We start from the raw sequence: 144,179 nt of genomic DNA, 5'->3' as shown, positions 1-144,179 counted from the left end.
ACATACAGATGGCTAACAAACACATGAAAAGATGCTCAACATCACTCATAATCAGAGAAATGCAAATCAAAACCACTATGAGGTACCATTTCACACCAGTCAGAATGGCTGTGATCCAAAAGTCTACAAGCAATAAATGCTGGAGAGGGTGTGGAGAAAAGGGAACCCTCTTACACTGTTGGTGGGAATGCAAACTAGTACAGCCACTATGGAGAACAGTGTGGAGATTCCTTTAAAAACTGGAAATTGCCTTATGATCCAGCAATCCCACTGCTGGGCATACACACTGAGGAAACCAGAAGGGAAAGAGACACGTGTACCCCAGTGTTCATCGCAGCACTGTTTATAATAGCCAGGACATGGAAGCAACCTAGATGTCCATCAGCAGATGAATGGATAAGAAAGCAGTGGTACATATACACAATGGAGTATTACTCAGCCATTAAAAAGAATACATTTGAATCAGTTCTAATGAGGTGGATGAAACTGGAGCCTATTATACAGAGTGAAGTAAGCCAGAAAGAAAAACACCAATACAGTATACTAACGCATATATATGGAATTTAGAAAGATGGTAACAATAACCCTGTTTACGAGACAGCAAAAGAGACACTGATGTATAGAACAGTCTTATGGACTCTGTGGGAGAGGGAGAGGGTGGGAAGATTTAGGAGAATGGCATTGAAACATGTATAATATCATGTAGGAAACGAGTTGCCAGTCCAGGTTCGATGCACAATACTGGATGCTTGGGGCTGGTGCACTGGGACGACCCAGAGGGATGGTATGGGGAGGGAGGAGGGAGGAGGGTTCAGGATGGGGAACACATGTATACCTGTGGCGGATTCATTTTGATATTCGGCAAAACTAATACAATATTGTAAAGTTTAAAAATAAAATTAAAAAATTAAAAAAAAAAAAGAGAGGAAGAAAAAAAAAAAAGAAAGTAGATAATGTGTTGTTGCTTAAAACCTATAGGGAATTCTCTGTTGATCCAATGCTTAGGACTTCATGCTTTCACTGCCGAGGGTGCAAATTTGATCCCTGGTCATAGAACTAAGATCACACAAACTGCATGGTACAGCTAAAAAAAAAGTTTCAACTCTATATATTGTCTAATTCTTCAGTTTTCTCTCCTAAAAATATGAATAATAATAACACAAAGATAGCTTTTCTCAGATTTCTTTTCTAAAGTTAAGAAGTTTTATGTTTTAAAAAGTTTGTCAACTCAGCAGGTCTCTAGGTATCACTTGGAAAACTAGAACTCTCAGCTTTAACTGAAATACTCCTGAATCGAAATGCCACAGCATATCATTACCTTGGTCTTTCATTCTCAATCACCATGCTTTAGATCAGGGCCAACAAACTACTGCAGCCCATGGGCCAATGACCTGTTTTTTGTGAATAAAGTTTTATTGAACCACAGTGACTTTCATTCATTTGCATAGTGTTTATGGTTGCTTTCAGGCTACAAACCCTGGGAGTTATACCAGAATTGTGTGGTTACAAAAACATTTGCTCCCCATGTCTTTACAGCAAAAGATTGCTGACATCTGCTTTATATGGCTATCCTGCAGAAATATGAAATGTGGTGGCTATTTTGTTACAAAATAAATAAGTGGAGAATCAGATGTGAAGAGTAGCAGATATTTCTCTCTATTTCTGAATTAGGTAAAACTAATTATTAAACTTATGTTCCCTCTTAAGTATAAAAGATAGGTGAAAATAATGCTTCATGTGCAGATTATGTTTGAAACATACCAAAGCCAAAACCAAAACTCTGTTTACCATGAATCTAATTAACTGAAGGATCAAAGTATCTGGCAATGGGGTTAAATTTGTTCATTTTAATCATAGTGGATACAGCACTATATGAGGGATAAGGGATGCCTGAGCTTGATTCTTCTCTGTGCTTCCTATACACACTATGGCCTTGGGCAAGTCACAATGCCTCTAAACTTAAATTTCCTTATCTGTAAAGACAGGGAATTAAATTGCATGGTTTTGCCTCAACTGTGATTCCTTAAGGTAGTGAAAACAGTGCAGTTAACATCTTCCTTGCTTGCACATGATGTTATTGGGCTGTTCTACTGGTTTTAATATTTAAAACAAAAGCGTCAAGCATTAAAAGGAGGAATCCTGTGGCTATATTATGATTCCTCTACCCTATACTTTATTTGGATTCCCTTTAAAAAATCATTTATGCAATTCCATGCTCCAGTTTCCTTTTTACTAAAGCAGCAATAATAGTGTTTGTTTCTTAATATATCAAGATATACTTTTTTTTTGAAAAGTTATTATATTTGGAAAGTATTAAAAGAAAAGAAGTACATGCATATTAAATTTTGCTTTGAAACTAATTTAGGTTATTATTTCAAAAAATACTTACTCTTGCCCTTTAAAATATTGTGTATAGAATGTAAATTAAATGCTAAATTTTACATAGTCCTTACTAATGTGTGAAAAAATTAGATATTCTGCATCATAGACAACTCTTCTGAAATAATATCACCATGTAATACCACTGTTAGCTTTCCCAGCTGAGAAATGCTGTTTTCATGAATAGTGATAAGAGGTGAATTTGAATGGAATTTTACATTCTCATGCCTTGTTACATAAAATTGTCACTCAGGACTATAAATTTTATCCCTTTTATACCAAATATAAACTATCAATTTTGAACGTGTAGTATAGATTTTAGATGCATTTCTTCCTCTTTTTATATGTCAGGTAAACAATCTTAAGTAAAGAGAACTCTGTGTTAGAAACATTTAATCTAAACCACAATCCCTTTCATTAACATATAATATTAAAAACCTTACTATTTATGTGCTATTTAGCAATTGGGAATGTTTGAGTTAGTAATCTAACTTTCAGTAAACATTTTACAGAGTAAGAATTTTTAAATGTCTGGGCCTTTTCATACTATGGTAAAATTGTGTGCTGAGTCCCTTCAGTCATGTCTGACACTTTGCGACCCTATGGATTATAGCCTGCCTGGCTCCTCTGTCCATGGGATTCTCCAGGCAAGAATCCCCAGAGTGGGTTGCCAGGCCCTCCTCCAAATGCTAAAGTTACTTCTTTTAAAATATTCTTTGTTAGTGTTCGATACTTACATTGGTAATTAGGTTACACAAATTGTATCTGGTATTTAAATAGAAAATATGAGTTTATATCCAATGCATGATAAATGTTTTATAGGAGATAGTAACTTAATAAAAAGATATACCCTAATTAAAAATACGATTAAGTTTTCTTTAAAAATTGTTTTATCTGTGGATAATGTAGCAGTCAAGAGAATGTAGTGCTGTTATTGTAGATCCTGTCATTGTTTGCTGAGTTGAAATTAATTATTTAATATTTATTAATCATCAATAAAATTATATGGAAACCCACAAAGCCTAATCGTTATCTGAAAGAGTATCTGCTAAAATAATCAGCCTTTGTGAGAAGTTACTAATGAAAGAGCTGGTGGAAAAAAAGGCAAAATATTGTGTAAAAATGAAGTTCTTCTTATAATATTTTTGTCCTTTGGATTTTCTCACTTCCTCTTGCTGTTTCATCAAAACAGATAAATGATGTGTGCTATTTTACCTTCACAATATAGGTACACATCCCTGACCTTACTTCTATTATAATAATGGTATATATTACACCTATCCTATTATACTCACTTTTTAATTAATTTATTCATACCTTGTAAGTTGTCTCTAGTTTTCACTTCAAGTCTTGTGAAATTCAACCTGCTTAACTTCTGTAATAGTTTTATTTTTCTCTTTATTATTTTTGTTGTTGTTGTTTAGCACTATGATTTTTGTTTTCCATCTGAATTTGTTTTGTGACTTTTTACAGAGTATTTCTCTTCTGATCATTCTAAATATTGCAGCCACCATAGCATGTGTTTTTTTTTTATTGGAGTATAATTGCATTACAATATCATGTTAATCTCTGGATTTTGATGAAGTGGATTAGCTATAAATACATATATATTCCCTCCATCTTGGACCTTCCTCCCAATCCCCTCCATCCCACCCCTCTAGGTAATCAATGAGCACTGGGCTAAGCTCCCTATGCTTTATAGCAGGTTCCCACTAGCTATCTATCTTAACTAATAAACTAGCTCTGAATAACTGAGATTCATTTCCTACCTACTGATAAAATCAAAACTGCTCAGAAAAATCATACAGGTCACAAGACCAGCTTCATGTGATTTCTGAGATACTTTCCATCATACACAATGCTGTGAATTCATGGTAATAGCTTACATTGCCTACTCTTAGCAGCAAGATTTTAAACACACTCCTGATTTAAGGACAACAGTGATGAGATTGCTACCATCCTTGTTGTTCCCAAAAACTTCTTAGGATTTGGATGCAATGCTTTAAAAATCGAACATTTCTTCAATGTGTCTAGATCAAATGGCCTGAGAGGGTATAGCTCACACAGGATATCCAAGGAGCCAATGTGATTGAAGCAGAGTGACCCAGAGGAAAATGGCAAGAGAAAAAGTCAAGTGTGTAATGGAAGAGGAGCAGTCATTTGTGGTGAGCAGATTTCAGTTGGCTGCCAAGGGTGCTCACCTCCTGGTATTCATGCTCATATTTCACTCCCAATGATGTAGTGCACGTTGGACCTAGTGGCTTGTTTCTGGTGAAGAAAATAAAACAGAAATCCTGGGATATCACTTCCAAGATTAAGTTTAAAAACACTTGGATTCCGAATTTACTTGACTTCTCTTCCTTTCTTGCTGCTTTGGTCTGATGGAAGTCAGGTACCATGTTGTGAACCGACCTGAAGGAAAGGCCCGTGGCAAGAACCAGGGGAGACCTCCAGCCAGTAGTTAGCAAGGAATTGAAACCTGCCAAACAACCACATGAGTGAGACCAAAAGTGGGTCTTCCACAGTGGATCCTTTCAGGAGACAACAGCTCCAGATGTCACCTTGATTGTGGCATCTAAGAGACCCTGAGCCAGTGGAACAAACTAATTTGCACACAATTCCTAACCTACACAAACTGTGATTTACAAATGTTTCTTTTTTTAAGCCTCTAAATTTTGGGGTAAGTTGTTATATGCCATAGATGATTAATGTATTAACAGCAAAGATGCTTGTTCCTTAGAAGAAAAGCTATGACAAACCTAGATAGCATATTACAAAGCACATACATAACTTTGCCAACCAAGGTCCATCTAGTAAAAGCTATGGTTTTTCCAGTAGTCACATATGGATGTGACAGTTGGACCATAAAGAAGGCTGAGAGCCAAAGAATTGTTGCTTTGGAACTGTGGTACTGGAGAAGATTCTTGAGAGTCCCTTGGACAGCAAGGAGATCAAACCAGTCCATCCTAAAGGAAATCAGCACTGAATATTCATTGGAAGGACTGATGCTAAAACTGGAGCTCCAATCCTTTGGCCACCTGATGTGAAGAACCAACTCATTGGGAAAGACCCTGATGCTGGGAAAGATTGAGGGTAGTAGGAAAAGGGCATGAGGATGGACACAGAGGATGAGACGGTTCGATGGCATCACTGACTCGATGGACATGAGTTTGAGCAGACCTGGAGAGATGGTGAAGGACAGGGAAGCCTGGCATGCTGCAGTCCATGGGGTTGCGAAGTATTGGACATGATTTAGTGACTGAGTAACAACAGTAGAGATCCTATAGGCCATTGTGGTGACTTTTTATCACTCTGGCTGAGATGAAAAGCCCTTGAAAAGTTGTAAGCACAGCAGTGATGACTTACATTTTGAAAGGATTACTCTTGCCTCTCCATTGGGAATAATTGTAGGAGAATAAGGACATAAGCTAGAAGAGTATCTTAGTGCTTTCAGCTGCTATGACAAAATATCATAAATTTGATGGCCTATAAACAGCACCAATATATTGCTCACAATTCCAGAGGCTGTAAGTCTATGATAAGGGTTCCAGCATATTCAGATTCTGGTGAGAACCTCTTCTTCCAAGTTGTAGACTGTTGACTTCTTGCTGTACCTCCCCATGAGAGAAGGGTTTATGGAGTTCTTCAGGGCCTCTTTTAGAAGAGTGCTCATACCTTTCATAAGGGCTCCAGTCTCATATCCTAAGCAACTTTCAAAGACCCCATCTCCTAATCCCATTAATTTGGGCACTGGGTTTTTCCATATGATTTGAGGAGACAATAATATGCAGTCCATAGCAAAGTGTTAACAGGCTTTTGTTCTAGTTCAAGTGAGAAGATGGAGGCTTAATCTTGGGAGGCAGCAGTAGAGATGTTAAGAAGTTGTTAGAATCTGATACATTTGAAGAAAGAGCCAAAAGTCTTTGCTAATGGAATAGATGAAAAGTGTGAAAAAAGAAAGGAAAATGTCCAGAATGTCTTGAACATATCTGGCAAAATGGATCTGCCATCTACAAAGATGGGGGAAAATTCTACGAAAGGAGGAGATTTGGAGGTGTTGGATAAAGGAGCTGAGTTTGAAGCCTGTCCTGTGAATACATGTAATGTACATCCAAGTAAAGCTTCGAGTCATCAACTGAATGTCTGGGTCAGTTAATCGATAGAAAGGGCCCACTTGCAAACATGGAACTTGGGAATTTCAGAATATTTATAGGTGGTATTTAAATTCTTAAGTTTCGATCATACCACCCAGGACTTATTTGTCAACAGGGAAGAGAAACGATCTAAGGACTAAAATGGGAGTCACCCCAAAATTTTGAGATTGCAGTTGAGGAGGGTTCATAAGAAGGTGCCTGAGAGGAAAAAAAGGAAGCCCAGAATGGTGCGGTGTCCTGGGGGGCCAAGGAAAAAACATACTTCCACTCGCTATGGAAGTATGTTTGCTTGTCAAAGTAAGTATGCTTGTCAAAGGCTGCTGACAGATCAAATACAACAAGCTTTCTTATTGTACGAAAGGGAAATGGAAAATTAGTTTTAGCAATATGGATGCCATGTTGCTTGGTGACTTTGATAAAAGTGTTCTGGCAGAGAGTTAGGGTGAATTGAAGAAAGAATACATAGAGGAAACTTTTTAAAAAATATAGACAAAGCTTTGGAGTATTATTGCTGTAAAGAGAACAAGAAGAAATGAATGGTAGCTTGAAGAATAAGTGAGGTTGACAGAGATTTTTCTAAACTAAAAAAAATAATAGAAGCATTGCTGCTGCTGCTGCTGTTGCTGCTGCTGCTGCTGCTGCTGCTGCTAAGTCGCTTCAGTCATGTCCGACTCTGTGCAACTCCATAGATGGCCGCCCACCAGGTTCCCCTGTTCCTGGGATTCTCCAAGCAAGAACACTGGAGTGAGTTAATAGAAGCATTGCTTCCTGATAATTCATTTAAGGGCTTCCCTGGTGGCTCAGCAGTAAAGAATCACCTGCCGTTACAGGAAACTCAGGTTTGATCTCTGGGTTGGAAAGATTCCCTGGAGGAGGAAATGGCAACCCACTCCAGTATTTTAGCCTGGGAAATCACATGGACAGAGGAGCCTGGTGGGCTACAGTCCATGAGGTTACAAAGAGCTGGACAAGACTTAGTGACGAAACAACAATTCATTTAAAGAATATAAATTGTTGCCAGAAAATGAGGCAAACATTGGAAATAGAAAACCATTTCATGAACAAGGAAAGGCACTTGTTTATTTTTGTAGGAAAAATCTAATATTCAGATATTGAGTGGAATTGTGCTAAATCCTAAATTTCTAGGATTCACTTGAAATGGATCAACATCTTTGGAGGAGGTGGTGGTATAGTTGCTAAGTCATGTCCGACTCTTGCGACCTCATGGACTGTAGCCTTCCAGGCTACCCTGTCCATAGGATTTTTCAAGCAAGAATACCAGTGTGGGTTGCTATTTCCTTCTTAGGGGATCATTCCCACCCAGGAATCAAACCTAGTTCTCCTGCTTTGCAGGCAGATTCCTCACCAACTGAGCTACAAGGGAGGCTTGTATCAACATCTTTCAATAGTGAATATTCCCATCTACTGTCTTTTCATTTCTACAAATGCTATATAAAAAGGTATTAATTTTCTAGTGACTTTTCTGTCTGTTTTTTAGGCTTACTAATTGGTATTTTAGGATTTATGCTTGCTAACTGGTATTTTATCTTTTGGTAGAAGTGGGGTATACTTTTTATTCTCAATGTACTTTTTAAGTAAGAATATTTTTTATTTAGATGTATTTATTTTGTAACACTTTTTGTATTGATACATTTACATTGGCTTTAAAAGTTACAGTTGATTCTCTTTGGTTTTCTAATAAATAAACATATCCTAATTGCCAACATCCACTGGATCATGGAAAAAGCAAGAGAGTTCCAGAAAAACATCTATTTCTGTTTTATTGACTATGCCAAAGCTTTTGACTGTGTGATCACAATAAACTGAGGAAAATTCTGAAAGAGATGGGAATACCAGACCACCTGACCTGCCTCTTAAGAAACCTATATGTAGGTCAGGAAGCAACAGTTAGAACTGGACATGGAACAACAAAATGGTTCCAAATAGGAAAAGGAGTACATCAAGGCTGTATATTATCACCCTGCTTATTTAACATATATGCAGAGTACATCATGAGAAATTTTGGGCTGGAAGAAGCACAAGCTGGAATCAAGATTGCCAGAAGAAATATCAATAACCTCAGATATGCATATGACACTACCTTTATGGCAGAAAGTGAAGAGGAACTAAAAAGCCTCTTGATGAAAGTGAAAGAGGAGAGTGAAAAAGTTGGCTTAAAGCTCAACATTCAGAAAACGAAGATCATGGCATCCGGTCCCATCACTTCATGGGAAATAGATGGGGAAACAGTGGAAACAGTGTCAGACTTTATTTTTGGGGGCTCCAAACTCACTGCAGATGGTGATTGCAGCCATGAAATTAAAAGACGCTTACTTCTTGGAAGGAAATGACCAACCTAGATAGCATATTCAAAAGCAGAGACATTACTTTGCCAACAAAGTTTCATCTAGTCAAGCCTATGGTTTTTCCTGTGGTCACGTATGGATGTGAGAGTTGGACTGTGAAGAAAGCTGAGTGCCGAAGAATTGATGCTTTTGAACTGTGGTGCTGGAGAAGACTCTTGAGAGTCCCTTGGACTGCAAGGAGATCCAACCAGTCCATTCTGAAGGAGATCAGCCCTGGGATTTCTTTGGAAGAAATGATGCTAAAGCTGAAACTCCAGTACTTTGGCCACCTCATGCAAAGAGTTGACTCATTGGAAAAGAGTCTGATGCTGGGAGGGATTGTGGGCAGGAGGAGAAGGGGACAACAGAGGATGAGATGGATGGATGGGATCACTGACTCGATGGACGTGAGAGTCTGAGTGGGAGTTGGTGATGGACAGGGAGGCCTGGTATGCTGCAATTCATGGGGGCGCAAAGAGTTGGACATGACTGAGCAACTGAACTGAACTGAAGTAAATAATTTGGCATCCTGCTGTCAGTCTTCCATTTCTCAGGCTCTCTCTGCATCATCAAGCATCCCAAAAGTGTATACTGAAGTATATAGACTAGAGGACATATGCAAAATGGGATCTTGAAAGGCTATCTGATACATCTTCTGTCAGGACCAAATGTCTGGCACCTCTAATGAATGACTGCTTTAAAGATTAAAGAAATTTTGCCACTCTCAGTTCATGGATTTTTCAAATATACATACTTGTTCTTATGTCAAAATTTCTGTCCATAGTACTGAGTAGACTTTTAATTTTTCCCTTATGCTTTAAGGAGTAATGAGTTCATGGAGGATAAAAGAAGATACACAGCAAGCTGGATACAAAGAGAAAAGAAAGCCAAGAAATCAGGACCCCCACGGTGTCCTGTGAATAATTTAGCATAGTGTCTGGAATACAGTTGGTTCTGAATGAACTTTAAATAAAAGTTACCTCTGAAAGGCCTGGAGGAGAGTCTGAGGGAGACTCAATCATGTATACGTATGACTGAGCCCCTTTGCTGTGCCCCTGACTATACCAACATTGTTAATCAGCCATCAGTTCAGTTCAGTTGCTCAGTCGTGTCCGACCCTTTGCGACCCCATGGACTGCAGCACGCCAGGCCTCCCTGTCTATCACCAACTCCCAGAGCCTGCTCAAACTCATGTCCATGGAGTTGGTGATGCCATCCAACCATCTCATCCTCTGTTTTCCCCTTCTCCTCCTGCCTTCAACCTTTCCCAGAATCAGGGTCTTTTCAAATGAGTCCATTCTTTGCATCGGGTGGCCAAAGTATTGGAGTTTCAGCTTCACCATCAATCCTTCCAAAGAATATTCAGGACTGGTCTCCTTTAGGATTGACTGGTTGGATCTCCTTGAAGTCCAAGGGAATCTCAAGAGTCTTCTCCAACACCACAGTTCAAAAGCATCAATTCTTTGGCATTCAGCTTTCTTTATAGTCCAACTTTCACATCCATATATGACTACTAGAAAAACCATAGCTTTGACTAGATGGACCTTTGTTGGAAAAGTTAATGTTTCTGCTTTTGAATATGCTGTCTAGGTTGATCATAGCTTTTCTTCCAAGGAGCAAGCATCTTTTAATTCATGGCTGCAGTCACCTTCTGCAGTGATTCTGGGGCCCAAGAAAGTAAAGTCTGTCACTGCCTCCATTGTTTCCCCATCTACTTGACAAGAAGTGATAGGACCGAATGCCATGATCTTAGTTTTTTGAATCGACTATACTCCTATATTGGAGAAGGCAATGGCACCCCACTCCAGTACTGTTGCCTGGAAAATCCCATGGACAGAGGAGCCTGGTAGACTGCAGTCCATGGGGTCGCTAAGAGTCGGACACGACTGAGCGACTTCACTTTAACTTTTCACTTTAATGCACTGGAGAAGGAAATGGCAACCCACTCCAGTATTCTTGCCTAGAGAATCCCAGGGATGTGGGAGCCTGGTGGGCTGCCATCTATGGGGTCGCACAGAGTCGGACATGACTGAAGCGACTTAGCAGCGGCAGCAGCAGCAGCATACTCCTATATAAAATAATAAGTTTAAAGACAAGGCCCAGAAAAAAATGATGAAAACTTTATAAATGGGCCTTGATTATTTAATCTGAAATTAAAAGGAACTTTTTTTTTAACACTGTGCTCTACCCTTCCAGAGCAAAGGAATCACCAGAAAGAATATCACTGATAAGAACAGCAAATAAAAATTCTGTTATCAGTTTAAAGTGACAACATATTACCACTACCTTTTCTCAGTCACCATCTTCACAAACAAATAACAATGAGCAGTTTTTGGGTTTAAAACTGGAAAATTACAACTGATGACAGATATCAGTTGCTTCTCCAACTCTGGAAATTTTTTGCATTCGTTTCTCCTTAATCTTTCAGTTCAGTTCAGTTCAGTTCAGTCACTCAGTCGTGTCCGAATCTTTGCGACCCCATGAATTGCAGCACGCCAGGCCTCCCTGTCCATCAGCATCTCCCAGAGTTAACTCAGACTCATGTCCATTGAGTCAGTGATGCCATCCAGCCATCTCATCCTCTGTCGTCCCTTTCTCCTCCTGCCCCTAATACCTCCCAGCATCAGAGTCTTTTCCAATGAGTCAACTCTTCGCATGAGGTGGCCAAAGTACTGGACTTTCAGCTTTAGTATCATTCCTTCCAAAGAACACCCAGGACCAATCTCCTTTAGAATTGACTGGTTGGATCTCCTTGCAATCCAAGGGACTCTCAAGAGTCTTCTCCAACACCACAGTTCAAAGGCATCAATTCTTTGGCGCTCAGCTTTCTTCACAGTCCAACTCTCACATCCATACATGACCACTGGAAAAACCATACCCTTGGCTAAGTAATGTCTCTGCTTTTGAATATGCTATCTAGGTTGGTCATAACTTTCCTTCCAAGGAGTAAGCATCTTTTAAGTTCATGGCTGCAATCACCATCTGCAGTGATTTTGGAGCCCCCAAAAATAAAGTCTGACACTTTAGGCCTGTTTCTCAGAGTGGGTTTGCAATATCTGTTCTGGGTTGGTTAGAATTTGAATAGTGGCGCATAGCATATTTAACTTATTTCCTTTTCTTCATGCATTGTAAGTTACTACTGCTTTCATAATCATAAGACATGTGGATAAATGACTGGTGCTTTAGTCTTAATAGAGGTTTGAGCCTACAGTGAAGAAGAATAAAGCTAAATCTGACATTCAGCATGTTTTATAGAGTACCATTCCTTTCAACAGTCAATGCTTCAACTTCTAGATGATGAATTTATTTTGAGCTGTCAGTTTTCAGATAGTGAGAGAAAAATGTTCAAGGCAATGATAACGTCCCACTTTAAAGTTCTCGTGTGTCTGCTTAAATAGTTACAATAACACATGCTGTAGAAATTTCCTATATTTATTTTAGAATTACTGCTATGTGCATATGTATTATTCTTGGTAGGATGGGCATCTTCATATCTAGGGCATCCCACTATGATGACTGATTATGTTCCAGCTGGTCTTTCTCTACTTGGGAGCGAAAATTTTTACTGGAGTAAATTTAATCAGACAACCTTGTTAAATGTGGCACTCATCCCAATCAGCTGAACGTGTCGAAAAGAGAAGGTACGAGAAGAAAGACAAAAGCTATAGTCTTTAATAACAGGAACTTACCCAATGTGCGTTCTAAATTTGGACAGTCTTTGACTCACATTCTGAGTTCCCAGATAGCTCAGTTGGTAAAGAATCCACCTGCAATGCAGGAAACCCTGGTTCGATTCCTGGGCAGGGAAGATCTCCTGGAGAAGGGATAGGCTGCCCACTCCAGTCTCCTTGGGCTTCCCTTGTGGCTTAGCTGGTAAAGAATCGCCTGCAATGTGGGAGACGTGGGTTCAATCCCTGGGTTGGGAAGATTCACTGGAGAAGGGAAAGGCTACCCACTCCAGTATTCTGGTGTGGAGAATTCCATGGAGTGCGTAGTCCATGGGGTTGCAAAGAGTTGGACATGACTGAGCAACTTTCACTTTGCTTCACTTCTGAACTTACGAGTTAGCTATATGACTTTCAAAATGCTGTAAAATCCCTCTTATTCTCCATTTTCAGTAACTTGGAGAAATATTATTAATAGCTACATTTTAGGCTTACAGAACAGTAAAGTGAGATACTATATGCCTGTATTTAGCCAAGTTGGCAATAAGTGTTTCCTTTTATTGTTACTATTACATTATGAGGAGTCTCAAAAAATGATTTGCAATCACCTGCATTTTTATCAATTGAGAAACTTATTAAACTGCAAATGTTGGGTTTCTCTCAGTATCAACTGTTTCAAGATCTCTAGGGCTGATGCCCAGAAATCTGTATTTTCCATAAGAACCCCAGGTTATTTTTATGTATATTAAAACTTTTTTTCCCATTCTTAATCAGTTTTTTTTTTATTTTTTTAAATTGAAATATAGTTGATTTACAATGTCATGTTAGTTTCGGGTGTAGACCCTAGTGACTCAATTATACATGCACACATACATTTATGGGCTTCCCGAGTGGCTTAGTGGTAAAGAATCTGCCTGGAATTCAAGAGGTGTGAGTTCTATCCCTGAGCTGGGATGATCCCCTGGAGAAGGAAATGGCAACTCACTGCAGTATTCTTGCCTGGGAAATTCCATGGAGAGAGGAGCCTGGCAGGCTACAGTCGAAGGGGTGGCAAAAGAGTCAGACACGACTTAGTGACAAAACAACAACACACACAGACACAGATATACATATATATATATGTATATATATATATTTATGCATACCCCCTTTTCTCTTTAGGTAATTATAATTATTTTTTCTATGTTGGTTAGTCTATTTCTATTTTGTAAATAAGTTGATTTGTATCTTTTTTTTTTTTTCCAGTTTCCACATACAAGCGGTATCATATTTGTCTTTGTCTGACTTACTTCACTTAGTATGATAATCTCTAGGTACACTCATGTTGCTTCAAATGGCACTATTTCATTCTTTTTATGGATGATTAATATTCCATTCGGAGAAGGCAATGGCACCCCACTCCAGTACTTGTGCCCGGAAAATCCCATGGATGTAGGAGCCTGGTAGGCCGCAGTCCATGGGGTCGCTAGAGTCGGACACGACTGAGCGACTTCACTTTCACTTTTCACTTTCATGCATTGGAGAAGGAAATGGCAACCCACTCCAGTGTTCTTGCCTGGAGAATCCCAGGGACAGGGGAGCCTGGTGGGCTGCCATCTATGGGGTCCCACAGAGTCGGACACGACCGAAGTGACTTGGTAGTAGTAGTAGTACTATTCCATTGTGTCTATGTACCATATCTTTTTTATTCATTTCTCTGTCAGTGAAGATTTAGATGACTCCAGATCACTCCATATCTTTGTTGTTGTTGATCTTCTGTTGCTAAGTTGTATCCACCTCTTTGTGACCCCATGAACTGCAGCACATCAGGCTTCCCTGTCCTTTACTATCTACTGGAGTTTGCTCAAACTCATGTCCATTGAATCAGTGATGTCATCCAACCATCTCATCCTCTGTTTTCCCCTTCTCCTCTTGCCCTCAGACTTTCCCAGATGAAGGTCTTTTCCAATGAGTCAGCTGTTCATATCTGATGACCAAAGTATTGGAGCTTCAGTTTCAGCATCAGTCATTCCAATGAATATTCAGAGCTGATTTCCCTTAGGATCGACTGATTTGATCTCCTTGCTGTCCAAGGGACTCTCAAGAGTCTTCTCCAGTACCACAATTTGAAAATCAGTTCTTCGGCACTCAGCCTTCTTTATGATCCAACTCTCACATTTGTACATGACTACTGGAAAAACCATAGCTTTTACTGTCTAGAACTTTGTCAGCAAAGAGGTGTCTCTATTTTTTAATATGCTTTCTAGGTTTGTCATAGGTTTTCTTCCAAAGAGCAAGTGTCTTTTAGCTTCATGGCTTGAACTCATGTCTCTTACGTCTCCTGAATTGGTAGGCAGGTTCTTTACCACTATTGCCACCTGGGAAGCCCTCTCCATATCTTGGCTTTTGTAAATGGTGCTGTTTTTCTGCTATGAACATTGAAGCACATGTATCTTTTCTTATTTTTTTAGAGTTTTATTGGAGTGTAGTTGATTTACAAAGTTGTGTTAGATTTAGGTACACAGCAAAGTGATTCAGTTATACATATATTCATTCTTTTTCGGATTCTTTTCCTTTATAGGTTATTATAGAGTAGAGTAGAGTTCCCTGTGCTATACAGTAGGTCCTTTTTTTTACATGTTATATATAAGAAAAAGGACATATATATATATACATATATATATATAGAGAGAGAGAGAGAGAGTAGTGTGCATATATTAATCTCAAACCCTTTTGGGAATCATACGTTTGTTTTCAAAACCTATGAGTCTGTTTCTGTTTGTAAATAAGTTCAGTTCCGTTCAGTTCAGCTGCTCAGTTGTGTCCGACTCTTTGCAACCCCATGAACCGCAGCACGCCAGGCCTCCCTGTCCATCCCCAACTCCCAGAGTTTACTCAAACTCATGTTCATTGAGTTGGTGATGCCATCTAACCATCTCATCCTCTGTTGTCCCCTTCTCCTCCTGCCCTCAATCTTTCCCAGCATCAGGGTCTTTTCAAATGAGTCAGCAGCTCTTTGCATCAGGTGGCCAAAGTATTGGAGTTTCAGCTTCAACATCAGTCCTTCCAATGAACACCCAGGACTGATCTCCTTTAGAATGGACTGATTGGATCTCCCTGAAGTCCAAGGGACTCTCAAGAGTCTTCTCCAACACCACAGTTCAAAAGCATCAATTCTTCAGTACTCAGCTTTCTTCACTGTCCAACTCTCACATCCATACATGACTACTGGATAAACCATAGCCTTGACTAGATGGACCATTGTTGACAAAGTAATGTCTCTGCTTTTTAATACAGAGAACAAACAGGTGGTTGCCGGGGGTGAGGGAGGCTGGGGGAGGAGGCACACATGAGCAAAATTAACAGGTACAAACTTTCAGTTATAAAACAAATGAGTGACAGGATGAAATGTACAGTGTTGGAAATATAGTCATTAATTTTGTAATATCATTGTATAGCAACATATGATTACTACATTTATCATGGAGATCATTTTGCAAGTATAGAAATATCAAATCAATATAGTGTTTACCAGGAACTAACAGTGTTGTAGGTCAATTGCACTTCAAAAACAAGCACATAGAAAAAGTGATCAGATTTGTATTTACCAAAGGCTAGGGTTGTGGGGAAGGGGAAGTGGAGGAAGGATGGTACCAACTCCCAGTTATAAGATAAATAAGTACTGGGGATGTAATGTACAACATAACAAAGATAATTAACACTGCTGTATGTTGTATATGAAAGTTTTCAAGAAAGTAAATCTTTAGAGTTCTTATGACAAGGAAATTTTTTTGTACTTATTTAATATGTTATCCACATAAAATGATGGATGTTCACTAAATTTACTGTGGTAACCATTTTGTTATAGTTAAAATGGTTTATTTATATAGTATAAATATATATATACCCCTTATATATATAAGGGGTACACTATGCTGTATCCCTTAAACTTACACAGAGCTGTAGTCAATTATATCTCAATAAAACTGTAGGAATAAAATGAAAATGAAATGTCTGCTCTCTCCCCAACTCACCTTAGTTCAGGGGCATTGAAAACTGCTTCCAGCTCCCCCTGGAGCCTTCCTCAGCTCTTTTCTTCCTACATATAATCAGCTAGAACTTTCTAGCACTCACCATGCATCTTCAAAACTTTTGGTTGTTAGCCATCTTCTATATTATAAAGTCTAAGCTTCTGATCATAGAAATCAAAATCCTCAAAATATGGCCCCTACCTCTTTTCAGCCATGTATCTACCCTATCCCAGACCTAGTGTATTCTCCTGAAGGAAAAAAAACCAAAAACAACATTTCACATACTAGTTTTGCCCCATTTCAATGCCCTTCCATCAATCAACAATTGAATTTAAATTTCTTCCCATTGAAATCATCTCCTTCAAGATCCTGTTTGAATGCCACTTCCTCCCAAGAGCTTTGCCTAATCTCTTTAGCTGCAAGAGATTGCTGTCTTAAAGTCAGTAACACTCTTAAAACACTTAGATTTTTTTCTTATTTTCTATTATGTCCCCTTATTAGATTTTTCATGTCTTACAGACAAAAGAAACACATCATCTTTTCTTTCTATTCATCTCGTGTTGTACTTGGCATAAGTTTTTGGGCTCAGGGTGGTTGTTTCAAAGGAACCACTGAATGAATTAATGGTAGCAACCTGTAAATTTAAATAATAGTTTTCTAGAGACACTCAAATTACGAAATATTTATCTTTGGCATTTTTAATTGTTCTTTGAATACAAAGGTGTTCTCGCTTTATTGACCACATATGAACTTTAAAAACTAACCCATCCAACACTAGAACTACAGTGAGGAATGCAAATAACACAATGACTTGCCCAAGTCATACTATTAAGGATGATACTGTGTCCAAAGGTGTGTTGGACTAATCCTCTGTTCAAACGTATTATATATTTTCATTTGAATATATGTACACTTATATTTTTTGCCTTTTCATACTGTTCATGAGGTTCTTAAGGCAAGAATACTGAAGTGGTTTGCCATTCCTTTCTTCAGTGGACCACGTTTTGTCCACTGGAGAAAGAAAGCTTTCCTCAGTGATCAATGCAAAGAAATAGAGGAAAACAATAGAATGAGAAAGACTAGAGATCTCTTAAGATAATTAGAGATACCAAGGGAACATTTCATGCAAAGATGGGCACAATAAAGGACAGAAATGATATGGACCTAACAGAAGCAGAATATAGTAAGAAGAGATGGCAAGCATACACAGAAGAACTGTACAAAAAAGATTTTCACAACCCAGATAACCACGATGGTGTGATCACTGACCTACAGCCAGACATCCTGGAATGTGAAGTCAATTCGGCCTTAGGAAGCATCACTATGAACAAAGCTAGTGGAGGTGATGGAATTCTAGTTGAGCTATTTCAAATCCTAAAATATGATGCTGTGAAAGTATTGCACTCAATATGCCAGCAAATTTGGAAAATTCAGCAGTGGCCATAGAACTGGAAAAGGTCACTTTTCATTCCAATCCCAAAGAAGAGCAATGCCAAAGAATGTTCAAACTACTGCAAAATTACACTCATCTCACACACTAGCAAAGTAATGCTCAAAATTCTCCAAGCCAGGCTTCAACAGTACATGAACCATGAACTTCCAGATGTTCAATCTGGATTTAGAAAAAGCAGAGGAACCAGAGGTCAAATTGCCAACATCCACTGGATCATAGAAAAAGCAAGAGAATTCAAAAAAAAAAAAAAAAGCCCTTCTATTTCTGCTTCATTGATTACACCAAAGCCTTTGACTGTGCAGATCACAACAAATTGTGGAAAATTCTTCAAGAGATGGGACTATCAGGCCATCTTACCTGCCTCCTGAGAAATCTATATGCAGGTCAAGAAGCAACAGTTAGAACTGAACAAAGAACAACAGATTGGTTCCAAATTGGGAAAGGAGTACGTCAAGGCTGTATATTGTCACCTTGCCAATTTAACTTACATGCAGAGTACATCATGCGAAATGCCAGGCTGGATGAAGCACAAGCTGGAATCAAGGTTGCGAGAGAAATATCAAATAACCTCAGATACGCAGATGATTCCACGCTTATGGCAGAAAGTGAAGAGAAACTAAAGAGTCTCTTGATGAAAGTGAAAGAGGAGAGTGAAAAAGCTGGCTTAAAACTCAACATTCAAAAAACAAAGATCATGGCATCTGGCCCCATCATTTCATGGGAAAAAGATTGGACAACAATGGAAACAGTGACAGACTTTATTTTCCTTGGCTACAGAATGACTGCAGTTGATGAGTAGAGGCAGGAAATTAAAAGAAGCTTGTTCCTTGGAAGTAAAGCTATGACTAACCTAGACAACATATTAAAAAACAGAGACATTACTCTGCCAACAAAGTTCCGTCTAGTCAAAGCTATGGTTTTTCCAGTAGTCATGTATGGATGTGAGTTGGACTATAAAGAAGCTGAGAGCCGAAGAATTGATGCTTTTGAAATGTGGTGTTGGAGAAGACTCTTGAGTGTCCCTTGGACTGCAAGGAGATCAAAACAATTAATCCTAAAGGGAATGTATGTCAAAAAGGTTTATTTCTAAAGATACTATTATGGTCCTTGTAACAAGTTCAACTTGTAAGAAAATAAATGAAAATTAACCAATATGAAAGTTTAATTTCTCTGTCTCCATTATTAAACTGGAAATATGTATATATGTATTAGGTTTTGTCTCTATATTTGACAAAATATTTAATGACTAGTCCATACTTATTATTCTTTATTTGGTAATATTTCTACTATATGAAAAATTATAGTGATTTCATTTAAATGTTAGCAATTTAAATGAGTAAAGCTATGTTTTAAAATATCACACCATTATATCTAAAACGGATAACCACCAAGGACCTACTGTACAGCACAGGGAACTCTGCTCAATGTTATGTGGCAGCCTGGATGGGAGAGGAGTTTAGGGCAGAACGGATACATGTATACATATGGTTGTGTCCCTTTGCTGTCCACCTGAAATTATCAAAACATTATTAATCAGCCATACTCCAATACAAAATAAAGAGCTTAATAAGAAAACAAAATTACTCAAAAATATTGAGGGATTTGTGTTTTTTGTTTGCACCAAATAGAAAAATTAAAAGGTACAATTTTTGGTGGACAAAAATGAAATTCATGAGAAAATTGGTTAGATCTGAATTTCCAGGATTTACTCTGGTTGATTCTGATACATGTTACCCCAAATCAGTTTCAGTCAACACTTCCTTAAAAGGGAAACATCATGGATTATGTTGATATAGATACACTGCAGAATCTTCTACACATTGAAATGGACTTCCTTGTGAAAATGATATCATTAAACAAAATATTCAGCATTTACTACTTTTACTAAATCTTTGCTACCTTGAGTGATTACTAGTGATCCCCTATTGTCTAAATAATATATTATATATTATGCAATTTTATTTTAAAAATCCCACTACTTTGCCATGATACTTAGTATTATCTATCACTATGCATTTAATTAAATTTTGTATTAATAATACTGAGATGGTCAGTAATACTGAAATTCCTTTCAATTCCTTTATATGCTGAATGAGACAGTTTTAGACAGCTCAAAGTAATGATAATTTAGGGATTCAGTTCAGCTCAGTTCAGTCGCTCAATCGTGTCCGACTTTTTGCAACCCCATGAATCGCAGCACACCAGGCCTCCCTGTCCATCACCAACTCCCGGAGTTCACTCAAAGTCATGTCCATCGAGTCAGTGATGCCATCCAGCCATCTCATCCTCTGTTGTCCCCTTCTCTTCCTGCCCCTAATCCCTCCCAGCATCAGGGTCTTTTCCAATGAGTCAACTCTTCACATGAGGTGGCCAAAGTACTGGAGTTTCAGCTTTAGCATCAGTCCTTCCAATGAACACCCAGGACTGATCTCCTTTAGAATGGACTGGTTGGATCTCCTTGCAGTCCAAGGGACTCTCGAGAGTCTTCTCCAACACCACAGTTCAAAAGCATCAATTCTTTGGTGCTCAGCTTTCTTCATAGTCCAACTCTCACATCCATACATGACCACTGGAAAAACCATAGCCTTGACTAGATGGACCTTTGTTGGCAAAGTAATGTCTCTGCTTTTGAATATGCTATCTAGGTTGGTCATAACTTTCCTTCCAAGGAGTAAGCGTCTTTTAATTTCATGGCTGCAATCACCATCTGAAGTGATTTTGGAGCCCAAAAAAATAAAGTCTGACACTGTTTCCACTGTTTCCCCATCTATTTCCCATGAAGTGATGGGACCGGATGCCATGATTTTCGTTTTCTGAATGTTGAGCTTTAAGCCAACTTTTTCACTCTCCACTTTCACTTTCATCAAGAGACTTTTTAGTTCCTCTTCACTTTCTGCCATAAGGGTGGTGTCATATGCATATCTGAGGTTATTAATATTTCTCCTGGCAAGCTTGATTCCAGCTTGTGCTTCTTCCAGCCCAGCGTTTCTCATGATATACTCTGCATATAAGTCAAATAAGCAGGGTGACAATATCCAGCCTTGACGTACTCCTTTTCCTATTTGGAGCCAGTCTGTTGTTCCATGTCCGGTTCTAACTGTTGCTTCCTCACCTGCATATAGGTTTCTCAAGAGGCAGGTCAGGTGATCTGATATTCCCATCTCTTGAAGAATTTTCCACAGTTTATTGTGATCCACACAGTCAAAGGCTTTGGCATAGTCAATAAAGCAGAAATAGATGATTTTCTGGAACTCTTTTGCTTTTTCAATGATCCAATGGATGTTGGCAATTTGATCTCTGGTTCCTCTCCCTTTTCCTTAGTTAACTGTTTTTTCCCCTTGGAAATTAATATGCAACTAGGAACTATTGTACCACACTCATACTGAAGACCTTGGATATGAAAATTGAAGGTAAAAACTTCTGTAAATGATGTTACTGTAGCAAATTTAAAGATGAAATACTGAAATCTCTCTAACTCTGTTATTTTATATTTGTTTGGATTGACTATCTAAGCCAAAACCCACTGGCCCAGTTTTATTACAATTTCCATGTCAAAATAGGCCTAACAATTCTGAATTTTTCTCCCACAAACTGTTAAATAATTGCTATTCTCGTTCTCATTAGGAATTCTGAAGAGGGCAACCCCTCAGGTATATTATCTGCCTCTCGTTGCCAGTTAGAGATCAGGTAAGACAGATTTCATGAGCAAGTGGGTCCCCAAACTATCATTACATCATTACATCGTAAATAAAAAATCATTTATTCCTGCCTTAACATTTTGATTTTCTGCTGTTTTGTAAGGTGGAGTGGAGAGGCAGGAAGAATGCTTTAATCTGAAACAATTTGTAATGAAAATGAATTTTCCATTTCTATTGCATTTACTGTTTTATTGATTGATTTCAACTAGGGTTTATATCAGCCAAGACATATGTGCAAATTGCTCTGAAACTATAGTCATGTTTGGCAATGTTGGTGTTTTAAGAAATTCTTTGGTTTTCATTGGAATCATTTTTCCTTATTCATAACGTAAAGTGTTTGAATTTCTCTAACACAAAATTCCTGGATTGGGAGTTAATACTAACTTTACCAAAGTACATGATGGTAAGAATGAGGATGTCTCACTCTGGATCTTAGTTTCGTTTCCTATAAAATAAGGAATTGGTACTGTCATGAGCTTCCAGGTCCCTTCTGATGATAGGATACTGGAGTAATAGACAGCTGTACTTAGCCATTATTTTTATTTATCAGTATTTGTAATGATCAAAATACAAAGTACATTGATGACAGACCATGTGATAGGATAACTTATTGAAATATCAATTTGTGTGTTTTGTTTTCATTGCTATGGATAACAAATGTTGGTGAGGATGTGAGAAAAAGAGAACCATTGTGCCTTGTTGGTGGAAATGTAAATTGGCACAGCCACTATGGAAAAGCAGTGTGGAGGCTTCTAAAAAAATTAGAAATAGAACTGCTGTATGATTCAACAGTTCCACTGCTGGCATTAATTAAAGAAAGCAAAAACCCTACTTCAGAAAGATATATAGAGGCTCATGTTCATTGAAGTATTATTTACAATAGCTCAGATATGGAAGCAACTTACACGTCTATCAATGGATGAATGAATAAAGAAGACACACACACACAATGGAATATTACTAATCCATAAAATAAAATGACATCATGGTATTTGCAACAACATAGATGGAACTCAAGAGCCTCATGCTAACTGAAATAAGTCAGAGAAAGACAAATACTGTATAGGTAGGCGTGTGTGTGTGTGTGTATACATTAAAAATATATCTATAAAACTAAGTTTATAGGTACAAAGAAGAGAAGTGATTACCAGGGATAAATGGAAGAACCATTTTGTTTTAGTTTAAATAAATTGAGTAAAAAATTAAATTAAAATATGATTTTTTTTGGAAAAATGTGAGCCTGGATATTAAGCATATCATTAAAATCATGCTTGACTAAGAAACTGAGGCCTTCTCCCATTATCCAATTTTTCTGTAGAACTTGTGGGTTTCTGTGTGGTCCTGGAAAGGCAGATGGATGTTGCCAAAATAATTGAATTTGGATCACTTATCAACCAAACAAGAAGAGGCTTGGAGTCAGATTCAATTAGATTTAATGACAAGAAAGATAATGTGACATTTCTTGTTTGTGTGTTTCAGAAACTCAAAATTATGACAGCAAGTATTGAGAAATAAAAATTCCTTTGAAAATTAACTATAACGTAACTCCAAATAATTAAATTAGAATTACTTTCCTCTGTTACAAACATTGAAAGGCAAAGTTCAAACTATGTATATCAAAGATACATATATGTTCCAAGAGACTAAAAGTAGTGTTATGGTTGTTAGAAAGTATCATCATAGGTAAAACTTTCTAAGACCTTTTTTTATGAAATAAAAGTGTATAATTTCAGCAATTCTACAAATGACTTACGGAGAAGGCAGTGCTTTAATATTTGTACTTAAAGCATGTCTTACACAATATAGAGAGGAATGATAAAATTAATGATAATAATTTAAAATGTTAATTTTTGTTTACTTAGAACAGCATTCTATAGTATATATACATATAAATACCATGGCAAATTGAGACAATAGATGAAATTTTAAAACTTTATATTTTAGTACCTTTAGTACTTTTTCCTGCTTTTTTAATTAAGCTTTTTATTTTGTACTGGAATATAGCCTATTAACAATATTGTGATAGTTTCAGGTGGAGAACAAAGGGTCTCAGCCATACATAACACGTATCCATTCTTCCCCAAACTTACCTCCTAGCCAGGCTACCACACAACATTGAGCAGAGTTCCCTGTGCTATACAGTAGGTCCTTGTTGGCTATCCGTTTTAAATATAGCAGTGTGTACCTATCTACCCCAAACTCCCTAATTATCCCCTACTCACATCCTTCACCCCCGACAACCATAACTTTATTCTGTACTCTGTGAGACTATTTCTGTTTCTAGGACTTTTCAATGCACAGAAAAATTTAAAGCTTTCAAATTTGTTTTTACAAAGCCAAGGGGTGAAGCCTAACATAAAAAAAATACAGCATTCTTTACTCCTTATCTTTGTACATTACTATGCATTCAAGAGATTTGCCTCTACAAAGCTTAGTTATTTTGAGAGACAGCCCAGTGAACTTGTCACCATTCATGAAGCCGTTGTGGGAAAAAAACTCTCTTGTGTGTCAAGTATCCTAATTCTAGTCCTAGTTTCTAATTTGACATCTGCGTACTTGGTTAAATTGCCTAACTTTTTTCTCAGAAGTATTGTCTCTAGGTTAAAAAGATCATAATGAGATACTCCAAAGCTTCAGCCAGCTTGAATTTGCTATTACAATGATTATTTTTTCCAAATAGTTTATTTCCCTAGCCTTTAGCCAAATATGCTAAGAACTGCCATCTTGACTGCCATTCATGTATTAATGTTGGCAGTTAAAGGAGTCACTACAAAGATTCTCTCATCAGCTAATACTTCTAGAATTTTGTTTGCTTATGTGTTCAGAGTCCATCTGAGTTACACAACAAAGTGAATCTCATTACTGGTATGTTAAACTCATAGCAGTGTTAGAAGAAAAGCAACATTATCAACTTTGTTTCAATCACAAGATGCCCTCCAAAAGATATAAGTTGTTTCAAAGAAAATCCACACTCTAAGACTCCCCTATATTAAAATTATTCAGCAAGAATATGCTGCAGGCATTGATGCCAGCTACAAAGGATGAGATCTGAAAGTGTTTTAGGTGATGGTGGTTATCTTTGAAATAAACAACATCCTTTAGTCGATATATTTAATTCACTAAATATAAGGCCTGTATGTTTGCCTTATTTGCTATTTGCTTCTAGAAATGCCCTTTTCTAGAGGCATCTGTTATGTCATGTGCCCACCACTAATAGAGAGCCGAAATATCAGGGCTCCAGCATTCTTCTGAATGGAAAGATCTAGAATGTTTGCTGGAACTCAGTTCAATAATAATACGCTCAGAATGGGCATACTTTTTTTATTTTATTTTTTTGCACATTAGCCTTTATCAAAGGACTGTTTGCAATACTTCAATGAGACTAAAATCAAAGGCATTCATTTGAAACTCTGAATAATCAGATAAGTACACAGGATTTGAGGGCAGGAAAGAAAAACTATTGGCTCCATTTTATAGCTAGGTGAAGCAGAGACATAATTTTAAATCCAAAAGTTATGGAGGAGGCAATGTTAAACCTAGAGCATAACGAATTTTTTTAAAGACGTAGAGTCAGCTACAAATTGGCACTTGCCATCTACCTCTGCAAGGATTAAATCATGTGCTGCCGCAGCTGCTGACCTTGAACATTCCCTGAAGGAGTTCAGGGTGGAGAGCAGAAATGAGGCACTCTGTACTCAGGGATGCGGGGGAGGGGCAAGAAACTAGCAGGACAGGTCTTCAGATAGTTAGATATATTCAGGAGCCGAGTTAATGAGCCCAATTTTTAGATCTCCCCATATCTAGAATGGCACTAAAATCTTTCATAGTAATGACTGTTCCTTGTGACTAACAGAAAGCTTCATGAGACTGGTAGAAACCTAGAAAAATATGTGCTTGATTGCATGTGTTCCTCCTCCCGAAAATCGCACATATATACTGACCTTCCACTCTGGCTCTTCAGAACAGTTTCTCAGAGCTATCTGAGGTGTTGTCTCCCAGGCTGCAGTCCTCATTTTGCCCCAAATAAAGTTTAACTCGCAATTCTCATGATGTACATTTTTTAAAGTCAACATCAGTTTTATTCAGAAGAACACTGCATGCATTTATCAGTTATACTACCTTAATAGGTAGCCAGCAAGTCATTTCTTTTTGAAAAATTGATAACTATCAAAGACACTTAATAGAATATTGACAATGGCCTTCCTTTTCTTGTCTTTCTATTTGACTGGAAGACTGATGTCCCAAGACACCCTAAATAAAATCTATATAAGAACATTATGCTTGTGAGGCAAAAACACTACATGTTACACTGCCCTTCCTCTCAGTCAGAAGAGATTGTTGGCTGATTGTCATCTGAAGTCCTCCCATTAAGACATTCTGGAGTCCTCTTCATGTGTTAGAACCAAGATAGTAGTCTCGAAGAAAAAAAGAACAATCAATGCAGACTTCAGTTAACATGTGACATCAATAGGATTGGTGAAAATTTCAATGGCAACACCCCTGAAAATGTTGTTTAGCAACTATATTGTTGTATAATAACTATATACTTAAACACTTATCTTCCGTTGGATGAAAAGAAAGTCAGACGGGTTAATTCTGTCAGTAAAATGTTCTGGCTGTCCTTTATGCCTACCAAAGTACAAGAATATTTAGCAAATAAAGTTTTTGTCTACTTCTTAAAGAAAAAGAATAAGAATAACTGACATGAAGTAGGTAATAACAGGCGGTGGGAGGAATGCAGTCTGCCTTGTGAAGCATCTATGAAATTTTTACATCTAAACAGCAAAGAAATCTTATCTTTAGTTTCTTTAACCCACAGAAGATAAGCTAAGCACTCAGATTGTAAAAATTTGTGTGATTAGACAAACATGGCATAAATATTTTTCTTTCCCCATATTTATTTTATTTTTTAATGTTTACTTATTTATTTGCCTATGCCAGGTCTCAGTTGAGAGACATAGAATCTTAAGTTGGCATCATGTGAACTCTCAGTTGCATCATGTGGGATCTAGTTACCTGACCAGGGTTCAAACCAGGCCCCCTGCAGTAAGAGCTCAGAGTCTTAGCCACCAGGGAAGTCCCTCATCCCATATTTAAATATATATAGGAGATCAGCCCTGGGATTTCTTTGGAAGGAATGATGCTAAAGCTGAAACTCCAGTACTTTGGCCACCTCATGCGAAGAGCTGACTCATTGGAAAAGACTCTGATGCTGGGAGGGATTGGGGGCAGGAGGAGAAGGGGACGACAGAGGATGAGATGGCTGGATGGCATCACTGACTCGATGGACGTGAGTTTGGGTGAACTCTGGGAGTTGGTGATGGACAGGGAGGTCTGGCGTGCTGCGATTCATGGGGTCGCAAAGAGTCGGACACGACTGAGCGACTGATCTGATCTGATCTGGTATATGTGTGTGTGTGTGTGTGTGTGTGTGTGTGTGTGTGTGTATGTGTGTGTACACTCAGGTGTGTCTGACTCTTTGTGACTCCATGGACTGTATCCTGCAAGGCTCCTCTGTTCATGGGATTTTCCAGGCAGAACTAGAATGGGTTGCCATTCTCTTCTCCAGGGGATCTTCCTGACCCAGAAATCAAACCTGTGTCTCTTATGGTTCCTGCATTGGCAGGAGGATTCTTTACCACTGAGCCACCTGGGAAGCTCCTATACACACATACTTATTCAACATTCAGAAAACAAAGATCATGGCATCTGGTCCCATCACTTCATGGGAAATAGATGGGGAAACAGTGGAAACAGTGGCAGACTTTATTTTTGGGGGGCTTCAAAATCACAGCAGATGGTGACTGCAGCCATGAAATTAAAAGACGTTTACTCCTTGGAAGGAAAGTTATGACCAACCTAGACAGCATATTGAAAAGCAGAGGCATTACTTTGCCAACAAAGTTTCATCTAGTCAAGCCTATGGTTTTTCCTGTGGTCATGTATGGATGTGAGAGTTGGACTGTGAAGAAAGCTGAGCACCGAAGAACTGATGCCTTTGAACTGTGGTGTTGGAGAAGACTCTTGAGAGTCCTTTGGACTGCAAGGAGATCCAACCAGTCCGTTCTGAAAGAGATCAGCCCTGGGATTTCTTTGGAAGGACTGATGCTAAAGCTGAAACTCCAGTACTTTGGCCACCTCATGTGAAGAGTTGACTCATTGGAAAAGACTCTGATGCTGGGAGGGATTAGGGGCAGGATGAGAAGGGAACGACAGAGGATGAGATGGCTGGATGGCATCACTGACTCGATGGATGTGAGTCTGAGTGAACTCCAGGAGTTGGTGATGGACAGGGAGGCCTGGCATGCTGCGATTCATGGGGTCGCAAAGAGTTGGACACGAATGAGCGACTGAACTGAACTGAACTGAACTCTAAATTACCCATATTTTCAATCCCTGATTTAAAATTCTCAACTTTTTCCTTTCTAGACTTAAGAAATTATACACGTATATATGACATCTTTTTGCCTTTTTATACTGTTCATGGGGTTCTCAAGGCAAGAATACCAAAGTGGTTTGCCATTCCCTTCTCCAGTAGACCACGTTTTATCAGAACTCTCCACCATGACCCATCTGTCTTGGGTGGCCCTACATGGCATGGCTCATAGCTTCAATGAGTTAGACAAGGCTGTGATCCTTGTTATCAGTTTGGTTAGTTTTCTGTGATTCTAGATTTCATTCTGTCTGCCCTCTGATGGGTAAGGATAAGAGGCTTGTGGAAGCTTCCTGATGTGAGAGACTGGCTTGGGGGAATCTGGGTCTTGTTCTGATGGATGGGGGCATACTCAGTAAATATTCCAATTTTCTGTTGATGAGCAGGGCTGTGTTCCCTCCCTGTTGTTTGGCCTGAGGCCAAACTATGGTAGGGATAATGGTGACCTCCTTCACAAGGGCTTATGCCAGCACTGTTATTCAGTACCCCTGACTTTGCAGCAGGCCATTGTCAACTCACACCTCTGCCTGAGATTCCTGGACACTCATGGGCAAGTCTAGCTGAGTCTCTTGTGGGGTCAATGATCCTTTCTCCTGGGTCCTGGTGTACACAAGGTTTTGTTTGTGCCCTCAAAGAGTCTGTTTCCCTAGTCCTGTGGAAGTTCTATAATCAAATCCCACTGGCCTCCAAAGTCAAATTCCCTTGGGGTTCTCAATCCTTTTGCTGGATCCCAAGGTTGGGAAATCTGTTGTGAGTCCTAGAATTTTTGTAACAGTGTAAGAATTTCTTTGGTATAATTGCTCTCTAGTTTGTGGGACATCTGCTGGGTGGGCTCCATGGTGGGGCTCACACACTGTGACTCCCAGCTCTGCTGCAGCCAGAGGCCCTGTCCTTGAGTCAGGCCACTGCTGATCACTCAAACACTCTACAGCAGGCCTGGCTCAGTCTTTGTGGGGTCTCTGTGTCCTGGTGTGCACACAGTTTTGTTTGAGCCCTCCAAGCATCTCTGGTGCATAGGGGGTTTGATTCTAAATATGATTTCGCCCATCCTACCATCTTGTTGGGACTTCTCTTTTGTTCTTGGACATGGGGTATCTTTCCTTGGTGGGATCCAATATTCTTGTCGATAGTTGTTCAGGAGTGAGTTGTAATTTTGGAGTTTTTGCAGGAGAAGATGAGCGCACGTCCTTCTACTCTGCCATCTTATTCTCTCTCAAATTGGAAAAGGAGTATGTCAAGACTGTCTATTGTCACCCTGCTTATTTAACTTATATGCAGAGTACATCATGCGAAATGCCAAGCTGGATGAAGCACATGCTGGAATCAATAATCTTAGATAGGCAGATGACATCACCCTTATGGCAGAAAGTGAAGATGAACTAAAAAGCTTCTTTATGAAAGTGAAAGAGCTGCCTTAAAATTCCACATTCAAAAAAAGAAGATCATGGCATCCAGTCCCTTCACTTCATGACAAATAGTTGGGGAAACAATGGAAACAGTGACAGATTTTATTTTCTTGGGCTCCATAGTAACTGCCGATGGTGATTGTAGCCAAGAAATTAAAAGACACTTGCTCCTTGGAAGAAAAGCTGTGACAAACCTAGATAGCATATTAAAAGTGAAAGTGAAAGTTGCTCAGTCATGTACGACTCTTTGTGACCCTCTGAACTATACAGTCCAGGGAATTCTCCAGACCAAAATACTGGAGTGGGTAACCTTTCCCTTCTCCAGGGATCTTCCCAACCCAGGGATCAAACCCAGGCCTCCCACATTGCAGGCGGATTCTTTACCAGTTGAGCCATAAGGGAAGCCCAGCATATTAAAAAGTAGAGACATTACTTTGCCAACAAAGGTCCATCTAGTCAAAACTATGGTTTTCCCAGTAGTCATGTGTGGATGTGAGAGTTGGACCACAATCAAAGCTGAGCACTGAAGAATTGATGCTTTTGAACTGTGGTGTTGGAGAAGATTCTTGAGAGTCCCTTGGACTGCAAGGAGATCAAGCCAGTCAATCCTAAAGGAAATCATTCCTGAATATTCATTTTAAGGACTGATGCTGAAGTTGAATCTCCAATGCTTCATTATACTCCAATATTGATGTGAAGAACTGACTCATTAGAAAAGATCCTGATTCTGGGAAAGACTGAAGGCAGGAGGAGAAGGTGATAACAGGAAATGAGATGGTTGGATGGTATCACTGACTTGATGGACATGAGTTTGAGCAAGCTCTGGGAAAGGAAGCCTGGTGTGCTGCTGTCCATGGAGTCACAAGGAGTCAGACATGACTGAGCAGCTGAACTGAACTAAACTGAACTATGATATCAGTTGGAAAAAAAAATCTTTCATAATAGTTTATAACTAACTCCTGACAATTATAGCAGTCATTTCCTAAATTCTATATATGTTATTCACTTTAGCAAAAAGGAAATGTCATTCTTCTTCTTCATTATTATTGCATTAAAGATATGCCACTTCATTGAGTTATAGAATTACATTGAACATAAGTCAACCATTAGAATGAAATTATGAATACCAAATATACATATGTATGTTACCCTTTTCATTCTTAAAAGTTTGGGAGAATATAAGGGAAATGTATGCACGCTTAGTTGCTCAGTCATGTCTGACTCTTTGAGACCCCATAGACTGCAGCCAGCCAGGCACCTCCAGGAGAGAATACTGGAGTGGGTTGCCAAGCTCTCCTGCAGGGGATCTTCCTGATCCAGGGATCGAACCCATGACTCCTGCAATGCAGGTGGATTCTTTATCATCTGAACCACCAGGGAAGCACAAATATATATATCTCTCCTACCCTTTTCATTCTTGAAAGTGTGGGAGAATAGAAGGTAATAGGAGAGACTTACAATGCCTCCAAGTAGTCCTGTCCTCAGAGAAGGCAATGGCACCCCGCTCCAGTACTCTTGCCTGGAAAATCCCATGGACGGAGGAGCCTGATAGGCTGCAGTCCATGGGGTCGCTGAGGGTCGGACACGACTGAGCGACTTCACTTTCACTTTTCACTTTCATGTATTGGAGAAGGAAATGGCAACCCACTCCAGTGTTCTTGCCTGGAGAATCCCAGGGACAGGGGAGCCTGGTGGGCTGCCATCTCTGGGGTCGCACAGAGTCAGACACGACTGAAGCGACATAGCAGCAGCAGCAACAGCAGTCCTGTCCTAGACAAGAGGGGACTCAGCATTTAACAAGGATCCACATACTTAAATAGACATTCACTTGTATTTTTGTCCCTAAATTTTATTTTGCCCTGAAAAGATTGATTGATTTGCATTTAAACATCACTTCAGTTGTTCTTAGTAATGATCTTTTATCAGAGATTCTTCTTTATAACAAACAATATATACAGCAAATGTTGTTAGAAGTTACCCTTAATACTTACCTCTCATTGCCTACATCCCACCACTTTAGTATTTTAGTCATGGCTAAGTTGATAATACAAATTAAGAAGGGATTTGTGCTTGTGGAGATTAATGAGAAAATGGAGACAAAGAATCTTTTCAATGATGAAAATTATATTTATACTGTAGGATTTCCTTAGTTTCATAGTTTCTTATACAGTTTGGATCAGAGGATGAAGCAGAGGACACTATGGTTTCCCCATCTATAGCTACAGCTGTCACATCATTGGAGTTGAGGCCAACATTCTGGATTCCAAGGAAAGGTGGCAGTAATAAGAGAGAAATAAAGTGCAAAACAGCTGGTAGAAAATTAAATAAAAATAATCTTTGATAGTATATAGCTGCTATTATAAGTATTAAAAATTGGTCATTTAGACTATAACCTTAATAACAAAAACCTTATAAACTGGATGTTACATTTCAGCAATGTAATAACAGGTCTTAGAGAGATTAAGCAAACTGCCTGGGATCACACAGCTGTTAAATGGCAGAAGCAAGGTTGGAATCAACAGGTATAGCCCGAGGAATTTATCTTTCTCAGTGTCCACCTCTTCTCCCATCTTCTCTATGTTCAATGCAACCTATTTCCTTTTTTTGTTAATATTTATTTATTTATTTGTCTATATTGAAAAGCAGAGACATTACTTTGCCAACAAAGGTCCGTCTAGTCTAGGCTATGGTTTTTCCTGTGGTCATGTATGGACGTGAGAGTTGGACTGTGAAGAAAGTTGAGTGCCAAAGAATTGATGCCTTTAAACTGTGGTGTTGGAAAAGACTCTTGAGAGTCCCTTGGACTGCAAGGAGATTCAATCAGTCCATTCTGAAGGAGATCAGCCCTGGGTGTTCTTTGGAAGGAATGATGCTAAAGCTGAAACTCCAGTACTCTGGCCACCTCATGTGAAGAGTTGACTCATTGGAAAAGACTCTGATGCTGGGAGGGATTAGGGGCAAGAGGAAAAGGGGACGACAGAGGATGAGATGGCTGGATGGTATCACTGACTCGATGGACGTGAGTCTGAGTGAACTCCGGGAGTTGGTGATGGACAGGGAGGCCTGGCGTGCTGCGATTCATGGGGTTGCAAAGAGACACGACTGAGTGACTGAACTGAACTGAACCAGGTCTTAGTTGTGGCATGTGAACTCCTAGTTGAAGCATGTGGGATCTAGTTCTCTGACCAGGGATTGAACCCAGGTCCCCTCCATTGAGAGTGTGAAATCTTAGCCACTGGGCCACCAGGGAAGTCCCAATATATGATTATTTGGCTTCCTAGGTAAGTAGAAGCCTATTTCTATTCAGAAGAACTTCAACTGCAATATCAGTTATTTTTAAGATGATAAAATAAATTGGTATAATCTGCTAGAAAATGAATGTGCCATGCACTGATCTAGATAAGAGATAATTCCTTTTATCAACTCTGTGATGGAGGTTTCTAATTATTCCAATTTTTCAAAAGAACAGATAAAGGCACAGAAAAGTAAAATAACTTGCCCAAGGTCACACAGCTGCTAATTAGAGAAGCTAGGATTTGCAACAAGTCAATCTGGCTCAAGACCCTATGTTCCTGAGCAAGGCTGATTTCTCTATTAGGCACATAGACACAATGCCAAGGGCCTGCCATATTTTAGAAGACCATAAATGTGCTTTAATCTGAGTTTTTTTTTTAAGAAAATAAAAAAATGGAAATAAAAATGAAGTTAATAATATCAAGTATATAGTAAATATAATATCAAAATATAATACATATAATTAATGGTTTCCCAGGTGACTCAGTGTAAAGAATCTGCCTGTCAAGCAGGAGACCCAGGTTTGATCTCTTGGTCAGGAAGATCCCCTGGAAAAGGAAATGGCAACCCACTATAGTATTCTTGCCTGGGAAATCCCGTGGATACGAGCCTGGTGGGCTATAGTCTATTGGGTTGAAAAGAGTCGGACATGACTTAACAACTAAACAAAAACAACCCAACAATAATGCAGTAATTCTGAATATATAATAATTATTTCTTATGCCAACACAATCTTAAAATATAACAATATAATTATATATTTTATTAATAATATTTAAAGGAGGAAGGAGCCCATGAAAGCAAAGATGATCAGGATCCACAGAAGTCAAATTTAGCCATGTTCTTAATCACTGTGCTATGATGCTTCTCATTATAAATAAAGTTCACAGTCAAACACTCTTAAGTTTATTTGTGGAAATAACTTTCCCCAATAGTTTTCTGCCTATTATTTAGCATCCTTCATATTTATCAGCAATGATATGTCATTATCTCTTCCTAACTAAAACAAGAAATGAAAATCACCCTTTTCATGCAAATATCAATTTTTACTTCTAAACTGCATACTGAAATCATTTTTAAAAAGCAGACACAGTAAAAGGTAGCTGACGTCAATTTCACAAAGCCTAGGAGTAAAGTCAAACAAATTATTTTACTAGGTCTCATTAATTTAATGGAGATCCAGGTTTTTGTTTGAGGGTGGACAGGTGATATAGGTTTGAAAATGTTCTGAAAACTAAAAAGTAGTTTATTATCATTTTTAAAAAACTTTTCTTGAAATAGAGTTGATTTACAAAGTTGTGTTAATTTCTACTGTAAAGCAAAGTGATTCAGCTGTCCATATCTATATTGTGCTTGTATTCTGGCTCTACAGCTTAGAAAGCTAAGAAGAGGACTCAGTATCAGTTCAGTTCAGTCACTCAGTCATGTCCGACTCTTTGCGACCCCATGGACTGTAGCATGCCAGGCTTCCCTGTCCTTCACCAACTCCCGGAGTTTACTCAAACTCATAGAGGATAAAAATCAGTGATCAGAATGTTGAAAGGTCAGAACTTAAGTGAAAGCATAAATGAAGGAAGTAGAATTTTAAGCCTTGTTATGGATAATATGAGAGAATTTATAGAAAAGCGTAATAGATCTCATGTTGCCTTGAGCGTGCCTCTAGTTAACTATTTATTCAGTGTGTATTTGGTGAATGCTCAGTGTGGGCCAAGTCCATTTCCAGACAGGCTTGTACATAAAATAATGAACAAGAACACCAGAACCCGCCCTACTCCTCGAAACAACTAAGCCCACTGACCACAACTAAGACCTGATGTAGCTGAATAAATAAATATTAAAAAAAAATCCATACTACTTTCCTGGAGCTTACGTCTTGAAGTGGAGAAGGAAGAATCAGGAAACAAATAAAAACTCAGGCATATAAGTAAACAAGTGGGAACATTTTAGACAAGCTAAATGCTATGATGAGTAAAGCAGATGAATATGCGGGAGAGATGAGGTAGGGGAGACACAGGGTGAGTCATGGAGGGCCCTTCTAAAAGGCTGTTTTACTGTGCTGTCTCTGCTTCCAGCTTATGCTTTCTGTCTGGCGGGGGTGCTATGTTATTTGTGTCTTCCTCATATAACACAGCGCCTGGCACACTGTGATGATGAGTGCTGAGACCTGCTGGTAGCAGCTGCACTTCTCCATTTGCTAAACAGAGAATTTAACAAGAGGAAATAAGTTTCCACTTTAGCAGAAGGGATTTAGTTTAGTTATTACTAAGCATATCCCAATCCTGAAGTGTTAAATCCCTAAATGGTGTTGTAATTTGCAGTTCTCGATTTCCTCTGGGTCTTAGTTTGCTTAGGCTGCCACAGCAAAATACCACAGACTGGCTTAACAATGGAGACTCATTTTCTCACCATTGCAAAGACTGGAAATACAAGATGTGGGTGCCAACTTGGCTTCTCAATGTGCGCTTGAGTGAAGTACCATAAGTCCCCTACCCACAGACAAGCTTCATTCCAAAAGTGCATTTGTAAGTCCAATTTGTTCTAAAGTCCAACAAAGTTAGCCTACATACCCAGTTAACACAGTCAGCTATATAGAACTGTACTGTCATAGGTTTATAATACTTTTCACACACAAAATAAAACATTTTTAATCTTACAGTACCTTGAGAAGTACAGTAGTACAGTACAACAGTTGACATACGGGGGCTGCTGTTAACAGTCAAGACGAGTTACTGACGAGCAGGAGAGGAGGTGGGAAATGACAAAGCTGAAGGATTGTCAGCAGTAGGACACAGGGCAAACTAACTGTCACTTTCGCCTGACATTGACGGCACAGGTTCTGGTTCCCTGGCGGAACCAGATGCACATTTCCATCTTTGAAATTTTGCAACTTGAATGTTCGAATGTAGGGCACTTATTGTAAAGAAAGTGGGAAGGGGCAAGAGAGAGACAGAATGAGAGATAATCCCTCTTTCTTGCCCTTCTTACTCTTTATACAAGGCCACTAAACTCACTGTGAGGGCCCTACCCTCAGGAATCATCTAATCCTAATTACAGAAGGCAATGGCAACCCACTCTAGTACTCTTGCCTGGAAAATCCCATGGACTGAGGAGCCTTGTAGGCTGCAGTCCATGGGGTCGCTAAGAGTCGGACACAACTGAGTGACTTCACTTTCACTTTTCACTTTCATGCATTGGAGGAGAAAATGGCAACCCACTCCAGTGTTCTTGCCTGGAGAATCCCAGGGATGGTGGGGCCTGGTGGCCATCGTCTATGGGGTCGCACAGAGTTGGACACGACTGAATCGACTTAGCAGCAGCAGCAATCATCAGATGGGGCTTCCCAGGTGGCGCTAGTGGTAAAGAATCTGCCTGCCAATGCAGGAGACTCAAAAGACGAGGGTTTGATCGCTGGAGGGGAAGATCCCCTGGAGAAGGGCATGGCAACCCACTCCAGAATTCTTGCCTAGAGAATCACCATGGACAAAGGAGCCTGACGGGCTACCATCCATGAGGTCTCAAAGAGTTGGACACAACTAAGCAATTTAGCATGCACACATGCAGCATCAGATTAGGGGTTAGAGTTTCAACATACACAATTTTTTTTTTCTTTTGGAAGGGGTGAACACAGATATTCAGTCCATATGCTTTGTTTTAGCATCTTTAACAATAGGATGTGTTTAGTAATTCCCTTAAGAGTCATTCCTCAGCTAGGTGACAGGAATACAACCATGAGTAAGAGGAATTCCTGTCTCCTGGAGCCTTGCGTCTAATTGTGGCATAAATTTGAATGTCAAATAAATGGATTCAGTCTCTGATGGACTGGGCATTTGGAAAGAGAGAAGTTCTTATAGTCACCCTCTAAGGTGGCCCCCAATGATCCCACCCTCCTGTTATTCTTCCGCTTTCTGTACCATCCCTCTCTCATGAAGTATTAGTCTGTATGACCAGTAGCCCGTGGCAGAACTGTTGGTTAGTCATTTTCAAGATTTGATTGTAAAAGACAGATTTCCATCTTGAGCTACCTCTCTTGGATTATTTGCACTGGGAAGCCATGTCATCAGCAGCTCTGTGGAGAGGAACACATGGTGAAAATCGGAGCTATGCGGCCAATAGTTACAAGGAGCTGAGATGGCCAGCCACCACATGAGTGGACTTAGATGCAAATTTCCTAGCTCCAGATGTCTGCAGCTCCAGTTTACAGCTTGAATCTCAAGAGGGACCCTGAGCCAGAAACACTCAGCACGTTTCCTCCCAGATTCCTGACTCACAGAAACTGTGAGATAAATAAATGTGGATTAACTTAAGCCACTAAATTTGGGGTAGTTTGTAACTGTGTGATAGATAACTAATGCAGATCTTTCAGTGCAGATGATTTGAGAGACAATGATCTAGAGTGTTCTTGATCAATGGTCAAATATGGAAAGCTTAAGTGAGAATTGATAAGCTCTCAATAAGCTAGAAAAATAAGAAGAGTAGCAATGGCGTTGATACCAAAATTGATGCACTACTGGCGTCTGTTTGAGCTGTAAGATTGAGTTACCCAGGATCCAAGCATTGATATCTCACATTTATGTCACGAAAGAGTCAAGTAACAAGAGCTATTTATAATGAATGTCATGGCCTTTTCCTCTGTTTTAACTGATAACACTCATTATTTTAAGAATTCTGAGTTATCAGTAGGAGTGGGTGTCAGAATGTGTATATGTAGAAGAAAGAATATCGTTGTCTCAACTCTAAATGCAAAATTATTTTTAGTTCTCATTCATATACATACCTGCTTCCTGAATGCCTTTCTGATAATGCCTTCCTTTATGGACTCAAATGATGTCTAGAGCATCAGATACAAATCTTTCCTAACAAAGGTAAGGCTCTCATCATAAAAAACTTATTTTTCTGGGTAGACTATGTTTCTCCAAAATACATTTGATAAACCTATGAGCATTGATATTATTTGACACCAGAGAAACAGGTAGTAATTTCAATTTAGAACATAAAAATGAACCAAGAATAAAAATCCAAGTTGTATTTAGAGTGTGTCTTACAGATACAAAGAAGATTTGCAGCTTTCTTTGATGTGCTCACATGAAATGCCTGTAGTCAAAGGGCTATTTTTAAACTTGAGAAGAAATTCGGGACAAAAGGAACATTTTAAATATAAAAGAGAACTCTCGGGAAGATCACAGAGAAGTGAAATCACTATTACAAAGTTCAAAGACACATTGTTCTTCAAATACCAAGAAGCTGACTTAAGGATCATTGGTGACCCTCATTCTGGGACGACTTTTCTAGCTTTTAAGGAAGTGATGGACATGAAGCTGTTCTTTTGCCCCTTTTCAGAAACCACTCTGTTTTGGACCACTTTTCTGCTTTACTTTTTTGAGACTAATCCCTCTGTTGTCAGGCAACATTTTCTGTCTCCTTCAACTACTAGGCTAGAGTTTTTGAACTCAGTGAGGAGATCCGAATTGCAGGTAATTAGCATGTGGTGTCAGGCATCAAGTTGGCCGATCATAAGAGACTAGGGAAAGGAATCTGAGGTGTCAGTCCCTGGTTGGAGCAGGAAAAATATCAGAGACCAGGAATTGCTCCCACGTCGATGGGAAGCTGGAAAATTATTTTAAAACATGGGCAGGAAGCCAGGCAGACCAGTCCCATGTATTAAGGACTATTCTAAAAGTTAGCTGGAAGGTCATAGGGATAGATCTGTGACCTCAGGCCAAGGAGGACTGACCCAGAGAGGCGGAATCTATTGTTTGATGTCAGAGAGAAGCTCTAATAAACAGGACATGAAAGGCAACTTCTATGAGTACCAACTCTGAGAGGCAATTTGAATACATTAGCTCATTTCTTCCTCATAGCAATTTTGGAAGATAGGTTTTATATCCATTACATAGATGTGGCAACTGAGACTCGGAGAGATGAAGCAATTTGGCCTTTGTTGGAGCCACCATTCATGTCCATGACTGTCTGATGCCAAATCCTCTTTCACTACACAACTTTTTATTGTCCTATGAGTGATTTTATTTAACACAGTCATTGACTAAAAATAATAAACTTAGGGGACTTCTTTCATAAGGGATCTCAAGAGCATCAAACTCTTTATTTAATGTGCTTAAAAATGAAAGAAAGGTCACAGTGGTACAGGTTATGATTCTGAATTATATAATTCAGATACTTTGCTGTTGGTCACATATCAGATCCTTAGAAATCACAAAGAATGTTTATCTGTGTCAAAAATAAAAGAAACCAATACATAGGAGAAATATATTTAGCTCAGAGCATCTTTTAATTTTCTTTTTGATGATAATTTTAAGAATTTTTATCTAAAAGCCATTTGTACGCAGGTAGTCAGTCCTTTGGAGAAGGCAATGGCAACCCACTCCAGTACTCTTGCCTGGAAAATCCCATGGATGGAGGAGCCTGGCGGGCTACAGTCCATGGGGTCTCTAAGAGTCAGACACGACTGAGCGACTTCCCTTTCACTTTTCACTTTCATACATCGGAGAAAGAAATGGCAACCCACTCCAGTGTTCTTGCCTGGAGAGTCCCAGGGACAGAGGAGCCTAGTGGGCTGCCGTCTATGGGGTCGCACAGAGCCGGACACGACTGAAGCGATTTAGCAACAGCAGCAGCAGTCAGTCCTTTTCAACTATCCAGTAAATTTTGGTTTGTTTTCAGAACAGTCACTGCCTACAACATTGCTTAGGGAATATTTGAAATGCATTTATATTTGTAGAATAAGGCAATTCAGTAGCATGGTGTCCATTCACTGGTTCACTCATCCTACAACACCTTCTATATGCCAGTAGCTGAGAACGCAATTGTAATCACAGTACGAAGAAGTTTATTGAATGAAGGATGGTAATTAACACTTACACAGTATTTAGAGCTATCAAAAAATGCCAGCTCTGAGAGGCCACAGGAAGGAATGCTCCTAATTCTACCTTGGAGTAAAAAAGCAAACTATACTTCCAGAAAGAAAGCTATACTTCCAGGAAGTACTTTGGAAAGCCCATCTTGAAAGCCTCTTCCCAATGTGTAATAACATTGATAATAAAATGATTAACTTGTTAGTCATTAGATTGTTCTAAATCAAGTTGTGTCCCAGGAGAATAAAATTCCATTTCTAAAATGGACCTTGAGAATCCCTTTTTCATCCCTTGTCTTTTATATTTGAGGAAAGCACCTCCACCACACCTGCATCTCCCACCGTGGGCCAGAAAACAACTATGAGGATAGAGACTGGTGACCTCTGCTGACACTTTACTGTTTAAAGTTATCAGTGCCATGCCTTCAAATCTACAGGAAATGCCAGTGGTCCTCTTTCCAAAGAAAGGTAAAGGATTTATGTTTTGCTCTTTGTTCATTATTTATTTCAAAATTTACAAGTCACTCAAAGTTAAGATTCATGACTATCTAGATATATCGTTATTCTATGTGAAAAGTTCTGTGGTTCTTACAAAACTAACTATAAACTGCTAATGTGTTCATCCCTTATATGGACTAAAAATGACCATGATATGTGCATGTTGTAATAAACCATTCCACTTGCTAAAAGAAAAATGTAAAGATCTTTTATATCACAACTCTAATCAGACTTCCTGTAGGTACATGTAATTAATAGTAAGAGATAGGCTGTGTATTCTTCTTTTAGATGATAAAAATCAATATTTCTGGGTAAATTCAATACTTATAGAAAGAGAAAAATATAGGTATATACACTATACATTATAGATTGGCAGTGGGGCTGATATTGCCCCAAGTGTTGAAAATTGGTTCTTGGAAGGATGGATGATAGTGTTACACTAATTTGTGATCTTACAAAGGACTACAGGATATAAACAGATAAATAGTGTATCCATAATATCAAAATTTAATAGGAGGGAAGTTACGAATAAAAAATATCCACAAAGGCTCTTTGGGGGGTAATAATAAAAAAATGTTGAGTAACACTAGTGAATAAGTATATATACACATATGTCTCATATATGTATATATAGGCATCTTTATGCTCACTATTTTTCCTTTAGAACAAAACAATATATGATATTCTGTATCTGTCCCTTGCTTTTATTTTTTAATATGCTATGTAACATATGGCAAAGAATTGATGCTTTTGAACTGTGGTGTTGGAGAAGACTCTTGAGAGTCCTTTGGACTGCAAGGAGATCAAAGCAGTCAATCCTAAAGGAAATCAGTCCTGAATATTCATTGGAAGGACTGATGCTGAAGCTGAAGAAGCTCCAATACTTTGGCCACCTGATATGAAGAGCCAACTCCTTAGAAAAGACCCTTACTCTGGGAGAGGTTGAAGGCACGAGGAGAAGCGGACAGCACAGGATGAGATGTTTGGGTGGCATCACCAACTCAATGAACGTTGAGTTTGAGCAAGCTCCAGGAGATGGTGAGGACAGGAAAGCTGGCTTGCTGCAGTCCATGGGGTCACAAAGAGTCGGACACCGCTGGGCGACTAAACAACAGCATGTCACATGTAAAGCAGGATTTACACAGGCCAATACTTGCAGGGATCAGGTAGGTAACATAAATAAGAAAAACAGGAATTAGGGAAGAGGTGTGGACGACAGCGAAACTGATCCCCATGCTCCTGTACACAAGGGGGAAGTGGGATTCGGCTCCAGTTGAAGGCTGCTATGTGGGAATTTGGTCTCAGTGTTATCATATCCTCTGATTTGCCAAGCAATAGTGGAAATACAAACTTTACGTGTTGACATTGAATTTTCCAAGTGTGTCAACATCTTGTGGGTCAAGTGAAACATGTCCGAACGAGTAAACACCGCAGGTCTCCCTTTGGACTTCTGGTAGAGGTCCAACCTGGGGTTTCCCCAGATTGATTCAGAAGCCAACTACAACAAATTCCTTGCACAGAATTTTCATGGGATGTGCTTGCTGGGCTTCAGTTCAGGTCTACTGAATCAGAAACTCTATGGATCCATCGAGGAACATGAATTTTTAACAAGGAGTTTCTTATGTAATCTCAAGTTTGATAACCAAGAACACAGCATACTTTTTAACAGATATATTACCTCCATAATTGGATGCCAAAGTAAGAAATGACCATACTGTATTAAAAACCATGTCCTTATTGGTGGGTATTGAAGTTGCTTCTAAATTCCCCCCTCTATACATAATACTTCAGTAAATGTCCTTTTGCACATTGCTTTTATTTTTATAGATTTAAAAAATCAGGATTACTGGGTCTAATTAAGGTCTAATAGATATTGTACATTTTAGGGTCTATCTAGTAGATACTGCAAATTTACTTTAAAAAGGGTGCAGAAAGTTACATTCCAACCAGAAATATATATGAGTGTCCTTATCCCAACAGTAACATCACTGGACATTAGAATTGTTTTTCTTCTTGATAGAATAAAGATTTAAAAATTTTCTTTTTTTAAATGAAAAATGTTCTGACTTCCAATGCAGTTAAGCATATTTTTAGAAAACACATGTTTACATTTTCTTTATTTGAGGAGTTTGGAGATATATCCTTGTTGAGAATAGCAGGTTAGAGTGGAAGCTAACACCTTGTATACAGTGTTAATTTTATTGACACCTTTACCTGCTTCCTAGGGTCTACCCTCTTCTCAAATCGCTGCTTCTCTTCCCACAGGGAGCCCATTATAGCCACTAATTGTCTTTCACCATTCTGGTATATGTTTCTGAGTTTTATGTTCACTTGTTCATCCCTATCTCCACTTGGCTATTTTAATAGTCTATCTTTTCCTTATTTATTTGATGTAGCTCTGTGCAAACTAGGCCATTAGCAATTTACTATAAAAAGTATTTAAAGAATTATACAGGTTACTGTTTTACTTAATAATCAACCCAATTTGGACAAAATTTTACTTAATTTCAATCATATTCACCCATTGAATCAATCAGTACCCTTAGTTTCTCTTTTTGCTTTTAGAAATGTGCTCTATTTACCACCATGCATTTTCAGTATAATGCTATAAGAAGTTAACTCCAGAATAATAGTGATTTTTATTTTATTAAATAACAGCAAAGGAACTATAAAGATTTAAATAGCTTTATATGCAAGTTAAAAACTTTCCAACCTCAGAAATGGATTTTTATGGGGGGAGGGGGGAGAGAAATGGGCTTTCTCTCAAGAGTTTTAATTTCAAAACCCAAATGGAATTTCAAAATAGAAGTAAATAAATGTCAAAGCCTCTTGGCCTCTGCTCTGCCACTCTATGCCTGAAATCCTGCCAAAATGAAATTTTCCATTCAAGAAGAACTGGCATTTACTAAGCTGATTTTTAAAGACTCACTTTTAAAAGTAGTGGAAACTTTGTGCAACTTTGGACGTTCCTCTGTGAATAGAACAGCTGCCTCTGTAGACATTTTCCACAATGGTAATGTTTTCTGAAAAACGAATTTTTAGCCCTTTCAATGTCTTCAGCCACTGGGTCTACTGGTTTTTCCCAGCGCCAAGCATAGAAGATAAACAGTAACCAAACTACAAGCTAGTGTCTCACTAAGTATCACGGCACAAAAAGGACAGAGAGAAAAAGGACAGAAGAGAAAGAGAGAGGAGGGAGAATAGTCTGATAGTCCATTTGCTATACAGAAAGATTTATCTCAAAACTGTGTACTCTTTCAACAAAACTGAGCTGTAGCCTGGCTTGAATATGTATCATCATATTCAATTGCTGTTAAGATCACACAGTTAAAAGCTGAGTTCGTTTAAAGAATCCAAAGGGGGAAATATGGAGCCCCTGCAATACGTAATCAAATCCGAGGATTAAGTCTCCGCTTCTGTTGGTCAATCCAGCCTAGGTGGGGAGAAGCGGCAGTGCTTTGGGGTGCCTATGAAAGAGTGAAGTTTTGGGAAATGGAAACTAAAACTGTCAGCCAGCGAAAGCCTGCAGTGTTCGTAAAGGAAACTAAAAAATTAATAAACTATGGGATGCATCTAAGGTAGAAATGAACATTACAAAATGTTGTGAAGAAACTGAAATCCATTTTACTGCTTGTCAGTCTAAAAGCAGTGACTTGCAGCAACAAGCAAAAGTTCCTAGTTTGTCTTTAACGCTTTCTCACACCTCTCCTTAAATTCTCTTCCTTTCCTCTTTTGCAGCTCTTCTCATATGCAGTGTACCCTGGAATTAACCCCGAGTCTTCCTTTGATTTCTAGCTCCCGCCGCACTCCCCCCCCCCCACCCCCAACTCCCACCCTTTATGTTCCAAGACCCAAGCCTACTTTTCCTCATCTTCTAATATTTGTTGGTTGACGGGGCTTGGAGGAGGTAGCGAGGCAGAAAAAAGTTTTGTGGTTTCGAAAACTTGGGCCTTTGTTGTGTCATTTCCCCCACCGCTCCCCGCCCCCACCACGTGACCAAGACAGGCCGGAATTTTGTGAATGGAGCTGAAAGGTGGGTGCAAGGGAGGGAGAAGCTCCGCCTCCTTCCCTAAAGCGGCCAATCTCCTAGCGGAGCGCTGCGGGGTCAGCAATAAACAACAATGGGCTGGGAACAGACGGTACGTTATTGGCTGCGGAGAGAACCTCGCGGGGGCTGAGCCCGAAGCTCCGCCCCCTCCTGTTACCCTGGTTACCCGTCCGGCTCCAGGCGCAGAGAAGGTCTTTGGAAACTGTTGCCCAGATTAGAGGGGCTGGGCTATCCCGGGAGTGTTGGGCGGCGGGGCACGCTTGCTGCCTGATTGCACCCTGGGAAAGTACCCGAGAGCCTCACTGTGCCGGCCTTGAAGCCAGGCTGCGCCCAAACCTCTCCCTGGCCGGGGTAAATGTGCGGTTCCCGCTTAAAATACATGTAGGTGCGCGCCTTAGGACCGGCTAACTCTGATTCACTGCTTTTAAAGAACTCACGGTGTGTGCCCTTGCTGTCCACAGTTATTGGGTGTTTCCCCAGTATTAAGGTTTTTAATATTATTATTATTAATAAAAAAAATTGACCCTTGACTTCCATGGGTCCGGAATTGAGTCTTGTGCACTCATACTGCAGTTTAATATGGCTCCATAATGTTCCATTTAAGGAAAAACTTTGAATTAGAAATTGAGAATTGCAGCACGTTTCCCAACGGGCTGAACAGCTGCCGAAAATTTCCTTTGGTCTTTAGCTCTGGTCGCCACCAGGATCACAAATGAATTTTAACACCGCTGAGTCCCCGGTGCCATTCCGAGGCCTCTCAGCCCCGGTTGGGCCGAGGCTTTCTTAAGTGACTCTTTACAGCTCTAAGCCCAGTTGGAGGGTCAGGCAAGTGGTTTCAGAATTGCAGCCCTCCCTTTTTAACGTCCTAGTCATTGTCCTTGAAACCCGACCCCCCTTCTCCCCTCGCCACCAACTCCCGGCTCTAGCAGTTTAAAAACTGGAGAGGAAGTGAAAGCGTCAAGTACAGTAAGTGACACCCTCCGCCTCCGTGTATACATAACAAAAGCTCAGGAAACGTGCGAGTCCCTAGGATATCCGAGCTACCCCAACCCATCCCTGCCCCTCCCCACCTCCACCGGGGACTCGAAACACCTAGTTGCAGTGCACACGTGGGACACATTTTATACTTTTCCTCACTTAGATAGCTCCGTAGTTCTCTCAGTTACCCCTCCCAACGCAACCCCTTCTAAAAAGCAATTCCTCTGCTTCTCCTAAGAGCTTTCCCCACAGATCTTACTGTCCCATGAAAGACTGACTTGAGGATGACGTTTTAAAAAAAATGTTTTTGATACATCATAACGGTGATGGTGGGCGTTGAAAAACGGGAAGAGAACTTGGGCCAAAAGCTTAGTAGGAACGAGGCTGTATTGCGAGGTGGGTTCCTTATCAGGTTCAAAGTGGAGGGACTGGAGATCTCGAGGAAGGTGAGGTAGGAGACTACGGACCCACGGTCTTGGAAGATCGCACTTCAGAGTATGTATCTGACGCGAACGAAAGTGCTTTAGGAAAGTGCTTCAGTCCGATAGTGGACCAAACACACCAGTTAGGAGAACTGGCGACTCGATACACATGGCTTCGGTGTCCCCAGGCGCCGTAACAATAAGCAGCAGGTTAGGACGGCAGCCGATTTGCTCTGTGGAGTTTCCAGGCTGTGGTCACAGCGCCGGCAGGCACAGCACCAGCTTGGGCAGAGGGGCGCGGGAGATTCACGAGAAGGGGCAGCGAGCCTCCTGATTGACAGCCCGAAATCTGATCTTGTGAAAGAGACGCGGAGCCAATGGGAGGCAGCGATCCATCAGTTTGGATTGGAGGCCCCTGGAGGAGAAGTAGAGGAAAAACCACCGAATTGAGCTCTGTCAGAGGCGCTTTCGGCTTCCAAGGGGGAAGTGCTGGGCAATAATTAATGTTTTTATTAAAATTGGAGGGAATTTTTTGCAGCCGTTCGCCTAGCGTGGCTTTCAGGTGGGTCTTTCCGACAACTTTTTATGTCTCTCCAGATAATTGCATGGTTGTGGGTTGCAAAAACTATCCTTACGAAAGAGGTGTCTCCGTCTCTTTAGTCCCGTTAGGTGCAAAGCAAGTCTCGCTGATCGCCATTGCTAGTTTTGCACACGTTTGCGAATCAGAGCTGCCCGGGGTACACCGACCGCGCAGGGAAACATCGAGAGTGAAAATAAATACATCGCCTCTTGTTCGAATTTTTGCTACTGAGGAAAATATGTAAATTGTGAACTCTCTTGGCTCTCTTTGGATCCAGGTGAAGGAGGCTGTGTAGGGAGGGTTATTTTTGTGAATGGGACTGTCGGAGGATAATTAGCTATGCAAATTCAAGAGCTTCATTCATGATTTTTTTTTTTTTTTTAAAGCCTAAAAGCCATCTTGTTCCCCTCTAGGTTGATAGAAGTCCAGATTCCGAGGAAATCTCCAGCTAGATGCTTAAAATATAAAACACTGAGCTGAGATTTGCGAAGAGCAGCAGAATGGATGGATTTTATGACCAGCAAGTGCCTTACATGGTCACCAATGTGAGTGATCAGTTCGAAAGTTGCTGTTTATAAACTTGACTCCGACGGAGGGGAGAGGGGGGAGGAGGGCGAGTGAGAAGGTGGGGGGGGAGCAAGGGGGTTGGGACTGCAGATACTTTATCTGCTTTGTTGCCACTGTAGGGCGACTCTGCTTCTAGAAGCCCAGTCTTCAAAATGAGCTTACCTTTCAGTGATTTGGATAAGGCATAGTTTTGTTTTTAAGACCCCCCCCCCCTTTTTTTTCTGTTTAAAGTGCTCAAGATGAGTGGAAGAAGAGAAGGAGGGCAGCAGCAGCTGCTGCACTCAAAGTTTTTGGCTGGGTTTGTCTGCCACATTGAAAAGAATGAAGTTGAGACAAATGCTGACACTTTTTTGTTTACATGGGTTTTGTTTCTTTTTTTTTTTTTTTTCTTCTTCTTTCTCATTGTCTCTCTTATGTTTTTCATTTCATCACTCTCTTTTTGTTCTTTTTTTAGGGGATTATCTGAGAGAATAAACTTCAACTGTGTTTTAATCTAGCTTCGATCTAGCCTAAAAACGACTTTAAGTGTAATTGCTTAATGTTGTTTTGATGCTGAGATACCATGAATCTATGACTGATACACAGTGTATTCAGATCTGCACAGGGAAGCAACTCTCCCTGGCTGTTGAATTCTCAGCATATGCTTTCACTGTCAAATGAATGCAGAAAATGGATATTGGGATTGATACCATGGACTTTTATTTTTCTGTTTAAGGAGAGGATCCAGTAGACTTCTGTATGCCTGTGTGTGTGCGTGTGTGTGTCTGTGTGACATCTGAGGTTTACATTCTTTTAAAAGAATTTTATCTTTCCCTTTGTAGAATCAGCGTGGGAGAAATTGTAACGAGAAACCAACAAATGTCAGGAAAAGAAAATTCATTAACAGAGATCTGGCTCATGATTCAGAAGGTGAGGTTTGATTTAGAGCTGAATTCCCCCTCTTTACCTGTACTTCCCACCCTCATAAAGAAGAGAAGCATTCAGTCTTACCTTAAGAATAATAAACTTTCAAATGACTGCATTTAAGCAAGACTTGTATTTGGAGCAATTAATGTGATGTGACAGTTTGCTGTTTTATGGCCCTGTCACAAACTAATGAAAGAAGGAAATAATAAGAGTGACATCCTTCTTTTAACCATTTTGTGTTTAAATACCTTTGTCCATATGGCATATAAGCAATCCTATACACTAAGGTAACAATTTGAAAATATCCAACACAGAGGAACAAATTAGACAGCTATGCGCACAGCTTAATTACTCTTTTCTCCTCCATTAGAAGTTGAGCAATATAAGTTACTGTTTGGTTTCCCATCTCCTTACACTAAACCATATACTGTTACCAAACTTTTCAGAGATGGTTTTGATGACCACATGGTGTGGTCATAATACCTTGTTTATAGGCCTTTTAAGTGGTCAATGAATCATAATTAAGGCCTAATTAATAATTATAATACATATTTAGGAAATTAAGTTGCAGATTCTTTCTATGAACTATTGATAGGAGGTCAATATCTTATCAATTATTCCAGCCGTATGGGGGCATTCATAATAAACTTAATAAACTTAGATTTAATTATCAAAGTTCAGTTTGCCATTTAGATTAGGTATATTGAATTCTCAAACTTCTTCAAATCTTCATATAAGTAGGAATAAGTTACACATACCTCTCCCTCCCCAGTGACAGAATACAGAGTTTTGCACTTGATAATAAGCAGGTGCCTGGGAATTATCTATTTACTTTTGTAAACCTATTAGTGTACAAATTTTCTTCTAAAATCTTGTATTTAATAGTTGTCCCTTTGAGTTCTGAAGCACTGAACATCAAAACATATAGTACTTGGAGAATTATACCATGTCCTGTTAAATCTTTGATAGAAGATTTGGAAGACAGAAATAAAATGTTATTTAGTCTTTCTGATTTTTCCCCTAACACTATTTTATCAAGAATTGAATATGTTTAAAAAAAGTTTCTGAGGATAGACACACCTTCATCTCAACCTTTTTGAGTTCTACTGTAAGTGTGTTGTTTGAGGTCTCTAGGCTTATTTATTAAGCTATGTATTAAAAGGGGGTAAAAAAGATACTGAGAAGCATTGCTTAGTAGGCATCAAAATGGGCAGGATTATTGGTATAATTAAGTTATGAATCCTCATTTCTTTATTGATGCCTCTCCCCAAATTAAATTGATCTATAGGACTAATTTCATGACAAACATTTCTATTTAATGTCGCCTAAAAGGTTTTCAAATCTTTTGTTTATGTCTTTGACTTGTTTTTTAGAACTCTTTCAAGATCTAAGTCAATTACAGGAAACATGGCTTGCAGAAGGTAAGGCAAAAAATTGCTTTCAAAGGAGGGGAAAAGGAACTCTAGAAGGGAAAGATAAAAAAAAAAAAAGTCCTGAACTTGCTGTCTTAATGTTCAGCCCAATTAATTGAGCTCTAAAAGAGCCACCTCATGTGTCATGCATACATTAGAGCCTCTGATGAGTTTGTCTTTGGGGAATCTGGGACTGCACTACCCAGTGTCATCACAAATTACCAGGAGAAATTGCTTCCAGCTCACAATCACATCTGCTTTTGGCAAGAACTAATGCACCAAGACTTCAAGTTCTAAGCCTCTGTTCAGATTTTAATTGCAATTGATCAGGTTTATATTATTGTACCTCGAGAGACCTCCTAGAGCCAGAACCCGGCTTGCTGTTTCCTTTAGAGCAGCGCATATCATTATTTGGTGTTCTGGTGGAGGACTTTTCTGATGGCAGAAATTAGTTTCACTGGGTTCATCGGGACGGGATGCTTCAAGATTTAAGTGCAAGTGTCTTCTTTCCACCTTGCTCACAACACAGAACGTTAGGTGTGTATCCAATGCTAAGGATATGTATGGCTTTAAAATAAATCTTAGGGGGATTGGAAGATTTTTAAAATGTTTCTGTGTGTTACTATGATGTGATGTTTGTTGAAATTGACTTTTGCTATTTTGTTGCTTGTATTAGGATTTATGTAATGTAGCAAGGAGACATTTAAAGGCATTGCTTTTAATTTTGGTTGCTTTTGGATAACATTTTGTGTTGCCATCTATTGTATCTTTTATTGTGTGAAACTTTGTTTTATAGGAACAAGGAGATACTGCTTCAGTACAGCTTTATGCAACTTGAGATATGTCTAATGCTGAGGGACTTTTGTTGGTGTCTATAATTTGAAATTTTTCCTTTGGATTTGTTATGCTAAATGTGAAATAATTTTATTATATTATGTATCTTGTGGGAAACACAAAGAGAAAATTATAGATATTTAAGCATTGAGTACAGTTGTGTTATTTCTATCTTTACATTATATGGGAAACATGCAATTTTTGGAACAGATTTTTTTAAAGATGGTTCAAAGAAGAGAGAGGGTCTTTAAAATGGAATTGAGCATTGCTGTTGCTACTTTGAGGCAGACTGATGTGGTTTTTCGGTGGTCTTGCTTGTAGTTGATCAAATTGCTGTTAGCATATAAAATAAGTTTCTTTGTGTTGCTGATATCCTAGTTTTTCCAAAGAGCTCCTACAATCTTTATGAAGCTTTTAAGTTAAATAATAGCTTTTCCAGGAGCCCTTTGAAAGAGTCACTGTACTTGTATGTTAATGAAAGTTTTAGTTATATTTAAAGGTCATTTTGCTTGTCTCTGTAAATGAAACTTACTGCAATAGATTACTTATTATTGCAACATAAACCATATATTCAAACATAACTTTCTCAGCAAAAATCTGCACAGAGGCTCTTGCATGAACTTTTGTCTGTTAAGTTTTGCAGAGTTGAAGGTTGTAAGAACATTACATTTATGAGGGAATTTATTCGCTTTTCCAAAATACCTTCTAATATCTATTTTAATTGTTCTGGAAGGTTTGTTGGTTCTTAAGATGTTTAAGTCTCACTGATTCCAAGTCAGTGCACTTGCTGGCAGATTTTGAATGTGCATAGCAACTCTGTTCCTGTAATTTAAAAATGTGAAACTGTGACAGACTCTTACCATTTTATAATCAGTTTCAGTGCAGTGTTTCACTTTTGACTTGTTTTGTTTCTTTGTTACTCAGATAAGTGATTTGGTAATTTATCTGAGTTTATTTTAAAACTCTGAGCTGAATATTCTTACCTGTGATAATTAACTTAACCTATAAATTGGATCTGAAGATTTAGTTTTCTATAAAATAAACCTAGGAAGTGATTGATGTATTTGAAAGAACATGGACTTTTATTTGGAAAAGAATTTGTAAGCTTAAATAAGTTCAGGGATTAATCCTTGGAGTGTTTTATTGAATAACCAGGTGGGCTCCTTTTACAAACCATGAATAAGACTGTATTTTAGAATAATTTAATTCTATGATGATATAAGCATTAACAGTAACTTGATTTTTTAAAAATCTAATAGTAAGAAGAAAGGTGAATTTTTCTTTTTATTGTTAATGGGCTGCACATTTATTTTTATTTTTAGCAATTTTATATGATATTTGCATTAGCATTTTAACTTATTCTACATCTTGATCAACATTAGCTGAGATCTCAAAGTTACATTAGTTTATTCGTTGGTAGCTAGATCTGTTCATTTATGTCCTTCTGGACATCCAGAAATTAAAACATTGCCAAGCTGTCAGACTGTGAACCATTTACTTATTTCTTTTCATAATGTTTTATCTCTAAGAAGGATACCATAGAATTTAAGGCATCTTGACCCTTTAAAAAAAAGATCATTAGCAATTAACCAAGATTCTCCCCTGAGTAAGAATCCCATTGGAAAGTTAAACAGGTCTAAAAATGTATTAGACAGGAAAGTCAAGTTAGTTCTGATGTGTCATAGGAATTTTTAAAAAAATAATCAGAGTCCCTAAATACTTGGGAAACAATACATTCTCTCAGGTTTAATTTGTGTTTTTTTTTCTATAAGACTTTTTATAAAGTAGACCCAAAGTGCACCATGAATTAGTCATAAGTAGATTATTATAGATTATGAAATGTGTTGTATGTCCAAGGAAAAATTTGGGGTAGATAAAGCAGGATTTGTTTGAGGGTGAGATTGGAACCAGTCTTTTCGGTTCACTAAAGTGTTCTCCAAAAATATATACTTCCATTCCCCCCACCCTCCCACCCCCCACCGCAATTTCTGAACAGGGATCAAAAATATATTTTTGAAGAATATAACTTTATATTAGTATCACTTTTGAAGTACTAACATTGCAATTTCAAGGTTTTTTTTTTTTTTAACATATATGCCACACTTTAATCACATCTCATTCTGAAGAAAATTGAAAAGGTTATGTCTTCAGTGGCCACAGTAGCAGTTAAAAAATGGAGAATGTGCTTATTTAAAATTTTGCCAAAGCCACTTACTTATGTTGTCATTTTCCATGTACAATTCTTTATTGATTCTTTGACTTTTGAATTAGATTGCCATTGACAGAAAGGCAATTCCAATTATTTGATCCATGGAATAATGAGTTCAAATGTCCATTCTAATAACATCTTGGTAACATGCTTTTTTAGTGGTGCTTTAAGGAAATGTATCCTAGTAATTCATCGTTAAAATGGAACCTTTTATATGTGGAGGACAGAAATAGAAGGATGTAGAAGCGAGTTAAAAGAGGCTCACATTTTTAAAAGTTACTCATTAAAGCTTACCTGCTAACACAACTTAGAGAGAAATGATACATTTCATATGTAGCTAATATAAATATATAGCAACTTTTGAGTGTTATTTTTGATGTTGGTCTAGATGTCCGTGAGGTTTCCTTTCGTTAGTAGTTTTAAGGATAAATGTCAACAATGATTCGCCCCTATCAGGGCAGAATGTTTTTCAGTTGTGATGTAAGTTAAATTTCATGCTGCCATGACACTTGAGTCAAAGTTGTATCTCTAAAAATAACTTTTCTACTCTAAAGGTTATTATTACCTCATGCCCTTGTGCAGATAAGCTTTTTCCTTTTGTTTTCTGTGACCTTCCATTAATAATCAGGTTTGCTGAAAAGCAGAGATATCATCATATCTCCTCAACTTTAGTGGTTGATACTAAATTTATATTCAAAATCATTTATCATGAATTTCTTTAAATGATATGTTGTTACTCAATGTGCATAATGTCACCCACAATACAAAGCTATTACAATGCATTCATTTTTATTTTTCAAAAATTACACTTTCTTTTTGAAATCAAACATAAATTGGATATGTACTCATAGATTTTTTTTTTTTCCTCCATGTGATGCAGTTAGGAGAAAAGGCTTAAAAACTTCATTATTTGTGTGTTGTTTTTTTTTTTAAAAAAGAGGAATTGAGAATTAGACATCAAATTACAGAAGTCCATACTATTTCTTAGTGTTGAGCAAGAGTCATTGTGAGGGGGCAAAAGGGAGCTACTGCCCATCTTTTTCTTGTACCACGAAATACTCTAAACTATGAAACAAAGACTTCTTGTTTGGACCTGACTAAGGGATAGCAGTTGGAATAAACATATTATATTTTTCAGCATTTATTGACAATATATAAATGCATTTCATCTAGAATCTATTTGCAAAATAGAAATATTTGTTAAAAAAATAAAATTTGGATCTCGTATAGCCTAGATATAGTTTTTCCAGAAGGTCTTAATACATGTTAATAAAATTACTAAGCTAATTCAGTTACAGAAAATGTGTACTTTGTTAAATTTCATAGGAAAACTTTATTCCCTTTGTTGTGCAACATTGTAATTAAAATAATAATAATAACAATAATAATATAAGTCAGCTCTCAGTACCTTATAGAGAATGTTTTGCTGACAGCAACAGCTCTGAGCTATGCGTAAGTTTTCAAACCTCTATATAAGTTAAAGTTAGGAAATTGAAGTTGATTTAAGGCTAAAAACAACTGAAAGTTACTGGTTTCTTTCTCTTTGAGCATACACAAAGCATGACTTTATCACTATAAAAGATTTTTTTGCCATGGAAGAATAGCCCCCTTTTTGGGCTGTTTAAATATATTTATACCTCTGCATTAATTAATGCTTATACATTGGTACAATCATTTTAATGTTAAAAGAGGATGTGGTATAAAACCTGGCTTAGAGGTTTCATGATTATTTCGTTCCATGGCCTGACGCTTCATTGTAGGATTAAACAAAATACGACTGTGTGAAGGTTGATTTTCTTATTGTTTTATTTAAAAGAAACGTTAAATTTCTTCAGAGAAACTTGTTTCTTATCCTGTGAGAGGGGAATCTATGAAGTTAAGCAATAGGCTATTATAATCTTAAAATAAAAAGAGCATTTGAAGAATAAGCAAGAAAAATAAAAGGTATTTCTTTAATGCTTTGTCATTTTTTCCCCTTCCTCTTTCCTTCCATCCTTCCTTCATCCATCCATCCATCCATCCATCTGTCTTTCCCTCTTCTTAGTTTTATACATTCAAGTTTCTGTGACAAGTTACCCTATAGAGCAGGATGGATTAAATATATGTAAATGTATATATGGATTTCATTTTGCCATTTATTTAAACATATACCTTGATGGATCTGAGCTGTATTTGAGATAGAGCAGTAAAATTGGTGTGTTTATATTGCAAGTTCAAGTTGACTTGCCTTAACTCTCTGGAAGGGTGTGACATGAAAAGATTGCGGTTGAGCCACATGGCTCATGCTGGACTGTGTTTTTGTGAATGGAGGCAGAACTCCAGTTCTGCCTGCTTGTCTGGAGGAATTGCCGAGGAGATCAGCTGTCTCATTCACGGGCAGAAAGAATGACTCATACATCTTCCGCCTTGTTTGGCTCCAGGTCATTGTTACAGTGGATAGAACTGGTTTTAATTAAATATTAACCCCTTTTCAACTTAACATTTGTTTCATTTGTAAGTTTTCCACTTTTTCCCTAGCTTTAAAAGAAAACCCGACAGGCGCCTAGTTTGTAAGAATAAGACGGTTTTTCCTTGTCTGTAGCCAAACTTGGAAAATATTTCAACATTCACCTTTTCTTAAGTAATGATTACTGCTTTATTTGAGCAAGCACAAAAGAGAGACAAACTGTTTAAAAATTGTCTGCTCTCCACCTCACCCCCTTGCCTAGGCAATGTCAGTTAAGAAAGTATATATTAAAATTCAAAATAAGGATTAATGATTCTGTGACATCAAGGTTGTGGTTAATATTTTCATGATTTTCTCTCTCATAATATATATTGCAATGTAATAAAAAAGAGAAGGAGAGAGGGGGGAAGAAAAAAACAACTTTCAATGATAATCTAGGTAAAGCAAGTAGCTGAGAGTGCACATACTATGCTTTTAAAGCCGAAGTCCTGAGACTTGATGGCAGCTTGTCTATTAATGTGCAAGGAACTGACAGAGCGCTCCAGCTATTACCAATAAAATCCACATGCTTCATCTTCTTGAAAGCCTTTTATTGGTCTTTTGGTATATACTTTCTCTTCCCTTTTCTTACTCTTCCCCTTCCTCTTTAATTACAGAGTGTGGGAAAACATTTTCATTCCCCAAAGGTGATTATTCCAAGCATAGTTTATAATAGATAGTAGTAAAATAACTATATATATATATATATTTAGGTTGGCCTCTATTGTTAAATTTTCCTCTTTGGAGTGGGTATGGCTTGCCACAAATTTTCAGGCAGCTGTAGTTTGCTACTTCATAGAATTTTCGTGAATGGAGGCAAAAAAGGAAATGTATGATATGAGTGTGGCAATACTTTGTCATATTTTCCTTGCCCAGATCCAACTTGTGTTTTTCGTTAACTGCTTTCCTTTGACTCTAACTTGAAATTAGAGATAGACTGAAGCCTTTGTCTATTTAAGTGGCATGCTGCTTCATTTGGTCTATTCGGTTTCTCAAGATTAGCTTCTGTGAAACTGTGAGTCATATGTTTTTTGTTAAAATTCTGTAATATGTTCAGGCGTAAGTGTGAAGTATTTATTCAGTATGTTAAGGAGTTAGACTAGAAATAGCAATTCTTATTCCTTTTACAAAATTGTTAGTATGTAGCTATTTTCTGTCTCTGTGAGATATAACTTCTGATTTCTTCTCTTCCCAAAGTTTTGCCTCTGCCCCCTCCACTCAACAACTTACCCCCCGCCGACCCGCACCCCACACATATGCCAATATATACTACTTATCCACCAGTTATTTTTATACCTTTCTTGCAGTGATATATATCATGGAGTTGCAAATTTGTCTTATGATAGTAAGAAAAAAAAAATTTGGCCTTTAGGACATTCATACCAGCATATTCTGTTACAAATATATTTGTTACTCATTTGCTATTTTTAACTATTCCTGTAAAGGGATATTACATTTTTATTAGATTCTTGTAAATGTTGGCTTTTTAAAAGCGTAGTAATTGCTGTGGTTGATAACTTCGCATCTCAATGGTTATCTCTGTTTAGCTGTGAATTTAGAGCAAAAACCAAAACGTGTAGATATGATAGAAAAAATGTATAGGGTTTGATTCTGTCTGCCCACTGTCATTTATTAAATAAATATTTAAAACATTTTTGTACTATTTTTGGTGAAAACACTTACTTTAAAGGGCATTCCTCTGCATAATTTGTGAGTCTTCGAGAAAAATGAGGCTTACTGCAATGTCAAAAAATGATTATAACTAAGAGAATACTAATGTACAAATTTTAGCTGTGATTTTTTTTCATATCCAATCTAATTCATTAGAAGTAAAAATATTAAACTTGCATTATAGTAATTTGAGTAGTACTTCGTGTGTGAAAGGAAAAAAATTGTGGGTGGTGGAGGTTGGGAAAGAAGAAAATATGTAACATTTTTTGAGTATCTGATATTGTGACTGGCATTGTGTTTAAACTATTTCATTTAGTCTTCATGAAAAATATGTATTATCACTGTTAAACTGATGAGTGAAATGGAGTTCAAAGAGATTAAATAATGTTGCATAGTTTACACAGCAGAGCATAGAAAAATGATTTGAAAGTTGCTTGATTTGATTAACCTTGGTATCCGATGTTAGTGGAACCTGAAGAAAATACACCTTTTCCTCCAGTACAGGCTGGTGAAACAGGCATCAGTTCTAATTTGGAAAAAAAGTTCTTAATTTGTCTCATTTCCTTTAGTGGCAGGGGATGTAATTTATCTGTAATAAACTTAAGTATTGGTGAACAGAAGAAAGTTGTTAGAAAATAGTTGAATGTCCTGCTGCATATATTTTGGCAATTTGCAAGATTATCATTTATTCTGCTCTTGAAATATAACAAATTTTTTTCAAAAGATATGTTTTTTTTTTTATATCCTATTACATAAGCTGACACACCAGACATTTGAATTGTGTGTATATTGTATTACTTTCTTATATAGAATTTTTTAAATATCGAATTTCTCTTTATATGGATTTTTTTCTTAACTCTATTGCCAACCCAAAACTTTTTCAACAAAGACTGATTATTTTCACAGAATAGGTACTTAAAAAAAAATTACATCTGTTTTAATATGACTTGATTAGATAAGTTTCAGGATTAGGTAATATTAGTTAAATAATACTAGCTGATCAGATTATACCTAAAGTTAACTAGGATGATAACTCATTATATTTTTGCCAAATTAAAAGTGACTCCACTTTTATGTAGTTTGTATGTGTGTAATTGTGCATATTTTTGTGTGTATATGGAAACTTGTTTTTGTAATGTTATGTCAATTTGGAGTAGGTTATTTTGATGCCTGAATTAACTGTGATAAAAATATTCTAGAAGTAAAATATATACTTCTGTTTTGATTGCTGAATACATTAAGTTCTTGCTATATGCATTGTTTTATTCCTTTACTAAAGACAGGGAAGTCATTTGATATTAAGACTGATGAAATAGTGATATTCTTTTTGTTAGTGTTGAATGGTCACCTGGAAAATATTGTGAATAAAAATATGAGGTTTATTTTTGTTAACTGTTATTTTTATGATTGTGACCATAATCATTGAGATATAATATTTTATTCCATATGACCAAAATCAATGACTGTCTTTAATGTAAAAAACATTATCACGTATTTTGGCCAAATTTAGGGCAAATGTTAATTATGGTAGTCTAGCAGTAGGTCAAACACATCAAAAACAGACATTTCTGAAAGGCAAGAGGGGTTTGTGTAATAACTGCACATCGTTTGAAAGAATTCTGTGATAAATGTAAATGGGCTGTTTAAACATCGGCAGTAGGTGAATTGAAATACTTCTTACTCCATTCTTGCAAAAAAAAAACAAAACACTGCAGCTAATAGAATTCCTGCAGCTGCTTTTATTTTCATGTTTTTTTTAATTTCCATGTGGCAAGTAAAATGCAGAGAAACTACAACTGCCACCATTTTATTTCTGATATATGTGTTTGCTGGTTGACATTGATGATTGCTTCTATTTCCCTTCTTGAATTTTGCTGTCAATACCATTTGAAATAGGAGCTCACTGGCAAATAATGGTAGATTTGGTCTCAACCTAAAAAAAAAATCTCCCATGAGAGATGTTACTTGACATTCTTTATGCTTTGGCAGTTTCTCTCTTAATTTTTTTTTTTTTTTTTCATTTTTCCCTTCAGCTCAGGTACCTGACAATGATGAGCAGTTTGTGCCAGACTACCAGGCTGAAAGTCGTAAGTACAGTATGACTTATCCCTTGGATTTGTCTTTGTTTCCTCCTTTGATTCTTTCCGTGTGCTTGGTCTCCTCTTCCAGTGTCTGTTCTTGGTACTTTTCAGCTTACAGTCATGAGGTAACTGTATTTGTTAGGTTGTACAGCAGAATTCCTCTGTGATCTGAACAGAGCTTGGGGAAACTGGCTGGACTAAAAGAGGACCCTGTTCCCTATTTGGTTAATATCCTTGGAGAAGAAACAGGGTGCCATCCATGAATGCTCAGGTGTTTACTTTCAGCTTTTCAGTGGATCCACCAGGAAAAGTCTGAATACCGATGGCAGACAGTCAGTAGTTAAAATCCTGAAGAGATTTGTTGTATGACGTAAAAATCTTGGAACAAGCATTCTTTGGCTTATTGTATTATTTTACATTAATGAACATTCACTTGCTCGGATTTCATTTTTATCTTCATTATTTGCTTCCTGGATGGACACAGTGACACAAATGAAAGTTGCCATTGGCTTCCCTTAGAGTCCCTTCATGTTTCTTTCCCTGAGCCTCATTCCAGGGCCTTTCAGAGGATGCAGGAGAACTGATTCAGGGGTTCTGCCCTCTAATCGCCCAATGAGCATTTTGCCCGTATAAGCGTGGTTGCCTCTATTAGCAAACTGCAGCTATTGGCCTGAGTAGGAATAGTAAAGAAAAAGGTATAAATGCCATCCTGATTTTAAAACTGATCTAACACATTTTGTTCTCTTATTTATTTTTTATTTTTAAAATTTTTAAAATGAACATGGCGTACCATGCCTTAGTTTTATTTATTTTACTTTTTATTTTTTTATCATTTTTGGCTGTGCTGTGCCTCATGTGGGATTTTAGTTCTCTGACCAGGGATTGAACCCGTATCCTTTGCATTGGAAACAGGAAGTCTTAACCACTGGACTGCCACAGAAGTGTCGTTTTTGTTCTTTTAGCACCATTTAAAACTCTAACTTGTTTCATTTTTCCAGACCATTGACAGTTTCACAGGAGGCAGTAGCAAGAGCAACAACAGATGCTTAATACCTTATAACTTATCAAACTCGTATTTTCACACCTAATATCATAAATCTAATACAAATACCTACGTTTCTTTGAGGAACAGATGTTTGTGTGCAATGTTTTCAACTTTTATGTTTGAAATCTTTTATTTCTCAGGTGTCAAGGGTTGTAAGTGGTTTCTTCCAGGTTCTCTCCCATTTTACATAGTTTAGTTCAGCATCATTAAAGTTCTTTTTCATTTGTGGTAAAATATATGCATTCCAGAAAATTTGTCTTTTGAACCATTTTTAAGTGTGCAGTGTGGGGCTTCCCTAGTAGCTCAGTTGGTAAAGAATCTGCCTGCATTGTGGGAGATGTGGGTTAAGTCCCTGGGTCAGGAAGATCCCCTGGAGAAGGGCATGGCAACCCACTCCAGTACTCTTGCCTGGAGAATCCCATGGACAGAGGAGCCTTGTGGGCTGCAGTCCATGGGATTGCAAAGAAGTGACCACAACTGAGCAAGTAACACTTAGGGGCAGTCACACTGTTGTGCAAACATGAACACTATTTATCTGAACTTTCTCATGATCTCTACTGAAACTCTCTACTGTACTTACTAAAAATTCACTCCCTACTTACCCTGCCTCCAGCCCCTGATAACTGCTGTTCTATCAATTTAACTTTTAATCTGAGAAAATAATGTTCTGTGCTGTTTGTTGTCTGAATATAGTTATTAGACATAGGATTTCCAGAAACCTATTCAGCTAAGATAAGACCTTCATTAGAGACTCTCAGAAATTCCCAGAAAGATGATGGCTAAGGATAGGCTTCCCCTTCTTTGATAAAGTGTAGGAAGAGAATAGTCACATTTCTGCATGTCCTTTCCTGTTAGGAACTAGAGTTCTTTCTAAATACTGTACCTGTCATCTGAGTAGGAGAGTTAGTCTCATGGAGTCACTTTACATCTGAAAAAAATTGGTAATTTTAATACTCTGCTCCCTGGTGGCTCAAACTGTAAAGAATTTGCCTGTAATACAGGAGACCCGGGTTCAATCCCTGGGTCAGGAAGATCCCCTGGAGAAGGGAATGGCAACCCACTCCAGTATTCTTGCCTGGAAAATTCCATGGACAGAGGAGTCTGGTGGGCTACAGTCCATGGGGGTCGCAAAGAGTCAGATAGAGCTGAGCGACTAACCCTTTCACCTTTCACAAATGCCTAAAGATAACTGTTTACATCTTATTTGCCCTCTCTTAGTTTTTCATATCGGAGAAGGCAGTGGCACCCCACTCCAGTACTCTTGCCTGGAAACTCCATGGACGGAGAAGCCTGGTGGGCTGCAGTCCATGGGATCGCTAAGAGTCGGACTGAGCGACTTCCCTTTCACTTTTCACTTTCATGCATTGGATAAGGAAATGGCAACCCACTCCAGTGTTCTTGCCTGGAGAATCCTAGGGATGGGGTAGCCTGGTGGGCTGCCATCTATGGGGTTGCACAGAGTCCGACACGACTGAAGCGACTTAGCAGCAGCAGCAGTTTTTCATATTCTTGGTTAATTCATCTTCCTGAACTCAGTTCTCTTGGTTCACAGCATATGATTATTTTTCTTTCTCTTTTTACTCCTCTGATTACTCCTCACATCACTTATCTACCTTCTCTCTCTTGCCCAGGGTTTTGTCTGCAAACCTTTCCTCTTCTGTTTCTTATGCCATGCCTGCACAGTTCCATAGACCAACAGTCTATATCTGTTCAGTATAGTAACCACCAACCACATTTGTTACTGAGCACTTGAAATGTGGCTAATGGGTCTGAAGAAATTAATATTTAATTTTGTGATTTTAAATTTATGTGAACATGTGGCTATCGGCTACTGTAGTGGTCAGCACGGTTCTGTCGAAATAGGTTTCCTACACTGCTTATTGTAGTGTTGCTCTCCAGTCTGCTCCTGTCTATTGAATATCTGCCCCTGATCCACCACTGGGGTCCTTGTGCAAATTATAACTACGAAGCACCTCTGGACTCATCCCCTCCACCCTCAGCTGAGCATCAGCATAAAACACCATTTATGCAACACCCCCTGTTTTCATTGTGAGGCTTCACTGCGAGTTCACATTCCCTAAGGCCAACAGTGAAGTCTTTCATTTTTTTCTGCCCAGCATCTTTCTTCAACTTCTGTTGCCTAAGTTGATGATATTACCAGTCCAAGCTGAAAACTTTTATCTTCAACCCCTCCCAGTTCTTTATCATCACTCCCTTAGGTTACCACGTTGTTAATTCTACGTCTCCTCTCAGGAGTATCTTAATTTCATGGTCTCATTTCCATTTCCCTTTCACTACCTTAATTCACACCCATATTCTGCCTCCACTGAACTTGTGAGTCAGCCTTTCTATGGGGGCTCTTGCCTTCAGATTTCCTTCCATTCTGCTCGCTGCAGTGATCCTGACGCACAGCCATCTGACTTTGTTAATTTTCTTTGAACTTCTTTCAGCACAAAATTCTAATTTAGCTGTACAGAACATAGTTCCATGTCCTGGGCCTTGGCTACCTTTTCAGTTTTAACTGTTGCTTTCCCAGTACCCTGTCCCTCCCCATTCTCTAAACTTGAAGCTTTCTAATTTTTCAGTTCCCCCAAAGAGTGAGCTCCTTTATGCCTCTTTACCTTTGCACATGTTCATTTTGCTTTAACATTTTTAAGATCATTCTTTGCACTCTGGGGCATCTCCAGCTTCAGATTCAGCTGAGACTTCATCATATTGAGATCTTTCTTGATCTTTCTTTTCATCCTTAGCCTGCAGAGTTAAGACTCATGGCATCTTATATGTTTCATTTATTATTATATCTTAGATACATGTCAGTAAGACTGTGAACTTCTTGAGGACTAGGAGCATGTCATATTTCAGTATGCCTGGCCTATTTTAGAAGCACAATAATTAAAATTGTCATAACCACAATCAGCGTCTTAGTGTTTATTTTCATTCAAGTATTTTCAAAGTCCCAATTCCCTTCTTAAGGTATAAACATATGATCATGCCTTAAAGAATATATATAGCTTTCATCTGGAAAACATGCTGAAACCATGAATGTTTAGCCAGGCATTTTCAGAATGCTGAAATTTTCCTTCAATTAGTGAATATTTACAGTTTAACAAATATGGCTCTGGGACTTCTGAATAAAGAACGTCATTATAAAGGGAAACCTATAAACACAAGTAAAAATAAATCTGAAAGAGTCTACTAAAAAAGAAAGTAGAAGTGCAATTTATTCAAGTTTCATTGAAATAAAGGACTATTGTTCTGATGATGGTGACCAGCTGATTTCAGTCTTTGCTGAGGATGGAACAAGAGGGATATAATTTTAAAAGAGGAATAGGGCATATGGATTAGATTCTAAAGAAGATTTCTGGGTGGAGAAGTTTATCAAATATTGGAACTGAAAGGCTATATTGTCTCCTAAATGCCCTTTATAAATGTTTGATACTTGTCTGTCTGGAGAAGATTAGTGGGGCAGAGGGACCCTATCTCTAGGAGCAGAAAGAAGCTACATCCTCTCTGTGTGGCCCATCTATTAATTCTATGGGGCTATTTTTTTCCATTGTGAATAATCAGATTTCCTTACATACCTCAATCAAATAAAATGCTTCTGTTTTTGCTTTTATTGCTTTAGCTGTTTGGTAAATGTAGGCTAGATGAATGAATGGCAAATTCCTTCCCAACTTTGTATTCTAGAACATATGTTTGACTGTAACACATATAAACATATATAGAAGAGTAGTGACCAGAGCATTCAAAAAATCTGAAAAATGAAATTAAACTGTAACACTTGGGTGTTTTTCTAAAAATTTTCCTGAGCGTTCCTTATTTTGTTTATAAAGTATTTCACTCAGAAACCTGGAATTTTAATGATGTCATGCTATAGTCTGGTAACCTTTCAAGGATGCTGACTTTCTAAGCATGTATAGACATTAAAAACAAGTGAAAACAAACAAAAAACCGCCTACAAGCCCATCCTAGGAAATGAATGGAGGCTAAGAAAAACAATTACCTGGCTTGAACAAATTGTTTCTTAGAAATGAGTCCAGAATTCAGACATTGCTGACAAAAAACAGAATAACTATAGGATACACTTTCGTCCAGATGAAGTAGAATTATACTCTTAAGAGAATTGAAAGAGTGTTTAGAATATAGATCAACCTTATGTTTCCAAAGTAGATACAAATTTGTGTACACCTTGAATTTTTGAAAATCATGTGTTTTAAATACAATACATTGATAACCTTATATTTTAAATAAAATATTTTTACACAGCTAATCCTTTAAAATCTACCACCCCTCGTTTTCTTCCTTTACAAAGTTGTATTATTATTTTTCTAACTAGCTTGTTTCCATTTGATGACATTAGTTCTTTTTGTGCTTGCTCTACACTGATTCACACAATAGATGATGTTCACATTTACATTTTATGTTCTTCCAGAACATTCCCACGGGTATAGCCAGGATTAGGCACAATTCCCAGTAGCACAATTCCTTGTAACTATACTTCTTTCTTTTATACCTGAGAAAAAACACTGGAATGCAAGTCAATTAGAAGGATGTCATTAAAGGAATAATATTGCCTAGATTCTTCTCTGGTTTATTTATGAAAGTAAATATAAAAAGGTTGCAATTTACTTTAACTGAAATTTGTAACACAATAATACTAGTGACCCATTCAGAAAATAAAGACAAACCAGTGTGTGGGAACTTAACTGTTTGAAGTCATTATTATATGGGTGATACTTTGTGTATGTAAATTAAATTCATAGCTGCACTTCATTTTCTTATTTTTTTTTTTTTTTAAGAATAGCGCTTTGGATCCCTTTTGCAGTGAAGTAGAGATAAAAATATCTTAACAGATTCTTGTATAAATCTGCTTCTGAAAAAAAGCTGAAGTTAGACAGGTCTATGCAGACCCTAACTGAATAATTCCTTTTATATTAACATGTATTTCCTAGATTGGAAAGTTCTGTTTGTGTTTCTTAATTTTCTTTTCTACTAAGCTACCTTCCTGCATTCTGTTCCTTTCTACGTGGACGATGAGTACTTTATAAAGTTTACTTTTTTGTGACTACTTTTGAAACCTTTCTTACCCAATTCGTTTTTTGGATGTGACTTGACAGGAAGGTTTTGTCTTTCATTTTTCTTTTACCAGAGGTGCGTACACACTCAGGCTTCCCTGGTGGCTCAGTGGTAAGAACCCGCCTGCCCCTGTAGGAGACAGAGGCTTTATCCCTGGGTTGGGAAGATCCCCTGGAGGAGGAAATGGCAGCCCACTCCAGTATTCTTGCCTGGAGAATCCCATGGACAGAGGAGAGGAGTCTGGCAGGCTACATCCATGGGGTCCCAAAGAGTTGAACACGACTGAGCCACTGAACAACAAGAACACATGTTCACAGAGGAATTCTGTTTCTGGGATTGGAGTGCATGATTTTGCAACTGTGTCCTGTCTTCTTTTTAAACATTTTCTGAGGAAAATTTGAGTATGTTGCTGTCCTCAGACTCAAACTCTCCATTTGAAGGATGAAGTGTCTCCTGCTTTTTCATCTGAGATCATCTGTGTGCCTAAGATCTCAGCCGTCTCCAGCCCTTAAAAGGTGTTTGCTTTGTGCTGCTTTTTGTTGTGGTTTTGGCTGTTCTTGGTCTGTTTGTTGCTTTGTTTTTTGTCTTTTGCTTTTTTTTTTTTAACAGTTTAAATATTTTATCAAAGCAATATATTGATAGAGGAGGAGAAAAAGCGCAAGTCAGATCAGTCCCCATTTTCACAGTCCTCTTCTGTAGAGGCATAGACGCAACCATTTTCTTTTTTTTTTTTCCCTTTGTAGTTAGCTCACATACTAAGTGATGTAATTGTACTACAACTTATCGATTTATCAACTTTATATTTTTTTCTTTTGCCCTGTTCAGATAGATAATTATTTGGGGTAAATTTTAAATTATTTTCCTGAAAGTCATCAGTTATATAATTTTATATGAGTACAGTAATCTTATTCTCATTTGAGTATGAACATGAATTACTTGGGAAGCTTGTTCAAATACAGCATCATGGTCCCAATCCTGTGAGAGTTTGACCTTTTAAGTCTGGAACTGAGCCTTGGAATTTCTAACGAGCTGTTAGGTGATTCTGATACAGGCCTTCCATGGAAATAAGGTTAGACATTTTTTTATCCTGTCATTTACTTGTTTGTAAAATAAAGGCAGCAACATCATTTTTTTTTTTTTTTTGCAATTAAATTGTTAGGTGGACTCAATTCATTATGTAATAGATACAGTTTCTGAAAATGTTAACAAGTAATATTTTACCATATTATTACTGAAAATACTAGGGAATTAAGTCCATATAAAAATGATATTATTGAAGTGGTTTCTTCATTTTCATTTTTGCTTGAGTTATTTGTGTTTCCCATTTCCAAAGACTGTTTTCTACTTATTTTCTCTAACCTTTAGCTGTAAGTCATTGCTGATTGTTCATCCCTGTCATCCTAGAATCAATTCTACATTAGAAGGCTACCTAGTAAACTTTGAATCTTCCCAATCTGGTTAGAAAAAACCAAACACTGTGCCCTGTCCTGTTCCAAGTACCTCCGTTAAGGTTTCTTGTTATCGGAGAGTTCACTCTGACATTGGTAGCACACATCTGCCCTATGTATGTCATTTTGGAGTCCAGCAGCCACATTTTCAGCAAAATCAATTTTTAGTTTGGTGCTTGGTTGTTTCATGCACTCAGTGTGTTTAGTCACTCAGTTCTTTCCAACTCTTTGCAACCCCATGGACTGTAGCCCGTCAGACTCCTCTGTCCTTGGAATTCTCCAGGCAAGAATACTGGAGTGGGTTGCCATTTCCTTCTCTATGATTGTTTCATAAGGAATATATTTTTCAAATCAAAATAGAAACCCATTGGAAAATAAGCTGCATCTTGCAATAATTTTCATTTTAGATAACCCACCAGGAATCCACTGAATTCAAGAGAAGTATATCTAAATTATACACCTTGGCCCTGTTTTTTTTTTTTTTTAAACCTTTATTTACTTAAACATAAAATGCAAAGAAATAATCTCTCAGGCTCATGCCACATTATGATTCTGTGACATTTTTTTCTACACTCAAGGGAGAAAAAGGAAAAGTAACATCTAAATATGGTAAATGCTTGCTTGCATTTAAAAATGAACTTTAGAAAAAGCATAATTAATGGGGAAATGTATAAATAGAAATTATAGTAGATGACTATGGACTTACAAGTAAAAAGTTGCATCAGTTTTATTAAAATATACTCTAGTAGATAGATATTTTTAACAGTTTTTGGTTTTACCAGTTTATTCTTCATAAGATAGATGGTTGAGACTCAATGCCAAAATGAAAACCAAAAGACAAAGCAAAACAACCACCCTCCAAAAAAAGTGGGGTTTTTATAGCTGACAGCTAAAATTAGGTATCACAACACAAGATTTTTGCTTTTTGTTTCCGATTTTATTTATTCTTTAATTTGGCCTTCAGCATAACAAATTATCCTAGAAATTAACTTCAGAAACACACTCAAAGGGAATATGTCAACAAATACTTTCCAGTCACCCTGCCTATAATTAGTATCAAATTATTTTGAGAAAAGTGATCTGTGCCTTCTTTGGTTGAACTTTACTCAATGTTAAATAAGTATACTGTTATGCAGTAACTGGACTTATTAGTCTAAGAGCCAAACCATATCTATTGGAAAATTTAGGTAAGGGATGAAGAACTAAAATTATGTTCTTTTTTTTAGTATTTTTAATATATGCAAGACACTTATGTATAGTGATGAATAAAAAAGCAAAAACAACATTGATTAGTAGTTACAAATAAAGCCAAAGCAATGATGAAAGTAAGTACATTTTTGAGCCACCAAATTTTGTATGTAAATTTCATGTAATCAGATGTAAAGGAGACATGAAGAGAGAATCTGAGCTAAACTAGTCTATGTGAATCTTTCTGTCATAATTGTATGTTTAGTGTTTTTATGGAGTTGTATTTATATCATTCTTTTTCCGTTTTTTCCCTTTTTTAACGTTAACTGTCTGCTTAATATGCATAGTGCATATTTGCTTCTGTCTGTTATTGAATTTTCTCCTAATGAGAGTTTGTGCTGTGTTTCACTAAGTAAAAGTGGTTGATTTAATGTAGTTGCTTTTTTAAATCTAATGAGTTGTGCCCTAACAAGTATTACTGTGATTTGGCTTTAGCTGAGGCTGTTGTTAACTCAAGAATGTATTTATTGAAAATTTGTCAAAATTTGTCAGGAATGGCTAAATTAAAAATCCTACTTATATAATGTCTGATTAAACTTTAAGAAAAACTACTTGTGGAATGGTTTTGTATGCCATCTTTAAAGCTTATTTAAATCTAAGTTTTAGCCAAAAATTCATTTTACTGTAGATGCTACATTGTTAAACCACTTAGGTTTGTTTCAGTTACTCCTATTTGTTGGATTTACAGTCATGTTAAGAGTAATTATTAGATCCCATGGAATAAGTTTTGAACTGTGATTGTTCCTTGATGTGTATAGGAAAATATTACATTCATATTTCTGTTTGCAAAATTGGAGTGCTTGTATATGCTTACAAATGTGAGCCATATCCATTATATTCATTTTTATGATTTGAAATATGAATAATAGATCTTAGTGGTAAACATTTTAATTTTTCTTATGAGATTTTAACTTAGTTACTGGTACACATGTCTATATGGTTTTATATTAAGGATGCTGGATGGGTTTAGTGCCTGTGCTCAGTTGTGTCCACATTTTTTGTGACCCTGTGGACTGTAGCCCGCCAGGTTCCTCTGTCCATGGGGTTTTTCAGGAAAGAATACTGGAGTGGGTTGCCATTTCCTCCTCCAGGAGGTCTCCCCAACCCAGGAACTGAATATGCGTCTCCTGCCTTGGCAGGTGGAATCTTTACCGCTAAGCCACCTGGGAAGCCCATTAAGTAAGTTTGTAAGGCACCAAAGATTTATTCATTCAGCAAATGTGTTTTAAGCCTATTATATGCCATGCTTTGATCCAGGCATTGGTGATAACAGTGGTGGGAAAACCAGAAAAAATTACCTCTACTCTCATGAAGCTTTTGTTCTTACCGAGTGTAACTAATATAAAGTCTCACTCATCTCATGTTGAGGGATGTGAAGTTGTATCAGGGGTCAGTGTGTATGCATAATCATTGTGTGTTCAGACTCCAATCTGTTATGTTCTGAAGAAAATATACTTGGGTATTTTTTCAAACTTTGTTTATTTCCACAAAAAGCACTCTGCTTAAAGTGGTAGCCACTGGATTTCCCAGGGGATGTCTCTGTGTTCACACCTCTTTATTCCTAAACCTAAATTCCTGTGATGGTTGACTAAAAGAAGATATTTTTATCACTTTTTAAAGTTTATGTACTCTCATGTTAATAGCATACATTGTATATTACCATGTACAATGTATTAACCTTTACTTTTTGAGATCATACTCGAAGATTCAGTTCATTTGTCCTTTATTCCTTAATTATCTTAGAATTGATGACTTCTGTGTTCCCATAGATGCTTTGTATACATCTCAATTTAAACAGGATTTCAATTGACTTGTAGAGAATGGATCATGTCCTACTTATCCTTGTATAATTCACATGTGGTGGGTATTCACTGAATATTGAACTGAATGACTAGCTTCTTGGGTGCTTAGATTCTTTTTAAAAACATTCATTCAGAGGTAGCTTGCACTGTTTAAAATCTTGTACAAATATCTGCTTTTATTTTCCTGTGTTTTATTTTCCTTTGAGGGATAATGGAAAGCTGTTCCCACTTAAGTAACATTAGAACTAAGTCTCAGTTATCAGATAAGGGCTCTCTGATAAATATTACTTAAGACTCATATCTCACAATACATTTCTCAGTAATCTTTATTTAGCACAAATAATCTTAAGTAACTTAGTATTGTTCCCATTTTATTCAGAGAGAATCTGGGATGTGAAATAATCTGGTAACAAGGCACAGGGTTGAGATTCGAGAGGTCAGACACCCTCATTCTGGCTCTCTCTGTGGAGATCTCCCTTCTCTGAGGGCCCAAATTTAGCCCACTGGTAGATTTCAAAACCGTTATTAATCTTGAAAAAAACATACATCGCAAAGAATGTTCTTCATAGGGAACATCAATATTGTTTGCAAATTCTTATTAAGGTGTGATAAGCTGAGGGAGACCAAGAGCACCTTTTTTATAGGGATTTGCAATGGCACCCCACTCCAGTACTCTTGCCTGGAAAATCCCATGGATGGAGGAGCCTGGTAGGCTGCATCCACGGGGTCGCTAAGAGTCAGACACGACTGAGCAACTTCACTTTCACTCTCCACTTTCACGCATTGGAGAAGGAAATGGCAACCCACTCCAGTGTTCTTGCCTGGAGAATCCCATGGACAGAGAAGCCTGGTAGGCTGCAGTCCATGGGGTCACACAGAGTCAGACACGACTGAAGCGACTTAGCAGCAGCCCCAAGAAAGATATTCTATGAGCTGATGTGAGGTAATAGCTGGAAAGCGTGGTGGGAGGGCTTGGTATTTGGGAACTATACCAATTCTCATCTAGGTTACAGTGAATTTTTTTTTTCCTCTTCCTCAAATATTTTATCTTACTTATCTAGCATTGGAGAGATTTATGACAATATATTTTCATGTTTATGTGCAGGTTTTGACTTCAGAAATGTTTGAGACCTGGCATATTTTCCTTATTGGGGGAGGGTGGATGGGGAAGAATGGCTTGGGTAATTAAGACAGTAGTTGTAGTTAGCAGCTGCAGAGTTAGTAGAAGTAGTACTAGTCACAGTAGTAGTATCGATGGAATTGCCAAAATAGTAGTAAATATTCATGAAGATCCCAAAGCGGCAGCTTGTGGATTAGTGATATTAGCAGTCTTATTTTAAAGATGAAAAACTGAAAAAAAAAATATTATTGGGCTGTCTCTGGCTTCAAAAAAAAGTGTATGCTCATACTTGTGCCAAAGTGGGAAAACAGCAAGTAAAAATTATGCGAACCCAGGCACTTTAGCTTATTGGGGAATTTTTCTTTATCGAATTCTCTGTAACATTGGAGTAGAAAATATTTTTTTCTCAACCATTTTCTTATTAAAGAAGGTACTTTTAAGTTCTGCAGACTTATTAGCACAAATATTTATTTGTTGGATGAAAGAATGAATTTGAGTACAATATCTTTATACCAGTCTTTTGTGTATCTGCACTACTCATTTTAGTGTGTCTGTGGTGCTGGTGGTTTAGTCACTCAGTCGTGTGACTCTTTGTGACCCCATGGACTGCAGCCCACCAGGCTCCTCTGTCTATGGGATTCTCCAGGCAAGAATCCTGGAGTGGGGTGCTGTTTTCTTCTCCTCTTAGTTTAGTATTACTTAGGCTTTTCACATTAAATAAGTATAATCAAGAATCTATAAACCACTATAAAATTCTGGATATATTTTGATCAAAAAGAAATATAGGCCCCCCCTCTTTGTCCACTTTTTCCTCTGAACTTTTTAACACTGACATTTAATCCTAAAGCATGATATACTCTTCTTAGATTGTCTTCTAGCCACAGAGCTGCCAGCAGAAGTTCTGTCACATCCTCCAAAGGCCACTGGACTCGGTGAAAAGTGGCTCTTTCCTAACAAGATGTATGAATAACATTGAAGTAAACCCTTCAGTAGTGTGAGCTTTTTCCTTTGAGATAGTGGTCATGCGAAGAAGTTTGAGCTTTTTTGAACTTTTTCTGCTGTTTGAGCTTGTTTTTCTCCGACTTTATGGACACAACAGCCTATTATGTTGATTTGATTTGATTCTCTAGTCCTTGGCACTGGGGCTATAGCATCAGGTGATGACTCAGTTATCTCTACTCACAGGACTGCAGGGAAAGCCAAGTAACTGGATGTTACTGCTCCATCTTTCAGGATGTTTTTGCCTTCTTCAGTAGCCCCACATTCTTGTTTCCTTCTTGGGCAACCAAACCTTGTTTTCCTTTCTGAAAGCTCTACTTTCATTCACAGTTTTATGTCAGATTAAAGGCTGGTGCATTAGGTTATCAGCTAATCAATAAACTTCAGTCATCCCATCTAGTGATAAAGCTGTTTCATTGATCAAAGTGGAAATTTAGGCCCTTAGCTTTTAAATGGCAATTTCGGAAGGTTTGAAGAATGTGCTTGTGGAAAGTATAGCCCTATGTTCTTACGTGTATTGAGAGGCGGTCATTAGAGTTTATGAACTGTGTCTGATGTACACATAAGCAGATCCACATATAAAAATGTCTATCTGGATTTTATCTAAAATATTTTTCTGATTTTCCTTACTTTTTTTTCAAATTCTAATCAGTAACTCTTTCTCTCTCTCTAAATGTATAAAACCTGTATTTGTCAGAACTGATATTATGATGTCTTCTGAACCTCTAAGGTGAATTTTCAATAAATGCACACATAGAAAAAAAAAGGTTCAAATGCTGTAATTGTGATATCAGGAAGAAAACCTCTTATTTTCCTATTAATAAGTTATTAAATGGGTAATAGTTTAACAATCTTAAGATTTGGCATCTTTAGCCTTTTCTCTTGGTTGAGTTCCTACCATTGCTTTTTTTTTCTCCATAATAAAAAATAAGTGTAGCCAACAAATATTCATACTGTCAGGCATTATGCTAGATGCTATAGAATGAAATTTAAAAGCAATATTAGTGATAATACTAATCTCTCTTTGTTTAGCAATTTAGAATTTATAGGTTATTTTCACACCCACATCTTATTTGTGCCTCGCAAAAGCCCTGGGATTTAGGCAGAGCAGACAACTTCATGCCGGTTTAATGAGATTCCCAGTCTCTTAGATAGTGAATGGCAGAACCAAAACTTATCTTGTAGTGTTTTCTCTTATACCCATCAGACAAATTGCAATAACCCATCATTCATTGAAATGATACCGCTGGGCAAGTGAATTAAAAACATATAAGTATTTTGGTAATGTTAATATATATATACATAAATTTGTTTATATAATAAGTTAAAGGAAATATGGAAAACATCCAAAAGTTTCTTATTGTGTATGGATGACTTCTAATTTATAACTTAATATCCAAAATAAATCATATATGGAAAACAAAGGTGGAATAGACAGCCCTTTAAGTTCCCTATTACCCTATGAAAATCACCTTCATACTTTGAATTGTAGAAGTGTGGTTAAGTCCTGTGTCTACATAAGCCTGCAGCTTCCGGAATCCTGGATGTTTGATTAACAAAATAATGAAGCGCTCCAAAGAGAATTTTTAAATTTTGATTTGGAACACTATTTCTCTTTGGACATTGTGTAATTTGGCCAGAAAAATGTTCCAATATTGTCCTGAAATTAATTGAACACTACATTTGGCATTTTGTCTGGTACAGCTTTTTTTTATATTTATTCAGCTATTTTATAGTATTAATGCTGAAGACACTAAATACATATACATATACATGGTATATGTATTACACCATGTAATATAGATATAGAATCCTTTCAACGAACCAAGTGCAGTATACTGCATGAGAGCCAGGTGTTGGATCTAGGATGCTTGGTTTCAGATCTCTGTTTACTTGGTGTGTGGTTTGTAAGCAACGCAAGATAAGACCTGGATAATAATGTTCTCATCCCCTAGGGTAACTTGAGTTTTAGGATAACTTGTGTATTTTTACGTAAAATATGTAAGTAATAATCAGTGAGTGATAAACTCCTGTGACGTTTTATGTAAGGGACTTGAATATCAGGATTTCGGTATTCACAAGTGGGAGGAGATCCTAGATCTTATACCCTGAGGATACCTATAGAATGATTATAATATGACTGACACAGAGAAAGCCCTAGGTATGGTTTTATTCTATATACACACAAATATATATGAAATATACCAAACATACAATTCATATTATTGTTCATTTGCTAAGTGGTATCAGATTCTTTGTGAATACAGACACCGCAGCACACTGGGCTTCCCTGTTCTTCACTGTCTCCCAAAATGTGCTCAAAATCATTGCAGTATTTCACAAATGTACTCATTTTGAATAACTTACCTTTATGTATTGTGTGTTTTGTTTTTGCCATATTTAGAAATTATATCTACACCTCCTTACTTAAAAGGTTTATTTAAACATACTGTAAATTTGTACAAGGGTGATTTGATCTTTTAGTATGGGTTACACTAGCAGTTCAGTGCATATCCACAGTGATGCTGTCAGGAGACACTTGGAAGTGTTTGTACAAACCTGTTGTCATTTTGACCATAAGGATTCATAAACAGAAGGTTGAACGGGAAACATTTGATACTTGAAAAAAAGGCCTGGTTATAGGATCTGTTAACATCTTATGTTTAAGATTATGGGTTATGCATTCTGGTTGATCAAGGACACCCTAATTTGTGGCTCTAGCAAAATTGCCTGCATTTCAATGTTTTTGTTGGTTTTGAAGTTGATGTATTCATTGAAAGGGAAAAAAGTGTTGATTTTTCAATTAAGATGCAACCTTTACAATGCAAAGCAATAATAATTATAGTGTTCACTCAGCCTGAAGAAAATATTTCACCAGTTAAATAGCAATAATCAAGATGAGAACTATATTAGAAGGGTGCTAATTTTATGATCATCTCTTATTTAAATAATAAAAATTAACCCCCAGGACCTTTGCTGTAACACACTGCTTGCATTGAAAGCCGTATCAGCTTTAGATAGGGCCTGGGGAAGCACATTTAAAAGTTAACCCGGTGTACGAGACAGCAAAAGAGACACTGATGTATAGAACAGTCTTATGGACTCTGTGGGAGAGGGAGAGGGTGGGAAGATTTGGGAGAATGGCAATGAAACATGTAAAATATCATGTAGGAAACGAGTTGCCAGTCCAGGTTCGATGCATGATGCTGGATGCTTGGGGCTGGTGCACTGGGACGGCCCAGAGGGATGGTATGGGGAGGGAGGAGGGAGGAGGGTTCGGGATGGGGAACACATGTATACCTGTGGCGGATTCATTTTGATATTTGGCAAAACTAATACAATTATGTAAAGTTTAAAAATAAAATAAAATTGGAAGAATAAAAAAAAAAAAAGAAAAAAAATAATAAAATAAAAGTTAATTGGTTGCTTAAGTTGTGAATAACCTAAGGTCCTCCTTATAAAATAGAATGAATGAATTAGCTAGGGAGTGACTGAACTTCTACCAGTCCAGTTGTGTTTGACCCAGCAATTGGGCTCTGTGTGCTAAATTTAAGAAAAGTAGATTCTAGCTGTATTAAAAAAAAAAAAACCCTGAAATTATTAACATTAAATGATTGTCAAGCACTAAGTAAAGTAAACATCTTAAACAGTAGCTGTAATTTCACAAGGTGACACAATGACTTTGAAGCCCAAATGTCTAGGTTCAAATCTTAAGTTGCACAGTTCAGTGCTCAGTCGTGTCCGACTTTTTGCAACCCCATGAATCGCAGCACGCCAGGCCTCCCTGTCCATCACCAACTCCCGGAGTTTACACGAACTCATGTCCATCGAGTTGGTGATGCCATCTCATCCTCTGTCGTCCCCTTCTCCTCCTGCCCCCAATCCCTCCCAGCATCAGAGTCTTTTCCAATGAGTCAACTCTTTGCATGAGGTGGCCAAAGTACTGGAGTTTCAGCTTCAGCATCATTCCCTCCAAAGAAATCCTAGGGCTGATCTCCTTCAGAATGGACTGGTTGGATCTCCTTGCAGTCCAAGGGACTCTCAAGAGTCTTCTCCAACACCACAGTTCAAAAGCATCAATTCTTGGGCGCTCAGCCTTCTTCACAGTCCAACTCTCACATCCATACATGACCACAGGAAAAACCATAGCCTTGACTAGATGGATCTTTGTTGGCAAAGTAATGTCTCTGCTTTTGAATATGCTATGTAGATTGGACATAACTTTCCTTCCAAGGAGTAAGTGTCTTTTAATTTCATGGCTGCAGTCACCATCTGCAGTGATTTTGGAGCCCAAAAAAGTAAAGTCTGACACTGTTTCCACTGTTTCCCCATCTATTTCCCATGAAGTGATGGGACCAGATGCCAAGATCTTAGTTTTCCGAATGTTGAGCTTTAAGCCAACTTTTTCACTCTCCACTTTCACTTTCATCAAGAGGCTTTTGAGTTCCTCTTTACTTTCTGCCATAAGGGTGGTGTCATCTGCATATCTGTGGTTATTGATATTTCTCCCAGCAATCTTGTATCCAGCTTGTGTTTCTTCCATTCCAGCGTTTCTTATGATGTACTCTGCATATAAGTTAAACAAGCAGGGTGATAATATACAGCCTTGACGTACTCTTTTTCCTATTTGGAACCAGTCTGTTGTTCCATGTCCAGTTCTAACTGTTGCTTCCTGACCTGCATACAGATTTCTCAAGAGGCAGGTCAGGTGGTCTGCTATTCCCATCTCTTTCAGAATTTTCCACAGTTTATTGTGATCCATACAAGTCAAAGGCTTTGGCATAGTCAGTAAAGCAGAAATAGATGTTTTTCTGGAACGCTATTGCTTTTTCCATGATCCAGCAGATGTTGGCAATTTGATCTCTGGTTCCTCTGCCTTTTCTAAAACCAGCTTGAACATCTGGAAGTTCACGGTTCACATATTGCTGAAGCCTGGCTTGGAGAATTTTGAGCATTACTTTACTAGCGTGTGAGATGAGTGCAATTGTGTGGTAGTTAGAGCATTCTTTGGCATTGCCTTTCTTTGGGATTGGAATGAAAACTGACCTTGTCCAGTCCTGTGGCCACTGCTGAGTTTTCCAAATTTGCTGGCATATTGAGTGCAGCACTTTCACAGCATCATCTTTTAGGATTTGAAATAGTTCAACTGGAATCCCTTAGCCTCCACTAGCTTTGTTCGTAGTGATGCTTTCTAAGGCCCACTTGACTTCACATTCCACGGTGTCTGGCTGTAGGTTAGGGATGACACCATTGTGATTATCTTTGTCGTGAAGATCTTTTTTGTACAGTTCTTCTGTGTATTCTTGCCACCTCTTCTTAGTATCTTCTGCTTCTGTTAGGTCCATACCATTTCTGTCCTTTATCGTGCCCATTTTTGCATGAAATGTTTCCTTGGTATCTTTCATTTTCTTGAAGAGCTCTCTAGTCTTTCCCATTCTATTGTTTTCCTCTATTTATTTGCACTGATCACTAAGGAAATTGTACAGTTTACCATATTTGGGATCTTGGGCCAATTACCTTTTTTAAGCCTTGTATGTAAAGGGGAAAGTAAATGGATTGATGTAATGATTAAATGAGGTGTCTTATGTCAAGATTTTGGTATACAGGTTAGTATTTGATAACTCACACTCTGTGTAGAAGGAAGACATTATTTGTGTCTATATTCTTTTGAGGCCAGAGGATTTCTTAAGCTACCAGTGACAGTTTTAGGATCATAGGGCCAATAATACAGTTAAAAAGAATTGAAAATGACTGCATATGGTTGACATAGAGGTGAAGAAATTTGGTTTGTTTCGTCATTCCTGCTGCCTACCACCTGCTGATAATATACTTATTCTAGATAGAGATTATGACTATATTATTCTTTAAAAAGTAAAGATCTCACCCTTTTTTCCATTACCAACCCAAAAGGAAGGAGCACTACAGATGTAGCAGTGTTATCTTATAAAATTGTGAAAGATCCTGTGCTTTCTCTTGTTTGTGTGGTAGGTTGTCTATGCCCAGTGCTTGAAGTATTTCCACTAAGAAAGACAGTGTATTTATGACTCATAATTGGAAAAAAAAGGTGGTGTGACAGATGAAACCATTTTTTTCTTAATATGTTATTTTACTGAGGTGTAGTTGACTTATAATGTTTCAGGGACACAGCAAGGTGATTCAGTTATACATATACACATATATTATTTTTGAAATTATTTTCCATCATGGTTATTACAAGATATTGACTATAGTTCCCTGTGCTATACGTAGATGGAACCATTTTTAAACCATGGTTAAGAGTCATCCTATTTTAGAAATTGTGTGAATTATTTGTACAGATATGATGCCAAGATAAAGATAGACAAATATTTAAGTCTTTATTCATGTGAAATACAGTTTTTGTGCATAAAGGTATGTTAAAAAAACCAAACCAAACCGTGATCCTTGAATTCAAAATCATACTAGGAAATTTGGAAGAAGAGGGTGAAATATGTCTGGGATGATTAAGATACAGTAGAGTGAGAAGTTAACGTAGCAACCAAGAGTGTACTGTAGGTTCTGGGATCCTAACTAGTTAGGCTCAGTATCTCAATCTACTACTTCTAGCTGAGTGACCTTGGCAAGTCACTTAATCTCCCAATACTTTCATTCCAGTCCTTCCTGGAGCTTACAAAAAGGCTCTCAGTGGTTAAGATGCTATAGATGTAGAACAAGAATAAAACTAAACAGGGTATTCATAATTAACATCATTATTATTATAAAATTAAGAAAAGTCCTGCATGACTAACAATGAAAAGAATGCTGCATAAATACTATAGCGTTTTTAAAAGTAAGAGATTATTGTAAATTGGAGTAGTTAAGAATGCCTGCATGAAGAAAATGGAACATGACCTGGAACTAGAAATCAGATCCTTAGAATAAAATGACCCATGAAATGCAGTGAGCCTGGAGATTATCCACCCTTCATGGGTAGTAGTAGTGAATACTTGCTCAGTGCTCCTTGTGTGCTGGGTGCTTTTCTAAGCACTTTATATGTATATTCATGTATTATTCTGTGTTTACACCAGCCTTGTGTTCTGTGAGCTATTATCTCCTTTTATTCAGGTGGGAAAATTGAGGCACAGAGTAGTTAAGTGGCTTGTTTATCATCATAGAGTGACCAGGTTGCAGATCTGGCTCTCAAGTTTACACCTGTAACCACTCTCCTACACTGTTCCAGATAGAGCTTTGTGCCCAGACTAATGTTACGGGGCAAGAGAATTTGCCAAGGTGACTAGTAGTTGTTGCCCAGGTCGTTAGGCACTTAATCCTCCTTAGTGCCTAATTTTCAATATTTCTGTGCATCTAGCACCCTGGTTGGCTTCTCATGATGTGTATGATTTCCCCAGTCATGATGGGAGGACCCATTAGGTTAGATGAAGGCCAGATGTTAATTTCTCTGCAGGAAATCTGAACATTCTCTGTCCCTTGGGAAGAAAGGCAGTTGTATTTGGAGATTAGGTGTCATTGGGTAGCAGGAGAGATGGAGTTTGAAGGTCAATGTAAGTCAACATCTGTGAGGCAACAAAAATCAATCAGGTATATTTGGGGTTTATTCCTAAGGACAAACAGGCCAACTTGGAAATTTCTAAGCATGCAATTAGATGTCACATTCTTGAGGAAGAGAAAGTAGAAAGAAAAAGGCAAAGGGACATACATAATATATATATTTTGTACATAGGTTTGAGCAGATAGGCACACTGTCATTAACCATATTTTAAAAACATACATACTAAGTAATGCACTTCTGTCAGAATTGTTTTAATTGTATCAGTGGAACCTAATGTGGTAAGTCTAAGAAATGTGCAGTGGCTGAGAATTTAAATGCAAGCATTGTAACAGGAGAGGGGAATCAAGCTTTATCTGACTTAATATTTATCCTCTGCACACCCTCAGTTTACAAAGCTCCTGTTAACTTCAAAGGGGTGAGGTGGAGAATGCAAACCAGGCCAGTTGTGTTGGTGATCATAGTTTTTTTGCAGGTGGTCTCCATGTGTTTCTCCAAAGTTCATCTTTTCTATTTGCACACTTGGAAAGAGTACCGAGTCCTCTTTCATCTTCATATTTTTGTAGTTTCTTGGAGCTATCCATTACAAAAAAAGGGCTAAATAAATTCTTTGTGTGTTTTGGTGCTAATGTAAGCTGCCGAATGTGTTAGCTGGTGACAGTATTTGACACACCTTATAGTCACTTTACACCTGCAGTTATAACAGATACATTGACAGAGCTCTGTGTACTAAAGAATGAGATTATATTTCAGAATACAACATAAAATGGAAATCTAAAAAAGAAGTCCATTCTGCTTGTGAGTTTCTTACATTATATTATGTTGGTAAATACAGGGGCTTGAAAAGAAATGCTGTTTGTTGTCAATGTTTGTCATCCTCTTTGATCACTAAGTGGTAGAAAAATGATCATTCCTGTATAATTTGTGATCAGCAGCAGACATTATAATATTCGTTTATATTCACATGGGCTTGCTGTTAACATCTAAGCGTCTCAAAAGGCAAATTTTAAAGAGATGGTTCAGGTTGACATAGCAGCAGACATAGTTTTGACAGTTTTCAAAGAAAGCAGTTAAACATTAGAATATGTTGATTGTTTGGTTATACCACCTCATTTAAGCAGGGAGATCCATTTATATAGACCTTACATCTTTAATTTTTAAAATCCACAAGGATTCAGTCAGATGAGTTCAGTCACTCAGTCGTGTCTGACTCTTTGCAACCCCGTGAATTGCAGCATGCCAGGCCTCCCTGTCCATCATCAACTCAGACTCATGTCCATGGAGTCGGTGATGCCATCCAGCCATCTCATCCTCTGTCATCCCCTTCTCCTCCTGCCCCCAGTCCCTCCCAGCATCAGGGTCTTTTCCAATGAGTCAACTCTTTGCATGAGGTGGCCAAAGTACTGGAGTTTCAGCTTTAGCATCATTTCTTCCAAAGAAATTCCAGGGCTGATCTCCTTTAAAATGGACTGGTTGGATCTCCTTGCAGTCCAAGGGACTCTCAAGAGTCTTCTCCAACACCACAGTTCAAAAGCATCAATTCTTCGGCGCTCAGCCTTCTTCACAGTCCACCTCTCACATCCATACATGACCACTGGAAAAACCATAGCCTTGACTAGACGCACCTTTGTTGGCAAAGTAATGTCTCTGCTTTTGAATATGCTATCTAGGTTGGTCATAACTTTCCTTCCAAGGAGTAAGCATCTTTTAATTTCATGGCTGCAGTCACCATCTACAGTGATTTTGGAACCCAAAAAAATAAAGTCTGACACTGTTTCCACTGTTTCCCCATCTATTTCCCATGAAGTGATGGGACCAGATGCCATGATCTTAGTTTTCTGAATGTTGAGCTTAGTAGCTAATATTTAAATGAAATTTATGGGAAAATTCAATCTAGTGGGTAATTTACTAACTGGTTAGTGCATCTATATATTGTAACATAAAGACTTGCATTGTGTGAGGATTAGTATGATTTGATATGTATTTTAATGATGTGCTTCCCTGGTGCCTCTGATGGTAAAGAATCTGCCTGCAGTGCAGAAGACCCAGGTTCAATCCTTGAGTTGGAGAGATCCCTTGGAAAAGGGAATGACTACCCACTCCAATATTACTGCCTGGAGAATCCCATGGACAAAGGAACCTGGTGGGCTACAGTCCCTGGGGTTGCAAAGAGTCAGACATGACTGAGCAACTAACACTTTCATTTTTCTTTGATGTTACCACAGAATGCTTTGCCCAAAATAGATGTAAAAAGATTTTTAATTTTGAAATATTATTGCTTCCATGCTATGATTTTCTATTTCCAATAATACCTGTACAATACTGCTATCCAGTTATGCTCAACGTGTTATGCTTAATATGGTAATCGAATTTCCTCTTATTTGCAGTTAGCAAGTCAAAGTAAAAAAATATACATTGGAAAGTTGCCATGACATTATTGGCCCTGGAGCCAAATTTAGTAACTGATGAGAAATCTTGGTTCTGTCAGATGGGGTGGTTTCTTGAAGGACCAGAACAATCTTATTACATGGCTTTTCCCCTGTAATGTGGCCTCCAGAATGCCCTTGTTGGGACCCTGCAGTAGAAAGGCTCTAGAGTAGGAAATGAAGGTACAGACATTCTTCGAGCTAGCAGCTGGGAAGTTATATCAACAACTCTATGAAGTGTAATAAAAATTGGGGGATAATTTTCAACACATTTAAGAAGCCCTTCTGGAATACTGTGAAGAAGATGAAAATTAAGGAAATGTCTTAGGTGTTCAGCGTGTGTAATTAATGAATAGTTGCATAATACTTGATTTCATAATTTTAGTTATTCTAACAATTATATATCCCTGTATGTGTTAGTTGCTCAGTCGTGTCCAACTCTCTGTGACCCCATGGCCTCTGTCCATGGATTTCTCTAGGCAAGAATACTGTATAGGGTTGCTATTTTCTTTTCCAGGGTATCTTCCCAACCCAGGGATCAAACCCAAGTCTCCTGCATTGCAAGCAGACTCTTTACTGTCTGAGCCACCAGGGAAGCTTCTTATGTATCTCTAGATCATATCAACTAACTCATATTTAATTATAAATTTGTATAAATATGTCTTAAAATGAATTGGGTTGTGGGGTATAAAAATCAGATTTAAGAAATTGTATATCCATGGATAAAGTCATTCTCAGTAACTGTTCATTGTGAAGACTGTGAAAGTGTACAAGAGTAACCTCTTAAACTCCTTATGTAATATTGTGTACTGACTTGGTTCATTTGTGATTCATAACTACCAACTGTTACACTGATTAAAAATTAAAGATGTGTTCCTGTAGAAAAAAATTATAATCTATCATGTAATACATTTTTGTAAGAAAAACATATTCAAAGGAAGTTATCTATAAAAAATGAGTATGTTAAAAAAATTACAGAAATCACTTATATAATGCTAATATAATTCTGAAACTCTATTCCAATAACTCTTTTCTTGGGATTATATTCTTTATTTGTGGAAATGAGATATGTGTATATACTGATCCTTTACATTTGCTTCCTGCAACATTTGAAAGTGAAATCAGCTCCTTATATACAGCATTTTATGTGGTATCTCTTGATTATTTATTCCATGACCTTGGTTAAGCCTAGCCAAGGCTTTCTTGGTTGGTCTTTTTTACTAGCTTTTGACTTGTTTGCTTATTATATTGATGAAGGCTGGGCCTGTGTCAGTAGAGACTTTTATAGTTATTGTTTTGATATCACTCTTATGCTGCACACTTTTAAAATTATTTATTTTTTATTTCTGCTCTGCTGAGTCTTCGTTGCTGAGCGGGCTCTTCCCCAGTTGTGGCAGGTGGGGGCTACTCTTCATTGTGGTGTGCAGGCTTCTCACTGCAGTGGCCGCTCCTGTTGCGGAGCACAGGCTCTCGGGCATGTGGGTTCAGTAGTTGTGGCCCATGGGCTCTCGTTGCCCCAAGGCATACGGAATTTTCCCACACCAGGGATCTGACCCGTGTCCCCTGCATTGACAGGTGGCTTCTTATCTGCTGCACCCCCAGGGAAGTCTCTGTGCTATAGATTATTTTAAGTTGATATTTATTGTTAAGAAATGGAAAAAAGGGCTTGATTGGCATCTGGAGATGCTGATGATCTTGTCACAGTTTTGAAAGCAGACACTGATACTTAGCTATGCTTCTTATTTTTAAAGAAAATCTTGATGGATTTCCATAAGGAAATTTGATCAACAATATTATCTGCTGTATGAAAAAAATATGTAGTTTTCTAAAGGTTTCTACATAATAATTAAATAATTTTTTCTTCCTAAAGATTATTTTGAGGTTAAAAAATGTGATTCCCAAATCCTAGTATTTACTTGTATCTCTCATGCATCTCCCTTTCTTGGGGAGCATTCTTAATCTGGTGCAGTTACATAAATCTTTTTCACGGTAGGCAAGATAGTTTGAGTGCAAGCTTTTCTGTAAAAATGGTCATTTCTAATGGAAAATGCTCTAGAATACATTGAATTAAATATTACAGAGCATGTTTAGAGAAAATCTCCAAATTTATTTTGGGGGAGAAGTTATAAAAATTTTGAGCTACATAGTGGTTGGTTTAAGTAAAATGTGTCTGTGGGATTTACCTGCTTTAGTATTAACAGCTGTAACCATTGAGGTCAACTGACAGATGATTTCTTCTTAAGAAGGTGTTTATTGTCAGGAAAATTGCCAAGTTTCCTTTGTAATTACTCTATCTTTGTTATTTTGGCAGCCTGTAAGTTTTATTGGTATTTACTGAAAGGTAATTTTTTTTTTTTGGCTCTTGCCAGCTGCCTTTCTGTTTTTGGGCAAACTTTGCTAGCTCTGGTATTCAGACCATATTTTCAACTTTTTCTGCCGATGGGGTCGTTTTGAACAAGGAGCCAAGTGACAAATAATGTCTGAATTGTTCTCAATCATGTTTTCAGGAGAGTGACATCAGAATACTGCAGGTGTACTTCAGTCATTTGAGTCTTGCCTCCTGCTTATCCGGTGTATCATTTTGGTACTGCTGCTACTACTAAGTCACTTCAGTCGTGTCCGACTCTGTGCGACCCCATAGACGGCAGCCCACCAGGCTCCCCCGTCCCTGGGATTCTCCAGGCAGGAACACTGGAATGGGTTGCCATTTCCTTCTCTAATGCATGAAAGTGAAAAGTGAAAGTGAAGTCGCTCAGTCGTGTCCGACTCATAGCGACCCCATGGACTGCAGCCCCCCAAGGTCCTCCATCCATGGGATTTTCCAGGCAAGAGTACTGGAGTGGGGTGCCATTGTCTTCTCCGATTTTGGTACTGAAGTGGTCAATTTAAGACCAGGCAAATTACAGAATCTCACTATTTTCACATGCAGCCTGGAGGAAAAGTATGTTGAAATTATGAATCAAAAGTGAGGATTCACTAACTTGAAACAAAATCGAATCTTTCAAGCAGTATGGGTCATCAAATCCAAATGGAAAGATTCTTTTCAGGAGGTTAGTATTAAAAGAAGTAAGGCCCAAACATTTGAAGAAATAGAGCTATGATATAATTTTTTAGACTTGTGGGTGTGAAATATAGGTTTGGAATTTCAGTTGCCTTCTTGGGGATATTCACTTTGTAGGTTGTGTACCATTTTTCATACCTCTGGGCTTATTTAAAGACTTTTCTAGTTCATACTATTACATGTGAGATGAATTCTAAATTTAGAATTATACTGCTCTAGTTTTGAAGACCATGATAATAAATTCAATTTAAGCAAGTCTTTGCATCACTATTTATTTCATTGCTTAAAAAAGAATACTGGAGAAAAGTGGTTATATCTATACTTAATTGCATAAAAGCTTATTTATTTGACTACATGTTCTTAGTAAAACTTACAAATTACAGAAAACTGCTGGTCTTTTTAGTAATTATTATTCTAAATTGGTGACAGGCATATTAGTAATTGGCAGTCTTCTTTGGCAATGAAGTACTATCTTACTTTCTTTTTTTTTTATGTTATTATGGTCTATAGAGTAATTAATGTAAGTCGCTCAGTTGTGTCTGACTCTTTGCAACCCCATGGACTGTAGCCCACCAGGCTCCTCCATCCATGGGATTTTCCAGGCAAGAATACTGGGGTGGGTTGCCATTTCCTTCATTCTTTTCTATTGTGTATTGTCTGCTTCCTTTTTTTAATCAATAGATTTCAAAGAATATATTAACACCATTTTGAACCATTTGTTAGAGATCTAGTCTGCAGGGGCTGGCACTCTGGGGGTTGTTCTGGAGAGATGGAGGAGGCAGCAGTGCAGGATGGAAAAAGCCCACCTTGTTCTGTCCTTCCTATGAGAAGGACCTGTCTTCATGATCACACTGTAGTGAGGACAGAGCACCCTTGGTGTCTGGATATTCTGGCCATCTGTCATGGCCACCCTCAGGACTTCTTCATGCTAGACTGAGAAACACCAGGTAGTGTGGGTATCTTCCAACTCAGCTAGGAATAATAATAGATCCTGCTCAGCCTTTTCCAAAAAAGTGTTGTCCATTATTTGAAAGAAATCACAGAATTACAAGGTAGGGAAGTAATATTTATTTTTGTGATTTTATAGGGCTTAACAAGTAACTGTATCAAAGCATAGTGGAACAATTTCTGCAGAAGAGGTGTCTTCCATATTTATAAAGGTTTTAATTTGGTAATTGATGAAGGAGGGTGGTTTTTGAGGGGTGCAGGTTTGGGTGGGTATCTTGATTCAGAATGCCATTTCAATTTATTAGATCTGTTTCTCAAATAGCTGCAGCTTGTTCAGGTTTGATTCCTGCCAGCTGGATATGAAGTACTCTCTGTTTGGGCTCACTATATGGAATCTGTTTCCAAAAAAATAGTGTCGTGCTGCTTTCCATCTACTGGACCAGTAGGGGTAGGAAGATCTGATTTGAAGCCAATGCAGAATGCAAAACTGATTAGATTTGGATTGTTCTAACAGGAGGCCTTCTTTTCCCTGTTCTTACCCTTTTCCAGATGGAAGAACCAGTTTCCTTCCAGGGCACTTTCTCCTGGCAATTAGACTGTGAAGATGAGGCTCATTTAGCACTACTAGAAGTACTATTATCGTAGGATTAGGCTTTAAAATTTAGAGGAATGAATCAACGCTGTTTGTCCGAGCGTTGTTTGTCTTTAATTTTCAATTAATGGTGCTTGTAATGCTTTTAAATTAGGAATATAACTTTTTATCTTTTGATCCTGCTTTTTGTTTTATCAATATATTAATAATAGCATTACTTTCCATCATCAAGTGGAAAGTAGGTGGTCCATGAAATGCCTTTTAAAGCATCAGGCATTTTAAAATGTTAACCATATGTTCACCTTTCTAATGTGCATTAGGTACCCTCCCTTGAATATAGTGGATTACACCCAATTGTGCTTTTTCATAGTGATTAAGGCCCATTATGAATTCCAGTGACCACCGTTTGCTAAAATGCAGTAATGCCCTCAGTTATTATTGAGGTACTTAGAGCTGTGTGGCCTCAGAATGTTATGCCCTCTGAATGTCTTATGTCAAATCTTTAGATTTTTCTTAGATATTAGTGAACAGTTACTTACATCCAGAGTTACATTTTAGAACTGCAAGGTTGCTTAGTGTGATGCTTTCATTTGGAGATTAGGAACTGAAGCTCGGAGAGGTTGTACAGTATGCCTGGAGTCACACAGCTAGCTAGCAGTGGGGTGGGAACTAGGTCCAGATTACTTGATTCCTCATCCAGTGCTCATTCTACCAGGCTATGCTGTTTGCTTTTTCCTTCTCTCAAGGTACCTTGCTTACAGATTCTTCTCCATGTACACATTTTTTGCTCTTAGTAAGTAGTTGACTTAATAATGTGAAATTGAAAACAAGATGAAATAGAAGAAGTAGTGCAAGTAACACTCTGATGGCTGAAGTCCTGCTTCTGTCATTAGTCACTTTACTTCCTTGAGTTTCAGTTTACCCTCTGTGAAAGGAAGTGGTTGGAGTCATAATGGTAATAACCAACATTTCCTGAGTGCCTACCATTGCCAGGTACTATTTGAAATTCTCCTGTGCATTACCTCATTGAACTCTCACACAAACTCCATGTGGAAGGTCTATGATAAGCCTCATATTATATAGGGAGAATCCAAATCTTGTAGTAGCTACCCGGTTGACCAGAAGTCCTTAAACCGGTAAGTAGCAAAGCCAAGGTTCCTCTCCATGCTCTTAGCCACTGCTGCTATGTCTCTGGATGATCTAAATGCTCTCTTAGCTGTTGTGCCTAAATATTCTGGGTTTGAATAATGACTATACCAATAGCGGATATTACTGAGTACTTACACACTGCACATAGAGTGTCCTATTTATTTAATCCTATCAGCAACTCTATGAGTCAGTTGCTGTTATCATGCCCATTTTTTATAGGAGAGTAAAGTGAAGCACAGAGGCTTGCTCAGTTTTACTACGGGTAAGTCAAAGTGGTGGCAAACTTTGAAACCTGACAGATTGAAGTACCTGCTACCTTTGCAGCCATGCCTTATTGCCTGAGAAGGGTACTTGAGTACCTAAGCCTGAACGTGATGTGAGTTTTATATTTATTTTTGCTGATTAGAGGTAATGTGTATGTGTCTGAGCACGTGCACATCCACATGTAGAAACACACTCACTAATGATTTCTTAGCTACGTGTTTGGTGAGGTGTAGAAAACACTCATGCCCAGTGTAGAAATGGGGGAAGTGAATTTAGTGCAGGAGATAATGGAGTGTGGAGTGGGAGCTATAGTGAGGACTGTGGCAGAGAGGAAAACACAGGTTCTGGCCGAAGAGGAAGCTGACAATGAGCTGTCAACTTTTGAGGCTGGAAAGTAGAATCAGTGTTGCTGGATATTGTGTATTTTTTTTTTCCTAGAGAAGCCAGAGTTTTGGATTTTTAAACCAGAAAGAGATTTTGAAGCTTATTTTTAAATGATCTCAACTAACTGAAATTAACTGAAGCTCCTATGTGAATCAAATAGAAACCCTCTGGTTTAGACCATCAGTACTGCTAGGTAGATGAATGATCTTCAGGTGAGAGCGAGTTGACTACATCATGGTATCACCACTAATTTTAGAAGAGGATGGGTCCCATATCCAGAATACTTGTCCATCCTCTTTTGTCTGTTAAAATGGCATAATGGTACACTGTGATGTAGAGAGTTGAATTATGAAGTGTACTTCTAAGAAATAACTGTCTTGTGAGGCTGTGGAACCTTGTCAGAAGGCTTTACTCTGCAGACCCCGAGATTTTGGCTTCTGATTTTGGCTCTGTCCTCAGCACTGGTTTTCAAGTCTGTAGATATCACACCTGATTCTGGATGGGGCCTTGAGGTGTGGAATGACTTCCGGGACCATTATACACTCTGTCCTCTCTTTTGTTCAGGTATGTACAGCCCCCTGGCAGGACCATTTAGGAATCCTGCAGTGGAGTGTGTAGTCCCTATTACTACTTGGAGTTTGGTACTAGTTAAAAAAAATCGGATTGTCCCCTTCTGAGAAACGTGTGGCTTCTCTGAGATTCAGTTCTGGTTTCCAAACTGCCCAGGAAGTTCCTTGCAGGTACTGAGTATTTACTTTCGGTAGCAATGTAGGGATGGGTTAATGACTGTTGATCTTCCTCCAGCGTGCTCCTCTTAGCACAGCAAGGCTTCTAGGTGATTTGCTCACTTCTTGTCTCTGTGTTACATTTTGGTAATTTTCACAATATTTCTAACGGTTTTATTATTACTATATTTGTTATGGTGATCTGTGATCAGTGATCTTTGATGTTACTATTGTAATTGCTTTGGCTTTTCTTTTTTAGCAAAAAAAAATGTATTTTGTAATCAAAAAAGTAGCTCCTCTTTTTTATCTTTTTACCCATTTTTATTATTTAGTCACTAAGTTGTGTCCAACTCTTTGTGACTCCATGGTCTGCAGGCTTCCCTGTCCTGTTACTGTTCCCCAGAGTTTGTTCAAATTCATATCCATTGAGTCGATGATACTGTCTAACCATCTCATCTTCTGCCACCCTCTTCTCCTTTTGCCTTCAGTCTTTTCCCAGCATCCAATGAATTGGCTGTTTGGAAAAGAGTCATACCCATAGGGCATTCACTTATGATTCCTTTAGCACAGAGGTTTCTGGTAGAAATATCAGCTCAGTCCCTAAAACTTGATCACATATAATGTTTTCAATTCAAGAATGCTGGGACCCACAACAAGGGGTGAAAATCTCCCTTGGTTCACCTTTGTGATTGTTACTGCCCAGAGTTCTGTGTGCTGCCAATACCATCAAAGGACCAACTAGATATGATGTCTAACCCCACTGATAATACTCCTTTTAAAACACAGAAAAAATACACATCAACTTGCTGTGCTATGGTCTAAATTTTTGTCTCGGAAGTATTATAGGTGAATCTATTTCCAGATGCTTCAAATAACGGAAAATAATGGAAAACGGGAATCAGGGTCTCTGTCCTTAAAATGTGTTTCAGTTTGCATTTTGATAGCGGTTTAGAAATGTTATCGCTTGTTTTGTCACAGACATAATTCACATCTTTCTTCGGGTACTGTAAACAAGAGAAATGGTTTAATGGCCGCATAAAGGCACTCTGCTGATAGCTGAGATTAGGCCCTTTAGTAATGGATGTCAGTGTGTGTATGTGTGAGTGGTATGTGTCCGCGGTGGGGGCAGGGCGAGCTTGAAAGAGGTAAATGTACTGGAAAAGAATCTATGAGAGGCTTAGATGCGGCCGAAGTGCCTGCCGATTTTCTGTAAGTCTTGGAAGATGGATTTATAAAGCATGTAACACTATTGTCTTTATTTGTACACAAACGTTCACCTTTGCTTCTGGAATTTAACCCTGTACTAATTGAGGTCATTGCCACCCATTTATCACTTGGAATTGAAGTGATATTAACTTAAAGTGAATGCTTTTCATCTGGTGAGTGTATTTCCAACTACATATATTTATATAAAAGGCTACATGCATTTTTCATGCCATACTTGTATCTGGCCTTAAATAACCTAATTTATGTATACCATTTACTTTTTCCCCTTTTTACAGAGGCTTTTTGAAAATTCACTGCCATAACCAAGGGAAATTTTTTTTACAAGTGCTTTAGTGTCCACAGAGTGATTTGTTTTGACTTTCTCAGTTATATTTTGTAAACAAGTATAGAAAACTCTCCGCATTATACATAACCATGGTCGAAGTAAATGCTTTGAAATTCCTCAAAGCACATAAATTTCTAGTGTTTTAGAGCCTCAATAATATGTCATTTTTTTCACCATCATGTTTGTGTATATCCCTGTAAATAGTCCACACAGGGCCGTTTATCTGATTTGGAGAGTCAGAGTAAACACAGGGTTAATAAAGCAAACTCGAATGTCCCTTGTTAACTAACTTAGCATATCCTAACACTAGGAGGTGTCACTATGCCATCCATCCACTCTTATATTTTCTTTTTTCTTTTTCTTTGCAGACCATAATCTAGAATAGGGATCAGAAAACTTTTTTTTTTCTCTGTAAAGGATCAGATGGTAAATATTTTAGATCTGGTGGGTCAAAGGGTTTCTGTCACATTGTTACTCAATGTAGTCCTAGACTACATAAATGAATGGGTGGAAAAGTGTTCCAATAAAACTTTATTTACCAGAACAGGTGGGAAACTGGATTGACCCATGGGCTGTGTGATTTGCCAACTCTTGTTCTAGAATACTGTTTTTTTGTTGTTGTTCAGTCGCCAAGTTGTGTCCAACTCTGCCACTTAAGCACACCGGGTCTCCCTGTCCTTCACCATCTCCTGGAGTTTGCCCAAGTTCAAGTCCATTGAACTGGTGATGCCATCCAACCATCTCATCCTTTGTCACCCTCTTCTTCTTCTGCCTTCACTCTTTCCCAGCATCAGTGTCTTCTCCAATGAGTTGGCTTTTCGCATCAGGTGCCCAAAGTATTGGAGCTTCAGCCTCAGCATCAGTCCTTCCAGTGAATACTCAGGGTTGATTTCCTATAAGATTGACTGGTTTGATCTCCTTGCTGTCTGAGGGACTCTCAAGAAATTTGTTCAGTAGATCATTCTAAAATAGATTTTTTTTGCACAGCCCAGAAATCTCACCATCAAAGTCAAGAGATTCTCATCAAGGCTCTAAACTCCCAGCTAATATTGATTCAAAAACTACAGATGTGATTCAAAGATGTAGTTTTATTTAGATAAGTAGTTAAAAATGTGATGTGTTTCTCTTCCCAGGGTAATTGTTTTGCACTCACAGAAATTACTGCTGTATTTCACTTGCATATATGATAAGAGTTGGGAGGAAAGCAAAGTGAAAGGTCACAGCTGAGACAACTTATCATTGTATTTATGCTCACTGTCCACATAGAGAAGGGGACCCATCATTTGTGACATTTTGGTTATCAGAGTCACAGGGAAGCTTTAGTTGTTGGATAGCAATATTTTTCCTTCAGTGGAATATGAGTAGTGTGAATTTTTAAATGCCTTTGGTCCCAGCAGTAAATTGAAAGAAGGCAGAATGCCTAAAAGCAAGCATGAATGCTCTGAGAATTGTTTTCATTTAGATGCAAGTGCCAAGAATATATTACTAAGGTTATGTATATAGAAATATGCATTGCATACACATGAATTAATCAAACTTGAAGACTGGATAATATACTTATTAGAACTTTTCTTAAAAAAAAAGCAACGTTATGAAGCTCCAATTGGAGTTCTGTGAGCTCTTGATGGTAGGACTTACTGTTCAACTTCTTCTGTAACTCCACATGTCCTGTCCCTTAGCAAATGGCATAATGTCTAGGCCAGTAAATGGATGAATTAATGAAGAAATATATGGATAAAGAAACATCTGATATAATGTTACAGTGGTTCTCATGCATGATGGAAATCTTAAGTGTGCCTACACAAAGTAAATTTGAATTGTATGGTCAAGGGTTCAAGAGTTGCTGCCCAAAGCCCAAGACTTTAATTCCTACCTATAATAAATTAGTCCTAGGCTTTTAGTTAGGCATGAAGCTTAGCTTCTTTATGCCTCTTTAAAATTTTTTTTCCCCAAAATTGGAATGCTAATGTCCTTCTTGTCTTGAATGATGAAAATCCAGAGTTGTTGAAGATTCTTTGGAAACTTTATAATACTGTGTAAATCTGAGTTTTTTGAGGCTTTGTAGGAGAGTTTTCTATCACTATTCCAAACTCAATGAGAGTTCAATATATTAATATTAACACCAAAGTTAAGCATATTATCTTTCTTAAATTTACTTCATGTTCACTATAGAAATATAAACAAAAACTGAATTCATAGATTTCATTGTTTATTGTCTGAACTAACATGAACCAATCAATCATAACATGGTCTGTTTTCAGTTTAGTAGTAACCAAAAAAATACTTCAGGGCTATGATTATTTAGGAAATTATTCTTCTATGAGCAAATTGTTAAATTTATTTTCTACATCAATATTGTAGATGTTCACATATGACTTATCATATGTCTACCCTGAACCAAGGGACTTGCCTGATGGCTTAGTGGTAAAGAATCCGCCTGCCAATTCAGGAGACTCAGGTTCAATCCCTGAGTCAGGAAGATCCCCTGGAGAAGGAAATAGCAACCCACTCCAGTATTCTTGTCTGGGAAATCATATGGACAGAGAAGTCTGGTGGGCTACACAGTCCACGGGTCACAAAAGAGTCGGACACAACTTTGTGATTAAACACCACCCTGAACCAAAACTTGGTTGTATGCCAGCGTTGTTGCATTTGGAGAGCCACGGGCCCTACACTCTGTGCTCCAGGAGAATGATGACAGGAGTGTGCCTCTGGTCTAAAATGTGGGCAGGAAAAAAAATGGAAGCCAAGATGATGCCTCAGAGTTCATTGTTCCAAAATGAAAACAATCGCTAATCTAGCAAATACTTTACGATGAATACCATAACCCCAAGTAAACTTTTTGAATTAAGAAGTGGTTAAGTTTATTTTGGAAGTGCATTTTTTAACGTCTTGGTATTTTGGAGCTCTTAAATTTAACCATTAGAGGAACTCAGTCATTGCAAGTCAGCCTTAAGATGTGGTTTTAAAGGTCAAGCCTCCATCAAAGCAAAAATGCAAGATGCATCTCTGGAGAGTTCTCTTGGCTTCTCCTCCTAAAAATCTGATTGTCCGGAGGAGTTGCGGGTCATAAAAGTTTGCATGGAAATGTGGTTGAGGAAGTCGGCAGATGAATGATATGAATTGTCGGAAGTCAGGGATGGAATGTAATATACATTGGGAGCCATCACTTGTTTGTAAATGAAGGAGTTAACTCTTATGATTTGATACACTTGAAGAAGGAAAGAGTCACTGTAATTAAAACTACGAACAATGCTGATGCCTGTAGCCCTCTGTTGCCGACACAGGCAGGACAGGACAGTAAGCGAGATGAAATGTACCTAGCAGCCTCGGCAGCAGGCTGGAGCCATGTTCAGTGAAAGTAATTTAATTAGTGTTGATCATGACTCCAGATGATGGTGATTTGATAAGGAATAATTTAGTACTTAACAGCCTTTTACATGCACCAACTCCATGTGGGAAGGTAAAGCAAATTGCACGAAATGAATGTGCTGCTTCCACTTGTACCCGTGCCAGCGAGCTGGAAAACTGCCTGTTCGCAGACGCTCCGACTCTCAGCCCTGTGATGAAATACCCAAACCTGGTCTCCCCTCTGGAAGGAGTCTCTGTACTACCCTTACCAAAGAATAAAGAAGTCATTTTTGAGATCCGAGATCTCCAGGATGCAGAAGACTGAAAATGAGGAAAATAAAGTTGCTTTGGTTCTTGTGCAAAAGATTAAAGATCTCAGGTTGGCTTCTTTTTTCCTCCTCAACGCAGCAATTAAAAAAAAAAAAAAACCTAGTATTTGGCTTATGATTAGAAAAAAAAGTCATGGTTCCAAGAGCCCACAGCGATTAAGAGGCCCACACACGGAGAGAGTACGGGAGCCCTAAACCTCTTGGAGAACCTGTGAGAATCCTTGAGTGTTGGCATCTAACAAAAAGGGAGACATTGTTCAACTTCATTTTTTTTTTAAAGTCTTTTCAAGTCTTGGACCTGTTTCAGGGTAGCATACACTGGATCCACGTGTTGCTAAGATCATTGTGGATCTGAAATTTGTCTGGTTATGAGAATCACCTAGAAAATTTTCAAACATAATGCTGATCTATATGCCAGCTGTAGTGAAGCAGAGTTCCTGGGAAGGGTGTATGAGTTTGCTAGAGTCACCATTTATGTTGTTGTTTAATCACTAAGTCATGTCTGATTCTTTTGTGACCCCATGGACTGTAGCCCACCAGGCTCTTCTGTCCATTGGATTTCCCGGGCGAGAATATTGGAGTGGGTTGCCATTTCCTATTCCTGGGGATCTTCCCCACCTAGGGATCCAACCCGCACCTCCTGCCCAGCAGATTCATTACCACTGAGCACCCAATGAAGCCCAGGGCTGCCATTACAAAGTATCATAAACTAGGTGGCTTAAAAAGTGGAAATTTGTTGTCTCACAGCTCTGGAAGCTAGGAGTCTGAGATGAAAGTGTTGGCAGGGTTCTGATGGCTATGAGAGAGAGAGTGTTCTTTGCCTCTTCCCTAGATTATGGCAGTTTGCAGGCAATTTTGGCAATTCTTGGCTTGAAGAAGCATCATTCTAATTTCTGCCTTCATTTCACTTGGTATTCTCACTGTGTTTCTCTGTCCTAATGCCCTGTTTGTACGAGGACACCAGTAATACTAGATTAGATTCCACTCTAATGACCCTGTCTTTTTTTTTTTTTTTGTCAAATTAACTACCCTCCCCAAAAGAAAACCAACTCAAAGAAATATATCACAAATTATTTGCTAAAGTGACATCAACTAGTTTTCCAAATAAAGTCACGTCTGAGGTAGGACTTCAAGTTAAAATTTGGAGGGGACACAGTTGAACTAAGACATATGGAATAGTAGAATCCCTGTTTATTTGTTTGTTTTCAAAATTTCTCTGAGTACTTTGATGATTGGGCAACTTTGGGGATCCTCTGTTTAGGGATCAGCTTCCCTCTGAGTACACGTTGGGTGTCCTTATGTTCTTTCTTCTATGGTTACTCCAAGAAGTTCTTGGGGCCAGTCTGAAAGCTCCAGATGGTGTATCTACAAGGATGAGTTATGCTTTTTTGCTTCTAGGCTGATATTAATGGACATTTTGATAGAAGGCTAGTGTCCTGCTAGGAATCTTTCCTGATGGTACCCCAGAGTTGTCCTCCCTCCCCTGCTTCATCTGGAATTATTTATCCTGTGAGGTTAAAGCACATTATCAGATGTCTCTACTGGAACAGGAGGCCAGGCATTTTCAAACATCTCAATTTTTTAGAGCGTTGCTTGACGTTTCTCATATTTTTAAACCTTTTTTTGGAGCAAAACATTTATCTCAATGTAAAAATCTTAAGTGTAAAACTTGGTAAATTTTACATATGTATATACTTGTAATCACTGCATAGAGCAAATATAAAATATTTATAGCTCTGTAGAAAATCCACCTGCCAGTGCAGGAGGTGCAGATTTGATCACAGGTTGGGAGGGTCCCCTGGAAAAGGAAATGGCAACCCACTCTAGTATTCTTTCCTGGAAAACTCCATGGACAAAGGAGCCAGGCAGGCTACATTCCATGGGGTTACGAAGCAATCGGACATGACTTAGTGACTAAACATCAGCGTTAGATTACTAGATCCCTGTCTGTCATTAATACTCCCATCCACCACCGGAAGATTCTTTCACTATCAGGGTGGTCTGTTCTTCAAATTCCTTTACTACATACTCTTTTGTGCTTGTCTTCTTTTATCAGCTTACCATCTGAGAGACGTTCTGTGTGTAACCAGTGTGTTCCTTGTTATTCTTGTAGAGTATTTCATTGTATGAATAAGCCACACATTATTTATCCATTTTTCTGCTAGTGAACACTGGAATTTTTCCAGTTTTGGTATTATGAATAAAGCTGCTATGAATATGTCCTTTTGGTGAACATATTCAGTCCTTTCTCTTTGATATCCACCTAAGAGAGTTATTACTAGATCATAGTAATATGATCTTACATAAAATCTTATATAAAGACTTGGTTGATACTGCCAAAAAGTTTTCCAGACTGTGTGTTTGTGTGTACATGTGAGTTTGTACTCTCAGTAGCATATATTTAAAAGTTCTTACTGCTTTAGGTCTTCTTCATGTCAGTGTCAATGCCAATCTTTAGCCATCCTAGTCAGTATATAGTATAACCTGATGTGACTTTATTTGCAATTTCTTGATGAGTAAAGATGAATACCTTTTCATATATCTTCATTTTGTTGCTCATTTATTTTGCTATTTGGATATCTTCTTTTATGAACTGCCTGTTTGAATCTTTTGCCCAATTTTAATTGGGTTGTTTCTTTTCTCTCTTTGTAACAATTTTTATTAGGTTGAGTATGATATCTTTGATCTTTCTATAGCAAGTGACTTCTTGGTGTGTGTAGCTTAGTGTCTTGGGGAAGAGAAGTTCTTAATTGCAATGAAGCCTAATTCATAGATTATTTTCTTCTGTGGTTAATGCCTTTGCATCCTGTTCACTAATCCTTTCCTACTTCGTGGTCCCAAAGACTTTTAAAACAGTAATGTTGAATATAGTAGTCTCTGATGATGTCTGATATTTTGATAAATATGATCGACTTTGCATTGTAGTACCAATTTATTAGCTTTTGAGATCTTATCCATTTTTATTCATACAAATTAGTTCTGATCTCTCAGGTATAATTTGAGTTCCTTTGATGTTGGTACTGCTTTTTCTTAGGAAAATATAAAACCCAATACTTAATCTAAAGTGCTGAACTTAAGGTATGCACATTTTGTTGTATATGTTCAAGTAAGTCATAAAGAGTTGAAAACTATTTGTTAAGAAAGCAGCAAATACATGATTAACATATTACAAGATTTCATTGTGCAATATCTGTCATTCTAAGAAGTAGCATACACACACACATACACATGCAGAGGGCAAAACATTTTCTTAAAGGATGCTACTTTAAATCCTTTGTGTTTTTGTTTCATAATTTAAAAGCATTTTATCTTGTGAATTTAGAATTTAGATAAAAGTAAAGAGAATAATGTAATGAACTCCCACTGACCCATCAGTCTGCTTTTAACATTTATCAACATTTTTCTATTTGATTCTTCCCCTACACATCTTTTTCTAGATTATTTTAATGAAATTCCAGGACTTATTTTTTTATCCGTAAATATTTTATGAAGCTTTAGCTTTAAACCTTTTTTGGGAACAACTGCCATTTCATTATCACATTCAACAAAATTAACAATAATTTCTTACCTAGTCCACATTAAAATGTCTTACTCATTGGTCTCTTTTAGTTGTTATGTTCAAATCAGAATCCAAGCAAGTCCTCAGGTTATGAAGTGAATCCTGAGGTTGTTAAGCCTCTTTCATCTTAGCATTTTATAAATTATAACTTTCTGACTTGGTAAAGTTAATGAACATATGTACCATTTGCATATGAAAACATACATAATTTCCCCTTTGTTTCTGTTCCTCTGACTCTCTCTTCTCTGAGTAGGTATATTAAACACACATTAAATTAGAAAAAATAATTTGAAATAGATCACTCAGTGAAATAATTGTATTATTATTTATTAAGTTTTCCTTAGACAACTAATTTAGGTGACAAATTTGTTTTCCACTGCTTCAGATGTTTCTTTAATATCACTAAACATTTTAGGCAAAATTATGTGCTTATATTAACAAATTTATTTTCTTGGAGCTTGATAGTTCTTGATATCAATTTCTTATACTAAAATTATATATGACATTCAAGCAAGTACAAGTTCATAATGCTATAATGTTATGATCAAGATTGAATGGCATCATAAACCACAAAGTTTCTCTTCTTTTATCTTCGTTTATAGTATATGTACTTAATATTTTGTATTTTAATCTTAGGTTTTACAGAGTTGGGATTACTATCCACAGTGTGTCCTTCTTGGGCTTATCCTTGATTATTCTTACCTGTGCATATTGTATGAAACTAAAATTCATTCTCATGTCTGTTTTTCCTCTTATCTTTTTATTTATTTTTCCATTTTTACTAAAACTTCAGTTATTCTGAGGATCTCTAGTATATATTTTTTTCAGCTTCACTTAAAATAACAAAAATATATAACCTTATTTTATTTTTTGGTTTAAGAGATATGATTCCACCTAAATACACATATTTCTTCATATTTTGTGATATTATCTTTGTATTATATTGAACATTAATGACATGACAATGTCATATGAAAAAGGAGAAACTATCATTTCATATAGAACAATTGCTTTATGGTCATAATATACAAAAAATAACTTTAATGTATTTCTCACAATGTATCTTCACACTTCTCTTAAGTAGTTAGATAAGTACTTTTTATCTGTAGTTTAATATATAAGCACTGTCCACAAAGATGTTGAGTCTTTATCCTTTTGTCCAAAGTATCATTAGTTACTCTAAGAACGGCAGCTGGGGTTTCTTCGTCATAGTTAAATTTTTATTCCATTAAACCATTACTATTGATGCACTTGAAATATTTTCCTTTCAGTTAATTCTTAAAATTATGCTTCTATTTTCAGTTAATTCTTGAATAGTCAGTTGTGTTTTTTTTTCCCCCTGCTTGAGTTATTGGAAAACTTGCTGAAATATTTTCAAGTTTATTTTCTGAAAACTGAATTTCTCATTTTGTTAGTGTCAGCTAAGCCAGTTACAAATAGTTCATTTGACTTTCAGTAATGAGAAAGTTCAAGCGTGCATTTTGTTATACAGTAAAAGCAAACAATGAATATATGGAGAGTATATAAGATTCTCCAGAATCTTTTCTTGCATAAAATTTGTCCAGTGTGATTTTTCTTATGTATGAGAGTTAATATGAAATGTTAGTGACATTTTAACCAAGAGGGATAGAACAGGTTAGTGTACTTAATTCCTAACAGGATTTCATTTTTGCGGGTATTTTTGTTTTCTAGTGGCTTTTCATGGCCTCCCACTGAAAATCAAGAAAGAACCCCACAGTCCATGTTCAGAACTCGGCTCTGCCTGCAGTCAAGAACAGCCCTTTAAATTCAGCTATGGAGAAAAGTGCCTGTACAATGTCAGGTAAAGTAATTGAGTGTATAGCGAGCACCTGATGGTTCTTACAGAAACACAGATTTACCATAATATAAAATCTCAAGTCGTATTTTATAAGAGTTACATCTTCAACATGTAACAAGCTAATTAGGTCATATGTTGAGCAGAACTCAAAAGGACCGTTTACTGTCTGATCATATACTTTTAGAATCATTTTAAAGGAGTAATTTTTATCCAGATCATGAGCTGCTTTTCCACAACCGTTAGGGGATGCATCCTGAGATTGTAAAAAGGGTCTTAGGTGGCATGAGCAGGTACCGAAAGTTCAGTTCTCATTAGAAAGAATGCATTATGCACTTTAGAGTTTGTAGGGGGAAAACAATGAAGCATTTGGCAGGTCTGAACAGTACATTAGTTATCTGACAGGCTTTGCAGATGATCTATAAGATGCATTCATGGACAGTTGCAGTAAAGTTAGAATTTTATATGGCTTAGCAGAGGCTATTATCTGTTAAAAACCCAGTTGTTCCTTCTGATGATAATAAAGGTTGGAGCAGTAGAAGTACATTGTTCCTTTGTTGGAAAATTTGATAACATGTATGTTCATTAAAAACCCTTCACAGTAAATTGCATTCTGCTACTTTTCATATTGGCCCCTAATTGCATAAGGAAAAAGTTGGCTCTGTATATTGTATGTTATTACTCTCAATTACAGTAGAGACATAGTCCTTTAAAGGAGTTAGTTTAGAAACTTATAAAAATGATTACAGATATTTGCAGTCTTATAAATTATGTTGATTCAAGTTCAAGTTCATAATGCATTATGATTCAGAGGAGTCTTCTGTTTCCTCAGATTTTTTTTTTTTTTTTTTACCTATACTCTGTTTCCTTCTGCAGAATAATGTTATTTTTTTTCCCATTCTTTAAATCGAAGCATAGCTGAAGGTTAGAGGTGTATAATATAGTGATTCACAATATTTAAAGTTATGCTCCATTTATAGTTATTATAAAATACTGGCTACACTGCCAGTGTTGTACAATATGTTCTTATAGATTATTTTACTCCTAGTAATTTGTACCTCTTAATCTCCTACCCCTATATTGCTCTTCCTGCTTCCCTCTACCCACTGGAAAGCATTCACTTGTTCTTTGCATCTGTGAGTCTACTTCCTTTTTGTTACATTCACTAGTTCGTTGTTTAAGATATTTAAGATTCAAAAAACTTTGGTTTGTATAGTTTCATGGTACCGACCGGTGCTTGGATATTTCATTACTATTTGTTCTTGCAAACTTGTCTTCTACATCCTCTTTCCTAGACAGTTCACCAGAGTCTGAAATGATAAAGGTGGTTCAGTTGAACTGCAAAGCTTTTATAAGATATATCTCTTATAGAAGCCTACTATTAAAGCATACTGAGTTCAGATAAAACAGTATTGATCAATCTCAGTTTTATTTTATCACATTTTTAATTTCTGCATTTTCTCCTTATGAATAATACTATGTATTCACAGAGTAATTATTTAACATATTGGAGAATTTTTAATTAATAAACCAAATAGGTATAGAATTGTCATTGCATTTTAGCATTGATCAGAAGTGTGATTATGGAAGAACTACTGGTTTATGGACATATTTTTCAAAAATGACATCTGACTTCCATAAATTAATGGTAGAATTACCTGTGTATTTTGAGATTCTTCTCAAAGACCAATAATTCCCACAGTGATTTATTGGATTAATTCTGTTTTTTCCATTTCTATATGAACAGTGTAACACAGTATAGCATTTTATGAGAAAAAAGTAATATCCTAGGACAGAAGTTGTATCACTGTTTTTCACATGGGAATGAGACAGGTGAACCATTTTATAAAAGAAGTACATTCTCATTCAGAAATACTGGTAAAGGAAACAGGTGGAACCAAATAGTATGAGTTTGTGGACTTTGCTGTAAAGGAAGAAAGACTTATGCAGCCCATACTCCTCTACTTCTGTAGTTTCATGCGTGGATGTAATTCTTTTGTATGGATGGAGGAACAGGATAAATTATTACATAAGTCAATTTTGTTTTAAGTTTCTTTTTTAAAGAAAAAATATACTGGCAAATGCTTTTTATCTTAAAAGGAACAGAGTGTTTTAACCTAGATATTTTTTGTTCAGAAACTTAAATATAATTTGTTTTCAATAAAGTATTTTTAGATTAGAAGAATTTGTTAAATCATATCCCTGAGAACTATGCTAAAGACTGCAGCTTAAATTCATAATGTGTATAAAAACAAGCTTACTCATTTTATTCTTTTGTAATTATGTTTAGAAGTTAGACTGTGATAACAGGATTTTATTCTTAAGAACATTATTTTGTGCCTATTCTTATGCTCCAAGAAGGTTTAAATATATCAGAGACGTTTTAATTTGCCTCATAAATCTTTATTATCTCATGTGAGGAAGTTAATGCCAGGCATCATTTATTTTACACTAAAAGAATGAAAATAAGGCAAAAGCATCGGCTTAGAATTCTACAACAAATAAAGGCGAGTCAGGTATGATCTGCATCTCGTTAAACTGATACGACTTCTTATTGTAAAGTCTTCTGTAATGTAGAAGGATTATAATATCAGAAATATTTGATGATCTAGAAAAGATCTATGAAACTTGCTTAAGGAGACATATCAAAAACAGATGGTAATGGGGACTTCCCTGGTAGTTCAGTGGTTTAAACTGCACACTTGCAATGCAGGGAGCATAAGTTTGATCCCTCCTAGGATCCTGCAATGTCTCACAGTGTGGCCAAAAAAAAAAAAAACAACGAAGAATAGATGGAAATAATGTCACTGCTTTTGCTGACAGAGATTTTCCTTATGTTATGTTGTTTGTATATGTATTAAAAATAGATGGTTTATATTTGTGCTGTTTCCAAGTGATAGATTATCCTATTTTCTGTTTAAGTGTGTGGCTGTTTTGATGATTACATGTTTTGGAATTGCAAAAACCAAAAGCCATACCATTCTAAGCTTCCTTGGGACTTTAGCCTGAAATATTTTTTTCTTTCCTTGACTGTTTGGGGTGGGGACAGAGTTTTAATTTTTCCCAAGAAACTCACATTCTCTTTTCTCTTATCTCTTGGGTAGTGCCTATGATCAGAAGCCACAAGTGGGAATGAGGCCCTCCAACCCCCCAACACCATCCAGCACTCCAGTGTCCCCCCTGCACCATGCATCTCCCAACTCAGCTCACACTTCAAAGCCTGACCGCACCTTCCCAGCTCACCTCCCTCCATCGCAGCCCATCCAAGACAGTAGCTACCCCATGGATCACAGGTAAAGTGCAAGTACCTTATAAAAAAAATTTATTGGAATATAATTGATTTACAATGTGTGTGTTAGTTTCTGCTATACAGCAAAGTGAATCAGTTATACATATATCTACTCTTTTTTTGATTCTTTTCCCATATAGGTCACTACAGAGTATTGAGTAGAGTTTCCAGTGCTATGAAATATATCCTTATTATTTATCTATTTTATCAATGGTAGTGTGCATATGTCAGTCCCAATCTCCCAATTTATTCCTCCCTACCCCTTATCCCTTGGTAACTGCAAGTACCATTAAAAAAAAAAAAAAAAAAACAAAGCAAAACTGTTTTTAACATTCTTGGAAGAAATTCCTTTTACCACTTCCTAGGACCTATAGTAAATTCAAGGCGAGTGTATTAATTTTGCACATCTGTGCAAAATATTTTTAGAGTTTGCTCTGTCTTTAGCTATAAATAATTTGTGGAGAAGGTCATTTGTAAACATTCCTTTATAAACATTTAAATTGGTTGCTAAAATGGAAAATTAATCTATATACTGACATTTGAACATTTCCCTTTCTCTTTGCTTGAATTAAATTGCTTCACTTAAACTTTAAATCAGATCATCCCATTTTTATGAGCATATGTGTGTACTTGAAAAATAAAGTTAGGAGACTAATTTTAGTAGATGGCTTATGGAATTAGGTTCTTTACCTTAGACTGACTGGTTTAGCTGTACATAGTTTTGCAGAAGAGAACTTATATGATAGAACTCTCTTTCCTCCTTTGCAAGTGATGGATATTTAATGTCAGTAGATGCATGACCCTGAACACCGAGAATATAACATTAAAGTGATAGAGACTGAATTAGTATTCCTTAGAAAGGAACAAGGCAAGACACAACATAGAGAACATGCTATGTCAGGTAATTCTCAACTCTTAGAGATTTAAAAATTTGTGTTTAAATAAAATATTGAAGGACCCTTAAGAGGCCTTAATAATACAACTTAAAAACACAGTTCAGTTGTACACAGCATTTATTTTTTCCCCTTCTACCCTGTACTTATAGAACAAGTGGTGTGTTGGTAAATGGATAACAATAGGATCTATGGAAGAAAACCCAAAAGACTTTGATCTGTAGCATTTGATGAGTCTGTGATGTAAATATTGCCCCCATGGCAGATTCCAAGCTATCAGTATGACAACCCTGAATGTGGAATTGGAAAGAGATGTATAGTAACATGCCATGAAATAGTAGTATTTCTACCAAACAGATACAACAGGCATAATCTCGAGAGCATGGTTAGCATGCTGTTGTTGTTCAGTTGCTCAGTTCTGTCTGACTCTTTGCGACCCCATGGACTGCAGCACACCAGGCTCCTCTGTCCATGGAATTCTCCAGGCAAGAATACTGGAGTGGGTTGCCATTCCCTTTCCCAGAGGATCTTCCCAACCGAGGGATTGAACCCAGGTCTCCTGCATTGCAGGCAGATTCTTTACCTTCTGAGCCACCAGAGAACCCCAAATTTAACAATAAGCCTGTGCAAAGGGGTTCTGACACAGCATTATAAAAATAGCTCAGCCCAGGAATCCTCCAGATCAGCAAAGGAAACCCAAAGATGGGCCACTGGCAACTTTCTGAAAATAAGGGAATACTCAGCTCTGCTTTTTATAGATTATTTAATGGGACTCAATCTCAATTTCAGTCACTCTTCTGATATGAAAGGATAAGATGAAAGCATTCTTTCCAGCATGAAACCAAATAATAATGTTTCTACCTTGGTTTCCATCCCTGTGTCCTCTTGTGCTTTGGTTATGAAACGCTGTCCATTATCTTTTTCTTCTCACCCTGTGGACCTGAGACTTTCTCAGAGTGTAATGGTATGAGCATCTGTGTAAACAGTTTTGTAAATACAGATGAAAGAAATCTTATTGCCGGGTGGGCCATTAAACAGATGCACATTGTGTAGGACTGATGGGGGCATAGAGAGGACGATGCAGAAAAAAGCAAGTTTTGTTTTGTCTACTTCTGGGGACTTCCCAGAGTTCTTGGTACCAAGCCTCTCTCCCCCTCAGACGAGGGTCAGAATTAGAGGTGGAACGGTTGGCGCTCTCTGAAGTTCTCTCTTATGGAAGGTGACTGCTAAACAAGCAGTGTGGCTGTTTTTAGGTGACCTAACTAGAGCTGCCATAGCCAAATCCATTTGAGCGTCTCTACTTGAAGTCAAATATTTGAGACTGCGAACAGCCGGCCCGGAACTGGGAGAGGGAAGCTCAGGTCTTTTCCCAGTGTCCCCCGCGGAGCGTGGAGGCCAGTACCAGCTGGCCCATCCCAGGAAAATCTCTGAAGCCGTATGTTTCTGAGGAGGATTTCTTGGAGAGCTCTCGCCAACAAATGACAGTCCCTCAGTTATAAATGGCAAATTTGCTCTGGGAACAGATCCTGTCCCCAAATAGCCCCCTCCAGCCCAGCACCCAACCTCTCTCAGGGAACACTTCATGGCCAACTGGGCTGCACCCCACTTCCTCTCCTCTGCCTCTCTCTGCTCCTCAGCCCAGCCCTTTGGCACTTTTCCCTGAACTCACTGTGCAGGAGTCCTGTCTCTTTTTCTCTGTTTCCCACCACTTAGACGCTGTTTTTCTATACCCAAGAGTTCATCAGCATGCTCTCCTTACCCATGCACTCTCTTCCAGAAGCTTCTGAGTCCGTTTCTCTTTACCATCAGTCATAAGAACATCACCACAAACTTGTAGTTTCTTAGGAAGCATATGTGTGTTGATATATGCATGGTCCTCAGTGAGTAGCAACTGGAATCACATTGACTCCTGCAAACAAATGGCTTGCCTTTTTTTTTTTAAACAAAGCTTTTAGCAGAAGTATTATTAACTTCCTTGTGTGGCTTCCCAAGTGAGCAAGAGTTCTTATTTTAACTTCAAGTTACAATTTTCCGATTCACTCCTTGACAGTTCTTAATGATAATTTCTGTTTCTTTTTTTGGCTAATGAAATAAGCAAGAGAAGGGAAATGAATGCAGTGCCAGTCAGCCTAATTGTTTGGCAATATCTGAGTTTCTAAGTTGGTTTTCTGCAGGTGTAGTTGGAATTTCAGTGCTTTTCAGGGCAGCTGGCGAGGCTAGAGTTAAATCACAGGGTGGAGTGTTCTGAGAAACGCTAAAGCAATCGCTCCGCCATTCTTTTGCTTTTCCCTTGTTTTCATTTAACGTTACCAAAATTAAATGTTAACTCTCCAAATTAAAGTCACAGGAATGCTTTTAGAAGGGTGCAGGGGAATTAATAGGCATACATTTGCTCATAGAAATGTCGGATAGGTTATTTTTAAGCACTCCTGGGCATTTTAGAGCACTTTTAAATCTTTAATTAATCCACATCTTTGTGGTGGGTCAATGGTATTAGGATGAGACACACAGAACTGAATGATGATGTGATGAGCCAGTCAGTACGGTAGATAACCAAGAAGGAAGGAGTGTAGAAACTTACCGTCAGCCTTCTGCCAAGGCCTCGGAGCTTCCACATGACCTAACATCATGACGTGTTGCAATGCTATGTAATGCATGAATGTTCTTTCCATCTTCAGAGGTCTGCTGTAATATTTTATGCTTATTTTCATTGACCTGATATTTTGTCTGAAGCTCTCGGAAGCCAGTGTGTTCTGTGTTGCTGTTTTGACAGTAAAGAAGTGGTCTTTAAAAACTAGCTTGGATTTCATTCTCTATAATATTGCCCAGTTTAATTTCTCATTAGAATACAGTGTTCTTTAGGACATTGTTGAAGATGTAAGAGTCCCACCCATTTGAAAAGAAAGCCATTCCTTTCTTCTTTCCTCAGTAATCGATGATAAGAAATGGAAAACCATTAAGGAGGTTTTTATTTGGTTGATATTTTGTTTGTTGATTAGCTTGATAACAATTAAAAGATAGAGGATGCAGTTTGAGATCAGATTCTTTCCAGAGTCTCTGTTTTGCTTTTTTTCCCTTGTCTATAATTATTTTAACTCACTTCATAAGGAAATTTGGTGAGCTACCAAGTTGATTTCTCACTGGGCATTTTAACTGTCAGGGTATATATTTCTTGCAAATGCTACATTGCTCTCCTTAGCCTTACTTGAGGCACACCTTTAACTTCTGGTAATACACTGAAATGGTGCTGAATGGAACTAATTAGAAGAGGAACACAAGGTGTATTATGATTAGAAAGCATATTGCTACTGACCCAGGAAGGAGAAATCTCATCTTCATTGAAGATTTACACTTTGGGTCAGTCAGCTGGTGTCATGTTCACTAACTAAGCGATTAAAAATTGTGCCAGTATTTTTAAAGGCTATTTCTTGTTACCTTTTTATTTGAAATATGCTCTCTTATTTCCCAGATTTCGCCGCCAACTTTCTGAACCCTGTAATTCCTTTCCTCCTTTGCCAACAATGCCAAGGGAAGGACGTCCCATGTACCAACGGCAGATGTCTGAGCCAAACATCCCCTTCCCACCTCAAGGCTTTAAGCAGGAGTACCACGACCCAGTGTATGAACACAACACCATGGTTGGTGGTGCAGCCAGCCAAAGCTTCCCCCCTCCTCTGATGATTAAACAGGAGCCCAGAGATTTTGCATATGATTCAGGTAGGCCTGTGCTTTAAGTTACATTTATGATATCTTTTCACTTGCTTGTCGCTTTCATTAGTGTTGGCTGCAGGTTAGGTGGCTCCTGGCCTTTTTTTGGTTGAAACTTTCTGATTTATTCCTTCTTTGAATCTTTCTCTTTATGTGAAGGGTTGGACTATCAAACTATTTTGGCATGAGTCAATGGTTGAAATAGTGTCTAGGAATGAAACCTGTTTGAGGAAAAGTACAATTTGTAAAATTAAGCTCTCCTATCTCAGGCCAGGAGAGTAACAGGATTGTTCTTTTCTAAATTCTGGGCTTGTTTTTCTGTTTGCTCCTGTGGCATTATTTAATGACAATATTTACAGAAAGTAATATTCTGTATTAACTTATTGCTTATTAACTATTTTTTTCTTTATTGATATGGCAAGATTCCAAGGCACGAATAAGAATTCTTCTATACTGGACAAAGAATAGCAAAAATAGCAATAATAAAGCTTAGCTGTTGTCTCACTGAGCCAGAAAGGCCCTGCTAAGTATGGCAAAGTGGAGAATTGGGTTACCTGGAAATAAAGAACATTTTTGTCTATTGTTAATGTTGCCAAAAACTTTGCCAATATTCAACGTTGAGAACTCAGAAAAATTACATAATCTGTATTCATTTTATTTTACAAAATGAATTGAATACATTCAAAATGAATCACATTCAAAATACGCTTATGAAATGAATTGTCTTACATTCAAACAAAATGAATTTGTTTTACAAAATGAATACATTTTTCGAAATCAAGACACCTGCCTTTCAGAAATCTTGGGAATTTTGAAAAATAGTATGAAGTAAAAGCTAATGCTTCTAAGAAGGGCACCAGGCAAAAAAATTGCTAACATTATTGTAAGCATGATCAATAGATGGTTGTAGACTTAAAAATATTTGAAAGCAAAGTGACTTCCTTTCATGTGGAAAAAAGTTATGGATATTCTTTATGAGGGAACAATTGCTTCTCTAGGCATAACTCTGCTGAGTTTTTCTATCAGTTCCACTTGATGAAGGAAAACTGTCTCCTGGTCTTGCTTCCTTGTCTTAAGTTAACTTCTATAAAGTTACCTATTTTATTATAAACTGATCTTAAAGCTCAGCAAGAAGGAGCCCTACTGAGAGCCTCCTTCCGGCCATCCTTTCTCATTGGACAACAAGTTCAAAGAACTAAGAGGAAGTTCTGCTGAGAGATTCGGACTCTACTTCTAGAAGGTACACTAGCTACCCAGGACCCATGCCTTCCCTGCCCAGTCAGCCCTGAGTCTACTTCCAGGACCGGAGCAAGTTCATCCCAGGCCTGGTTTTCCAGGCAGAGCACATTGCTCTTGTGTATACCTCTTAAGTCCAAGGAGGTGGCCAACGGGCAGCTGTTTGTGAGAGGATGAGGATGGAGCTTGGTTGTACCCATAAGTTTGGTGTGTGAAGCTCCTGTGGTATGGAGCAGTGTGGGCTTGAGGGATATAGGAAGTGAGGCAGGAAATGGGGTGGGCTGGGGTCTGAAAACTGAAAACTGGCTCCATACCATTTTCTCTTTCAGTTCTCATTCTAGAAATTTCCCCCAAGTCTAGGTTTGACCTGGCCTTCCTAGTTGCTATGTTATCACATTTTCAAATAGGAGGAAAGAACATATTTATTTATAAGTTTGTTTGATTCATAGTTTTAAAAGTTTTTTTAAAGATGTTTTTGATATGAACCATTTTTAAAATCTCTATTGAATTTGTTACAAGATTGCTTTTGTTTCATGTTTTGGTTTCTTGGCTGCCAGGCATCTGGGGTCTTAGTTCCCCAACCAGGGATCAAACCTGCACCCCTTGCGCTGAAAGGCAAAGTCTTAACCGTTGGACCACCAGGGAAATCCCCATATAGTTCTAAAAATTTAAACATATGGTGTGAGGGACTTTCTTTGAATGCTTGTCCCAGACCCTGTAATTTCAAGACCAACCTACAATGTACTATAGTGGTTATAGTTTAGAACCTTTTATATTTGTCCATGATTTATGCACATAATTAAGAACCCTGCGCTACCATCGGCTTTATTATAGATAAGGCTCATTTTTTTCTGTAAATTTCTAATCCTGTTAACTGATGTTATCCTGATTCTCCAAACCTCATTTTAATTTGCTACACAGTTTCTTGAATTCATTGTGATTTCAAGAACCTTGGCATGTAAATCATTTAAACTAGCCCAAATAATTGGTTCAGAAGGAACTGCAGGGCATAGCATTTTTAGAAATTTCTTCATGTTTTCTAGAAATGATTTTATATCTCAGAAAGATTATAATTGGAATAATTTTCTTGATTCTTTGGTTTTCCATCTATTTATATTATATGTAAATATGCATATATTTATATTAATACAACATTCTCCTTATATTTATATCATATATAAAATCATATATAACATGGTATTGAGAATGTGTAACTTTTCTTAAGAAGATGTGAACCAAATAAAAAGATTTAAGTAATCCAATGAGGGGGGAAAAAAAAGAAGAACTGATACCGTGAGGTTTCATTGCTTTAGTTTTGGGCCATATGTAATATAGAGTTCTAAGTCAGTTGCTGTTTGGCCCTCAGAGGCACAGATTCAGTTACTTATAACCAAAAAAGGATAGTCCATGCTTTTGCTCAGCCTGCTATCATCAGATACCATCAATTGGAAAGCTTAAACAGCAGACATTTAACTCTCACAGTTCTATAGGCTGGAAAGTCCAAGATCAAAACTGCCAGCAGATTCATTTCCTGATGAGTCTTCTCTTCCTGGCTTGCAGATTGCTACTTACTCACTGTGTCATCATGTAACAGAAAGACAGAGCTCTCCTCTCTCCTTCTCTTCCTTTAAAGATACTAATTCCACCATGAGGGCCCCACCCTCATGGCCTGGTCTTATTCTAATTACCTCTCCAAGCTCTCCTCTCCAAATACCGTCATGTTAAGCATTAAGGCTTCACAATGAATTTTAGGGAACTTGATCATTCAGTCCATAAAGAGTGCAGTATCCTATTTTAAAGGTACATAGGGCATCTTTTTTTGTAAGTTACCATATACCTTGCAAATGACTTCTGGAACATTTGTTTAATATTTAAGAAGTTGTTAATGTAACTTTCTCCCCTCTAAATTACATTTCAAGTTGTTAAAGTTGGACAGTACCTTTGAATTCTAATTTCAATATTGCCAATAAGATACAGTTCAGTTTTGCTTGAATAAATAGTAAAATAAATAGTTCAATAGTAAAGTTACATCTTCTGAATGGATGTGGTCTGAAGAACTGTAGTAACTGTAACCAGGGCTGATGAAAAATTAACCTGTGCCTTTCAAAATGTGTTATACTGACCACCCACTTGCGGCAATTAGGCTGACACATCTGCATATGTCCTTCATTGCTGTCACAATATGATCTCCAGATATTTTGTTTTATTGTCTTTAGTTCTTTCATCCTCGCTAGCAATTTATTAATCTTTTTTTTTAGAAAATATAATGTATTTATCCCTGAATTATTGAGTGCTTAGTTCACTTACTGATGTTGAACAAATAGCACATTAGAAAATACTTTATGTAATCTAAAGACAATGCGAGAAACATTTCATAATCCTTTTATTCAGCATCTATGATCCACAGATTGTCCTTTAAGAAGGCCTCTAGAACTCTTCATTGCTTAATTCAATATAACATAAATGTTGTGAAAATAAAAGAAGCTTTGTAAGTGAAAAGGCAACATGATTATGCTCTAATAAAGCCTGACATTAATTATGACATGGGAAATGGAAGGTCTATTAGTCATAATTATAATTACAGGAATGCAATTTCAACTGCTGAGTATTTAAGCTAAAAATTACAAAATATTATGTTAGTAGAGTAGAAATTTTTATGAAGAGAAAGGGAAAAAAACTTAGATCAGAGGACTCTGAAAAGATAAAAAACAATTGATATTTAGGGCCAATTTGATGAACCAGTACAATATGATCATGATTATAATATTAAGTTCTCAACAGTCCAGTACAATAATAGATGTAATTATCTATTATTGTTGTTTTCCTTCTCTGTTTCTCTAGCCTAATATCGCTGCACAAAGCAGGGACACAGGCTTTTTGTTGGTTGGTTGGGTTTTACTGAATCCAGTCTGATTTCTTCTTTTTTTGTCCCTGTGGCTGAGTTCAAAAGAATTGAGTAAGCACTGTGCTTCATATGGATACAGTGCTCTATTTAAATAAAATTGTGGCTGTTTTCCCGTGTTCATACTCTCAGAAGAGGTTTTGCAGATTCTGAATGCCCAATGAGGTAAATATTTTAGATATTCGCAACAACATATTTTGTTAGAATTTATGTGTTCATTGACTGGTCTTTTGTTTCGGTTTTGGATAGCTAAGGGTAGTATTTTTAGGAGGGTGGTGAACACATGACACTAAAATTTAACTCAAGAAAATATCAGCACAAAATGTTCATACACTTTGATCAGCTATTTTCACTGTCAGAAAATTATCTTATGGAAGGGGAGATACATGATGAATATTTAGTGGTGGAGGAATATCATAGAGTAATTGGTAATGTAAGTTATGGCTCTCAATAGCAAATATTATGCAGTCATTAGAAGCCAGACTTTTAATAATATTTAATGAAATGACACTATTGCGTAAAAAAATTATACACGTCAAGTGTGGCTCAGGCAAAAATAAGACCCAGTATAGAAACACTGTAGCGCTATATAGGCAGTGATAATATAGTCAGTATCTACTTTGTCTATAAAGTGCTTTGTCTTTTAATTATGCTTAGTACAGCTTTTCTAATCAGAGTATTAAATTGTCAAGTATCACCCAATTTAGAGTTGAAAAAGAAAAGTGTTCAAGTTAATCACATCAGTCCTATAAGTAAAAAGAACACTAAATAAAGAAGGACATAGTCTCATTTGTTGCAAACCTGGCTTCTATTCCTTTGTTTCCAGGGCTGCCTTAGAGAGGGAGGAGAATGCATATGATACCTGGTCAGTTTCAGGCTCATCCCTGCGCTGTGCTTGAAGCCCCATTATTTAATGCTGTTATGTTACTTTGCATTTGCGGCTGGTGACTAAAAATCTTAACCCAGTAGTTGATTGAAGAGGTGATACATTAGTAAAGTGTTTTTAACACTCAGGGCCTATTCTGTTACTTTAATTAATTTGAAAAGCTGCCTCCCCACCTTGTGTTGGAGCAGTTTTAGCCAGGAGCTGGGAATGAAGAAGGGAAAGAACTTTCAGAGACAGGAAATAAGAAAATGGGGGAAAGTGCATGCTTGTAGCTTTAGGAGGGAAGGAAGCAGTTCTAAAGGGTAGGGGCAAAAGCTGGGATCATGTTTTCTAAAGAAAAGGTTTCTGTATTTTGTAATTGTTTTTTAGGGTCATTGTGTTTTTTAGTGTCATTCCTTCTGGTACTGATGAGTCCTTCTTTCAGTTTGGAGGCATGACATATGTATGTGTTGGCAAATGTGGCATTATTTTCAATTGGGAAATTGACACAAATAGTTGTTTCATAGAATCATAAGTCTTTAAGCTCATGAAACTCTTGGGGATCACCTCATTGAAATTCCTTCTTTACACTCCACTGTAGAGATAAAATGTCCAAGGCTCATTCACGTTAACTACCATCAGTTGCATAGTTCTCCTGTGAAGCAGCCAAAACTAGAACTTATTCTTAGTGTACAGTTTACAGTCTTTCTATATAATTGTCCAAAGTAAAGTTTTTTAATTCATAATTTGTTAGATGTATTATTTATTCTTTTCTCTAATTTTAGCCTGAATATTTGCATATGATTTTGAAAAGCTCTACATGATGCAGGGCAATGAAAGCATTTGCATTAAAACCTAAGGTATGCTTTTTCTAATTTGAAGGTATTCATTTCATGTTAGATAGTCCTCAAATTTTATTCTGATTGTTAGGTACTCACTGTTGTAAGACAGGAAAATATAAAACTTCAAATGATATTTTGGATTAAAATGTGTTCTGTCTCCTTTTTAAAAATGCACCATAAACATTATCAAAATTTGAGATTGTCAGATAAGTGACTTTTCCTAATAGTTCTTCTGAAAAAGGATGAATGATAATTAGAAGGAAAAGTAACAAATCAGTGTCATCAGTTCAGTTCAGTCGCTCAGTCATGTCCGACTCTGCGACCCCATGAATTGCAGCATGCCAGGCCTCCCTGTCCATCACCAACTCCAGGAGTTCACCCGAACTCATGTCCATCAAGTCAGTGATGCCATCCAGCCATCTTATCTTCTGTCGTCCCCTTCTCCTCCTGCCCCCAATCCCTCCCAGCATCAGTCTTTTCCAAAGAGTCAACTCTTCGCAGGAGGTGGCCAAAGTATTGGAGTTTCAGCTTTAGCATCATTTCTTCCAACGAACACGTCATAGCCAGCTCTAAAATTCTTTGATTATGTAAACTTTGAGTTTGTCTGAGCCTTCTTTCTTATTGCACTTCACTCTGTTAAAAACACTTGATCACTTGATAGCTTAAAATACAAGAGTCATTTTCAAACTGGTGTCAGCTCAATCTATTTTTTAGTAGAAAACTTATGAAGAACTGAAATATGTAAAGAAAGCTTACATTTGGAGAAATAAGATGGGCCTTTTCTCACTTTCAATTTTAAATCCAAGCAACCCTTTCTACGTTCTCCATATACTTCTTCATCATCTAAGGACGTTAATGAAGGCCAGTAGACAAACCTTCAAATTTAGAGAATAATTATCTGTTCTTAGCATGTAGAAAAATTATATGTAGGCAGAGAAATGATCAAATAAATGTAAAGTATTTAGCTCATGTTAAATATGTTAAAAACTAGAAATGTGTTTAACTTTCAACTGTTAGAACTGACAAATATATCTGGTAGTCACATAGGCCCAAGCTGGCACTGCAGTCATCAGAGTTAAATAGTCTTGGGTTTCTGAAATGGTGAGAGAAAAATTTTATGTTGTAAATGTTATTCTATGTTTTGCTGTGTTGATGGGTACTCATCTTAAATAGCAAAGAAAATAGTGAAGTAATTCCTAACACTGCTCTTAGTGAGCATTCTTGGAATTTTTCTTGTAAAATTTAGAATATGATTTTAAATTTATGGGATGAAATCAATAGCTAGTAGAGCAAGAAAAAGATAATTATTTTCTGCAGCCACATAGAAATATGAGTAAATAGTGCTTTATTTTGGGTTGAAGATGATTTGTCAGGGCCTCATCAACTGGTTCAACTTGCTCAAAATTAAAAATAGAAATTCAGAAGGCTAAATCTACTCAGTAGTTTATTTCTAAATTATTACTATTATGATTGTTACTACTACTACACTACTACTACTGTAGTAATATCTCAGGAATTCTGTCATCAGGATATCTTATTTTTTTAATGATTCCTGATTATTTACTTTATAAGAGGAGATATGTATTTTAGGGAAATTGGCCTCATATATGTTTTATGATAAATATTCTTACATGCTTAATGAACAATTGATCCATATGTAAGTAAACAACCAAAAATATTATTCAAGAAATAACAAGGAGTGGAGTGAAGGCAAAAGAAAACTGTTGAAAATGCTAATTAGATTTAGATGGAACAGTAAGAATAGAAGTAAGGGCTCCTGATACTCGGAGAAGGCAATGGCACCCCACTCCAGTAGTCTTGCCTGGAAAATCCCATTGATGGAGGAGCCTGGTAGGCTGCAGTCCATGGGGTCGCTAAGAGTCGGACATGACTGAATGACTTCACTTTCACTTTTCACTTTCATGCATTGGAGAAGGAAATGGCAACCCACACCAGTGTTCTTGCCTGGAGAATCCCAGGGACGGGGGAGCCTGGTGGGCTGCCGTCTATGGGGTCGCACAGAGTTGGACACGACTGAAGCGATTTAGCAGGAGCTCCTGATACTTATTTTACACTTTCAGGTCTGCCATAAAGCTTTGTCATTTCCAAAATGGAAGGCCTCAAGGCAGATAATTATAATTCTAATTTTTAAAAATACGAAATACGACGTTTGTAAATATTCAGCTTTACTTCATCATTTTTACTTACCTATCTTTGAACCACCATGGAAACTAGTTCTAGATACTGAAGTTTTTTTTAAACCTTGAAAAAAGAATATTATTTAAGAGTTAGTTATTGAATATATATTGACTGTTCAGCAGTCTTGTTCTGTTCTGTATTTCCTGTGGATGACATGTTGTAGGTTTCCTTATCATCTCTCCTGGCTATGTCAAGTATTCTAATTTTAGTTCAAAGTTAAATATGCTGGTAACTTTATTTATTTACTGTCATTTTATTTGGCAGATATTAGAAATTAGAAGATAAATATTAAATTATTATAACATCATATTAGCAAATCTTGCACACATTTAAAACCAAAGACCATGCATTTTTCGTGTTTCTTCTCATTCCTTCTTCTGTAAGCATAGTGAAGATTCCTTGAGAAATCAGTTAAAGATCTACCCAGGGATTGTTGACTGCAACCAGTTCGCAAAATGGCTTCAGGTCACTGGAAGAAAGAAGTATTTTCTTCCCTTCAGGGTCAAGGACCAAGTTACAGATGGCTGATAAAACCCACGATATGTTTTGACAGTATTTGGTAGTGGACTGGGTCTTTACAAATTGTTCCCATAATTGCTCATAAATAGCTTTTTTCCCTCCTAAAAACTCTAGATATTTTTAAGTGTTACCATCTTTAGTAATTTCCAGTGTAGTGATGATTATGGTTCCATGAACTTTGGCTTTTTGTACCTGATATTTAACACTCCCAAAGGCCAAGCGTTGGCCCTACTCCATGACAGAGCATCGTTTGCTTATGGTCACATTTTCTCCTGAAACAAGGCAACTGGTTTTTTTTTCCCTCTTAACATTAAAACTGTCACTCGAAGAATTGGAAAATCACTTGGGAATTTAAAGGAATGAGTTATTGGATTGTTCAGAAAATGGTAACATCTTACCTGTTTCTCTGACATCCAAAGATAATTTTCTTTTATTCAGCCAGTAATTTGTGGATTAGTAGGTCACATAATCTCTGATTTTTAGGTGCTTCAAATGTGAAAAGCGATGGTGATGTCTTCCTAATTGATCTTGTTATTATAAGAGAGGTCATGGATTGGCCTCACAACTTGACATTGCCTTTTTTTGCTTATCAGATCTCACATGAGTTTTCCTATTTCAGTTCTGAGTGAAAATAGCAAATCTCTCCAAGATTTGGTCCACTGTGTCAGTTTTTCTAAGAAATACTTCAATATGCTCTAAATCTACAGTTACAGTAAGTGGCATTGGCTAGTGATTTGATTTGAGAATTGAGACCATGGTCTGGATTTACTCTTTATGCATTAACACAGGTCAAATGGACAGGGACTGCATTTTAAGTCAGTAATGGAAGGCTGAAGGCTGTTTTAAACCAATCATATCAGTTTTACCCATGACTGATTGATCCCTAGAGGCAGAGCCCTGTAAGCATTTCTCCTACATGAATGGACTCTATAGAGCCTGGAGTTTCATTCATAAAATGGAGACTGAAAGGAAAAACATACAGACACACACACACATACACACTCTGACTCTCTGGAATGTCCATTTATACAGAGCTGAAGGGTGTAGTGTTCCATCAGCTGCTGCTTTTGCCAGTTGCCTGGAAGTAATGATTAATGCTCATTGGTCCTGCCTGCATGTAACCTGACCCTATGTAAGGCCGTGCAGTGTTCATAATGTATAGTGAACGGAGAAGACAACATTCTCAAATCAGAAACATAAACAGGAACTGGTGGGTCTGAATTCCATTCAAATATGTCATTTCAGCCACACAGTGTTTGTCTAACTTGGATTTTACAGGCAGGAAAGGGGGAAGGGAGGGATAGTTGGCTTGTGAGCTGTACTAGCGTGAAAAAAGGGAATTAGAATGGGGAGGGGAGTGTACTTTTTTAGGGTGGGATTTTTAGTTTCTTTTTAGAGAAAATGACCACGATGCTTAGGCCCAGAAATGCTTATTCCAAGTGGGTGAAATGAATATACAACTGTTTTCATGTGTGCAACTTTAAGATTTGCAATTAAACGAGACAGTTTAAGGATGTACATTTGAATCTCTCCCTGTGTGTGTGTTTCATAAAAGTGAATAAGAGAGGGAAATAAATATTTTTTTTACGAGTGTATATATCTGAGTATATATTTTTAGGTTTAGAATATTGTTATAGAATTTTTTATACTCTATCCTTTAGGGACTTAACTATTTAATAGTTTAGAGAAAAAGGAGACTTTATATTTCATAAAATATTTTTACCTAACGTGTATAACTTAATGGAAATCTTTTCAAGGAATTTTTGTCAAATAGCTGATTGTTTTTGTTATCTTGTATATGCATTTTCTATTGAATTGCTTCTAATACAGTCTTGGAAATTTTACAAAAACAGCTATTCAAAGGCACATGTGAAAAACAGAGCGAGGCAAGACTAAAAGAACGACATGCATGTGTCATCGTGATGTATTTACTGTTCTCTGAAGTTTAGAAAAGTATCCTTACATGTTCCATTCTGCTAACCCTTCCACTCAGTGTGGGCGCTCACAGTTCACTGTTTTCATTCACTTGTTTTTATTATTCTTAGTGTTAAAAAATAAAACCACCCACTTTGTATGACACTGGAAACATTATACTAAAGCCTGGACCTGTTAGCTATTTACTAACTGGTGTCATTTTGAGCGGGCGTCGTTACCTCTTTTGTCCTCAGTTGCGTCATTCATAGAAAGGGACAAATGATCCCTATACTTTTGTGTTTTTGTGCAGCAGTCCATGGGGCCGCAAAGAGCTGGACACGACTGAGCGACTGAACTGAACTGACTGAAGGATTCAATATGACTATGCTTGTAAATGTTAAAGTATTAAGGGTCCAGGCAATTATAATAAGGATTTCTGTTGGTATGATTTTTATCTCCTAGAGATTTCCTCAAAGACTGTTGCTAGTTCTTGAATGAAATGCCACCGTTACATCTAACATTTACAAATACACTTTGGTGCTAAAGGATAAGACAGAATAGAGAAGTTCTTCTGTTAAAGCAATCATGTTGTGTATGGCCAATAAGATACTATAGTATTAGGATGTTTCTAATGTAGTGAAACAATCCTACTCAACTTACTACTAGGACTACCTGTGTTTAAAGCAAGTAGATGAAATCATCTGAATATTGCGGTGATCCAGGGAGAAATGAAAGTGAGAAGACAATTCCTGGTGTATTTGTTTCAGATCACGTGGATTCCAGAAAGGGAACAATTCAGTATTGAAGCTCATCATAAAAAATTCCCCCACCTCAGAAAGTTTGGAGGGGCTTGTTTGGGCAACTAATGGTATCTTTTCTTTTAAACTTCTACTGGTTGTCAGAGTACAGTAATATCTAATATTAATAAATAGTCAAAGTTAAAATTGTACTTATTTTATGTAACTGTATTTCCTATCATTTCAGCTTTATTTTCAACTCTTAACAACAAAACCTCCACAGGCTTATAAAACTTGTAAAACAGTGAGCCAACTAGATCACAATAAGCCAATCCTGTTTGAAGGTGGTGGTTATTTGTGTAGGATATTGTCCTCACCCTAAAAAGAGATGCTTCCAAGAGAAGTCTGTGGTAAAAGTCTGTCCTGTTATTTTAGATACGTTGTTGTTGTTCAGTCAGTCAGTCACGTCCTACTCTTTGCCACCCCATGGACTGCAGCACTCCAGGCTTCCCTGGCCTTTAGTTCTTTTAAATTACGTAGCCTTTAAGATTTAAAAGCATCTGACTGCAGATAACTGTTTAAGCTTTTTTTTTTTTTCTCTTTTTTAAAGCTTTGCAAGCACTATTCTGGGCGTACAAAGACTGACATAGTTCTCTTTCTGTCCTCAAAGTATGTTAACAGTAGATTCAATGCATCTGAACTGTGACAAAAGAAATATCTCTGCAGATTTTACATTATTCATTTTTACAGTTTACTAAAAATCCTAATGACAAATTTCCCGTCTGAGTGTGAATGAAGTAAAACTCCAGCTTTTCTGCCTTCTTCACATGAGTTTCAATGACTAAGTTATTACATTCACATACAGATTTTGTGAGTGACAACAGATACCTCTTATAAAACTCAACATTTTAGCCATCACACTTGATTTCGCCACACTTTAATTCAAACATACTGGTACTGGGCCTTATTTTTAGAACTAATTATTTTCAGGTTTGTTCCATAATAGAACGATTGTATGGGTGTAAAAAAAAATTTCTCACATTAGCATCTTTTTCAGGGAACTTCATAAAATATGTTTTTTTGATCACCTATAAAAATCTATTCACGTGGCAAGTGGATATGCAGAGGCAAAGGATGATACACTAGTATGTATGTGAATAGTTTTGCTTTTAAATACATCCTTACGAAGTTTATGCTATTTACATACCCTGGAAAACCTTTGGATTTTAAATGTTAAACTGTGAGTTTGCCAGGAAATGAGTAGAAACAAAAAAATTAAATTTAAGACAGACAAAACTTAGGCAAGATCTGTCATAATACTCATGTTTCTTGAATGAAATTGATGCCATTATTTCTTGGTACAGCTCAATATTTTTTTGGTAAATGTTTTTGCAAAACTTATTTAAACTCCTGTGTTTACATTGAAATACACACACACAGAAACATATTTCTCACCAAGTACCTGTTAATTTCTGATGTATGTCAATACACTCAGTTCGGCCCTTCGCTTTTTTTTTTTTTTTTAATTTTTAAACTTTACATAATTGTATTAGTTTTGCCAAATATCAAAATGAATCCGCCACAGGTATACATGTGTTCCCCATCCTGAACCCTCCTCCCTCCCCATACCATCCCTCTGGGTCGTCCCAGTGCACTAGCCCCAAGCATCCAGTATCGTGCATCGAACCTGGACTGGGCCCTCCGCTTTTAATGTGCCAAATTTTCCACTGTCATCCTTATGCATTAAACAAATTGAGGTGGACCTGATTTTCTCACATCACCTCCTCAAGGAGTTAGTTAAGTGTGTAATCAATCCATTCCTGCATTGCACACTGATATGAAAGTAAAAATCACATTAAAATACAACATCCAGTGTATTCCTATTTTACTGGGATTTCTCATTTACTCTTTGAGATTTGTATGCTTGATTAAGTTATCACACCGATTATTTTTTTCAGGAATTTAACTACAAGCATCAAATGAAAGCAAGGTGCTTTCTCCTCTTAAATAGAATTTGCAATCTGGAGTGTTTTCAGGTTTGTACACTATTTGATAACAAACAGTTTCAACACATTGTAGGGATTTCTCATACAAATGTGGCAGATAGTTCCTCTCTGATCTGGCCTGTTCAGCTCCTAGAAATTTTAGGCAAACCATGCCCTGAAGAGGAACCTTCATTCTGTACTACAGGGTGGCACTTAGGCAAACCAGAAAAGTGCCTGGCAAAAGCACAGCTGCACTTTGTGAGCAGATCTTTGGTAAAGCTTCCCAAGTCAGTATTCTATTTCCCAATACAGCTGTAAAATGCAGGTCAAGAAACAGAAACTGAGTTTTTAGTTTCATACCTTCACATCTTTATTTAAAGGAAATTTTAACAGTATGACTAAAGGTGAAGATTTAATCAAATCAGGTAGTTTAGGGTGTCAGTTTACTCTTAACTTCCCCCCACAGTGTTTAGGGCATTAAAATAACAACAGTGTTTTGCTGCTTTGAGTTTTTGCAGCATATTAGATCAGCTTTCATCACCATGAACTCATCTGTGACAAATTATAAGCAGTTTAGTTTCTGCAAGCTGATTTGGCTGTGTCTTTATGACATGCTCTTTGATCCATAAGTTTCAAAATTAAAAAAAATTATTTATCCTAAATTAAATATACATGATTCAATTTACAGACTGAATTTAAAATTTTTTAAATGAAAGTCTAAATATAGCAACAAAATTGGGGGATAATACTGTAAAAAGGAAGCTTAAAAGAAGTACCTCCAAATATTTTGAAAATATAATGGAGCATCTCACTTAAACCTTATACATCATAAATTTATAATGAATTTAAAATCAATATTTTAAATATCACAGGTTAATATATTTATGAAGAATATTATGAGTAAGCATATGAATAAGCAATGTCAGCCATCTCAGTAGATACCTTATATAAGAATAGAAAATTAAGATACAAAAATAATTTTGATACATAATTACTTTTTGTTGTAAGTACTGTGGTTCACACACTTTAAATACTTATGAGATTCACTTAAAAATAGATTCTGTTAATAATAAGTACCTTGTATTAAATTCTTAGTGTTCTCAGAAACTGGGTATAATGTTACCCATGGCTTGTTCCATATGGTCTTATCTTTGAAGGAAATCACTGTGATTCCCATTTTACAGATGTGGAGGTTGAGAGAGATGTTAAATAAATAACAAAATGTTTTACTCTCACAAAATATCAGAACTGAGATTTCAAAACCAGGTCTTAGATGACAAGGTATATGTTTGTAATCACTGCCATACTAAAGGTCCTAAGATTGTAATTATAGATGCATATTAAGACAGTGTAAATATGCAGTCGCCTTAACATTTGTGCATAGGCTAAACTGCAGCTTATGATTGTCACTGAATTATAGAAGTTTTATTTCATGAATAAACATAAATGAATATGTATGAAATGCCTCTATTCCCTGCTACAAAACATTTGCCTTTGAAGTCGCCACTTGGCTAGTTTGGATCTGAGTTGAACATTTAGCAAAAGTTAAAATGTAATGCCAAACTTCATTGGTTGGATTTTTTATTAGATAAGGTAGAAATGAAAGCAGCAGGCAATTTAATTAGCAGTAATTTTTCTGGGCAAGTCATTACTTTGATGAACTTCAGAGCAATGTTTATGGCTCCTAATTAACCATGTTAGTCATTTGATTGAATAATCACTTTGGAAATGTTTCTACAATTTGATTAGAGTCTGACCCACTCTGATGGTCATAAATTAACTGATATCACTTTAGGATAACATGACTTTAGTTACTTTAGGGAAATAAACTCCTCTTAACCATATTTTTTTCAGGCTTCTCTTTTCTGTATGAAGGATGCTGAATTTAAAGACAGACTGAATTTAGACAATGCAGCCAAGTGTCTCAATTTCAAGAGCTAGATGTTAATTTTATTTACCCTGAGGTGTAATAAATAGTATAAGATCTGGCATAAACACAAATATATTCTCATATATGCATTTTTTTTTCTAAATTGCTGTTTGATGCTTTTTTTTTGGAACTTAGATCATAAGTTGAGCCTTTGGAAATGTAATGGAAGCCTGGCATCAGGTGTATTTTATGTCATTAATTTATGGCGAATTTTAAATTAGTATACTTTATACCTCATAGATTAATAAGGAGAATTTATGAAGAATATTAAAGTACAGCAGAAAACAGTAAATCGTCCAGTTCGGTAAATACCTGAGTGTTCGTGAAATTACCCATCGAATCCTATCTTTGATGTCCAATGTCTAGTTTTCTAGAATATGCTTATTTTGTGTGATGTTGGAGTACTTTTATAAACTGGCCCTTCAACTTTCTCAGAAATGCTTAAACTTCTTTTCTCCGCCTCTGGGGAGGAAGGGCTACATTTAGTCCCTCTTATATATAATAGAGTTTAACCTGTACGTTTTCTAGCTGCCTCCAGGGCCAGCCAGCTGTTTTTACAGCCACACTCCAGCTGTGCAGCAGTCAGTAAAAGTATTTTGTGGCAGGGTGTCAACATCAGTTCGACAAAATGCTTGCCTCTAAGCAGCTGCTGAGCTGATGGCAGAGTCATTAACACAGTCCCTTCCAGGCCCAGCTGCATGAGGGACCTTATGCCTTGGCAATAAATCAAAATAACATTAAACATTAATTTGAAGTACCATTGGTTAAGAAGTTGGGATAAAATGGATTGCTAATTATTTGGTGACCCAGAAGATCAGCTCCATTGCAACCCTATTATAAGCACTGATATCAGAAAACAAGGTTTAACCCTGCCTTTTATAGGGTTAGAACTATAAACTGCATAATACTTTAAAGAAGGCACAGCACAATAAAATGTTTGAAAATGAGTTTGACACTATTTTCAGCTTGTAAACTATTGATTGCTAGATGCTTTTCAACGTTATTGCTATTAGGGATCGCCATTAAGATGTTTTTGACTAAGATCTTATAATGTATGCTTTTTTTTCTGTGAAATGATATCTCATATTTTGGTTGACATTTATCACCAGGCAAATTTTTAGAAAATCAGATAGACTTTAAAAATGGAACATTCTGGACCTAAAAAAAATGACATCTGGACTAAATAATGGTCATTATCTGTTATAGCATGAAAGTTTATAGACTGATAAGAGCCTTTAGATTCCAATTCACTTAAATGCTATTACTTGTTCAGAATTACTACAAGGGGTGGAAAGGAGGTTGTATTCTTATATTAAATAGCAACCTGTCATATATATTTTAAACATCTAATTTTGTATGTGCTCAGTTGCTCTGTCATGTCTTGACTCTTTGTGACCCCATGGACTGTAGCCTGCCAGGCTCCTCTGTCCATGGGGATTCTCCAAGTAGGAATCCTGGAGTGGGTTGCCATGCCCTCCTCCAGGGGGTCTTCCCAACCCAGGGATAGAACTCAGGTCTCCTGCATTGCAGGCAGAGCCACCAGGGAAGCCCTTTTTTTTTTTTTTTTGTATATGTTTATTTTTGTAGATGTTGCTTTAAAATCTTTAGTAATACATACAGAAGATAGAATCAACGTAATCATGTTTATGCATTTCTGTGGAAACTGTGTATGTTATATTCAGATTTGGACCCAGGTTTTAGGTACCTAAAACCTATAAAATGTGGAACCTGAAAGAAAAAGTAAATGAAATGGCATATACAAAATTAGGCTTAAGGTCTCAGCCGCACTTTTGCACGTGGAGGGTCTTGAGGTTGAAACTTCGGTATTCACCCTGAATTGACCTCTTGTTTATGTGAGTGAACTTCCAAATTCAGAGTCAAAGAAGAGCAGACTCAGATAACATGTGACCCCGTCCTCTATTTTTTATAAACTTAGAAAATAACTTCTCTAAAGTCATATAGCTTTATTAGTAGTAAATGAAGGACCTGAATTTTTATCTTTTGTCTCTCAAATCTGTATTTCTTTCCCTTTCCCCATATCTAGGCTGCTAAACACATTACATACACAGCCATCACTATGACTCAAGTTTAACCATTAACCAAGTTTTGTTTTCTCAGGGATGAATTAAGTTGGTCATACAAGTAAGGCCTTGCTTTTAGGGTAGCAATGGTGTTTGCTATTGGATTTCTGCTGTTGGATTTGTTGCTGTTGAATTTGTTGCTGTTGGATTTCTCTTTTATAGCCTCACTGGCTTTGAATATGGCCTGTGGGCTTAATAAAATGAAAAGTCAGTCTTGTTTTTGTCTGAAGAAAAAAAAAAAAATAGCAGTCATCTTACTAGGCTGAAGTAATTATAAGAGACATAACAATTTTGTCTTTCCATCATGATTTCTAGCCAATGTTCATGAAATAAACTATGAACGAGTCTTGTATTGACCTTTGCTTTGGTTGCCACTGGGTAAACAAATTTATCCCATACGTGTCCTGAAATGTCTTTTAACTCATGATGCTGTTTGTTTTGAGGACTCCATCACATTTATGTGCTGTTGCTTAGCCTACCTTTAGTTTAGTCAGGTTGGTGTGGGTAAAACTTCGAATTCACACACCTGTTCAGGGGAATCACTGCTCACCATGGTATGGTTCTCAACCTTCCGTCTCTAGTGCAGGCCCTACCTGCAATGTTAACCATGTGTTGACAAGTTCCCCTCAGGAGACTCGTGTCTGTTTCTGTTACTTTCCTATCTGCACTCCGTCCACTGATAACAACATGTTTTCAGCTCCAGACATCTCTTTGACCGATGTTGTTTCCTCTTTCAGAAGTGCCTAGCTGCCACTCCATTTATATGAGGCAAGAAGGCTTCCTGACTCATCCCAGCAGAACAGAAGTTAAGTTTTCCATTATTGAAATTCTTGTAAATACTTGTCAACATAATCAGCCATCTTCAGGATGCTGTCACATTATCATGATATACGGGAAAAATCACTTAAGTCCACTAAACCATTGTTTTAAAACTTTTTGAAGTAAAAGTAAGATTTTTCAGGTCATGATCTCTTATATTCTGTTAACATGAGTCATGTGCATATAAACAGCTGATAAGTGGATTTCTCTGTTCTTTTTTGCCAACAACCATATCCTTTTAAAATAGAACATGTGCTTTATAGATCACCCACCTTACTGCTGTCTGCTGAAATGTATCTTCAAGGAATTTTCAGTTTTGCTTGAGAGAGCTAAGTCATTGTGTTGACATAAAATGCAGTTGATTTAAATACATTCACATTTAAATATCCTGGATTTTACATTTTGGGACAAGTAATTGTTAAGCCTCACATAAGAGGCTTAGAAAAGGTGTTTTTCTCATGGGTGTGTTATAGTAACTGAGGTGGGAAAGTTTTGTTCTAATGGGCATGGTATTTGCAAGGTCATGTATGAAAGTTCTTTTATCGGGATAGACTAACCTTTAAAGTATTTCCTGAATTATGTGCACGGTCCTTGATGTCAACAGTCTGTGTCATCAGTGAAACGACTTGGATCCATCCTTCTAGGTTGAGTCTAACATTGGTTGTTTTGCATAAATGATATCAGTAGAAGTTAACCCCTGTGTTTAAAGGATAGTAAAATGAGATGGTAAATCCAGAATATACGAGACCAAAATTTTGCACAAATGCAATTTAATTGTTGTTGTTGTTAATATTATGTACCTACCACAGAGACCAATACTTATGAGAAATAAAACTGTGACTAAATTATGTGAAATTTCTTCCTAGTAATTGAAGATAATAGCAATTAAATGAAAGTCCCACAGTCAAGGATATTTGGGGGAGAAAATGATTGTAGAAAGCCATCAATTTATTTTGCATTTTTTCTAAGGATTTAGCAATAAAGGAAAATTCTTTTTTTTTTTTTTTAAATCTGACTTGTCTATTGAAGATGAAATCATGAAAAGGTTAATGCAGCTAAATATTTCTGTAAAGGAGTGAGGGAATAAACTGTATTTGTTTCAGTTCATCAGGGTCATAATGCAAGATAAATGTCAGTAATTCTCATCTGTTTGAATAATGAAACTTGGAAGAAAACAAAAAAGAAGATAATCTGTTTTACATCACAGGTTTGCCAGTGTTTACATGAGCATTATTGGGTTAGTAATAATATCTATAGCTAACTTTCATATATTACCATGTGCCAGTCACTGTTCTAAAGTTGCATATATTGAACCATTCAATCCTCACAACAGCCCTATAAGATAGGTGGTTTATTTTCATTCCCATTTTATAGATGAGGAAACTGAGGCAGAGAGGTCAAATAATCTGTCCAAGGTCACAGAGTGGAAAAGCAGAGAAGTCCTTTTCTGCCTCCATTTTTGCATTCATGGTTATATTTTGAATTGTTTGTGAGTTTTATTTCTGTCATGAATAAATGTATCCCATTTCCCCTCCACAGGCTGCATGTTTGAAAAGGGCCCCAGGCAGTTTTATGATGATACCTGTGTCGTCCCAGAGAAATTCGATGGTAGGTTTTTCATTGTGTATCAAGTGTTGATTTCTGTAAGAGGCTGTGGAGAGATACCCTTACCTCTCCTGAAAGCAGTCAACATCGCTACTTAAAGATTTTCATGCTCATCACTTACGGTGCACTCAAGTCTCGCTAAACTTTGCCTCTTATAAATTCCCTTTCCTTTTCCCATTAAGAAGCTTTTCTCTTTTGTCCTATGAGAGATCCCATTTTTAAAGACAGACAGAGTATCATTCTTGCTGAGCTTTATGTAGAATAAGAGAGGGCCCTTTCCATTGCCCGACTGAGTACATGCAGCTTGTTGTTTGAGATGTATTGAAAGCTGATCCCGTAATTAACAAAGCGGAGCAGAAAGCTTGCTCCTGTGGACGCACAGTTGACTAATGTAGCCTCTTGCCTTTTATTGTTCATGAAAAGATGCATTATGGAACACAGGAGCAACATAGCTGCCCATTTAGTTAGTGATTGTGCATCCTCTTTTTTTTTTCCTTTGGAAGATGTTCATTACTAATGCGACATTAGTTTGTAATTGCTCCAAATGGATTTAGGAAAGCATTACCTTTTTAATATCACTTGCTGTGGCAATGAAAATGAAAACATCACCCCCACATGTTAGAAAAGGGTAAGGGGTGTCAAGTTCGAGAGACTCTTCTCTTGACAAAGATTGCAAACAGTCGGCATCTAGAAGGAGGCTTGGGTAAAAAGCGAACGGTTGATTGACTTAGTGGTTCTTCAGAGTGGTCTCCCTATTTCCTGCTTTGATTGTTTAACAGGAAATGAGCAGGGGCCTTCTGATTAGCTGATTGCACAAACTTTCAGGATCATGGCTGTAATGACTTGGTAGCTCTTGGGAGTTTTAATTGTCATTATTTAAACAGCAAAGGATATGCACAGATTACTCGTCTGTCTCTAATTAGTTGCTTGAAGACTACTCTGTTCTCGATGCTTTTGCTACTCTTAGACTTATCAGACAGGATGAGCAGTCTTGGGAATATCTGTTTCCTTAGCCTCCCTTTAAAATGCTAAATTCATCTCAAGGTCATGGGTTAAACTCTAACACAGATCACCTTTTCAGTTTTATTCTATAATAAATGTTAGTTTTAACCTTTGAGTTTCAGAGGTGTGATGTGTGTTATTGTATTTAGCACCATTAGCAGAGTATCAAAATGCTTAAAATCTAGTTTTTTTTCTCTTGAAATAAAGCAGAAGGTCTACTTTTTGGAATAACCTTCATCAGTTCCTTTCATAGTCAGTGAGTTAACTTTTTAAGAAATGACGATAATTAGTATGGGCATGCAAGGAAGAAAAACAGTTCAAAATATAGACAAGATCAGGGTGTAATCTAACAGGGCAAAGACAGAGTCAGTCACACTTGTGTTTGGGGAAGCTAATTGTCTTGATTATTTTTTCCCTTTAATTTTTAAATACTTCTCAGCTTCATACTAAGGAAATATTTTGGGCAAAATAGTATTGGGCTTACATTTTATAAGGAACAGAGAACAAGAAGAAAGAAAATCAAAGAATTTTTTTTTCCTTGTGCAAGGCGAATATGATCAGTCAGTTTTATAGGCAGAAGCAATCTAAAGGTTAGAACATTTCATAGTGTTTCATTCCATCTGCAAAATTATTCTTTTGCCCCCATGAAAATTTCTAAATCTCAGAAGGAAAAACTAAGGTAAATAAAACTATCACTGAACAATATGAAGAGACACTTCCATATTCTATAGCTTAGACCAAAACAGCATAATGATTTTTAGCAGCTATTGAGTGAAAAATTTTACTTTGATTTTTTTTAAGTATTTTTTCTATCATTATTTCAAGAGGTGTATTTCTGTCTTCTGACCAAAGGAAAGTTTTAAAAAGCTTGTGATTTGGGCTATTTTATAATTCACTCTTCATGTTAGTATATCACCTTAAGTATATTCTGTCTAAATTGTTTCTAAACAATTTCCCTCTGCATGAAGGAGAGAAATTCATGCATTAATAGTGATATGCTTATAGGGCCTTAGACATTCAATTCCCAATGTGATTGGTTCCACATATTTTTGAGACAGTTTGCTGGACCTGGAAATGTATAATCAGTAGTCATGAAACTGAGTTGTGTGTGTGTGTTTTCTTTTGTTCGTTCGTTTGCTTTTGGTAAAACCAAAATATCTGACCAGATTTATACCAAAGAATTGGAAACTGACACCTTTATTGCTGTAATGTATTTAATAGACTTTTACAGTTTGTATGTAGCACAAACAATCCTTTCTTGTTTAAAAATACAGCTTTACAGAAAACTCTGGTGTGTTCATTTTTATGTGTATATGTATTTTTGAATTGGACTCCCAGAAAAAGAATAACAAGCTAAACTCAAATAAGTGCAATATAAACAAGAGATAAGGAAAAATGAGAGACTTTTCATTTGCTGCCAGCTGAGCAAAGCATGGTGGCAATATGAAGGTGTGGTAGAAAGATAGCATGATGATAATCCAGTATGCCTTGCATTACCCATGATATTTTCCTGATTTTTACTTAGCTCACAGAGTTTAAGCTGCTATTAAATTTGCTTTGAAACATTTGCATTTAAATTTTCAATAGTTTGTCACATGCAAATCAATGAGGTATTTATAAATTGTAGTTTGCAAATTTTAATTTGTATAAATAAAATGCCTGGAGCTTAAAATTGATTACTGCCTCTCCACTGTTGCTTAGAGTAGTGTGTGTGTGTGTGTGTGTGTGTGTGTGTGTGTGTTAGTCACTCAGTCATGTCCGATTCTGCGACTCCATGGACTGTAAAGCCTGCCAGGCTTCTCTGTCCATGGACTTCTCCAGGCAAGAATACTGGCGTGGGTAGCCATTCCCTTCTCCAGGGGGATCTTCCTGTCTCAGGAACTTAACCTGGATTTCCCACATTGCAGGCAGGTTCTTTACCATCTGAGCCACCAGGGAAGCCCTGCTTAGAGCAGTAAGAGATGGCATTAACAATGAAGTAAAGAAGTAGGATTAGATACTATAGTTTTTAAAATGTATCTGAAGAAAACAAAAGATACAGCGTTTTTGTAAGTCAGTGACATCTGTGCATTTATTTTGCCCTGTGTGCATTTATATTGACCTATGCGTAGTTATCTGTAAGTTTGTAGATTCCTGGTTTATATTCAACCATTTAACTGTGTTAAATCCCTATTTAATGAAAAAGATATATTTCATAGAAACTCTTAAATTAGTTGTGGTTTAACCGTTTTTAGTGATTATTTTAATATAAATTTTATATAAATGTCATAATAATGCTAATCATAGAAACTTAAAATGTTTTTAATTTAGGAGACATAAAACAAGAGCCAGGGATGTATCGGGAAGGACCCACATACCAGCGGCGGGGATCACTTCAGCTCTGGCAGTTTTTGGTAGCTCTTCTAGACGACCCTTCAAATTCCCATTTTATTGCCTGGACTGGGAGAGGCATGGAATTTAAACTGATTGAGCCTGAAGAGGTGAGTTTCATAGCTTCTATTTAGGGAAATCAGCTATGTCATAATAGAAAGACACGTACTTGATTAATATGCCAAAAATTCACTTTTTAATTTTAAAACTTTAGGGGAACATTTTGAGTGAAAAGGTAGTCCAAAGGAAAAAAAAGCAAGCATACGTGTAAAATAGGAAATGAACATGTTACAGGCTTGTTCCAGTTGAATACTATCCTATAGAACTGATGTTGAAGAAAATCAACGGGAACATTACTGTGCATGCGCGCTAAGTCACTTCAGTTGTATCTGACTCTGTAGGGCAGGGCCTGGGCCTTCTCTAAAGGTGCTTCTAAGTTGGGCTTGTTGGATGGTCTTCGAGAAAGAGAAGAACGTGCATCAAGTTCAACTCATTTTAGGGAGAGAGGAATTGTTCTTGAGAATTAGAAGCTATTAATTGGACAATCTTGATTTTTGGCAGGAGGGTCGGAGAAAAACATTTAGAGAACTAAGTCATGTGTAAGAGGGCTGTAGGGGAGACACAGCTGTGGGAATACAGGCACTCAAAGGCCATAGTGGGAAATTCTCACTCCTTGGGTGTTTCTTAAGAGACACAGACCCATAGGAATATTGTTTCCCTTTGATTAATGGTAATACCTGTTTTGGATCAGCTGGGCGGTATACACTCCATTGGAAGGTAAGAATAAAGTTTAAAATGTCACATGATACCTAAGAAATTGCCCAAATGAGAGGACTCTGGATAGAGATACAATGGGTAAATGGAGCTCCTTTCATTCTGTTCAGTTGTCTTACCCCCTTCCAACCTGCCCTTGTGTACATACAAGTGGAGTATTTTCCTATAAAACTTCCCAGTTCAGTGTTTATTCTTCTCGGGAGTAGCTTTAGATTTAAGGCTACTGTTATTATTACAGTGTAACCTACCAAATAGCATTTGGACCTCAAGGGAAAGGCGACGTTTTATATTTATTTACACTTTTAGAAGAATTTTGTCCATGCTGGGTCTTGGTGGCAGTGTGCAGTCTTCTCATGTGGTAGCTTGTCTTGTTGTGGAGCAGGGTCTCTAAAGCACAGGATCAGGGGTTGTGACACGCCAGCTTTAGCTGTCCCTCAGCAGGTAGAATCTTCCCGGACCAGGAATCAAACCCAGGTGCCCCACATTGGCAGGCAGACTCTCAACCACTATACCAGCAGGGAAGTTTGAAGGGCCAACTTTCATTAAAGTTTGTGTCTTTTCATGAAAGATGCTTTCTCTCTTTACATTAGCTGAGAAAGCATTGGGAGACTTTTAGCTAACATAGCTATGACTCAGATTGGCTGTTGTATCTTAAACACCCCAGAAAAGTAAAAAAAAAAAAATTCAGAGATATCTATTTTTTTTACCTTAAATTAATTCGTTTCATGTAGATTTGACATCTACAACCTAGGCTAATGGGCCTATATACATCTTATATTATCTGCTCTGTGAGTCCTTGTATTCAGTCATAATCAGATAATATGTCCTAATTTGATATCCAGAAGATAAGATGATAGTACTTGTAAAGATTTAAGGGATTTATCTGATTCGAGTATGGATTGAATAAAGTATGAAATAAGAAGAACTAATGAGCACAATTAAGTCTACTCCAGGTTATATCAGTGAGAGGGTATGTTTCCATCTTCTTTAGCCCCACACCAAGTATACACAGATACATGCATAATACCTACTCACACACAGAGGGCTCAGGATCAAAACTGTAAGTATCCATTATCAAGTATGGGCTAAATGTTTGGGTAGTTGAATTTTGTATTGTGTCTAAAACTTAATTTGGCTGTCAAAGGAAATTCATCTTTATGTAGATGTACTTAAATAATGTAAGTGAAAGAACCACAAAAATGTGAAGCACTAAAGATTGAGGCTAGAATCACTTAACATAAAGTAATTTGAAAGCTTGTTAAGTAATGATGAGAATGTGAGCTCTTCATCTCATGAAAGATGTTAATAATCACTGCAAGAGTTGGTTCATGCTAGACCTTAAGGACATCCAGCAGGGATTTATATCAGTTACTTCTGTCCATCTGTGATTAAAGTGAGCAGAAACAGAATTTTTTATTGTTGCCATGGGCTTCCCTGATAGCTCAGCTGGTAAAGAATCTGCGCTAAATGCAGGAGACCACAGTTTGATTCCTGGGTCAGGAAGATCCCCTGGAGAAGGGAAAGGCTACCCACTCCAATATTCTGGCCTGGAGAATTCCACGGACTTGGAATTCTCCAATACGTGGAGAATTCCATGTATTGTCCATGGGGTCGCAAAGAGTCGGACGGCCTTCACTTTCACTTTCATTTGTTAAGATGGGGGTATTACTGAATTACATCAGTGATTATTGATCGACTTAGAAGTGTAAAAATTCTTAGGCTAGTGATTAAGTTCTTTATGTATTGATTTTTAAGCTGATTGTGTTGAAACAACTAGAATAGGAGACTTGACCAGGGGACCATTATGTTACATCAGATTGTGAATCTCTGTGACTTTTTTATTTTTTTAGCCTAGAAGGAATACAATTATATCTGTTCTTATGACAGACTAGCATTTAGATACCTTTTCTGTAGCAGACTCTGAAAGTAAAAAAAGAGCTGAGGAATTCAGAGAGTCGGCGGACCATTTCCAAATAGTAACTAACTCCCTGGTAATAGGGAAGTAAGCACTGAACGTCTCCGAAGGCCTTTTGTTCAAAATGAAACATTCCATTTCTGATTGCTGCATTGCTCACTGCTGCAATTGCTTCCATCAGGCAATGACTCTGCTGTTTATGTTTAAATTTCTTCTTTGAGAAGTGTCTGTGAAATTCCTTTAGTCTCCGTGGCCCCCGGTCACCCTCTTCTTTCAATCACACAGCAGTTCTTTGAGGGTCTGCGACAGCGCAGCTCATGAAAGGTGGCTGTGAAACCATCCTTGTTGGAATTACTTTAAGTTCCACTTGTTTATATTCCATCTTGCAGTTTAAAATGATACTGAGTGAGATTTCAGTCTTGCACTGATCATCTGCTCTGTGTGTTTAGGATAACTTCAGCAAGCGCATAATCTTTACCTTCTCTTCTTTGAGATATTTGAAATTATGGGATCTTATTTTTGAATTAATCATGGGTTCAGGGAACAGTTATTGACATAGCAAAGCATCTACAGGACACAGCATGCTAAGTCATTTCAGTTGTGTCCGACTCTTTGCAACCCCATGCACTATAGCCTACCAGGCTACCTTGTCCATGGGGATTCTGCAGGCAAGAATACTGGAGTGGGTTGCCATTTCCTCCTCTGGGGGACCTTCCTGACCCAGAGATCAAACCCACATCTCTTACATCTCCTTTATTCACAGGTGGGTTTTTACTACTAATGCCACCTAAGTAGAAGTCTTTTGATAATATTCAAGATTGTTGAGCTGGAAGAGTTATCGAGAAGTCTGATAGCCAGGCCCAGGTTGTGGTTTCTAGGTTTACTGTTGCATATTCAAGCATGATTTTTTAAAATAAATTGAATAATATTAATAATTGAACAATTACATTGTCCTATTTAATTCATTTGACAATAAGGGTAACTGCTATAGTGCTACAGAAATCGTTCCACTCTCCTCGTTGACAGCCAACGTGTTCATTTGAAAGAATGTTATAAGGAAGTTACTAGAAGTATTGTTACCATTGTACATGCTCCATGTTGAAAATGGTCCTTTGGCTGGATGTAGTGGTGATTGTGATGGGTCATTCGTGAGGGCTGGATGGACTTTATTAGTTGTTGGATGGTCTAACCTGTCCTGGAAGTTTTTATGTTGTCTGTTCATTTTAAGTTTCAGTCTTTTAAAACGATTTTATTATGATAGGAACACAACATGGGATGTATCTTCTTATCCAGTTTTTAAGTGCTTGGTCCAATATTGTAAACTAGAGGCACAGTGTTAAAGCAAATGTCTAGAGCTCATTCCTTTATCTTCTATAACGTGTCTACATCTCCTAAGCATATGGGTATGTCTCATTTTCTTCAACTTTATGATAAATGTGATATTGAAATAGCTCTAAAAATAAATTTGATTGTTTTAATATGTCTACTGATACCCACAGTGCTGTGAATTAGCTGGCATCAGAAAAGTCAAACTCTGCTTACGATATTAAAAAAAAGGCATCTTTTTCTCCCTAAAGACCTCCTTTGGGGAGAGAGAAAGTTGTTGTTAAGTTTGTCGCAGGTTATTTTGCTTTCTAGGTATATCCTGGTGAGCTAGAAAAAAATTATTAAGAAATGCCAAAGTATTCAGAAATTGTTGTTCAGTTTAAGGAGATACTGATAATTTATTTTCACATCCCCTCCAGGTTTGCAGGCTCTTCAGTTGTCCTGTCTGTTAAAGATTCACTGATGTCCATTGTTAGCTGTTTAAAAGATGTTTTATTTAGAAAGTATTGCTTTCACTTATTATTGCCACTTGCCCATCACACTATTGCTCCCAACATTTACATTAAAATTAAGTTTATCTTAATTAATGAAATTAATTAATGGGTTGATTCATATTAATGGAATCCATTAGTTAATCCATTAATTAATGGAATATTAATGTGTGCCTGTCACTGTGACTTTCTATTTGGAGATACATAGTCACAGGGATGTGACATCTCATATTTCGCTTTTAAAAAGTATACTGATGTATGTGACTAAATTACATTGTATCTTCATTCAGAAAATAGAAATTAGTGAGAGAGAAAATAGGAAAGATCAGTGTTTTTTAAAGAAAAAAAACAAACCACAGAGAAAGGTTATTGCTAATAAAATAGAGTATTTCTGCAAAGCATTGTATAAGATGTTGCTATATGACACACAACTTGGAATTCTGAGAACTTGAAGGCGAACACTAACCCAATTAGAAAATGCTCTCTCCGAGTTGCCTAGGTATACATGGGGGCTGCAATTTCTGCTCAGATGAAGCAAAAGTGGAAATTAATGAGGATGTGACTTTGACTGGAGTCACAAAAGCAGGCTACCCTGTTCTGGATCATCTACAGCTAGCCCAGGGTCGTGGGGAGGGAGGGGATACAGATTCATTGAGGAAGGAGGTTTTGCTAAAGCTCTATTGAAGAACTTCGTCTTTGCCATAAAAGTTGCACTTCCAAAGTCGTATTATAAAAAGCTCGGAGATTGTTCACAAAACCACAAAATGGATATTCTGCTTTAGAGATTTTTGTTTGTGGACTCATATACATGGTGACCTTTTTTGCTTCCTTCTTATTTTTAGCATCTAATTACTGTTCTTTAAATGAATGCTTAATTCCACCAGTTTAGTATTGACTGCACTTTTTTTATTTTCTGATGCTGCTTCAGGCAATAAAAATTATGTACAGTTCAGCTTACTAATTTGTGCACACTATGCCACTTGTCTTTTAGCCAGTGTGTTTTAGCCAGTGTCAAGCAGGGTATCTTTTTTCCTTTGACTTATCATAACCTGAAAAACACCTTTACCAAGAGATCTTTATTTATAGATAAAGTTGCTCTTGATCTTTAGTTTTTAATCTGAAAAAGAAATAAGAAGGAAAAAGCAGAAATGAGACCTCAGAATGGGAAATATGCCTCATTTTGGTGAATTGCAGCCTGTTCAGTCCCGTTATAAACACATTCCCTTATTTCCATTTAATTTTGTATCCAAAACAATAGTGACAATGAATTCTATTGTGATGTTTCAGAATGATCACTTAGTGCCTGGTTGAGAAAGCAAACCAGGACCCAGGAAATGCAGATCTTGATAGCTTTTGCCTCTTGTACGTATGCCATCGATTTGGATATGTTTTAGATGGTTTGGAAGTAGTTAATGAATTAACTTAATTTTTATGAAATATGTTGATAAGATAATACTTAACACAACAATGTGGTTCTGTCTCAATGGCAGGTGGCCAGGCGTTGGGGCATTCAGAAAAACAGGCCAGCTATGAACTATGATAAACTTAGCCGTTCACTCCGCTATTATTATGAGAAAGGAATCATGCAAAAGGTGAGCAGCTAACACAGCATTAAAATTTATTGAAATGTTTCACATTCATCCGCATGTCATACTTCAAAGCCACATATCATTGCATTGCTGAAGCAAGGTTTTCGCTCACTTTAACGTATGCTTAGCTGTTGGTTTTCCTATTACAGGGCCTTCTGTTTATAAATTTATGAGCGTTATAGGCAAATATGTAATACAAAATAGATTTTCTGAAAGTCCCCACTTTGCTGTGTTTGGTTAAAAAAAATCCTGCTTTAGTACTAATATGGCAATATATGGCAATATATGTCCCTAAAAGTTGTTGACATTTTGCTCATTCTCCACAATTATACAATTTTGAATATTAGCTGAATGTTTCCTTTCCCCCTCTTTTTCTGATTCTTAAAACAGTCAGAGCATTTCTTGTTCTCATTCTGAAAAACATCTTTTCTTGGCTGATTTCATTACTTGACAGCTTAACATCTTAAACAGTTGATTTGAAATGAGTATTTAATCTTATCTTGTTGGCATAAGGACATTAAATATGCTTTATTTCAAATCAGTGTCTTAATATTTCAAGGTAGCTTGTTTAAAAAGTGTGAGATAAAACAAATGAATTACACCTGGGACAAAATCTAAAATTTTTGAAGAAGGTAATGAATAAATAAAGATAAAACATTTGGGCATTTGTTATTATTAATATCCTTCAGCCTTGCATTGTACTCAATCTATTAGTCTTGACTGTGAACGGCGTTTTAGGATTTATCCATTGTGAACGTTACATTATAGTTTCATTATGTGTCCTTTGTTCATTTGTGGAAACATGAACATAGTTACATATTACAGATCATGGCATAGTTTTATGTCACCATGCTGCTACTACTGCTAAGTCGCTTCAGTCGTGTCCAACTCTGTGCGACCCCATAGACAGCAGCCCAACAGGCTCCTCCGCCCCTGGGATTCTCCAGGCAAGAACACTGGAGTGGGTTGCCATTTCCTTCTCCAATGCATGAAAGTGAAAAGTGAAAGTGAAGTCACTCAGTCATATCTGACTCTTTGCAACTCCATGGACTGAAGCCTACCAGGCTCCTCCATCCATGAGATTTTCCAGGCAAGAGTACTGGAGTGGGGTGCCATTGCCTTCTCCGTAGCTATTCTCTCCATAGCTATTGTCACCATAGCTATGCCAAGAAAAACTATACCAGTTGGTCCATGACAATGGTAAAAGAAGAGGGGGAAATAGCATCATTTGGGCTTTCTGGACCAAAGGCAATCTGCTGTCTGGTTAGCCAGCCAGTAAGTTAGAACTTCAAAGAGCCTTAAAAGATAAGGCTGAATGGGATTCTTAATTGCTTCCTGTTTCCCTGAATCTCACCCTCAAATTGTAAAACCAGTTACTGTGTGCTCCGTCTTCTCCATCTCAGTCCTGGAGTCTTTTTTTTAATTCTTCCTTTCTTTCACCAACCACTCCCGTTCACAGCCAACCTTTTTCAGATACATACCATCCTTTCAGTTTTCATCACCATCTTCATAATCGGGCAAAGGAAGTAAACGGGCACAGTAGGTCTCTGCGGGTCCCCTGCGCAGTGGTACATAGCAGTAACAAATGCAGTCATGACTTTGGTTTGCATGTTAGCGTCGTGTGAGATGACTGGTTTTGAACAGATTCTTCTGCTAGTAAGCAGCAATATTCTTTCCTCATGAAGCTGCTGTGATCGTTAAATGAAATAATATGCTTGAGACGCTTGCCTTGTACCTGGTGCAGTGAAAGGCTTCAGCAGATGGTATCTGTGAATAAACCTTGCACCTTGAAGCCAAGACATATTTAGCTTGTATATCTTGACTAGTAAGCCCTTTAATAAAGGGAGCAGTCACAGAGGCTAAAAAGTATCTCAAAATATCTAATCATACCTCAACTTTTACACAGTGTTTAAAGGGGTATCTGCAGGATGTTATGTCTGGTCTTAGATATTCTCAAAGGTATTCAAACTTATGCTTATTATTGATATCATTACTAACATATTCCCATTTATTTATCCAGTTATCACACATCCCATTTGTTTACCTCTTATTTTAAGAAAATAATAAGGCAAGATGCTTTCAAATGATCAAATGATAGCATAGATGTTGGAATACAGAGAAAAATGTTGTGGCTCCTCATATTTTCCCTATTAGGCTGTAATTGCCAAGGTAAACTATTAGTAACTATTTATCAGCCAACATAGGATAGCAAAATGTGTACTTAACAGGCCTTTTGGGTATCACATATGATACAAGGAAGAATAGACCGTTTAAAGGTGAAAACGCAAAAGTTGAAGTGTACTTACAACTAGCACAACAATCAAGACTTGACAGTTTTTGCAGACATACGTATTTACTCATTACACATGTTGAGCCGGTCTACTTGCTGCTCTCTGATACACCTGTGGCTTTCTCATTGCTTCATTTTCTCCCTGATAACATAATGGATAAGTAAGTCCTAAGATAGTCATTCAGAGGAAAATTGTGCAGTCCTTTAAAAAAATATGAGGTAGAATTACATATTTTAATGTGTAGGGGAAAATGTTTATCTGATGATGCTTGTATATGAACTTAAAATTCTGTGTATATGTAGTGTATGTCAATATTAAGTGAAAAATTAGAAAATACAACCAAAGTGTATCAAAACATGAAAGAAACCCTAATTATTTCAGTAGCTATGAAGGAAGAAATGATGAAGTAATGATTATTATACATTATAGACAATACATGTATGTTTTTACTTCAAAATTTAGAAGTGCCTAAATAAAAGTATATATAGACATTTAAGTATTGGTTATTTCTGAATGATATAATCAAATTATTATTTCTTTTGGCTTAATCTGTAATTTCAAGTTTTCCTCCAATATTACTGTACTATTTTTGAAATTTTAAGAGTTAACACATAATTTAAATAGCTAGCCTTTCAAAGCACAGTTCAAAAGCTAACCTCCTTGTTTAATTCTGATTCATCTCTCTTGCAAAATTAATGTTTTACCTGAGCATTACTATTTATATGTACTCAATGTATAACATTGTCCATATTGTAATTGTATTACTAATAAGAGGATTCATTATGTTCCTTGGTTGTTTATCAGACCTTGTTCTAAACTCTGTGGCATTTAACATAATCCAATAAACAGAGTAGTAGCTCTAAATATGTTTACTGAAAGAAGAAGTAAAACAGTGTATCAAGGCAGGGTCCTTAAGAGATTTTATAATGCTGATTGCATATCATACATTTTAATTCCCCACAATAATTTATTAAATAATTTCTAATTATAACCACTAGCAACAGGTTGTACAAAAACATTCCAGTAGTCTAAAGCAAAGCAAATGCCTCCTTCTCAGTGGCCACAAGCAAAACAAAGCCAGTTATTAAATGCTCTGAGATATGCTGGCCAGTTACTTCATTTTTTTTCTCAAAATACTTTGAACAAAGGAATAACATGAAAACTGGGATTTAGTATTGTTGAGCTTTGTTTCTGATAGGGCCTATTTTTACTTTTATGGCAGTTTCACCATTTCACCTTTATGAACTTAATTTCCTTTTTATAAAGGGCTAAAGTGAATAAACTTATGCCAGACTCCTCTGTTTGCATGCCCTGTGCTAGAAACTTCCATCTCAGTCTTGTAACAGGCTTTCCAAGAAGCCATCGCTGCCTCCATTTCATCAAAAAAAAGGGGAACCGAGGGTGGTTTAAGAAACTTGTAAGTGTTGGCTGTTTTCAAGCCTAAGGATATTCACAGTATTTGAATTCTCTTGAATTCTCGAAATTGGTTTCTCTTATAGGGTAAAAAAAAAAAAAAAAATCCAGGGCAAAAAACATTCTAAATCTGAGTCTAGAACAACAGTGCTCTTTGGTAATTTTTTTCCTACAAACAAGCACAGACAGTTTATAAACCTTGAATTCACCATTCCCCCACGTTTCAAAGCAACTAGTAGAGGTGTTGACTGATTTTCACCTTTCTAAAATTACTGAACTCAACATACACACAAAGTCAGTATCAAACTTAATACAAAGAACTGTATTCATCCACTCCCACTCCCTACCCCAAACCCTCTGGGCTTTTGAGAAGCTCAGCATTGTCTATTAATGGCAGCGGGGGAGGGCTGTATTTGTTTCACTCAATTGTTTATAATTTCCTAGAGAAGCATTACTCTTCAAAATTTAACTTTGGGACGTGTCATTTCCTACAAATTACGCTACTTCTCCTTTATTTCAGGCAGCTGTCACATTTCTTTTTCTCATTTCCTCCCTATGTATTGTATATTTTAAATTCCTTTCACTTTTTTTACACCTCTTAATTCAATTTGACACTATATACACATCCTTAACGTCTGTCTAAGGCATCTTGCTTTCATTTTTAAAAGTGATGTACCCAGGATAATACTGCCCTGTTGATCCATCTTTCATTTAAATAAGGCTATGCGTCTTTCTTTTTTCAGATGAGACTATACAGCGAAAAAGAAAAAAATTAAAGGAAAGAGAAAGAATAGTTCATCCTGCGAATCAGTGAAGCACTAGTCTAGTCTTATTAGGAACACAGTCCATTTTTTTCTTTTAAGGTTTGAAAGTTTAGCTTTTCTATAATTTCAGAAATATAATGTTAAGAGGGAAACACTACACTTTAAATGTCGTGTTATTTTATAAGTACAAAACCTTTTCAAACAGAGGGGAAAAAAATTTAATGTGAGATGCCTGCATGAAATCATTGATTTTTTCCCCCCAAATAACAATGTAAGTTTACATTTATATTAAAACAACAAACTGCTAAGTTTCCAGTTTTATCTAAAATGAATGTAATTATCACTCAAGGTCAGCATTTTGCATTTCCCTCGCTTGAACTGTAATTTATCCCACAAAGTGAGGAATTTTTTTTTTTTTCCCCTATCTGTATCTGTTAATACTTGATTGCCTTTTCTTTTGTTATCCATCCTTTCTGGAGCATTAAACCATGTTTTTTGTTCATTTCTCTCCCTGCATTCCCCATTTGGAAATGGTGAAGATGAGGTTGTGTTTGTGTGTGTGTGTGTTTTAATTGAGGTGTAATTGACGTAACAACCTTGCATTAGCTTCCAATGTAAAATATAATGATTGGATATTTGTATCTCTTGCAAAACGCTCACTATTCTAAGTTTAGGTACCATCCCAACATCCCACATAAGGATGGGCTTTTTCTTCCATGTTTCCCTCAGGTGGCTGGAGAGAGATATGTCTACAAATTTGTGTGTGATCCAGAAGCCCTCTTCTCCATGGCCTTTCCAGATAATCAGCGCCCACTGCTGAAGACAGACATGGAGCGCCACATCAACGAAGAGGACACGGTGCCTCTGTCCCACTTTGACGAGAGCATGGCCTACATGCCGGAAGGAGGCTGCTGCAACCCCCACCCCTATAACGAAGGCTATGTGTATTAACACAGTGACAGTCAAGGGCCTCCTCGCGCTTCTGCTCTTTTGCAAGATGAAGAGAATCTCTGAATTCTCTTCAATATTTGATTTTTGTCATTTGTATTTTATTTTTAAATAATAATACAGAAAAAGGGGCTTTCCTGTTGCATTGTTCTATGGTCTGCAATGGACTGCGCACTTTATTTGAGGGTGGGTGGGGGTAACCTAAACATTTATTCTGTGTAACAGGAAGATAATGGGCGAATGGGAGGGGGGATTGGGGTATTACTTTTTACTTAGGCTTGGGATGGGGTCCTACAAGTTTTAAGTATGATGACGCTATATCATGTTGATTTGATTTCATAACAACCTAGAAAATGTTCATTTCCTCTGGGTATCTATGGTACAGTTAATTCACATTGTGTAAATATCCACTTGGAGACTATCTGCCTTGGGCATTTTCCCCTAGCATTTCTGTGTCTCTGCAAGGTGTACAAAAAAAAAAAAAAAAAACTACTGTAAAAGGCAGTTTAATTGTTAGAAATGACTGTTTTTGCACCTCTTGTAAAAAGTTATTTAGAGATTGCATTTACTGTTTTTTTGTTTTGTTTTGCTTTATGTATGACTCCCAGAGGAAAACCATACAATGGGTATTCTCTCTGAAGCTGAGTAATCACCATGACTGTAAATGAGGGGCACAATTTTGGACTCTGGCTCCAAACTGAGTCACAAGGCCAGTAGCAGTACACGTATCTGGTGCCACCTTGCTATTTAGATACAGATAATACTGTCCTTTAAATATTTTGAAACCCATTTCAGTTACATAATGATATTTTTCATGGTCCTTTGAGATCTTCATTTAAATGTTAAATCTGGGATCGCAATGAAGCAAAAAATATCTGTCTCCATTCACTTCCTTCAGTACATAAAAACATTATTTAATCAATAAGAATTAACTGTACTAAATCACATATTATGCTGTTCTAGATACAGCAAGCACTTCTTAAGAAAAATATCCAATACACTAAATAGGTACTATAGTAATTTTTAGACATGGTACCCATTGATATGCATTTAAACCTTTTACTGCTGTGTTATGTTGATAACATATATAAATATTAGATAATGCTAATGCTTCTGCTGCTGTCTTTTCTGTAATATTCTCTTTCATGCTGAATTTACTATGACCATTTATAAGCAATGCAGTTAACTACAGATAGCATTTCAGGACAAAATAGATGACTCAAACCATTTATTGCTTAAAAAATAGCTTCTGCCATGCTATGCTATAAGCAGCTTTTATGCACATTGACAAAATGAAGAGTAAGCTTCAGCTTGCTAAGGGAAATTGTGGAAACTTTTGGTGAAATGGAAAATTATTTACAAACTGTTCAAGAATATGAGCAAGTTGCTGTATGACATAGTGCTGGCACTGATATTATCCATCATCTTGTTCTGGACACTTGTGTAAATGTGATTGGATTGTTTGAAAGATTTAAAGATTTGAAGTTTCAAAGGTTTTTGTTTTGGTTTTGTTTTGCATTTGGAGGAAATAGTGAAAGCAGGGTATGTTGTTCTGTTTACCTTGACAAACCATAAGTAAATGGTGTTATAGTATCTCTGATTAGCTTGCTAAAATGATTCAAGCAAAAAACATAAATTTTGTTCACTATCTCAGAGGAAAAAAATTTTAGAGAGTCAATAGCAAAATGGATTCTTTTTTTAAAATCCTTAACACAAAGCCAAAATCAACTTACAAAAGATTTTCATGATGAACACAGGAAAAATTGTTGAAAGATGATCTCCTGGCTACCCATTTTCCAACATGACATTGATCACAGTTCATGTCTCTAAACTCAACAGTTATTGGGAAACCCACATAACATAACCTATACTTACTCACATTTATTCCTACCAAAATAATTCTAATTTCAACATATTTATGTAACCTGTGATTTCAATGGTTGTTCTACATTTACATTATATATCATTAGGCCCATTATGGGTTAACAAATATGCCTTAAAAATCAGAATCCCCCCCTACCCACTATGCTCATGTGGCCATTTACAGTTCTTAGAACAAAAATGGATTTTAAAATATTCAGCTAAAATTTTATTGGAAAGAGAATTGACACATTTGGAGAAATTGAAAGTAGGTCTTTAAAATATGATCCAAGTGAAAATTATATTGAGAATACTTTTTCTTTTTTCTCTCATTTTCTTTTATTCTTTTAAAAATTCTAGTTTGATAGTGAAAAAGAATCGGACTATGAGCTATTTTAAAGAATCAAGGAAGAATTGGTATTGATTATATAGTATTTAAGGACAAATTATATATTTTGCTGTTTATGGTAGTAACTCACTGAATAAAATAAGTAATTGGCCAACATTAAGTATATTTCCAACACAGAAGGGTTCAAAACATTACATTATAAACTCTTTTGGGAAATGTATCTAAAGGGTTTTTTTTTTAAGTTCTGTTCTTATTCTACTTTTTGTTTGGTTGTATTTTTATTTTCAGATAGATTAATAAATCTGGCAGCTGATTTCTGCAAGATTCTTGTGTTTTGAATTTCTAATTGAATTGGCTATTCAAACATAGAAATCAATAATGTAACATTTTCCTTCAGCTTGGTAAAAGAAACTAAAGAAGTATCTCCCCTCATGTTTGCTGCCTCTCGATGCCAATACCCAAGGGGTTAATTACAATAAAGAGTGGCACCTCTCAAATAAGTAATGAAAAATGACTTTCCTTAAGTTATGCCTATAAAAATGCATAAAAATAAAAATTCACACAGCTGACAGTGCAGAGCAGTTTCCTCAAATTATAGAAAGATCTTGGAGGTCATATACTTGAAGCCCCTTTTTACAGATTTTATCAGTTTCATGTTGATGTCATAACAAATTGCCACAAATTTAGTTACTCAAAGCAAGCAGATTTACCCTCTTATCATTCTAGAGATCAGAAGTCCACAGTGAGT

The 144,179-nt window shown here is 37.2% G+C and overlaps 1 protein-coding gene and 1 long non-coding RNA gene across 10 annotated transcripts; one reads left to right on the top strand and one right to left on the bottom strand.

Annotated features, from left to right (window-relative positions):
* Window positions 1-42,830: 42,830 nt before the first annotated feature.
* Window positions 42,831-44,366, bottom strand: LOC133245891 (uncharacterized). The gene is made up of 2 exons (XR_009735803.1): window positions 44,065-44,366; window positions 42,831-43,226 (listed from the first exon to the last, which is right to left on the bottom strand). It is a non-coding gene; the product is annotated as an uncharacterized LOC133245891 (long non-coding RNA).
* Window positions 44,367-44,469: 103 nt separating this feature from the next.
* Window positions 44,470-142,919, top strand: ETV1 (ETS variant transcription factor 1). 9 transcript variants are annotated; one of them, XM_061413586.1, is made up of 15 exons: window positions 46,109-46,213; window positions 46,312-46,508; window positions 46,645-46,776; window positions 47,620-47,707; window positions 49,078-49,125; window positions 58,349-58,402; window positions 87,943-88,047; window positions 98,692-98,821; window positions 101,920-102,108; window positions 106,467-106,714; window positions 124,653-124,721; window positions 126,274-126,342; window positions 129,652-129,821; window positions 135,708-135,809; window positions 141,004-142,919. In XM_061413586.1, the coding sequence occupies exons 3-15, from the start codon at window positions 46,732-46,734 to the stop codon at window positions 141,223-141,225; spliced, it is 1,539 nt and encodes a 512-aa protein (XP_061269570.1). In that variant the 5' UTR covers window positions 46,109-46,213; window positions 46,312-46,508; window positions 46,645-46,731; the 3' UTR covers window positions 141,226-142,919. The 9 variants fall into 9 exon arrangements, with proteins under 9 accessions (XP_061269575.1, XP_061269572.1, XP_061269571.1 ...); XM_061413591.1 differs by lacking the exons at window positions 46,109-46,213; window positions 46,312-46,508 and adding an exon at window positions 44,470-44,602; XM_061413588.1 differs by lacking the exons at window positions 46,109-46,213; window positions 46,312-46,508 and adding an exon at window positions 44,483-44,689.
* The last annotated feature ends 1,260 nt before the right edge of the window (window positions 142,920-144,179 follow it).

This window comes from Bos javanicus, chromosome 4 (assembly GCF_032452875.1).
Source record: "Bos javanicus breed banteng chromosome 4, ARS-OSU_banteng_1.0, whole genome shotgun sequence".
Taxonomy (NCBI): Eukaryota; Metazoa; Chordata; class Mammalia; order Artiodactyla; family Bovidae; genus Bos; species Bos javanicus.
This window is presented reverse-complemented; position numbering and strand designations above follow the sequence as displayed.

Coding starts and splice junctions, on each gene's coding strand:
- ETV1 (XM_061413591.1), top strand. CDS start 46,732: ATGGATGGATTTTATGACCAGCAAGTGCCTTACATGGTCACCAAT. Junction 49,126..58,348: donor GGAAACATGGCTTGCAGAAG/GTAAGGCAAAAA, acceptor TTTTCCCTTCAG/CTCAGGTACCTGACAATGAT. Junction 102,109..106,466: donor AGCTACCCCATGGATCACAG/GTAAAGTGCAAG, acceptor CTTATTTCCCAG/ATTTCGCCGCCAACTTTCTG.